This window comes from Ammospiza nelsoni, chromosome 28 (assembly GCF_027579445.1).
Source record: "Ammospiza nelsoni isolate bAmmNel1 chromosome 28, bAmmNel1.pri, whole genome shotgun sequence".
NCBI classification, from domain to species: Eukaryota; Metazoa; Chordata; class Aves; order Passeriformes; family Passerellidae; genus Ammospiza; species Ammospiza nelsoni.
Genome location: NC_080660.1, coordinates 126896 through 248791, shown reverse-complemented (window position 1 = coordinate 248791; position 121896 = coordinate 126896). Strand labels below are relative to the sequence as shown.

At 54.1% G+C, this 121896-nt stretch overlaps 8 protein-coding genes and 2 long non-coding RNA genes across 21 annotated transcripts; 6 read left to right on the top strand and 4 right to left on the bottom strand.

Moving 5' to 3' along the window:
• Positions 1-680: 680 nt before the first annotated feature.
• Positions 681-15479, bottom strand: PI4KB (phosphatidylinositol 4-kinase beta). Of its 3 annotated transcripts, none has more exons than XM_059490137.1 (12): positions 15334-15479; positions 15032-15121; positions 12001-12850; positions 6733-6960; positions 6132-6359; positions 5334-5443; positions 4161-4265; positions 3087-3210; positions 2297-2562; positions 1661-1793; positions 1423-1543; positions 681-964 (listed from the first exon to the last, which is right to left on the bottom strand). In XM_059490137.1, the coding sequence occupies exons 3-12, from the start codon at positions 12820-12822 to the stop codon at positions 783-785; spliced, it is 2319 nt and encodes a 772-aa protein (XP_059346120.1). In that variant the 5' UTR covers positions 12823-12850; positions 15032-15121; positions 15334-15479; the 3' UTR covers positions 681-782. The 3 variants fall into 3 exon arrangements, with proteins under 3 accessions (XP_059346120.1, XP_059346119.1, XP_059346121.1); XM_059490136.1 differs by having other exon boundaries at positions 15032-15118; positions 15334-15400; XM_059490138.1 differs by lacking the exons at positions 12001-12850; positions 15032-15121; positions 15334-15479 and adding an exon at positions 11909-11930.
• A 13224-nt stretch (positions 15480-28703) lies between these two features.
• Positions 28704-33379, bottom strand: LOC132084768 (methanethiol oxidase-like). The gene is made up of 12 exons (XM_059490020.1): positions 33052-33379; positions 32673-32726; positions 32298-32410; positions 31772-31960; positions 31471-31591; positions 31156-31338; positions 30641-30822; positions 30429-30507; positions 29915-30036; positions 29738-29830; positions 29334-29452; positions 28704-28866 (listed from the first exon to the last, which is right to left on the bottom strand). The coding sequence occupies exons 1-12, from the start codon at positions 33377-33379 to the stop codon at positions 28704-28706; spliced, it is 1746 nt and encodes a 581-aa protein (XP_059346003.1).
• Positions 33380-38608: 5229 nt separating this feature from the next.
• On the top strand, positions 38609-43310 carry LOC132084767 (methanethiol oxidase-like). The gene is made up of 12 exons (XM_059490018.1): positions 38609-38936; positions 39262-39315; positions 39578-39690; positions 40028-40216; positions 40401-40521; positions 40654-40836; positions 41170-41351; positions 41485-41563; positions 41956-42077; positions 42162-42254; positions 42562-42680; positions 43148-43310. Exons 1-12 carry the CDS (start codon positions 38609-38611, stop codon positions 43308-43310), a joined length of 1746 nt encoding a protein of 581 aa, XP_059346001.1.
• Positions 43311-44067: 757 nt separating this feature from the next.
• Positions 44068-51269, bottom strand: SELENBP1 (selenium binding protein 1). 2 transcript variants are annotated; one of them, XR_009420118.1, is made up of 13 exons: positions 51153-51269; positions 49824-49880; positions 49626-49738; positions 48640-48825; positions 48209-48329; positions 47549-47731; positions 47086-47264; positions 46551-46629; positions 46093-46214; positions 45914-46006; positions 45539-45657; positions 44702-44937; positions 44068-44507 (listed from the first exon to the last, which is right to left on the bottom strand). XR_009420118.1 is itself a non-coding variant. In XM_059490234.1 (12 exons), the coding sequence occupies exons 1-12, from the start codon at positions 51154-51156 to the stop codon at positions 44775-44777; spliced, it is 1419 nt and encodes a 472-aa protein (XP_059346217.1). In that variant the 5' UTR covers positions 51157-51269; the 3' UTR covers positions 44068-44774. The 2 variants fall into 2 exon arrangements, 1 of the variants encoding a protein (XP_059346217.1); XM_059490234.1 differs by having other exon boundaries at positions 44068-44937.
• Positions 51270-52514: 1245 nt separating this feature from the next.
• POGZ (pogo transposable element derived with ZNF domain) lies at positions 52515-67859 on the top strand. The gene is made up of 18 exons (XM_059490474.1): positions 52515-52871; positions 55446-55570; positions 56114-56289; positions 56779-56887; positions 57480-57659; positions 58097-58309; positions 58570-58679; positions 58945-59255; positions 59701-59855; positions 60436-60536; positions 60796-60942; positions 61543-61677; positions 62181-62335; positions 62915-63055; positions 63361-63420; positions 63810-63922; positions 64215-64239; positions 64745-67859. The coding sequence occupies exons 2-18, from the start codon at positions 55447-55449 to the stop codon at positions 66264-66266; spliced, it is 3777 nt and encodes a 1258-aa protein (XP_059346457.1). The 5' UTR covers positions 52515-52871; position 55446; the 3' UTR covers positions 66267-67859.
• Positions 67860-68301: 442 nt separating this feature from the next.
• On the bottom strand, positions 68302-71032 carry PSMB4 (proteasome 20S subunit beta 4). The gene is made up of 7 exons (XM_059490415.1): positions 70876-71032; positions 70235-70441; positions 69573-69719; positions 69350-69431; positions 69087-69209; positions 68658-68746; positions 68302-68428 (listed from the first exon to the last, which is right to left on the bottom strand). Exons 1-7 carry the CDS (start codon positions 71019-71021, stop codon positions 68416-68418), a joined length of 807 nt encoding a protein of 268 aa, XP_059346398.1. The 5' UTR covers positions 71022-71032; the 3' UTR covers positions 68302-68415.
• Positions 71033-76711: 5679 nt separating this feature from the next.
• CGN (cingulin) lies at positions 76712-85251 on the top strand. The gene is made up of 19 exons (XM_059490017.1): positions 76712-77398; positions 77713-77804; positions 78084-78153; positions 78343-78434; positions 78865-78979; positions 79290-79469; positions 79766-79914; positions 80079-80211; positions 80348-80410; positions 80640-80771; positions 80959-81111; positions 81530-81700; positions 81798-81959; positions 82168-82257; positions 82728-82811; positions 83323-83444; positions 83752-83860; positions 84283-84446; positions 84705-85251. Exons 1-19 carry the CDS (start codon positions 76712-76714, stop codon positions 84820-84822), a joined length of 2886 nt encoding a protein of 961 aa, XP_059346000.1. The 3' UTR covers positions 84823-85251.
• A 1390-nt stretch (positions 85252-86641) lies between these two features.
• On the top strand, positions 86642-95446 carry TUFT1 (tuftelin 1). 6 transcript variants are annotated; one of them, XM_059490466.1, is made up of 14 exons: positions 86642-86777; positions 88293-88403; positions 88698-88766; positions 89569-89670; positions 89991-90065; positions 90539-90646; positions 91177-91236; positions 91638-91718; positions 91994-92101; positions 92347-92441; positions 93005-93110; positions 93589-93672; positions 94188-94288; positions 94707-95446. In XM_059490466.1, the coding sequence occupies exons 1-14, from the start codon at positions 86736-86738 to the stop codon at positions 94759-94761; spliced, it is 1197 nt and encodes a 398-aa protein (XP_059346449.1). In that variant the 5' UTR covers positions 86642-86735; the 3' UTR covers positions 94762-95446. The 6 variants fall into 6 exon arrangements, with proteins under 6 accessions (XP_059346449.1, XP_059346448.1, XP_059346451.1 ...); XM_059490465.1 differs by having other exon boundaries at positions 86682-86777; positions 88290-88403; XM_059490467.1 differs by having other exon boundaries at positions 86745-86777; positions 88269-88403.
• A 2353-nt stretch (positions 95447-97799) lies between these two features.
• LOC132084910 (uncharacterized) lies at positions 97800-103595 on the top strand. Its single transcript, XR_009420112.1, has 4 exons — positions 97800-97988; positions 100687-100751; positions 101973-102138; positions 103256-103595. It is a non-coding gene; the product is annotated as an uncharacterized LOC132084910 (long non-coding RNA).
• Positions 103596-106876: 3281 nt separating this feature from the next.
• On the top strand, positions 106877-111849 carry LOC132085140 (uncharacterized). Of its 4 annotated transcripts, XR_009420165.1 has the most exons (7): positions 106877-107728; positions 108425-108489; positions 109108-109171; positions 109862-109937; positions 110054-110363; positions 110704-110821; positions 111358-111849. It is a non-coding gene; the product is annotated as an uncharacterized LOC132085140 (long non-coding RNA). The 4 variants fall into 4 exon arrangements; XR_009420166.1 differs by lacking the exon at positions 106877-107728 and having other exon boundaries at positions 108284-108489; positions 111416-111849; XR_009420164.1 differs by lacking the exon at positions 106877-107728 and having other exon boundaries at positions 108284-108489.
• Positions 111850-121896: the final 10047 nt, after the last annotated feature.

Here is a 121896-nt window from a genome sequence, read left to right as displayed (position 1 = left end):
GGGACACTGGGGACACCGAGGGGACACGGGGGGGACACAGGGGGAGAGGACACGAGGGGACACGGGGACAACGGGGGGGACATTGGGGACGCTCCAAGTGTCCCCATCAGGCCAGGCCTGGGGGGAGGGGGAGGGAAATTCCAGGAAATTTCCCTTCCCTGGGAAGCTCCGGATCCTCCCTGATTCGGGATTCGGGATTTGGGGTCGGGACCGGGCCCCCAAAGCCCCCCCCATCGTGTGTCCGACACTCCAGCCCGGATTCCCGGCTGGAATTTCCCGGGAAAGGGGGGAGGGGGGTTCCAGCCCCACCGGGCATTCCCCACCTGGAACCCACCCCGGGTGTCCCAGAGGAGGGAAGGACCCCACGGGGCCGGGAATTCCGGGAATTTCTGGATTTTGGGATTCCCAGCCTTCAGGAGACCCCTCCCCATTCCCTCCCCGCACATTCCATGGGACTGGGGGCGAATTCCAGGGAATCCCAAGCAGAGCAAAGGGGGAGCTGCCCCCATCCCCATCCCTGCCCCGTTCCCGCCGTTCTTCCCGGTTTTTCCATGGAATTCTGTCCCATCTCTCAGCAGAGTCCAGGCCCGGGAGCAGCCCCAGCTCTGAGGCCGCTTTTCCCCAGGGAGCAGAACCGGGAAGTTTGGAATTCTCCCATTCCTTCCTGGGGGGGAGGGAAATTATTTCTTTTTGTTTTTCCGGGAATTTTTTTTTCCGGGGAATTTTTTTGTTGTTTTTTTGTTGTTTTGTTTTTCCTTCAGCCCGGGCGGGCCCGCGGGGTTTCACATGATGCCGTTGGTGAGGTACTGGAAGCCGTCGTAGAGCTTGGTGGTGATGGATCTCATGGAGCCGTCCACCATCTGCTCCACCAGCAGCTGCAGCTGCTCCTCCGTCAGGTTCATGTGGAAACGCTCCTTGAGGTGCCGGATGGTGGAGGAGCCGTGGAAGCAGGGCAGCTGCGAGCCTGGAAACGGGGAAAAAACGGGGGAAAATGGGAAAAATCTGCAGCTGCGAGCCTGGAAAATGGGGAAAAAATGGGGGGAAATGGGAAAAACGGCAGCTGAGAGAATGAAAAATCAGGAAAAATGGGAAACAGGGCAGCTGGGAGACAGGAAAAATGAAAAAACCTGGGAATCTGGGAGCTGAGAGACCGGAAAAATAGGAAAAATTGGGTTGGGAATGTTGGGAATCTGGGTCTGGAATGGGGGCAGAGGGATGGGGGAGCTGCGAGCCTGGGCAGTGGAAATCCGGGTTGGGATGAGGGGAAAAGGGATTTGGGATCCTGGGCAATGGAAATCCGGGATGGGATGAGGGGAACAGGGATTCAGGATCCTGGGCAATGGAAATCTGGGTTGGGATGAGGGCTGGAACGGGGAATGCTCTTGGAGGAGCAGGTCTGGGACGGAATTCCGGGATTCCCACCTTGCTGCATGATCTCCACGATCTGCACCACCTTGTCCATGTGCTTGCGGGCGGCGATCAGCCCCTGCAGCATCAGCATCTTGTAGTAGTTGAACATGTCCCCGTCCAGGCCGCCCATCACCTGCGGGACACGGAACGGGGCTCGGGAATGGCCGGGAATGGCCTGGGAACCCCTGGATCCCCCCTGAATTCCCTGGAGCCCCCCGGATCCCCCCGATCCCCCCCGATCCCCACTCACGTCCACGAACTCGGTGGTCAGTTTGAAGGCCGAGGTCTCGAAGCCGAGGTTCCGGGGGGAGCTGCTCAGGATGAACCCAAAGTCGATGTGGATGATGTGGCCCTCGGCGTCCAGCAGGATGTTCCCGTTGTGCCTGCAGGGATCCCAGCAAATTCAGAGAAATCCCATTGAAATTAAAAAAAACTTCCAATAAAAGTCACAATAAAATTGTGTTAAAATCTCGAAAATCCCATGAAATGCCCTCGGCGTCCAGCAGGATGTTCCCGTTGTGCCTGCGGGGAATTCTGGGAATTAATTAATGATGTTAATTACCTGCCCTTGATCTGCAGCAGGTAGCAGACCAGGCTGTACCCATCAGACCCCAATCATTAATTAATTAATGATGTTAATTACCTGTCCTTGACCTGCAGCAGGTAGCACACCAGGCTGTACCCATCAGACCCCAATCATTAATTAATTAATGATGTTAATTACCTGTCCTTGACCTGCAGCAGGTAGCACACCAGGCTGTACCCATCAGACCCCAATCATTAACTAATTAATGATGTTAATTACCTGTCCTTGACCTGCAGCAGGTAGCACACCAGGCTGTACCCATCAGACCCCAATCATTAATTAATTAATGATGTTAATTACCTGTCCTTGACCTGCAGCAGGTAGCACACCAGGCTGTACCCCGCGCAGCTCCTGACGAAGTTCCTCTGGGCGCACAGGAAGCTCTCGCTGTTGCTGGGGCCGTGCTCCTGCCGCAGGTACTGCAGCAGCGACAGCTGCGACTGCTTCTTGATCTGGTGCAGGGACACGGCGCTGAGCACGGGCTCGATCATCCCGCTGTCGGCCGAGATCACCAGGATCTTGTAGGGCCGGATCCAGAGCGGGACGCGCTCCTGCTCCCAGATCCACTGCGGGGAAAAACCGAGAAAATCACAAAAATCTAATAAAATCCCATAAAATCTGACTGAACCCGCTCCTGCTCCCAGATCCACTGCGGGGAGAAACCAGTGAAAATCCCATAAAATCACAATAAAATCCCGATAAAACCCCATAAAATCTGACTGGAACGGGGCCGGGACCTGTTCCTGCTCCCAGATCCACTGTGGGGAGGGAAATACAGTGAAAATCCACAAAAATCCTGATAAAATCCCGATAAAATCCCATAAAATCTGAGAGAAATGGGGCCAGCACCCATTCCTGCTCCCAGATCCACTGTAGGGAGAGAAATCCAGTGAAAATCCCATAAAATCCCCACAAAATCCCATAAAATCCATAAAAAAAAAAAAAATTCCCATTGAAATCACAAAATATAACCCCCCCCCCCCAATTAAAATTCCATAAAATGCCATTAAAACCCTGTGAAAATCACAAATCCCACACGGATGTGGGTGTTTTTGAGAGTTCCTTGGGAATTCTTCAGGAATTGCCTCACCTGGAGCTGCTTGAGCACCTGGAACGCCAGCAGCTCCTGCCGCAGGTCGTCGCCGCACTTGACGATGACGGAGAGGAGGCGCCACGAGGGCAGATGCCCGTAGGGAGAGGCCTCCCGGATCCTCCTGGGGGGAAAAACGGGAAAAACGGGAAAAACGGGATCGTCCCGGAGCTCCCGGCTGGGAGAAACTCCGGGAATTCCCGGGAATTGTCCTCATGCCAGCCCATCCCATCCCATCCCATCCCATCCCATCCCAGTAAAATCTCACTAAACCCCATGAAATTCCATTAAAATCCCATCAAAACCACATAAAAAAAAAACCAAATCCCATTCAAATCCCATGAAATGGCATTAAAATCATAAAATTCCATGCAATTCTATTAAAATCCCATCAGAATCCCATTAAAATATCGAATCCCATTAAAATCACATAAAATGCCATTAAAATCTCCATAAAAGTCCATGAAATCCCATTAAAACTATCAAATCTCATTAAAATCCCATTAAAACTATCAAACCCCATTAAAATAACATAAAATGCCATTAAAATCATAAATTTCCATTAAATGCCATTAAAATCCCATCAAAATCACATTAAAACTACCAAATCCCATTAAAATCTCGTGGAAGTCCATGAAATTCCATTAAAATCACGTTAAAAATATCAAATAGCAATAAAGTCCCATCAAATCCCATTAAAATCATTAAATTCCATGAAATTCCATTAAAATCCCATCAAAATACCATCAAAACTATCAAATCCCATTAAAATCCCATAAAATGCCACTAAAATCCCATTAAAACTACCAAATCCCATAAAATGCCATTAAAATCTCATTAAAATATCAAGTCCCTTAAAAATCATATCAAATGCCATAAAAAAATCTCATAAAAGTCCATGAAATTCCATTAAAATCCCATCAAAACCCCATAAAAATATCAAATCCCATTAAAATCCCACCAAAATCCCATTAGAATCCCATCAGGACAGGGATGCCGGATCCCGGCGCTCCCACGGGGGCTCCCGGGCACGGTTTTCCTTGGAGCAATTCCCGGGCCAATCCCATTCCCCACCTGACTTTCTCCTGCCAGGGCTCCTTGAGGGCCACGGCCGAGGGGTCCTCGGGGTCCCTGCGGAAGGCGGTGGGCGTGTGCGCCAGCTGCTCCGACAGACGCCGCCTGAGGAACGACGGCAACGATGGCCTTTCGTCAGGGAAAATGCCTGCTTTCCTGCTCTGGGGAGTGCCGGAATTCCGGGCTTTCATGAGGGAAATCCCTGGAGCTTGGCTCTGGGCAATGTCAGAATTCCAGGGTTTTGATGAGGGGAAAGTTCCTGCATTTTTGCTCTGGGGAATGTCAGAACTCTGGGGTTTGATCCCGGAAAAGTCCTGGATATTTGTTTTGGGGAATGTCAGAATTCCAGGATTTTATCAAGGAAAATGCCTGCATTTTGGCTCTGGGGAATGCCGGAATTCCAGGGTTTTTATGAGGGAAAACACCTGGATTTTTGCTCTGAGGAATATCAGAATCCCAGGATTTTTATGAGGGAAAATGCCTGCATTTTTGCTCCGGGGAGTATAAGAATTCCAGGATTTTCATGAGGGAAAATTCCTGCATTTTTGCTCCGGGGAATGCCAGAATGCCAGAGTTTGTATCAGGGGAAAATCCTGGATTTTTGTTTTCGAGAATGTTGGAATTCTGGGAATTTTATGAAGGAAAATTCCTGGATTTTTGCTTTGGGGAGTATCAGAATTCCAGGATTTTTATGAGGAAAAATGCCTGGATTTTTGCTTTGGGGAGTATCAGAATTACAGGATTTTTATGAGGGAAAATTTCTGGAGTTTTGCTCTGGGGAATGTCAGAGTTCCGGGATTTTTATGAGGGAAAATTCCTGCATTTTTTCTTTGGGGATGTTAGAATTCTAGTATTTTTATGAGGAAAAATGCCTGGATTTTTGCTCTGGGGACTGTCAGAATTCCAGGATTTTTATGAGGGAAAATTCCCAGATTTTTGCTTTGGGGAATGTCAGAATCACAGGATTCTTATGATGGAAAATTCCTGCATTTTTGCTCTGGGGGGTCCCAGAATTCCGGAATTTTTATGAGTGAAATCTCCTGGAGTTTTGCTCTGGGCGTTGTCAGAACTCGGGGGGGGTTTTATGAGGGAAAATTCCTGCATTTTTGCTCTGGGGAATGTCAGAGTTCCGTGTTTTTTTGCGGGAGAATTCCCGTTTTTCCCGGAGCTCACCGGATGTCCCCGGCCGCGATGAAGACGGGCTCCCGGCTCTCCTGGCTGGTGATGGAATCCACGGAAAACTGGGAGATGTTGTCGCAGCTGTTGGTGTGCATCTCGGGGAGCTGCGGGAACCCCGGGAAAACCCCACAGAATCCCATCAAACCCCACAGAATCCCGGGAAAACCCCACAGAATCCCATCAAACCCCACAGAATCCCGGGAAAACCCCACAGAATCCCATCAAACCCCACAGAACTCCATGAAACCCCACAGAATCCCAGGAAAACCCCACAGAATCCCATGAAATTCCATCAAATCCCACTGAGATCCCATCAAATCCCATTAAAACCCCATAAAATCTCTTAAAATCCAACAGAATCCCATAAAATGCCATAAAAACAAAAAAAAAATCCCATAAAATGCCATGAAATGCCATTATAATCCCATCAAATCCAACTGAAATCCCGTAAAATCCCACAATATCTCATAAAACCCCATAGAACCCCATTCAAACTCCACAAAACTCTATAAAACCCCATGAAATCCCATTTTTAGGGGGGCCCAGAATGACAATCCCACATGGAACCCCCAGGGACACCCTGGGGACACCTTGGGGACACCACGGTGTCCAGAACCTTCTGGAAACCCCCATTCCCAGCATTCCCACCATCCTGGTGCCACCGTGGTGAGCGGAATCTTCTGGAAACCCCCATTCCCAGCATTCCCACCTCCATGGGGACACCCTGGGGACACCTTGGGGACACCCCGGTAACCAGAACCTTCCGGAAAGCGCCGTTCCCAGCGCTCGCACCTCGACCTGCAGCTCGCCGATGTCGTCCACGGACCAGGCCTCGTCGTCGTTGTCGTAGTTGGGCACGGTGCTGAAGCTGCCGGCGCGGTGCTCGGGGCCCATGCCGCACTCCGGAAGGTTCTCGGCCGAGCGCGTGCTGCGGATCCGGTTCTCGGGGATGCGCGCGGGGACGCTGGCCGTGTCGAAGTTGTCGCACTCCAGGACCTCCACGTAGATCAGGTAGGGAGCCTGGGGACAGCGGCGATGGGGGTGAGGGACGGCCCGGGGCGCCCCCGGGGCTCTTTTGGGGGAAAATCCCTGGGTTTGGTGGGAAGGGAGGAAATGGGATCCCTGCGCAGATCCCAGAGGGAACACGGAGGCTCTCGGGGCTTTGGGCCCAATTCCAGCTGTGCCAGCACTGCCAGTACTGCAAGTGACAGCTCCAGTTCTTCCACCATTCCCAGGCCATCCCACATCCCAATTCCCATCCCAAATCCCCTTTCCCATCCCAAATCCCATTTCCCATCCCAAATCCCCTTTCCCATCCCACATCCCCTTTCCCATCCCACATCCCAAACTTTCCCATCCCGAATCCCCAATTTCCCACTCCCACGTCCCAGACCTTGTCCTTGGAGTTGAGCACCACGGCCTGGGAGTGCGGCACGCGCACCACGTGGTGCTCGAAGGCGGCCGTGGGCAGCCAGGCGCGCGCGGGCAGTTTGTGGTTGAGCAGCGACAGCTCCGAGATGAGGCGCTGCGTCTTCTGCTCCTTGGTGGGCAGCGTGGCCAGGCGCTTCCCGATGGCCATCAGGGACTTGATGAACTCCCGCTCCGGAGCCAGCCGGGCCGGCTGCGGGATCCGGGGGGAAAACGGGGGAAAAAAGGGGGGAAAAGGGAGGCGGTGTCACCTTCTCCACTGGGAAACGCCTTCATCCCATCCCATCCCATCCCTTTCTTTTCCTTTCCCCACAGTGAAACACCTTCATCCCATTCCTTTCCTTTCCTTTCCTTTCCTTTCCTTTCCTTTCCTTTCCTTTCCTTTCCTTTCCTTTCCTTTCCTTTCCTTTCCTTTCCTTTCCTTTCCTTTCCTTTCCATGGGATCTTCCCACCCCTCTCTTTTCCTTGCTGTTCGCATCCTGGACTGGCTGGACAAGGCTTGGGATTAAAAATTAAAAGTTGGGGAAAACAGGAGGAAAATGGAGGGTGATGGCTTGTGGTGGTTTTCCAGGGAGGAAAAGGGAGGCGGTGTCACCTTCTCCACAGGGAAACGCCTTCATCCCATCCCATCCCATCTCATCCCACGGGATCTTCCCACCCCTCACTTTTCCCTGTTCTTCCCATCCCAGATTGGCTGGACAAGACTTGGGATGAAAAACCAGAAGTTGAGGAAAACAGGGGAGGAAATAGTGGCGGTTTTCCAGTGGGATCCTTTTCCTGCTTTTCCCTTTTCCTTCCTCCCTGCCCTTCCCTTTTCCCACTCCGGAACCAGCCCCGCTGGCTGAAAAAGGATCTGGATAAAAATAAAAACTTTGGGGAAAAAGGAGGAAAATGGAAGCGATGTCGGTGATGTTTCACTGGGACCAAATTCCTGCCCTTCCCTTTTCCCACCCTTCCCTTTTCCCTTCTCGGATCCCGGAGATCTGGGAATCCCGTCCTTCCCCCAGCAGAGCAGGATCCCGGGGCCTTTTCCTTCCCCCCGGAATTCCAGAGCCAACGTTCCCAGCGGGATCTCCCAGTCCCACTGGATTCCCGGGATTTGGGAGGAATGCCCAAATTGCCCCTCCCAATCCAACAATCCCCAAGGGATTTGGGATTCCCCTCGGGCTGCAGCAGCCCCCCCCTCCCCGCATCGATCCCAAATTCCCACTCCACATTCCCACGCTCGGGAATAACCCAGGGCTGATTTTCGGGATCCCCCGACCATGCTGGTAAACGGCGCATGCAGAAAGCCACGGGAACGGGGGAGCAACGGAAAACACCGGGAAAATTGGGAATTCCGCAGAGCGAGAGGGAAGGATTGGGGAAATCAGGGAGAGGAGGATGGGGAGGGGCATTCCCGGCTGGGAACCCGCTGGGTTTGTAGTCCACGGCCAAAAATTCCCTCGGGAATTCCGGGATAACGCTCGGCCGCCCTGCCCCAACCCGGCTCCAGGCACGGGATAAATATTCCAGAGGTTCCCGAAATTCCTTCAGCTCTGCACGGAGTGAATCCCATCCCTGCAAACCCGGGATATCCCATGGATTCCCGCGGAATTCCGGCGGCTCTGACATTCCCGCTCCTCCCATCCAGGCTTTCCGTGGGCGCTGTCCCCTCGGAACACCAGGAAATGCTTCACCCAGCGGAATGTCCCAAGGAATTCAGGAATCTGGGATCAACCCAGGATCCCTCTGGATCAGCCTCACCCCGGTCCAGAGCAGCTCCTGGATTTTCCAGGACTTTCCAGGGATCCCAAAACGCTCCCCAAGGATCCTCTCCCAGCCTCAGGAACATTCCGGCCGTGCCGGATCCGTTCGGAGCCTCTGGAATTCTGGGTCCGGTGGGAACCTTGGAGATCCTGGATCTTACACACCCACGGGGCCTGGGAAATTCCATCCCATTCCAGAGGGAAAATTCCTCCTCATCCCATTCCAAAGGAGAATTTTCCTCTTCATCCCATCCCATTCCAGAGTGGAATTCTCCTCATCCCATTCCAAAGGGAAATTCCAGAGGGAATCTTCCTCTTCCTCATCCCATTCCAGAGGGGAATTCTCCTCTTCTTCCCATTCCAAAGGGAAATCCCAGAGGGAATTTTCCTCCTCATCCCATTCCTCATCCCAGCATTCCCAAGGATCCTTCCCACTCCAGCAGAACATTCCATAGGGAAGGAGGAATTATCCCTGATTCCCGTTGATTCCCAAAAAAAACCCTGGAGGGGAGGAGCCGATGGCAGGGCTGGGAGGAGCAGGAATGGGTGGAAATCAAGGAATTCCTGGAATTTTGGGCGGGAATTTGGGGCTTGGAGCTCATCCCAAGCATTGTGTTATCCCTAAAAACAGTGGGATTTAGGATGAGCCTGAAATTTGGGATCAAATCCCGACAGAATTCCCAAATCCAGGCGTGGGAATGATCCCTGGGAATCCCCAGCAGGATCAGAGCTGGGTTGGAATCCAGGAATTCCCAGAAAAGCCCCCCCCCCCCCCCCCCCAAAATCATGGAATTCTTCCCAAACTCCCCGTGCTGGAGGAAATCATGGACTACACATTCCCACCGGGAATCCTGGTGGGAAAAGAGGGAAAGATTCCAAAAAAAAACAATGGAAAAAAATGGGAAAAGGGTTCATTCAGGAGAGAAAAATCAGGGATAACGCCAGGATTTGATTGGAATTTTCATGGGAAAAAAAAAGGAATTGAGAGAATGGAATCGAGGAATGATTGGTGGGGGAAAAAAACATGGAAAAAAAAAGCAAATCAATTCAATCCCATCCGGCCGAGAATTTTGGGAGCCAAATTCCAAGGGAAAACAAAAACAGCATTTCCTCTTCCACCTGCAGCAGAAAAGCAGGAAAAGCGGGAATTCCCTCATTCCCAGATGGGATTTCCCTGGATTTTATCCAACCAGAAGGGATTTTCCCAGAATTCCCACTCCGAGGAAACGATGCCGGGATTTTTTTGGGTGTTTTTTTTTTTTTTTTGGGGAATATCTGGGCAATGCTGGGAAATTCCAGAGGGGTGGAATGGAGGAAATGCTGCGGCGGGAAGAGGGAGCCTCCGGAAAACGGGATCGGAACTTACGGGAGCCAGGGATTTATCCAGGCTTTCCGTACTCGAGGAGAATTCCTGGGAAAAGCAGGAAAAGGGGATTTGGGGCAGTTTTTTGGGGGAATGTTTTCCATAGGGAAGAGGGGAAGGAGCAGGGAAAAGGGGGGAGAAAAAGCAGAGTTTAGCTCCAGGTGCACCTCCAGCGATTCCCAGGTTGTTTTGGTCCCATCCTCTTGGAATCACCAGGAGAATTCCGGGAAGGAAAATCCCTCGGGTCTCAAGGGGGATGGGATCAAAGCAGAGCAGATCCGAGCGCTGGATTCCCGGGATTCTCCCGGATTTCCTCCTCTCCGGGAGCCCAGAAGGACCAGGATGGATCCAGCTCCGAATTCCTGGGATTTCTGATCCCTTTTCCACCACCAAATCCACGTTTTTTTCCTTCCTTGGCTTGCGGTTTATCCCGAATTTCAGCACATCAAACGAATCCCACGGAAACGATCCCGAAAGTTCCCAAAATCCCAATTTTTGAGGCCCTTTTTACCATGGAGAAATTCCTGATTTATCCCAAGTTTTCCTGCCATTCCCACATCTCCCTCCAAGCTCCATCCCAAATATCCCAAGATTCCAGCGCTTGGAGTCCCTCAATTCATGGTTTTTTTCCTGAAAGGGGTCCTATGGAGCTTCATCCCATAAAAACCAGGAATTTTGGGGCTAAAATTCCCAAAAATTCAAAAAAAATGGACACAACCAGGTTTGGACCCCACCTGGAGGGAAAACTCGTGGGAAATGACCCCAAAGTTCACCAGGGGAGGGAAAATTTGGGATGATTTCCCGTCAATTTTCCCTTCCCTGATGAATTTCGGGACCATTTCCCATCAATTTTCCGTGGAATTCCTGGATTCCAGAGGGAGAAGCCCCCGGCGCTTCCAAGGACTCTGGGATTTCTGAGGGACAGTCGGGATCCAGGGCTGGAGCCTCCCTGGGTTTGTGCTTTCCCAGCTTTTTCGGGATCGTTTCCAGGACTTTCCTCATCCATAATTTATGGAAAGGCTCCGGTTCCCGCCTCCTCCTTTTCCATATTAAAAATTCATCCCAGTGGGAACGGCCCCGGATTTTTCCGGGGTGTTTTGATCCCGAATCCAACCTGGAAAATTCCTTCCCCATCCTTCCTTCCACCCTCATCCCAATTCCCAGAGCTTGGAACAATCCTTGGCTCCTTCCAAGGCTTCCCAGTGGAATTCCCAGCGGAATCAAACCTTGGATTTCTGACCCATTTCCCAGGAATTCCAGGGAATTCCCAGCCATTCCCAGTTTCCCTGGGGTGCGTTCCACCCCCTGGAGGATTTGTTTTTCCCGGATTTGGGAAGCGCCGCTCCCAAAATCTGCTTCCAGCACCAGCTCGGGGGCTCCTTTCCCGTCTGGAATTCCCAGCTCATCCTGGGATCAGCCCTGGAGCACAACCCCAATCCCAGAGGAGCCGTGGGATGAATCCCAAGGCACAACCACGGGATCTTCCCAGTTCCCTGAGCCTTGGAGCAAAACCCCAGCTCTGGAAGAGCTCTGGGATGAATCCCAAGGAACAACCACGGGATTTTCCCAACACACCAATCCTTGGAGCAGAGCCCCACAGAATTCCCTCAGGAACATCCCAGACTTTACCTCTTATTCCTCACTCTCCACCTTGGGATGGCTGGCTGAGCCTTGCAGCTCAATTCCAACCCCAAAGGAGCTCTGGGATGAATCCCAAGGCACTTCCACCTCCCTGGATCAGCTCTGGGATGAATCCAGGACCACGGGATTTTCTGAACAAGCTCAATCCTTGGAGCTCAACCCCACAGAATCCCCTCAGGAACATCCCAGACTTTACCTCTTATTCCTCACTCTCCACCTTGGGATGGCTGGCTGAGCCTTGCAGCTCGATCCCAACCCCACAGTGGCTCTTCCCTCAGAATTTCCTGAGGAACACCCCAGGCCTCACCTCTGACCTTGAGATGTCTGGCTGAGCCTTGCAGCTCAGTCCCAGCCCCTCAAAGTTCCCTGAGGAACACCCCAGGGCTCACCTCCTCCTCGCTCTCCACCTTGGGGTTGAAGCTGAGCCTTGCAGCTCAGTCCCAGCCCCTCAGAATTCCCTGAGGAACACCCCAGGGCTCACCTCCTCCTCGCTCTCCACCTTGGGGTTGCTGGCCGTGCGCTTCAGGTTGCTGCTGAGGCTGATGGACACCGTGGCGTCCGACTTGGACCTCTGGTGAGTCCGTTTGGAGGGGGACAGCCCCGTGTCGGCCCCAGCCAGGGCGGCGCCCAGCTCCCTCCTCCTGCCCGCCGGCTTCAGCTCGTCGGAGAGGATGAGCCTGCGGAGCTTGGTGCCGCGCGAGTGGCGCTGCGTGGAGATGTGCATGTCCGACGAGTAGGCGCCCAGCAGCAGCGCGCACTGCAGCGAGAAGTCGATGCTCTGGCGGCAGCGGTGCACGATGTAGGGCTTGATGGCGTCGCCCACGTCCTCGTCCATGTGGATGTACATGTTGAGCAGCTGCGGCAGGTAGAAGTCCACCTCCTCGTGGCGGAAGCAGAAGAGGCGGTTGCCGATGTAGGCCTGCACGCCGGGCTCCTTGGAGTTGTACAGGTAGGAGATGGCCATGGAGATGTCGAAGAGCTTGGACTCAAAGAGGCGCAGCAGCCACGACTGCTTGGCCTGGTTCTGGTGGCGCCGCCGCGCCGTCCTGGCCGCGGCCGAGCCCTCCTCGTCCTCCTCCTCCTGGATGCGCGGCGCCTCGTCCAGGCAGCGCACGGGGCAGCTCTGCCCGTTGGGCACGGGCTGGCAGCCGTGCAGCCGCTGCACCTTCTGCAGCACCTCCTCGCACGCCCGCTGCGCCACCTCGGCGTCGATGAGCGCCAGCTCGCCCACGCCCTCCGTGATGACGCCCAGGGGAGAAGCGCCCGGCTCCGGGGGGCTCCGCGCGGCCGCCGGGTCGCCCATGGCGGAGCAGGGGCCGCGCGGCTCAGAGCTGGGGAGAAACAGGGAGAAAATGGGGTTAAATCGGGGGAAAATGGGATTTGGGATGGGATTCAACAGGAGGAACGGAGCAGGGGCCGCGCGGCTCAGAGCTGGGGAAACACGGGGAGAAAATGGGGTTAAATCGGGGGAAAATGGGATCTGGAGTGAGATTGAACAGGAGGAACGGAGCAGGAGCTGCGCGGCTCAGAGCTGGGGAAACACGGGGAGAAAATGGGTTTAAATCGGGGGAAAATGGGATTTGGGATGGGATTCAACAGGAGGAACAGACCAGGGGCTGCGCGGCTCAGAGCTGGGAAGAAACGGGGGGAAAATGGGGTTAAACTGGGAAAAATTGGGATCAGGGGTGGGATTTGGGGTGGGATTCAACAGCAAGAGTAGTGGGGCGGCTGCAGGACTCAGTGATGGGGAAAAACAGGAAAAAATTTGGATTAAATTAGGAAAAAATTGGGATTAAGGATGGAAATCAAGAGGAGGAGCAGCAGAGGGCTCAAAATTGGGGGAAATTGGGAAAAAATGGGAAAAAAGGGGGTTGGGGTGGGATTTGGGATGGAACTCAAGAGGACAAGCAGTGGAGGGGCTGCAGGACTCAATGAGGGGGAAAAACAGGGAAAAAATTTGGATTGGGGATGGTATTCAAGGGGAGAAACCCAGGATACACGTGAAGGGAAGATGGACATTAATTTTTTCCCTGTTAAATAAAGGATTTTTCCCTGTTAATTTCAGATTTTTCCCTGCTATTTTAAGGATTAGTTTTATCCCTTTATTTTTCCACCTCCCAAAGAAAGGAGGGAAAAACCCTCAGGAATTTTCCTTAAATATTCCAAGTGAGTCAAACCAAGGTCACCTGCCAGATACCACTTCTCTTTTTTTTTTTTCCCTCTTCTTTTCCTGTTTTTTTCTCACTTCTTCTCCAAGAAATCCCAGATGCCCAAATCCTGATCAAAGCCTGAGAGTTTGGCTCTGTTCCCCCATTCCCGGCACTCCAAATCCCACATTCCTGACATTTTTGAGGCTGTTAGATCCCAAAAACCCCATGAGAGACAGAAAAAATCCCTGCCGCTCCCATTTCTCAACGAATCCCAAAAAAATGGGGGTGGAAATTCAGGATTCCACACTTCCCCACAGTTGCCACCCCTGTTTTTCCACAAATCCCAGATTTTCCTCCTCTATCCCACTCCCAAATCCTGACATGGCTCCAACCCAGAAACTCCAGGGATCCCAACCCAAAAATTCCAGGGATCCCCTCCCTTCCCAACACGCTGGGCTCATCCCAAAACAACACATCCAAAGCTTTTCCCTCTTCCCAGAAACGCCTCAGGATTCCAAAGCCTGGAGCAATCCCACAGTCCTGGAACTGCCTCCTCCCATGGATCACACTCCGTACACAAATCCCCACTTTTTGAGGTTTTCCAAGTTTTTGTTTTTCCCAAAGGTTGGGAAATAAACTGGAAAAAGGCAGGGGGCAAAAAAGGCAGGATAAAAAAATCAGGAATCCACATCCCCACCTGGATGCCAAGGGCGGCTCCCGGGCTGATCCCAGCATGGACCCTGAACCGTGGGACCATAAATTACCCAGGAAATCTGGAGCAGGGATGGCCCAGGAAACCAGGAACAGAAATCTGGCAGGAAATTCAGGCACAGCCCTGAAATCCCACTCAGAATTCCAAGGAAGAAATCCAGGACTGATTTCAGCAGATCCACGGGATCCACACCAGGAACGACTCCAAAACCTCAAAAAATTCTTCCAGCACAATGAAAATAAAAGCTGGAAAATCCCCTTTTCCACCCAGTTATTCCCTCCCGGATTCCAGGGAAGTGAAGGGAATAAAAAAAGGAGGGATTAAACGAAATTATTTCTCATTACTCAACTTCCCACCAACTCCAGCCGAAGTTTTCCAGGGACAACATTCCCGAGAGGATGAGCGACCCCCGCCAATCCAAATTTTACACAACCCATGGAACTTCAGAGGGGATTTTGGGCAATTCCAACGCTCCCAGCGGCCCCAGATGGCCCCGGGAGGGATGAGGGGGGAAAGGCTGGCGAATCCCCCTGAGGAACAGCGGCTGGAAACGGCTCTGGAAGGGGAATTGCGCCACTTCCCCCGCGGGGAGCGGGGCCCCGGCAGCGATTCCCGGGAAGAGGGACGGGAAAGGGCTTCGGGAGAGGTACCTGGAGCGATCCCATCCCGCGAGGCTCCGCTCGGCCGGCCCGGCCCTGCGACCGGCGCGGGCGGCTCATCCCGGGCACCGGCGGCGGCTGCTGCGGGGAGAGAGAGGCGGAAAAACACCGGGGATCAGCACCGAGCCGGGAAAAGGCCAAACCCGGCCCCGCTCCTGCGCCACGGAGCCGGCCGAGCAGCAGCAGCAGGAGGAGGAGGAGGAGGCGAGGCCGGACGCGGCCGCGGAACCGCCGGGGGGACCGGGCTGAGGGGGCGGAGGAGGCCGCGGCGGGGCCGGCGGGGCCAAACTCACCTCGGCGGAGCGGGGAGGAGCGGCGCGGCGGGGAGAGGCGCGGAGGGGCCGGCAGGGGCCGGTGGAGCGGCCGGAGCGGGGCCGGGAACGGGGCCGGCCGGAGTGGAGCGGGGCCGGTGCAGCCTCGCCAGGCCCGGCCCGGCGCCGCCTCACGGGGCTGAGCGCCCACAGCGCCCCCTGGCGGGCCGGAGGCGCGGGAAAGGGGCGGGGGTCTGCTGCCGGGGGCGTGGTTTGGGTATTTATATGAGCGTGGGGGCGTGGTCTAAGCACTAATATGAACAGTGGGGCGGGATCTGCCATAGGAATAGGGGCGTGACTTACAGCGCCAGGGGGCGTGGTCTACACGTCGGATGCGGAAGAGAGCGCTGTTTACGTACATATATGGTTAAAGAGGCGTGGTCTCGCTGTGTTTGGGGGCGTGGTCCCGGTAGGGAAGCAGCCCAAGGCGCCCCGCGGGTTCCGCGTTAACCAAAATCGGCGATTTCGGGGCAAAATCGCCTCGGATGTCGCTGTCACCACCCGGGGCGGGTGGGACGGGTTGTCCCCCCTCTTGTCAGCGTCCTCTTCCACTGCGCCGTGTCCCCTTCCTGCTCCCAGTGTCCCCTCCCCATTGCCAATGTCCCCTCCCAGGGCCAATGTCCCCTCCCCATTGCCAATGTCCCCTCCCCGCTCCCAATGTCACCTTCCCAGTGCCAATGTCCCCTCCCAGTGCCAATGTCCCCTCCCCAGTGCCAATGTCCCCTCCCCAGTGTCAGTGTCCCCTCCCGATGCCAGTGTCCCCTCCCCACTTCCCGTGTCCCCTCCCCACTCCCTGTGTCTCTTCCCCATTTCCAATGTCCCCTCCCAGTGCCAATGTCCCCTCCCCGCTCCCCGTGTCCCCTCCCCATTGCCAATGTCCCCTCCCCGCTCCCCGTGTCCCCGCCCCGCCCCCAGAGTCCCCTCCCCAGTGCCAGTGTCCCCTCCCGGTGCCCGGGCTCACACACACACAGCCGCACGGCAGTGACTGGTTTTTACTGGTTTTTACTGTTTTTTACTGGTTTTTACTGGTGTGACGCAGGGGACCCCATCCCTGTGCCCGCCCCCGTGTGTCCCTGCGTGTCCCCGAGGGGGGACCCGGCCCGGCTGTGACCACACTGTGCCAGGGCCGCCGGTGCCACCCTGGTGCCCGTCCTGCCATCCCTGATGACACTGACACGGACGGGAGGGACAGGCCTGTCCCCAGGGGTGGCACTGCCAGGCCTGTCCCCAGGGGTGGCACTGCCCCTAGACGGGCAGTCCCTGACAGGGATGGTGGCACTGCCACTGACCAGTGTGTCCATGACAGGGGGACTGCCAGTGACGTGCCTGCTGTCCCCAAGGGTGGCACTGCCCCTGGATGGGCACTCCCTGACAGGGATGGTGGCACTGCCACCCACTGGCCCGGCCCCAACAGGGAGGGTGGCACTGTCACGGGATGGGCACTCCCTGATGGGGACAGTGGCACCGTCCCTGGACGGGCACTCCCTGACAGGGACGGTGGCACTGCCACAGGCCAGTGTGTCCCCGAGGGGGAGGATGGCATGGCCGGGCACCCTGGACTCCACGATGGTGGCGGTGACCCTGGGGATGGAGTCCCCAACGAGGACGGTGGCACTGACGAACACAGGGGTGTCCACGATGGTGGCAGTGCCCCGGGACAGGCTGGCCCTGACGGGGACGGTGACACTGCCCAGGATCCTCCTGTCCACCACGGTGCCACTCAGGGTCACCAGCGCGTCCACAATGGCGGCGGTGCCCCGCGACGGGCAGTCCCTGACGGGGAAGGTGGCACTGCCAGCGCCCGCGCTGTCCCCAGCGGTGCCCCAGGCCCAGAAGGGGCTGTCACCCACAGGGACGGTGGCACTGCCAGTGACAGGCGTGTCCACGATGGTGGCAGTACCCCTGGATAGGCTGTCCCTGACGGGGACAGTGGCACTGCCAGGGACCGGCCTGTCCCCAGGAGTGCCACTGCCCCTGGAGGGACAGTCCCTGCCAGGAGGGGTGCCACTGTCAGTGAGCAGCCTGTCCCCAACGGTGCCACTGTCACTGACCACCCTGTCCCCAGCGGTGCCACTGGCAGTGAGCAGCCTGTCCCCAACAGTGCCACCACCACTGACCGGCCTGTCCCCAACAGGGACAGTGGCAGTGGCAGTGACCAGCCTGTCCCCAACAGGGACAGTGGCAGTGCCCTTGGATGGGCTGTCCCTGTCCCTGATGGGGACAGTGGCACTGCCAGAGACTGGCATGTCCCTGACCGTGCCACTGCCCCCAGCTGGGCTGTCCCTGGCAGGGACAGTGGCACTGCTCCTGCCCGGCCTGTCCCCAGGGTCAGGGGCCCTGGGTGACCTGTCCCTCATGGGGACGGTGGCACTGTCCCTCATGGGCATGGTGGCACTGTCCCTGACCAGCCTGAGCCCGCTGCCACTGGCCCTGGGCGACCTGTCCCTGATGGGGACACTGCCCCTGCCTGGCCTGTCCCCGCTGCCATTGTCTCTGGGTGACCTGTCACTGATGGGGACAGTGGCACTGCCCCTGCCCGGCCTGTCCCCACTGCCACTGTCTCTGGGTGACCTGTCCCTGACAGGGATGGTGGCACTGCTCCTCACTGACCTGTCCCCAGGGGTGGCACTGCTCCTCACTGACCTGTCCCCAGTGGTGGCACTGCCCCTGCCCAGCCTGTCCCGACTGGTGGCACTGCTCCTCACTGACCTGTCCCCAGTGGTGGCACTGCCCCTGCCCAGCCTGTCCCCACTGGTGGCACTGCTCCTCACTGACCTGTCCCCAGTGGTGGCGCTGCCCCTGCCCAGCCTGTCCCCAGGGGTGGCACTGCTCCTCACTGGCCTGTCCCCAACAGCAGTGGCCCTTGGTGAGCTGTCCCTGACAGCGATGGTGGCACTGCCAGACACTGGCTTGTCCCTGATAGGGACAGTGGCACTGCCCCTGGCTGTGCTGTCCCCAGTGGTGGCACTGCCCCTGCCCAGCCTGTCCCCAGGGGTGGCAGTGCCAGGGACTGGCCTGTCCCCAGGGGTGGCAGTGCCCCTGGCTGCGCTGTCCCTGACAGGGATGATGGCCCTGCCACTAACTGGCCTGTCCCCAATGTCACTGGTCCTGGATGAGCTGTCCTTAGCAGGGATGGTGGCACTGCCCCTGGCAGCGCTGTCCCTGACAGGGACAGTGGCACTGCTCCTGACTGACCTGTCCCCAGTGGTGCCACTGGCTCTAGCTGACCTGTCCTTGACAGGGACAGTGGCACTGCCACTGTCTGAGCTGTCCCTGATGGGGACAGTGGCACTGCCCCTGACCAGCCTGTCCCTGATGGTGCCACTGCCCCTGCCTGGCCTGTCCTCGACAGGGACGGTGGCACTGCTCCTGCCTGGCCTGTCCCCAGTGGTGGCACTGTCTCTGGGTGACCTGTCCCTGATGGGGACACTGCCACTGCCCCTGCCTGGCCTGTCCCCAGTGGTGGCACTGCCAGGGACTGGCCTGTCCCCAGTGGTGGCACTGTCTCTGGGTGATCTGTCCCTGCCGGGGACACTGCCACTGCCACTGCCCCTGCCTGGCCTGTCCCTGACAGGGACAGTGGCACTGCTCCGGCCTGGCCTGTCCCCACTGGTGGCACTGCCTCTGCCCGGCCTGTCCCCGCTGCCACTATCTCTGGGTGACCTGTCACTGATGGGGACAGTGGCACTGCCCCTGCCCGGCCTGTCCCCACTGCCACTGTCTCTGGGTGACCTGTCCCTGACAGGGATGGTGGCACTGCTCCTCACTGACCTGTCCCCAGTGGTGGCACTGCCCCTGCTCAGCCTGTCCCCTGTGGTGGCACTGCTCCTGGAGCTGTCCCTGACAGGGACGGTGGCACTGCCAGTCACCAGTTTGACCCCAGTGCCACTGCCCCTTGGTGAGCTGTCCCTCCTAGGGACAGTGGCACTGCCACGGACTGGCTTGTCCCTGACAGGGATGGTGGCACTGCCACTGACTGACCTGTCCCCAATGGTGGCACTGCTCCTCCCTGGCCTGTCCCCAGTGGTGGCACTGGCCCTGGATGAGCTGTCCCTGACAGGGACAGTGGCACTGCCACCAGCTGGGCTGTCCCTGCTGGGAATGGTGGCACTCCTGGTGACCGGCCTGTCCCCAACGCTGCCACTGGCTCTGGGTGAGCTGTCCCTGACAGGGATGGTGGCACTGCCAGTGACAGGCTTGTCCCTGACAGGGACAGTGGCACCACTGACCGGCCTGTCCCCAGTGGTGGCACTGGCCCTGGACGAGCTGTCCCTGACAGGGATGGTGGCACTGCCACCAGCTGGGCTGTCCCTGCTGGGAATGGTGGCACTCCTGGTGACCGGTCTGTCCCCAACGCTGCCACTGGCTCTGGGTGAGCTGTCCCTGACAGGGACGGTGGCACTGTCCCGGGATGAGCTGTCCCCAGTGGTGGCACTGCCCCTGGCCCGATTGTCCTTGACTGGTGTGGTGCCACTGCCACCAGCTGGGCTGTCCCTGACAGGGACAGTGGCACTCCTGGTGACCGGCCTGTCCCCAGTGGTGCCACTGGCCCTGGGTGAGCTGTCCTTGACAAGAACGGTGGCACTGCCACCAGCTGTGGGGACAGTGGCACTTCTAGTAACCGGCCTGTCCCCACTGGCACTGGCCCTGGGTGAGCTGTCCCTCCTAGGGACAGTGGCACTGCCAGGGACTGGCTTGTCCCTGACAGGGACAGTGTCACCACTGACTGGCCTGTCCCCACTGGTGGCACGGCCCCTGGATGGACTGGCCTTGACAGGGACGGTGGCACTGCCACCAGCTGGGCTGTCCCTGATGGGAATGGTGGCACTCCTGGTGACCGGCCTGTCCCCAGCAGCGCCACTGGCCCTGGCTGGGCTGTCCCTGACAGGGACGGTGGCACTGCTAGTGACAGGCCTGTCCTCCGTGGTGGCACTGCCAGTGACCGGCCTGTCCCCAGTGCTACCAGCCATGGGTAAGCTGTCCTTGACAGGGACAGTGGCACTGCCAGTGACCGGCCTGTCCCCAGTGTCACTAACCCTGGCCGGGCTGTCCTCAGTGGGGATGGTGGCACTGCCAGTGTCTGGCCCATCCCTAATAGGGACAGTGGCACTGGCAGTGACCGGCCTGTCCCCAGTGTCATCAACCCTGGCTGGGCTGTCCCTGACAGGGCTGGTGGCACTCCTTGTGACCGGCCTGTCCCCAGTGTCACTGCCCTTGCGTGAGCTGTCCCTGACAGGGCTGGTGGCCCTGACAGTGACAGGCCTGTCCCCAGTGTCACTGGACATGGCTGGGCTGTCCTTGACAGGGACAGTGGCACTGCCAGGGACTGGCTTGTCGCTGACAGGGACAGTGGCACTGCCACCACCAGGAGAGCCACAACTGGGGGAGCTGGCACTGCCACTGAGCGGGCTGTCCCCAAGGGGGACAGTGGCACTGACTGAGCTGTCCCCAAGGGGGATGCTGGCACTGCCACTGAGCGGGCTGTCCCCAAGGTGGGTGGTAGCACTTCCCCCAGCTGGGCTGTCACTAAGGGGGACGGTGGCACTGCCACCAGCAGCAGAGCCATCACCAGGGATGCTGCCACTGACTGGGCTGTCCCCAAGGGGAGTGGTGGCACTGCCACTGACAGAGCTGTCCCCAGGGGGGACAGTGTCATTGCCACTGACCAGGATGTCACTAACGGGGACACTGGCACTGCCATTTTCCCTAAGGGGGACAGTGGGACTGCCATTGACCGAGTTGTCCCCAAGGGGGATGGTGCCACTGACACTGACCAGGCTGTCCCCAGGGGGAAGAGTGTCAGTGCCATTGACCGGGCTGTAACTAAGGGGGACAGTGGCACTGCCATTGACCAGGCTGTCACTAACGGGGACACTGGCACTGACACTGATTGAGCTGTCCCCAAGGGGAACAGTGTCAGTGCCATTGACCGGGCTGTCCCCATCAGGGACAGTGGCACTGCCATTGACTGCGCTGTCCCCAGGGGGGACAGTGGCACTGACACTGACCAGGCTGTCACTAACGGGGACAGTGGCACTGTCATTGACTGAGCTGTCACTAACGGGGACAGTGGCACTGACACTGACCAGGCTGTCACTAAGGGGGACAATGGCACTGCCATTGACTGAGCTGTCACTAACAGGGACAGTGGCAGTGCCCCCAGCCAGGCTGTCACTAATGGGGACAGTGGCATTGCCATTGACTGAGCTGTCACTAACCGGGACAGTGGCAGTGCCCCCAGCCAGGCTGTCACTAAGGGGGACAATGGCACTGCCATTGACTGAGCTGTCACTAACAGGGACAGTGGCAGTGCCCCCAGCCAGGCTGTCACTAAGGGGGACAGTGGCACTGCCATTGACTGAGCTGTCACTAACAGGGACAGTGGCAGTGCCCCCAGCCAGGCTGTCACTAATGAGGACAGTGGCACTGCCATTGACTGAGCTGTCACTAACAGGGACAGTGGCAGTGCCCCCAGCCAGGCTGTCACTAAGGGGGACAGTGGCACTGCCATTGACTGAGCTGTCACTAACAGGGACAGTGGCAGTGCCCCCAGCCAGGCTGTCACTAATGGGGACAATGGCACTGCCATTGACTGAGCTGTCACTAACAGGGACAGTGGCAGTGCCCCCAGCCAGGCTGTCACTAATGGGGACAATGGCACTGCCATTGACTGAGCTGTCACTAACAGGGACAGTGGCACTGCCATTGACCAGGCTGTCACTAAGGGTTGCAGTGGCACTGCCATTGTCCCCAAGGGGGACGGTGGCACTGCCACTGCCCGGGCTGTCCCCACCAGCCACCGTGTCACTGTCCACCTCCATGCTGTCCCCGGCATCCTCAGCAGCACCGCCGGCCACCCCCCTGTCCCCGCCGGGCACGGCGGCACCGCCAGCCCCGGGTGACGCCCCCGGGGCCGAGTCCCCTCCGTCCTCCCCCCGGGCCACCTCGGGCTCCTCGGGCGACGCGGCGCTGTCCCCCGGCCTCTTGCGGGGCCTCCCGCGCCGCCGCTTGCGCGCGTTGCCGTCCGCGGCCGCGCCCTCGGGGGCGCGCTTGGCGGCGCGGCCGCGCGCCTGCTGCTGCTGCTGCTGCTGCTGCTGCTGCCCCTCGGCGTCCCTCGGCGCCTCGGCCGCGGGCACGCCCACGCCGGGCAGCAGCACGTTGAGCACGGGGATGGCGGCGGCGCCCACGGGCAGCGGCAGCGCCACCTTCACGGTGCCCGCGGGCCGCGGCACCAGCACGGGCGGCGCGGGCGCCGCGCTGGGCACGGGCGGGCGCTGCGGGGCCGGGATGCGGGGCAGCAGCAGCGGCAGCCGCGCCACCAGCGCGCTCACCTGCGGGCTGCTGCCCGCCCGCGCCGCCTCCGGCTTCTTCTTCTCCGGCCGCGTCTGCGCGGGGACCTTGGCGACAGCGTCCTTCTTGGCCTGGGGAGGGGACAGGGTGGCACCGGGCTGGGGGAGCCTCCAGTGCCCGGCCCGGCCCGGGGAGGGGTCCCGGGGGTCCCGGGGGTCTCACCTGCTCCTGGCTGCTGTCCGCGGGGTCCGGGCCGTTCTTCTTGGGGGCTGAGGGTGGCCGGGGGTCCTGGGGGGGCTTGTCCGTGTTTTCTGTGGGAGGAGGGGACGTGAGCAGGGTGGCACTGGGGAGGGGACACGGGAGTGGGGAGGGGACATTGGGAATGGAAGGGGACACTGACAAGGTGGAGGACAACCCATGCCACCCCCCACGGTGTCTGTCCCCAGCGGTGACACTTCTAGGAGACTGACTGTGTCCCCAGGGGTGACACTGTCCCCGAGAGGGGTAACAGTGTCCCCAAGGGGGTTACAGTGTTCCAGGGGGCTGACAGTGTCCCCAGGGGGTGACATTGTCTGTCCCCAGGGGGGTGACAGCGTCCCCAGGGGTGGTGGCAGCCCCGGTGTCCCCGGGCTGACCTGAGAGCACCATGGCCATGAGCAGGTCGGCGTGGGCCGAGCGGGGGCTGATGATGTGCTGCTGCAGCAGGAACTGCGCCACCTCCACGATGTTGTTGAAGGAGCGCCGCAGGATCTTCTCAGCCCAGTCACACGTCAGGGCACACGCGGCCTCCGTCACCTCGGCGCTGTACGAGTGAGCCAGCTCGGCCAGCTCCGCCTGCTGGGGACAGGGACAGGGACAGGGACATCAGACAGGGACAGGGACACTGTCACTGTCACCTCACTGCTGCTGTAGGAGTGAGCCAGCTCGGCCAGCTCCGCCTGCTGGGGATGGGGACAGGGACAGGGACATCAGACAGGGACAGGGACACTGTCACTGCCACCTCGGTGCTGTACGAGTGCGCCAGCTCGGCCAGCTCCGCCTGCTGGGGATGGGGACAGGGACATCAGACAGGGACAGTGTGTGAGACCAGGGACAGGAGGACAGCAGGGAGGGGACAGCAGGAGGGTCACGGTGTCGGGATGGGGACAGCAGGACGATGGCGTCACAGAGCAGGGCAGGACACAGGGATGAGCCCATGGAAAAAGATGGGACACTGGGATGGGGACAGGAGGGGACACCAGGATGGGGACAGGAGGGGACACCAGGATGGGGACGGGATGGGATTCACGGAGCAAAGCAGGACCTGCATCCCACCAACCCACCCCATCCCACTATCCCATTATCCCATTATCCCACCCAAACTCACCGTCTCGGTCACTTTGAGGTCCAGGCTGGGCAGGGGAGGAAGGCTGACCACGGTCTTCCTCCGGATCCCCCCGTAGCAGTACGTTGGGAAGAGTCAAGGATTTTTCCCAAGCCCAAAAAACCGGGAACCAACCCCTGAAGAACCCTCAGGAATGGGAAAAACTGGGGGAAAACCAGGAAAAGAATAGGAAAAAATGGGAAAAAATGGGAAAAAAAACAGGGAAAAAAGGGAAAAAAGAGCAGCTCGCATAGGAATTCCAGGCCAGGGAAGGATATTTGGACTGGCCGCGGCCCCCCAGGCGCCGGGCTTTGATGTTTGGGAAGATCTCGCGGATGATCTTGCCGAAGTTGGCCGTGCTCAGAGGGCGGCAGCCCAGGTTGTCACAGTAACGCCTGCGGGGACACCGGGGGTGACACGGAGCAGGGACAGAGCAGGGGGACACAGAGCACATCGGGGACACAGGGGGTGACACGGAGCACATTGGGGACAGGGCAGGGAACGGCGGGGCACGGTGACACGGTGACGCGGTGACACGGGACAGCCCGGCTCACTTGTAGGCGTCGTAGACGTCCTGCTTGGGCAGGCAGGTGTCCGTGTGCTCCTCCAGGTGGTTGCGGATCCAGCTGCAGGCGTGCATGTGCTCGGCCGTGCCCAGCGTGCTCAGCTCCAGCGAGGAGGAGCTGCTGCTGCTGCTGCTCCGGGGGGTCAGGCAGGGAGGGGAGCCCGTCAGCACCTCTGTGCCAGCGCCTCCGGGTGAGGGACCCGCCCTGGGGCATCCCTGTGCCCGCCCTGGGTGAGGGACCCGCCCTGGGGCATCCCTGTGCCCGCCCTGGGTGAGGGACCTGCCCTGGGGCATCCCTGTGCCCGCCCTGGGTGAGGGACCTGCCCTGGGGCATCCCTGTGCCCGCCCTGGGTGAGGGACCTGCCCTGGGGCATCCCTGTGCCCGCCCTGGGGCATCCCTGTGCCCGCCCTGAGTGAGGGACCCGCCCTGGGGCATCCCTGTGCCAGCTCCAGCCCCATCCCATCCCACCCCACGGATCCCATCCCATGGATCCCATCCCATCCCACCCCACAGATCCCACCCCATGGATCCCATCCCATCCCACCCCACGGATCCCACCCCATGGATCCCATCCCACCCCATGAATCCCACCCCACAGATCCCACCCCATGGATCCCACCCCCCAGACCCACCCCCAGGTCCCCCCTGACCTCTTCTCGCCCAGGCTGGGCCCCGAGGGCAGCTGCAGGTACAGGTAGAGTTTGTCACTGTCCGAGAACTTCTGCACGTCCTGCTGCGCTCCGGGACAGGGACAGGGACACGGAGAGGAGGAGACGGAGATGGATCCCGTGGGACAAGTCCCAGGACAGCCCTGCCTTGCCCCAGCATCCCCACAACACTCACCAGGATGGAGTCCACCTTGCTCTGCACAGATTTGCTGCGGGTAGAGAGGCCATGAGTGAGGAACGATCCCAAAAACCCCGGGACCACAATTCCGGCTCTGCCCAGGGCTCCCCAGGTCCCCCCAGAGCCCGAGTGGGATCCAGGATGGACCCAGGAACCCTGGATGGACCCAGGATGGATCTGGGATGGATCCAGGATGGACCCGGATGGACCCTGGAACGCTGGATGTACCCAGGATGGATCTGGGATGGACTCAGGATGGACCCAGGATGGACCCCAGGGCTCAGGGATCCAGGATGCATCCAGGAGGGATCCAGGATGAATCCGAGGTGGAATTCCCAATCCCCCACCCGTGAGCCCCCTTGGGGTGCCCTGGCAGAATTCCCAGATTTTGGGGTGCCCAATTCCCAATCCCCCACCCCGTGAGCCCCCTTGGGTTGGGGGACTGGAGGAATTCCCAGATTCTGGGGCGCTGCCCTTACGAGATGTTGCCGCGGAGCTCCTGCAGCAGCGTGCTGGACTCGGTGGCACCGCCCCGGGCACTGCCAGCTGACAGAGGGCCCCTCCTGGTGGCCCTGGTGCCCAGCTCCTCCTCCTCAGCCATGGCAGCCCTGTGTGTGTCCTGCAGGGAACAGGAAAACGGGAATTTAGGGTAAAAATGGGAATAAATCCCATTCTGGGTGCCCCTCCTGGTGGCCCTGGTGCTCAGCTCCTCCTCCTCAGCCATGGCAGCCCTGTCCTGCAGGGAACAGGGACAATTTGGGGTAAAAAGGGGAGTAAATCCCATTCTGGGCTCTAATGGGGATCGTGGGCACGGACAGGGGCCACGGAAATGCGACAGGGAGACCGGCAGTGACCCCGGCAGGGCTGGGGACAGGGGGACAGCAGGACAGAGGGACACCGGGAGACCAGGACAGGGGGACTGCAGGGACAGAGGGACACCAGGACATGGGGTCCCAGGGACAGAGGGACACCAGGACATGGGGACAGAGGGACACCAGGACATAGGGACACCAGGACGTGGGGGTCCCAGGAACAGAGGAACACCAGGACAGGGGGACACCAGGAAGAGACCCACAGCGCCACCGGAAGAGACGCCCAGGGACGCGGGGCCATGAGGCCACCGGAAGCGACCCCCGGGGCCGCCGCCGCCCTCCGCGCCCTCCCCGCGGTACCGGGGCGCTCCCGGCGGCCCCGGCCCAGCGCGACTGCGGCGCTCCGACCGGACCGGTACCGGGGGCCTGTACCCCCCTGCCGGGGCCGAGCCCGGGCGTGTCCGGGGGTGTTCCGGGCTGTCCCGAGGGTGTCCGGGGTGTCCGGGGATGTCCGGGGTGTACCCGGGGGTGTCCGGGGGGGTCCTGGAGTGTTCCGGGGCTGTTCCGGGGGGTTCGGGGGTGTTCCGAGGGTGTCTCGGGGGTCTCCCCGCGGTGTCCCCGGGGGTGTCCCCAGGCCTGCCCCCCCTCCCCAGCCCCGCACCCACCTGGTCCCGTCCGGCTCGGGGGGCCCCGGGAGGGGGGGGGGGGAGGGGAGGGGTCCCGCCACGTGCCCCGCGCCCCCCGCGCGAACCGAAAGTGGACGCGCCCCTCGCTCGCCGCGCGCGCGGCCCCTTGTTTTTTTCTGATTGGCTGTAACGGCGCTGGTCTGCCCGGATACGGCAGCACTCGCGGCTGTGATTGGCTGAGCCGTCCCCCCCCCCCTCAGCTGGGGGTGAGCGCCCGGATGTGGCGGGGCGGGAGGGGCCGAAATCTGCCTGGCAACAGCGATCTGATTGGCCGGGGCGAGCGGCGCGAGGGGAGACGGGTGTGCGGCGAGTGTGCAAACGGGTCACGCGGGGCGGTCACGTGTGAGGGGGGTTGTGCAACGGGTGTGTGTCACGTGCGCGTGTCACGTGCGCGTGTGCAAGGTAGGGTCACGCGGGGAAGTCACGTGGGGGGGTTGTGCAACGGGTGTGTCACGTGTGCGGGGAGTGTGCAAGGCGCGTGCAAGGAGTGTGCAAGGAGAGCTCCGGAGCAGGAAAAGGAAAAGGAAAAGGAAAAGGAAAAGGAAAAGGAAAAGGATTTTCTTTGGATTTATTTCATCCCGCGGGTCACGCGCGTCCCGCAATTCCCAACTCCTGGAATTCCCAAATTTCTGAATTCCCGAATTCCCAAATCCTGGAATTCCCAAATTTCCAACTCCGCAATTGCCAAATTCCCAAATCCCAAAATTCCCGGGGCGTGCGAGACGTGCAGGGAAGAGGATCTGGACCTTCCCGACTTTTCCAGGGGCTCCTTTGGGACGGGGAAGGGGAAATCCCACATTCCCAGGGAATTTGGGAGAAGGGAAATCCCACATTCCCAGGGAATTTTTTGGGGAAGGGAACTCCCACATTCCCAAGGAATTTCAGGGAGCTTGCAGATTTTTATAGGGAAGGGGAGAACTGGAAATAGGGGTTTTAATTGCAGGGGGTGAGGTGAGGCTGAGTCAGAGCCAGCTCCGCATTCGGAACCTTGCCGAGTTTGGGATTTTGGGATTGTGGGATTTTTTTGGGATTGTGGGATGGATGGGATCTCAAAGGTCATCTGGTCCAACCCCTTTGGGCGGCTCCTGCTGGCCAAGGTGCCTCCAAGAGCTGCCCGAGCTGGGCTGGGGCAATTCCAGGGATGGGGAATCCATGGCAAAACCTGGGCCAGGGGAGGATTTATCCCAAATATCCACCTGGATGATCCCACTATATTTATATCCACCTGGATCCCACTTTATTTCTGGGCAAAACCTTCTCCAGGAGCCCACAGGGATAAAACGGGAATAAAGGAGGGGAAAATAAAAAGGATAAAATGGGGATAAAATGCCCAGCTGGAAGCAAACCCCGGGAAAAGAGGCAGCGCCGGGAATTTCCCCCAGACCCTTCCCGCGATCCCGGCTCTGCCCGCGGCCCCCCCGGGATTGGTTTGTCCCGGGATTTTCCGGGAATGAGCCTCGGGAAGCGGCGGCTGATGCAGGAAACAACTTTATTGATGGCAGGGAAAGCGGGGACAGGGACAGGGACAGGGACGGGGACAGGGATGGCCGGGAATGGCCCGGGACACCCCGAACCCCGAAATCACCCGAGGGGACCCCAAAGCAGGAATCGCCCGTGGGATCCTAAAGCCCAGAATCACCCGGGACACCCCGAACCCATCACCCGGGGCACCCCACAGCCCCGATCCCCCCCAGCCCCATCACCCGGGGCACCCCACAGCCCCAATTTCCCCCCGGGACCCCGATCCCGCCCCGGCGCCCTTTGCCGAGCGCGGCGCTGCCGGCGCCGCTCAGGGCAGGGTCACGGATTTGGCATCGCCGCCAGGGAGGCGGATCTGGTGCGCCAGGCACGGCCCGTTGGGCTCCTTGCCGAAATCCACCAGGAAGTTCTTGTTGACGCTCAGGCCGCCCTTGTCCGTGTCCACGTCGAGCTGCAGCATCACCGAGCCCTCCCTGCGCGGGGACAGCGGCGGCTCAGGGCGACAGCGACCCCCGGGCCCGCCCCGAGCCCGCCCGGAGCCGCCACAGCGACCCCCGGGGCCGGGGCCAGCGGCACGGGCTGGGATGGGGGCGGCTGGGGGTCCCCAGTTCCCGATGGAGGGGACAGGATGGGCACAGGGACACCTTTGGGTCCCCAAATCCCGATGGATGGGCACAGGGACACCTTTGGGTCCCCAGCTCCCTCAGGACGGGCACGATTCCATCCAGGACGGGCTCGGCGCCGTTTCCCCTCCGCAGCTCCCCCAGGCTCGGCTCGGGCTCTGCCCGGCCAGGCCGGACCCCCTTGCGCTGAGCTCGGCCCGGGCTCTGCCCGATCCCGACCCGGCCGGCAGCGGCTCCGGGGCAGCCCCGGGGGGGTCGCGGCCCCTTCCCCGCTCCCACCGGGCCCGGGCAGCCTCGGGCAGCCGCGAGGGGCTCACTTGATCAGGCTGGGGTAGAACTGCCGGTCCCAGGTGCTGTAGAAGGAATTGGTCACGTAGAGCCGCTTCCCGTCCAGGCTCAGCTGCAGCGCGGCGGGGCCGCCGTACACGCGCTTGCACTGGGACACAGGACATGGGTTACTGGGGGCACTGGGGGCACTGGGACACACGGACTGGGGGCTCTGGGGGCTCTGGGACACAGGACTGGGGTTACTGGGGACACTGGGAGCACTGGGACTGGATTCCAGCAGGGGCACTGAGAGCAGGTTCAGGCTCATGGTCAAGTGAGGACACACACACTCACACTCAGGTGATCACACACACTCACGCACAGTCCCACGCTCGCGCTCACCCTCGGTCCCGCCCCCAGTCCCGCCCAGGCGCGCCGGCCCCGCCCCGCTCACCTTGACCACCAGCGGCTCGGGCTGGCACTTGAGCTCCTCGTCCCTGCACACGGTCACGGGGCCCCCTCGCAGGATGCTGCCCCCCACGAACACCTGCAAGGGCCGCGCTGGCACACGAGCGTTCCCCGGCCCGGCCCCCCGGGCCCCCCGGCCCCCCGGCCCGGCCCTGCCCCTCACCTGCCCCACCAGCCGCGGCTTGCAGCTCCGCGACAGCTCGTACTGCCGGATGTCCCCGTGCAGCCAATTGCACACGTACAGGAACCGGTCGTCCTGGCTGATGACGAGGTCCACGATGAAGGCTGCGGGCAGAGCCGGGGCTCAGGGGCACGGCCAGCACCGGGGGAGCCCACACGGGCCTGGCCTGAGCTGGGCTTTGGGGCAGGGACCAGGACTTTGGGCTCGGTCAGCATTCGGGCTCAGTAATCATTTGGGGTCAGCTCTGATTTGGGGTCAGTCAGGATTCGGGGTCACCCCGCAGGATTCGGGGTCAGTCAGGATTCGGGGTCACCCCGCAGGATTCGGGGTCAGTCAGGATTCGGGGTCACACCGCAGGATTCGGGGTCAGTCAGGATTCGGGGTCACCCCGCAGGATTCGGGGTCCCCCCGCCGGCTCTGGGGTCACCCCGCAGGCCGTGCCCGGCTGCAGAGCTCGCCCAGCGAACAGGAAGGCCACCCCCGAGGGCACACGCACCCGGCATCTTGGGCATGATCCAGCCCGACACGTCCTTGGCCGGGATCCGGATCACCTCCTCCACGGCCCAGTTGTCTCTCTGCACAGGGACACCGAGCCCGGCTCAGCCCGCGCTGCCCCGCCCCGAGCCGAGCCGAGCCGAGCCGAGCCGGGCACGACGGGCTCAGCCCCCGCACCCTCCCCGCTCCCGCTCCCCGCCGCCCCGCACTCGCCTCGCAGGATTTGTAGAAGCGGAAAATGGCCCCGCTCAGGGCACAGCCCACGTAGCCCTCGGCGGCCTCGGGGTTGTGCAGGAAGCGCACGGTCATGGGCAGAGAATCCTCGCCCAGGTCGAAGCACTGCGTCAGGCTGCGGCACGACAGGTTCCACACGTTCAGGCGGCGGCCGAAGACCCCTGCGATACACGGGGGAGAGGCTGGGGGCGGCCGGGGAGAGACCCCGAGGGGCTCCTGGGGGGGCATCGGCACGGGAAGGGCAGGAACCGGGCAGGGGGAACTGGGAAATGCGGGAACCGGTGAACTGGGAAATGCAGGAATTGGGCAGGGGGAACTGGGAAATGCAGGAACCGGGGAGGGGGAACTGGGAAAGGCAGGAATTGGGAAATGCGGGAACTGGGAAGATCACAGAGAAATGCAGGTTTTGGGGAGAACACAGAGAAATGCAGGTTTTGGGGCAGCAGGACCCTGCCCACCCGGTGTTCCATCCGCTGCCACCCGCGTGTCCCTACCTTTCTTGAGGTCATCGGGGTTGAAGCCGCGCCCGGCCACTCTGGGCACCATCCCGGCCGAGCTGACCAGGACGTTGTGCCGGGCCTGGTACCAGAAGTCGTGCCCGGTCGGGGGAGCCTCACACTCGTTCTCCCAGTTGCCCTTCAGCTCGAAGGTCTCTCCGTCCAGCACCACGAAGCCACCTGGGACACACGAGGGACGGGCGGGGACAAATCCAGGCTTCTGCATTTCCAGCAGGACCTCCGGGGTGGGAGTTCGGGCAGGGAAATGGGAATCCCGGCAGGGACATGGGAATTCGGGCAGGGAAAATTCACCTTTGCCGTGGCCAGCGGCGTCGCCCATGTTGGCGACCAGGACGTCGCCGTTGGGCAGGGGGTGGGTGACGGACAGGTAGCCCTTGTTGCACTTCCAGAACACATCCACGGGCTCGATCATCTGCACGAACCAGCGCCAATTTCAGCCTGCGCCTGCTCGGCGCCTTTCCCGGCCGTACCACAGAATCCATCCATCCATCCATCCATCCATCCATCCATCCATCCATCCATCCATCCATCCATCCATCCATCCATCCATCCATCCCTCCCTCCCTCGCTGCCCCGACTGCCCCGGCCGTACCTTGCAGATCCGCGGCGCCCGGCACTGGGAGCCCACATCCACCACGTAGATGCGGGAGGAGATGAGGCACGGCAGCACCAGCTTGGTCCTTTTGGCCGCGGCGCCGCCGTCGAAGCAGCCGCAGGCGGGGCCCCAGCCCGCGCAGTGCAGCTCGTCCTTGAGGTTGGGCATGGGCAGCCGGTGGATCACCTGGGCACGGCCAAGGCAGCTCAGGCCGGGCCGAGCCGGGACAGCCCGCGGGGAGCGGCCCCGGGGCCGGGGGAGCCCCGGAGAGGGGCCGGGAGAGACCCCGGGATTTGGGGAGCCCCGGAGAGGGGCCGGGAGAGACCCCGGGATTTGGGGAGCTCTGGAGAGGATTTGGGGAGCCCCGGAGAGGGGCTCGGGGGGCGGCCGGGAGCAGACGGGACAAAGTGACAAAGGCTTTCCTCGGTTCCCCGGCACAAAGAGCTGCCCGGGCGGCCCCGGAGGGCTTGGAGGGCGCCGCCCCGGCTCGGTCCCGCCCCGGGAGCCCGGCACGGCTCGGTACCTGGCCGTAGTGGCAGGAGCGCGGGTTGAGGTCCACGGTGGCCAGGAAATCGGGCTGCTCGATGCCGGTGCTCCTGTAGGTGCAGGTCACGTAGGCGACCTCCTCCCGCGGGGCTGGGGACACAAGAGCGGCTCGAACCGCGCCGAGAGCCCCGAACGGCACCGGGAGAGCCGCGGGCAGCTCTCCGCAGTGGCCGCCCTGGTTTCGGGCTGCTGCCGTTCCCTGCCGCTCCCCCCGCGCCGCTCCCGAGCCGGGAACCGGCAGGAGCGACCTCCGGCAGCCCTGGCCAAGGGGCCCGGCACCGGCCCCGAGCTCGGGGGACCCCAAAGAGCCCAAACCCCCCCGGCCCAGCCCCGCCGCAGGGGCAGCACTCGCCTTTCAGCACGTCGGGGCACGAGGGGTACTCGTAGCACGGAGCTCTGCATCTGTCTGGGGAGCAGAGGGGACACCGTGAGCGCGGCCCGGGCCCGCACCGAGCCCGCTCCGGAGGGGCCCTCCCAGCCCAGGGACCCCCGGGGCCACCGCGGGGACGGGACAGAGCCTGGACGGGACGGGACGGAGCCGGGATGGGGACAGAGCTCTCACCCGGAGCTGGCACAGGACGGGGACAGAGCTGTCACCCGGAACCGGGAAAGGATGGGGACAGAGCTGTCACCCGAGAGGGGACAGGGACAGAGCTGTCACCCGGAGCTGGCACGGGACAGGGACAGAGCTGTCACCCGGAACCGGGACAAGACGGGGACAGAGCTGTCACCCGGAGCTGTCACCCGGAGCCGGGACAGGGACAGAGCTGTCACCCGGAGCCGGGACACGCTGGCAGCTCCAGCTCGGACAATCCCTCTGGATCCCGGGGCCCCGGGGCAGGGCAGGGCAGGGCCCCCAGGAGCCCCCGAGATCCCGCAGCAGCTCCGGGAGCAGCGGCCCCGCGGGCAGAGCTCGGGCCCGGCTCCCCGCTCGTGCCCGGGGCACAGAGGCACCTGTGCCAGGTGTGCCCAGGGAATGCCCAGGGGTGCCCGGAGCCGGTCTCGGGCCGGCGCTGCGGGCCCGGGGCTCGGGGGCAGCCGCGGGGGTCCCTTACCCATGGCTGCAGCTCTGGGGGTCGCGGCGCTGGCGGCGGACGAAGGAGCCGGAGCTGAGGGGCAGCTGCTGCTGTCTCGGGGCTGGAGCGGCTGTGCCGTGCCCTGGCTGCTCCCGGGGGCCTTTTATCCCCGCCGAGGGGCGGCGGGAGCGCGGCCAAGCCCAGGGAGGGGCTGCCCAGCGCTTGGGAGGGGCCGGCCCGCCGCTGCGGCTTCTTTCCTCCTCCCCGCCGCCAATCTGCGCCCAAATCTGCTGCTCGCTGCAGCTCCCCAAGCCTCAAAGCCCGGGGCCGGCCCGGCCGAGCCCGCCTCGCCCCGCACGGAGCGGCTGCACCGCCCGCAGCGCCCCCGGCCCGGCCCGGGCACCCCCAAACTGCTCCTGCTCCCGACAGGGGCACCCCGAGCCCAGCGCCGGCCCGGGGCTCCCGAGGGTCCCCGCTGGCCCCGCAGGGTCCCCGAGCGGGCTCTGCCGGGGACGGGAGTTTGGGAGCCCGGGGACAGCGGGATGGGCCCGGGGACACCGGGATGGGCTCGGGGTCACCGGGATGGGCTCGGGGACACCGGGATGGGCTCGAGGACAGCGGGATGGGCTCGGGACAGCGGGATGGGCTCGGGACAGCGGGGATGGGCTCGGGGACACCGGGATGGGCTCGGGGACAGCGGGATGGGCTCGGGGACACCGGGATGGGCTCGGGACAGCGGGGATGGGCTCGGGACAGCGGGATGGGCTCGGGGACAGCGGGATGGGCTCGGGGACACCGGGATGGGCTCGGGACAGCGGGGATGGGCTCGGGACAGCGGGGATGGGCTCGGGACAGCGGGATGGGCTCGGGGACAGCGGGATGGGCTCGGGGACACCGGGATGGGCTCGGGACAGCGGGGATGGGCTCGGGACAGCGGGGATGGGCTCGGGGACAGCGGGATGGGCTCGGGACAGCGGGATGGGCTCGGGGACACCGGGATGGGCTCGGGGACAGCGGGGATGGGCTCGGGGTCACCGGGATGGGCTCGGGACAGCGGGGATGGACTCGGGGACACCGGCATGGGCTCGGGGAGCTGCTCAGGGGATCCAGGGGACGGGGACAGACCCCGGGGGCACCGGGACCTCCGCCTGGATCAAAGGGGGATCCCGGGGAATTTGGGATCTGCCCGGAGGGATTTGGGATCTGATGCCCGGAATGGGGCCAGGACCAGAGGGAACGTCTTCGACCTGCCCCAGGGGGGGCTCAGGGTGGTAAATCTGGGGAAATTCTTCCTGGAAAAGGGAAAAGGCCTCGGCAGGGGCTGCCCGGGGAGGTTCGGAGCGGCCACCCCTGCAGAATTCCCGGACGTTTTTCTGGGTGACCGGGGGGTTTGGTCCCGACTTGGACTGGATGATCCTGGAGGGATTTTCCAACCCCAGAAATCCTGGAATTCTCGTAAGGGTCCCTTTAACACTCGGTGCAATTTCCAAACCCAAATAATTCTGAAATTCTCCTAAAGGTCCCTTTAGCACTCAGCGCTATTTTCGAACAGCAAATCCAGTTCCTTAATCCCCCCAAAATCAGCGAATCCTACAAAAACCACAGCAAATGAGCGTTTGGGAGAGCTCGAAATTCCCGTGGTGAGCCTAGCCGGGAGAAGATAAAGCTGCGGCTGATAAGATAAAGTTGCTGATAAGGGCTGGGATTACTTCCTGCCCCTCCCTGCGCTCAGGTGAGCCGGGCTGGTTCTCCCTGTGCTCATCTGCGGCTTTTCCATGACCAGAGGTGGGGGCAGCGTCCCCCCAGCCCGGTTCGGGAAGTTTCCCGGCTTCTCCTGCTCATCCCCACTTCCCATAATCCGGGAAAATCAGATTTCTCCGTTCCTGACACTGCAGATCGCGTTCGTCTCCCCCAGTTTGGAAGGGATTCGTCTGGGATCTGTCCCGCCCATCCCGAAAGCCTCTCGGAGCTGGACATTCCTGCCCCGTGGAGCGAGGAAAGGCCACCCCGAGCCTTTCAAGTCCCTCATTCCAAGCGGATCCAGAGGAACGAGAGACGCCCTGGAATTATCTCGGGCTGCGGCGGCTCCTCGGGGGCTGCTCGCCCAAAAAGCTTCAAAGCTTTGGGAGTTTTGGGACCCGGCCCAGGGCAGCGGCCCCTCCCGGGCGGCTCTTCCTGCTGGTTCGGGGAATCCGGGTGGTCCCTGGAACGACCCCGAGGGAGTTCGGGGTTCGGGCCCCCCGCGTGTCCCCCTCGGCACGGACAGGGGCGGGGACAGGGGGACAGCGACAGTGACAGGGGGACAGGGACAGCGACAGTGACAGGGGGACAGTGGGACAGGGACAGCGACAGGGGCGGGGACAGGGGGAGCGGGACAGGGACAGCGATTAATGTCCTCTCTCTGTGCCGTTCCAAGCCCGACCCGGGGGATCGCGGCCCCGCTCCCGCTGCAGCGGAGCCCCCCCGGGTTTGGAACCAAAGAAAAGCTCACAGATTCCCCCAAGTGTGATTTATTCCCTGTTTTTTTCTGATGGTGGAGCGGGGAACAAACTCCCAGCGTCACCTGCCTTCCACTGGCCGGGGAATTTCGGGGTTTGTCACATTTTCCTGTGAACTCGGGAGCCAGCTCCCAAAAATCGCCCTTTTCCCACATCGGAATCATCAGAAAATCAGGGAATTCGTGGCTCGGAAGGGAATTTGAGCTCGAGGTTTTCTGATGGGAGAGCCGGGAACGCTGCGGGGCCCACGGGGCCGCTCCTGGGTGGAATTGCAGCCCCCGGGGACGAACGAGCAGCGCGATTTGGGGCTCCCTGCGTGAAACAAACGTTTCCCCGAAGTCTGCCGGTGCTCAGTGCCCGGCTGAGGCCGAGGCCGGGAACGGAGGATGGAGAATGGGACAAAAGCGCAGGAAATCGCGATTTAGGAGCGGGAGGCGCTGAAGGAGCCCCGGCCTCGCTGCGGCAGCCTCGGGGGAAGCCGAAGCCTCGCCGGGGCCGCAGCCGGAGCCGGGAGCTGTCCGAGGTGGCGGCGGAGCGGGGCCCGTCCCGGCGCGTTCCCAAACCCCGGCGGGGCCGGAGGAGCCGGAGCGGCCGGCGGGGCGGGGGCAGCGCCCGGAGGGTGCCGGGCTTGTCCTGCGGCCACGCGCGCTGCGCTGAGCCCGCGCTTATCTCGCTGTTATCAGCGCCGCGGGGACGCGCGAGCGCCGAGCGGGGACAGGGAGGGACACGGCGACGTCAGCTCGGGAAGCCACCGGGAACAGCGCGGCTCCTTAATGAGGGGCGGGCTAATGAGCTGGCTAATGAGGGGCGGGCTAATGAGCTGGCTAATGAGCGGGTGTGCAGCGCCAGGGGAGGGAGGCGCGGGCACGTGGGGACGCTGCCCGGTGCCCGCTGCCCTGTGCCCTGTGCCCGCAGCCCTGTGCCCTGTGCCTGCTGCCGTGTGCCCTGTGCCCGCTGCCCTGTGCCCGCTGCCCTGTCTCCGGTGCCCTGTGCCCTGTCTCCGGTGCCCTGTGCCCTGTGCCGCTGCCCTGTGCCCTGTGCCCGCTGCCCTGTGCCCTGTGCCCGCTGCCCGCTGCCCTGTGCTCGCTGCCCGCTGCCCGCTGCCCTGTCCCCGGTGCCCGCTGCCCTGTGCCCGCTGCCCTGTGCCCTGTGCCCTGTGCCCTGTGCCCGCTGCCCGCTGCCCGCTGCCCTGTACCCGCTGCCCTGTGCCCTGTGCCCGCTGCCCTGTGCCCTGTGCCCGCTGCCCGCTGCCCTGTACCCGTTGCCCGGTACCCGCTGCCCGCTGCCCTGTGCCCGCTGCCCTGTGCCCTGTGCCCGCTGCCCGCTGCCCTGTACCCGTTGCCCGGTACCCGCTGCCCGCTGCCCTGTGCCCGCTGCCCTGTGCCCTGTGCCCGCTGCCCGCTGCCCTGTACCCGCTGCCCGGTACCCGCTGCCCGCTGCCCTGTGCCCGCTGCCCGGTGCCGGGGCTGTCCCGGAGCGGCCGGGGGCAGAGCTGTCCCCGCTGCGGGGCCGTCCCCGGGCCCCGGGCCGGGCGGTGTCCCCGCGCTGCTGGCGGCAGCAATTCCGTGTCCCGGCGCCCTCCCCCGGGGCTGGAGCCGCATTCCGGGGCGCTGAGTGTCCCTGGCTGTGGCCTCGGGAGGGGACCCTGCTGGGGGCCCTAGGGGCCTGGAGCGAGATCTCGGCTCCTTTGGGGCCGCTTCAGCACAATTTGTGTCAAATCCAGCCCGGCTGGTACCACTTTTGTGCTGCTGGTGGCACCCGGGGCTGGGGTTGGGCATGGCCCAGGGCCTGGGGGACACTTGGGGGTGACCAGAGGGTGGGGGACAGTCTCGGGTGACGCTTCCAGCCCCAATTGCCAGCCACGAGCTCCCAAATCCCCCTTGTCCCCAGCTGACCGCAGGTCCCCACCCAGAGGTGCCACCCATGGAGGCCGCCCCGTGTCCTGCCCGGGCTGAAGCTGCCCCAGGGGGGCTCGGGGGGCGTTTCCTGAGGGCCCCCGGTGTCCCCGGGGTCTGTCCCATCCCCGGGATCCCCTGAGCAGCTCCCCGAGCCCATCCCGCTGTCCCCGAGCCCATCCCCGCTGTCCTCGAGCCCATCCCGCTGTCCCGAGCCCATCCCGGTGACCCCGAGCCCATCCCCGCTGTCCCCGAGCCCATCCCGGTGTCCCCGAGCCCATCCCGGTGTCCCGAGTCCATCCCGGTGTCCCCGAGCCCATCCCGGTGTCCCCGAGCCCATCCCGGTGACCCCGAGCCCATCCCGGTGTCCCCGGGCCCATCCCGCTGTCCCCGGGCTCCCAAACTCCCGTCCCCGGCAGAGCCCGCTCGGGGACCCTGCGGGGCCAGCGGGGACCCTCGGGAGCCCCGGGCCGGCGCTGGGCTCGGGGTGCCCCTGTCGGGAGCAGGAGCAGTTTGGGGGTGCCCGGGCCGGGCCGGGGGCGCTGCGGGCGGTGCAGCCGCTCCGTGCGGGGCGAGGCGGGCTCGGCCGGGCCGGCCCCGGGCTTTGAGGCTTGGGGAGCTGCAGCGAGCAGCAGATTTGGGCGCAGATTGGCGGCGGGGAGGAGGAAAGAAGCCGCAGCGGCGGGCCGGCCCCTCCCAAGCGCTGGGCAGCCCCTCCCTGGGCTTGGCCGCGCTCCCGCCGCCCCTCGGCGGGGATAAAAGGCCCCCGGGAGCAGCCAGGGCACGGCACAGCCGCTCCAGCCCCGAGACAGCAGCAGCTGCCCCTCAGCTCCGGCTCCTTCGTCCGCCGCCAGCGCCGCGACCCCCAGAGCTGCAGCCATGGGTAAGGGACCCCCGCGGCTGCCCCCGAGCCCCGGGCCCGCAGCGCCGGCCCGAGACCGGCTCCGGGCACCCCTGGGCATTCCCTGGGCACACCTGGCACAGGTGCCTCTGTGCCCCGGGCACGAGCGGGGAGCCGGGCCCGAGCTCTGCCCGCGGGGCCGCTGCTCCCGGAGCTGCTGCGGGATCTCGGGGGCTCCTGGGGGCCCTGCCCTGCCCTGCCCCGGGGCCCCGGGATCCAGAGGGATTGTCCGAGCTGGAGCTGCCAGCGTGTCCCGGCTCCGGGTGACAGCTCTGTCCCTGTCCCGGCTCCGGGTGACAGCTCCGGGTGACAGCTCTGTCCCCGTCTTGTCCCGGTTCCGGGTGACAGCTCTGTCCCTGTCCCGTGCCAGCTCCGGGTGACAGCTCTGTCCCTGTCCCCTCTCGGGTGACAGCTCTGTCCCCATCCTTTCCCGGTTCCGGGTGACAGCTCTGTCCCCGTCCTGTGCCAGCTCCGGGTGAGAGCTCTGTCCCCATCCCGGCTCCGTCCCGTCCCGTCCAGGCTCTGTCCCGTCCCCGCGGTGGCCCCGGGGGTCCCTGGGCTGGGAGGGCCCCTCCGGAGCGGGCTCGGTGCGGGCCCGGGCCGCGCTCACGGTGTCCCCTCTGCTCCCCAGACAGATGCAGAGCTCCGTGCTACGAGTACCCCTCGTGCCCCGACGTGCTGAAAGGCGAGTGCTGCCCCTGCGGCGGGGCTGGGCCGGGGGGGTTTGGGCTCTTTGGGGTCCCCCGAGCTCGGGGCCGGTGCCGGGCCCCTTGGCCAGGGCTGCCGGAGGTCGCTCCTGCCGGTTCCCGGCTCGGGAGCGGCGCGGGGGGAGCGGCAGGGAACGGCAGCAGCCCGAAACCAGGGCGGCCACTGCGGAGAGCTGCCCGCGGCTCTCCCGGTGCCGTTCGGGGCTCTCGGCGCGGTTCGAGCCGCTCTTGTGTCCCCAGCCCCGCGGGAGGAGGTCGCCTACGTGACCTGCACCTACAGGAGCACCGGCATCGAGCAGCCCGATTTCCTGGCCACCGTGGACCTCAACCCGCGCTCCTGCCACTACGGCCAGGTACCGAGCCGTGCCGGGCTCCCGGGGCGGGACCGAGCCGGGGCGGCGCCCCACAAGCCCTCCGGGGCCGCCCGGGCAGCTCTTTGTGCCGGGGAACCGAGGAAAGCCTTTGTCACTTTGTCCCGTCTGCTCCCGGCCGCCCCCCGAGCCCCTCTCCGGGGCTCCCCAAATCCTCTCCAGAGCTCCCCAAATCCCGGGGTCTCTCCCGGCCCCTCTCCGGGGCTCCCCAAATCCCGGGGTCTCTCCCGGCCCCTCTCCGGGGCTCCCCCGGCCCCGGGGCCGCTCCCCGCGGGCTGTCCCGGCTCGGCCCGGCCTGAGCTGCCTTGGCCGTGCCCAGGTGATCCACCGGCTGCCCATGCCCAACCTCAAGGACGAGCTGCACTGCGCGGGCTGGGGCCCCGCCTGCGGCTGCTTCGACGGCGGCGCCGCGGCCAAAAGGACCAAGCTGGTGCTGCCGTGCCTCATCTCCTCCCGCATCTACGTGGTGGATGTGGGCTCCCAGTGCCGGGCGCCGCGGATCTGCAAGGTACGGCCGGGGCAGTCGGGGCAGCGAGGGAGGGAGGGATGGATGGATGGATGGATGGATGGATGGATGGATGGATGGATGGATGGATGGATGGATGGATGGATGGATGGATGGATGGATTCTGTGGTACGGCCGGGAAAGGCGCCGAGCAGGCGCAGGCTGAAATTGGCGCTGGTTCGTGCAGATGATCGAGCCCGTGGATGTGTTCTGGAAGTGCAACAAGGGCTACCTGTCCGTCACCCACCCCCTGCCCAACGGCGACGTCCTGGTCGCCAACATGGGCGACGCCGCTGGCCACGGCAAAGGTGAATTTTCCCTGCCCGAATTCCCATGTCCCTGCCGGGATTCCCATTTCCCTGCCCGAACTCCCACCCCGGAGGTCCTGCTGGAAATGCAGAAGCCTGGATTTGTCCCCGCCCGTCCCTCGTGTGTCCCAGGTGGCTTCGTGGTGCTGGACGGAGAGACCTTCGAGCTGAAGGGCAACTGGGAGAACGAGTGTGAGGCTCCCCCGACCGGGCACGACTTCTGGTACCAGGCCCGGCACAACGTCCTGGTCAGCTCGGCCGGGATGGTGCCCAGAGTGGCCGGGCGCGGCTTCAACCCCGATGACCTCAAGAAAGGTAGGGACACGCGGGTGGCAGCGGATGGAACACCGGGTGGGCAGGGTCCTGCTGCCCCAAAACCTGCATTTCTCTGTGTTCTCCCCAAAACCTGCATTTCTCTGTGATCTTCCCAGTTCCCGCATTTCCCAATTCCTGCCTTTCCCAGTTCCCCCTCCCCGGTTCCTGCATTTCCCAGTTCCCCCTGCCCAATTCCTGCATTTCCCAGTTCACCGGTTCCCGCATTTCCCAGTTCCCCCTGCCCGGTTCCTGCCCTTCCCGTGCCGATGCCCCCCCAGGAGCCCCTCGGGGTCTCTCCCCGGCCGCCCCCAGCCTCTCCCCCGTGTATCGCAGGGGTCTTCGGCCGCCGCCTGAACGTGTGGAACCTGTCGTGCCGCAGCCTGACGCAGTGCTTCGACCTGGGCGAGGATTCTCTGCCCATGACCGTGCGCTTCCTGCACAACCCCGAGGCCGCCGAGGGCTACGTGGGCTGTGCCCTGAGCGGGGCCATTTTCCGCTTCTACAAATCCTGCGAGGCGAGTGCGGGGCGGCGGGGAGCGGGAGCGGGGAGGGTGCGGGGGCTGAGCCCGTCGTGCCCGGCTCGGCTCGGCTCGGCTCGGCTCGGGGCGGGGCAGCGCGGGCTGAGCCGGGCTCGGTGTCCCTGTGCAGAGAGACAACTGGGCCGTGGAGGAGGTGATCCGGATCCCGGCCAAGGACGTGTCGGGCTGGATCATGCCCAAGATGCCGGGTGCGTGTGCCCTCGGGGGTGGCCTTCCTGTTCGCTGGGCGAGCTCTGCAGCCGGGCACGGCCTGCGGGGTGACCCCAGAGCCGGCGGGGGGACCCCGAATCCTGCGGGGTGACCCCGAATCCTGACTGACCCCGAATCCTGCGGTGTGACCCCGAATCCTGACTGACCCCGAATCCTGCGGGGTGACCCCGAATCCTGACTGACCCCGAATCCTGCGGGGTGACCCCGAATCCTGACTGACCCCAAATCAGAGCTGACCCCAAATGATTACTGAGCCCGAATGCTGACCGAGCCCAAAGTCCTGGTCCCTGCCCCAAAGCCCAGCTCAGGCCAGGCCCGTGTGGGCTCCCCCGGTGCTGGCCGTGCCCCTGAGCCCCGGCTCTGCCCGCAGCCTTCATCGTGGACCTCGTCATCAGCCAGGACGACCGGTTCCTGTACGTGTGCAATTGGCTGCACGGGGACATCCGGCAGTACGAGCTGTCGCGGAGCTGCAAGCCGCGGCTGGTGGGGCAGGTGAGGGGCAGGGCCGGGCCGGGGGGCCGGGGGGCCCGGGGGGCCGGGCCGGGGAACGCTCGTGTGCCAGCGCGGCCCTTGCAGGTGTTCGTGGGGGGCAGCATCCTGCGAGGGGGCCCCGTGACCGTGTGCAGGGACGAGGAGCTCAAGTGCCAGCCCGAGCCGCTGGTGGTCAAGGTGAGCGGGGCGGGGCCGGCGCGCCTGGGCGGGACTGGGGGCGGGACCGGGGGTGAGCGCGAGCGTGGGACTGTGCGTGAGTGTGTGTGCTCACCTGAGTGTGAGTGTGTGCTCACCTGAGTGTGAGTGTGTGTGTCCTCACTTGACCATGAGCCTGAACCTGCTCTCAGTGCCCCTGCTGGAATCCAGTCCCAGTGCTCCCAGTGTCCCCAGTAACCCCAGTCCTGTGTCCCAGAGCCCCCAGAGCCCCCAGTCCGTGTGTCCCAGTGCCCCCAGTGCCCCCAGTAACCCATGTCCTGTGTCCCAGTGCAAGCGCGTGTACGGCGGCCCCGCCGCGCTGCAGCTGAGCCTGGACGGGAAGCGGCTCTACGTGACCAATTCCTTCTACAGCACCTGGGACCGGCAGTTCTACCCCAGCCTGATCAAGTGAGCCCCTCGCGGCTGCCCGAGGCTGCCCGGGCCCGGTGGGAGCGGGGAAGGGGCCGCGACCCCCCCGGGGCTGCCCCGGAGCCGCTGCCGGCCGGGTCGGGATCGGGCAGAGCCCGGGCCGAGCTCAGCGCAAGGGGGTCCGGCCTGGCCGGGCAGAGCCCGAGCCGAGCCTGGGGGAGCTGCGGAGGGGAAACGGCGCCGAGCCCGTCCTGGATGGAATCGTGCCCGTCCTGAGGGAGCTGGGGACCCAAAGGTGTCCCTGTGCCCATCCATCGGGATTTGGGGACCCAAAGGTGTCCCTGTGCCCATCCTGTCCCCTCCATCGGGAACTGGGGACCCCCAGCCGCCCCCATCCCAGCCCGTGCCGCTGGCCCCGGCCCCGGGGGTCGCTGTGGCGGCTCCGAGCGGGCTCGGGGCGGGCCCGGGGGTCGCTGTCGCCCTGAGCCGCCGCTGTCCCCGCGCAGGGAGGGCTCGGTGATGCTGCAGCTCGACGTGGACACGGACAAGGGCGGCCTGAGCGTCAACAAGAACTTCCTGGTGGATTTCGGCAAGGAGCCCAACGGGCCGTGCCTGGCGCACCAGATCCGCCTCCCTGGCGGCGATGCCAAATCCGTGACCCTGCCCTGAGCGGCGCCGGCAGCGCCGCGCTCGGCAAAGGGCGCCGGGGCGGGATCGGGGTCCCGGGGGGAAATTGGGGCTGTGGGGTGCCCCGGGTGATGGGGCTGGGGGGGATCGGGGCTGTGGGGTGCCCCGGGTGATGGGTTCGGGGTGTCCCGGGTGATTCTGGGCTTTAGGATCCCACGGGCGATTCCTGCTTTGGGGTCCCCTCGGGTGATTTCGGGGTTCGGGGTGTCCCGGGCCATTCCCGGCCATCCCTGTCCCCGTCCCTGTCCCTGTCCCTGTCCCCGCTTTCCCTGCCATCAATAAAGTTGTTTCCTGCATCAGCCGCCGCTTCCCGAGGCTCATTCCCGGAAAATCCCGGGACAAACCAATCCCGGGGGGGCCGCGGGCAGAGCCGGGATCGCGGGAAGGGTCTGGGGGAAATTCCCGGCGCTGCCTCTTTTCCCGGGGTTTGCTTCCAGCTGGGCATTTTATCCGCATTTGTCATCAATTTCCCCCTATTTTTCTCGATTTTATATTTCTATTTCCCCCCTATTTTTTCCTCTTTTTTATCTTTATTCTTCTCTATTTCCCCTCGATTTTATCCATATTTTACCACTATTTTATCCCTACTTAATTTGTATTTTATTCCTATTCTATCCTCATTTTATCCCTAGCTTATCTTTAGGCAACAAAAGAAGAGGGAAAAATGTCAGAAAATGACGGTTTTTTAACCAAAATTGCCAAAAGTGCCCAAAAACCCTAAAAAAAAGGGAATTTCAGCTGCTGGAAGAAGAATTTTATTGTGAGTTTTGATTTTTGATCAGAAATCTCAGAGATGATTTTTAGGAGAGGGTGCTCCGCGAGCAGATGAAGCCCCAGGCACCCCAAATTCCCTGGGAAAAGGAATGGAGAGAGGAAAGGTGTGTGGAAAAAATGGGATAAATCCTGAATTTCCGGGGATCAAAGGCAGATGGTGGAGGTGCAGTACCCACATTCCCAAATATTCCCAAATATTCTGTCGTCCAGGGAAATCAGGATATCCATGATCAGCCCTTCTTGAGGGAATTCCAGAGGAAAATCAGGGAATGGGAGCAGAGAATTCCGGCGGGCTCACAGCCAGATGTTGGAGGTGCAGTCCCACATTCCCAATCATTCCCAATCATTCCCAATCATTCTCAGATTTCCCCGGCATTCCGGCGGGCTCACAGCCAGATGTTGGAGGTGCAGTCCCACGTTCCCAATCATTCCCAATCATTCCCAGTCATTCCCAATCATTCCCAGATTTCCCCGGCATTCCGGCGGGCTCACAGCCAGATGTCGGAGGTGCAGTCCCACATTCCCAATCATTCCCAGTCATTCCCAATCATTCCCAGATTTCCCCGGCATTCCGGCGGGCTCACAGCCAGATGTCGGAGGTGCAGTCCCACATTCCCAATCATTCCCAGTCATTCCCAATCATTCCCAGATTTCCCCAGCATTCCGGCGGGCTCACAGCCAGATGTCGGAGGTGCAGTCCCCCCCCGGGTAGCGCACCTCGTGCGCCAGGCAGGGCCCGCCCGGCTCCTTCCCGAAATCCAGCAGGAATTCGGGATTGATGGCCAGGCCCCCCCGCGCCGTGTCCACGTCCAGCTGCAGCAGCACCGAGCCCTCCCTGCAGCAATTGAACAAAAATAACGGGGGCTGAGACTAAAACCGAACTAATCATCAATTAATAACCCAAAATTCATCCCAAAATTCCCCATCAAAACCCCCCCCTACATTTGGAATTACCAACCAATTATTACCAATTAATAACACATTATGAATCAATTATAAACCAATTAAAAACCAATTAGTTTAAATGCCATTTAACAATCAACTAATAATCAATTAACCAATCAATAACCAATTAATAATCAGCAACCAATAAGAATCAACAACCAGTTATAAACCAATTAATGATCAATTAATAACCAATTAATAACTGATCAATAATCAGTAACTAATAATAACCAACAACTAACTGTTAACCAATTTTAACCAATTATTACCCAATAAATACCCAACCAATACCCAATAAATACCCAGCCAATACCCAATCAATACCCAACCGATACCTAGCCAATACCCGGCCGATAGGCAGTTATTGATCGGGAGGGCTCACTTGAGCAGGCCGGGGTAGAACTGCCGGTCCCAGGTGATACCCAATCAGTACCCAATCAATACCTGGCCAATACCCAGCTGATAGGCTGTTATTGATCTTTATGTCTCACTTGAGCAGGCTGGGGTAGAACTGCCGGTCCCAGGCGCTGAACAGCGACGTGGTCACGTACAGCCGGCGCCCGTCCAGGCTGAGCTGCAGCATCTGCGGCCCCCCCGGGATCCGCTTCCCCTGAATTGGGAAAAACCATCCAGGGCTCCAAAATCCCAGAGTTGAGAATGGCCAACCCCCAGCTTTGGGGAGAAATTTTTTCCCCCAAATTTCTTAATTCCATGATTTTTTTCTGAGGGAAAATTGGGATTTCTGGGATGAAACCCACCCCTGAGGAAGCAAAATCCAGGTGGGAACAACCTCAGGAGGTGTTATGGATGTCGGGAATTTCCAAAAATGCAGGAAGAGTCGGGGAAAAAAATTTGGGATTCATCACCTGGATCACGCACGGCTCTGGCTGATCCTGCAATTCCCGATCCTCCACTACGGTCACAGCTCCCCCTTTGGAGATGCTGCCTCCCAGAAAAACCTGGAAAACCGTTAAAATCCATGGAAAATCTGAATGAATCCCTTCAAAACCGAGGGAATTGGGTTTTTTGGGAATTTCCTCCTCACCTGCCCCACTAGTTTGGGGTTTTTGGGGTCGGAGATGTCGTACTGCCGCACGTCCCCGTGCAGCCAGTTGCTGAAGTACAGGAATCTGTCGTCCAGGGAAATCAGGATATCCGTGATCAGCCCTTACCGAGGAATTCCAGAGGAAAATCAGGGAATGGGAGCAAAGAGAATCCCCAAAGTCCCCAAATTCCCACATGGAAACGCCAAAAAATGGGGTTGGGAAGGAGTTGGATCATTCCAGAATCCTTGAGGAAATCCAGACTCAAATTCCAAGGATTTTCCTGGAAAATCCCACCCCCAGCACAGAGCAAATCCCACTCCGGGGTTCCTTTGCTCATCCCAAAACTCTCCCTCAAAAAAAAACGCCCATTATTTGGAATTTTTTGCCATTTAAGGATAGAATCCCGCCAAAATCCACTCTTGATCCATGAGAAAATTCCCAAATTTCTCCCACTGACCTGGCATCTCCGGGAGAAGCCATCCCTGGACTTTCTTGCTGGGCACCTCAATCACCTTCTCTGCTTCCCATTTTCCTTCCTGAGAACGGAAAACATAGAATTAATTCCCAAAATTCATGGAATATCCACTCCACCCCACAATCCCACGGCAATAAAACCTGAGATTTCCCTAAAACCCCTGGAATTCCATGGAAAAACTCCCGAAATCCCTCATTATAACATGGGAAAAGCTCCAACTCCCAGCAGATTTCCCCCAAATCTTGAGGACTCACAGAGTTCCTGTGGAAGCTGCAGATGTCCCCGCTGAGGGCAATGAAACCATGGAAAAACCCCAGGATTCCATGGAAAATCCCCCATTATAGCATGGAAAAAGCCCCAATTCCCCGATGATTCCCCCCAAATCCCAGAGCTCACAGGGTTCCTGTAGAATCTCCGGATGTCCCTGCTCAGGGCAATGAAACCATGGAAAATGCCCCATTATAGCATGGAAAAAGCCCCGATTCTCTGACATTTCCCCCCAAATCCCAGAGCTCACGGGGTTCCTGTAGAATCTCCAGATGTCCCCGCTGAGGGCACAGCCCACGAAGCCCTGGGCAGCGCTGGGATCGTGCAGGAATCGGATTTCCAGCGGGATGGAGCCCATGCCCAGGTCCAGCTCCTGCACCAGGCGCCGCTCATGCCAGTCCCACACATTGATGTGCCGCCCGTAGTGCCCTGGAAAGGGGAGATATTCCCTAAATTCCTGTTTTCTATGGAGTAGTCAGCGGTTTGGAGTGAAACTGGGGGTAAAAGCGGGATTTAAAAGAAATTGGGATTTTTTTAGAGATTCTAGAGATGGGAAATTGAATTTTTGAGCAGTTTTTAAGGTCAAAATTTGGATTTTTTTAAAAGAATTTGCATGCAAAAATTGGATTTTTTTCAGAGTTTTGACTCTCAAAAACTGTTTTTTTCATGAGTTTCTGCTCTCACAAATGTAATTTCCCAGATTTCCCACTGACCTTTCTCCACATCCTTGGGATTGAATCCCTGGGCCAGGACCCTGGGGACACCCCACTCGGTGCTGAGCAGGACGTTGTGCCGGGGCTGGTACCAGAAGTCGTAGCCCAGATTTGGGACTTTTCCTCCCTTTTCCCAATTTCCTTTCACTTCAAAGGTTTCTCCATCCAGGAGGACAAAAGTGCCTGGAAAAAAATTCCCAAAAAAAGGAGTTTGGAACGATTTATAGAGCTTGAAATAAAGCAATTTAAAAAAAACTACACTTCTTTTATTGTTATTATTATTATTATTATTATTATTATTATTATTATTACTACTACTACTACTACTACTACTACTACTACTACTACTACTACTAATGATTTCTAAAATTATTCCACATTATTTTATTATTGGTAATAAAAATAATTTCCTAGGATTTTATATTTTCCTATAATAATTCCTAAAATTATTTTGCTTTAAATAAAGCAAATTATTTATGAATATCTGCTTCCATTTTTAAATTAAATGAAACACAAAAGCAGTCTAGAAAATCAATGAAAAACCTGCAGGAATGTGCTAAAGATTCCGGGAAAATTCCACATATTCCATGGATTTTGTAGGATTTTGCACAAAAATGAATCCCTGTGGATGTTTTTATGGAATCTGGAGGAATTCCGAACCTTTTCCGTTGCCATCAGGGTCCCCCAGGCAGCTGATGAGGATTTCCCCAGAGCCCAGGCAGTGGGAAGTGTGCGGGAACGCGGCGTTGGCCTTGCGGGCCAGCTCCTCGGCTTCCACCACCTGGAACGGGGGAAAATGGGGAAAATTCCAGGAAAAATGGGGAAAATTCCTCAGCTTCCACCACCTGGAATGGGGAATATTCTGGGAAAAATGGGGAAAGTTCTTGGAAATCAGATGGCAGGGGGGGAAATGGGAATTTGCAGGCAAAGGTTTGTGGGAATGTTTGAAGGGAAAAGGGGGAAAAAATGGGAAGAAAGGGAAAAATCAGGGAATAAATAAATCAGGGAATGAAGGAAGAAATTGGGATAAATGGACGAGAAAAGGGAAAAATAAGTGGGAAAAAGCAGAGAAAAAGGGGGGAATTGCAAACCTTGTGGAGCCTGGGAGCCCTGGGATCGGTGGCCACGTCCACGACGTAGACGCGGGAGGAGACGAGGCTGGGCAGGATCAGGAAGCGCCGGGACTTGCCGGGGTCCCCGTGGCAGCTGCTGCAGGCGTTCCAGCCCGAGTGGTGCAGCTCGTCCCCCACGTGCGGCATGGGCAGCCGGTGGATCACCTGTGGAACACCACCTGGGAAATATCACTGTGAAACATCACCTGGGAGACATCATCTGTGGAACATCACCTGGGAAATATCACTGTGAAACATCACCTGGGAGACATCACCTGTGGAACATCACTGTGAAATATCACCTGTGGAACATCACCTGTGGAACATCACTGTGAAATATCACCTGTGAAACATCACCTGGGAAACATCACAGTGAAATATCGCTGTGAAATATCACCTGTGGAACATCACCTGTGGAACATAACCTGGGAAACACCATCTGTGAGACATCACTGTGAAACATCACCTGTGGAACATCACCTGTGAAACATCACCTGTGGAACCACGGGGATCCAGCTCCAGATCCCCCTTCCCTGAATTCCGGCATTGCTGTCCCTGCCAGGGCCGGGAAGGACTTGGGAGCCTGAATCTTCCTGGATGTGGGATGCCAGGTTCTCCTGGATCTTCCCAGATTCCCCCAGATTTTTCCAGATTCCCCCAGATTTTCTCAGATTCAGGACCCCAGGTTCTCCTGGGTTTTCCAGATCTGGGATCCCAGATTACCCCAGATTTTCCCAGATTCAGGATCCCAGGTTTTCCTGAATTTTTCCAGATTCAGGACCCCAGGCTCTCCAGAAGTTTCCTGGGTTTGGGACCCCAGGTTCTCCCAGATTCTCCTGGACTGGGGACCCCAGATTCCCCTGGATTTTCCTGGATTCAGGATGCCACGTTCCCTCAGATTTTCCTGGATTCAGGATCGCAGACTCCCCCGGACTGGGGATCCCCCGGGCTCTCCCAGGCCCTACCTGGCAGTACCGAGGGGATTTGGGATCCACGTCCACGGTGGCCAGGAAGTCGGGAATGCCGATCCCGGTGTTCCGGTAGATGCAGGGCAGGTACAGCAGCTGCTCCCGGGGCCCTGCGGGAACACCAGGGGCTCAGATCCCCAGTTCCAGAGCTCCCAGCAATTCCAGCATTTGGGAATGCCCAATTCCAGCACTTGCCTTTCATGGCCTCCAGAGGACTGGCATAGCCCGGCCCGCACGCTCCGCATTTTCCTGCTGGAATAGGGCAAAATTCCATCACTTCCACATCCCAAAAATCCTGGGAATTTGGGGCCTTCTATTGGCTCCTCATTGGCAATTCCCCACTGCCATCTCCCAGCCTTAAACCCACGGAATTCCCCATTCCCACTTCCTTATTCCCAGCTCCTCATTCCCAATTGCCAGTTTTTGTGCCTTTGCTCTCCAGGGGAAAAACCCATTGGAATTTATCCCAGCTTTGGGCTCCCTGAGTTGTCCCAAAGTGCCAGATTAGGAGGGATAAATTTGGGATTTTAGCAAGGGCTAGAAAAAAAATGGGAGTTTCTGTGTAATTCCAGGGTTTAATATCAAAAATATTCCAAGTTCCAGGGAGGAAAATCCAGAGTAAATTTGGGAAAAATCAAATTCAAATTCAATTGTAAACAACAGAGGAGCCACTGGAAAAAATCCAGGAATTTCAAGAATCTTCTCCCAAAAAAACAAATTCTCAAGGGATTTAGGGAGTTCATTTTTCAGAACATTCCAGGATTTATTTCCTTCCATAATTCCCAAGTTTTTGAGCTCCCAGATCATACCAGGCGTGTCAATCATTCCCAAAGTTATTTATTGACTTCCAGGAACTTGGACCCAAAAAAATTCCTCAAAAAATTCCACTTGGGAGTGAAAAAAATTCCAGGAAATTCAGTATATCTTTGGTTAGAATATTGATAATTTTTGGCTACACATTCCTGCTACTAATTCCTCATGTTTGGCTGGGTTTGATCCCAAAATTCCTGATATTTCCCCCCTGTTTTGAACTCCTGTTTCCCATGGAAATGGCTTGCAACTTTTTGGCCCCTCCCACTTTTCCCACAGAGCCAAAAGTCAAAGTTCATGGAAACCCGAGGTTTTATCCTCACAAAACATAATCAGGAAAACGATCCTGGAAATCAAGGATTTATCCCCATAAATACGGAATACGTCAGGGAAAAGCTCAAATCTGATCTTTAAGGATTTTTCCGAGCGTTTTTCCCGTTCCCAAGCAGCAAATCCCGGAGTTTCTCCCAGTTTTTGGAAGTTTAGGGATTATAAATTCCCAATTAATTCGAGGGAAAATGGATTTTAATGAAGGAATTCGAGCTCTTAATTAAAACCCACGGGGTTTTTAGGGGATATTTAAATATTTAAATCCAGGGAAAAGCCGGACTTTGACACCCACCCCCCCCCCCCTCCAACCCCGGGAAGCCAAAAGCAGCAAATCCCGGGATTTTGGGGTTTTTTGGGATTGTTGGGGATTTTGGGATCTCTTACCCATCCTGAACCGGGCTGAGAATGGGAATTCCAGGAGTTTCGTTGGATTTGTACGGAGAAACAGCCGGGAAAGGGTCGGAAACCCAGGGGGAAAGGGGAGGGCTGTAGGAGAGGAGGAGCCAAGGGCAGGATCACGGAAAAAAAACAAAATTCCGCCTTAAAACGCCAAAGGGAAACTTCCAAACTTCTCCCTCCGTGGAATTCCCGCTTTCCCCCCCGATTTTCTCCTTTTTATTCCAAAATTTCCTGACTTTTTTCCAGCCTGGAGAAGGAATTTGGGAATAGCGAAGGAGAGAGGAGTTTTGGTTCAAAACCTCGGGATTTTCGGAATGTTTCCCGGGAACTCTCTCCCAAGGGATTTCAGGAAATTTTAAAAATATTTTGTGGCTTTCCTGGGTGAAAAAAAAAAATCCTCTGGAAAATCAGGATTTCACTCCTAATTCCTTCTAGCGTTGTCCCTAATGAGAATAAATTTATTAATTAATGATTATTTATTTCTTTAGTATGGAATTTTTAAGGAATCTAGGAATCTGCCCTTTTTTCCCCTCCTTCCAGGTAATGTTTATTTTGGAATTTCCAAAATATTTCCATTTTTTTACATCCCTGTTTTTTTTTCACGAACCACCAGGAAAAGCAGGAAAAAAAAAGAGAGATTCTTCTGCTATGAATAAAGATATTTAAATGACTATTTTGGGGTAGTTCATTTATTATTGAAGATATTTAAATTCTTAATTATTTTTCCTTTTTTTTTTTTTTTTTTTTTGGCTGTTTTTCACTCAGTTTTTGGGCTGTTTTACCAACACCTGCCTCACGTGGGAGATTTTGCCCTCAGCTGGACAACTTTGGCCTCAGGGGGAGCTTTATTGCCCTCAGGTGGAGAATTTTAGCCTCAGCGGGAGAATTTCTGCCCTCAGCTGGACGATTCTGCCCTCACGGGTAGAATTTCTGCCCTCAGGCGGACGATTTTGGCCTGAGGTGTGAGATTTCGGCCCCGAGCATCCCTCAGCTGTGAGGGCTGACCGCTGCTCACGGCCCGCCCGGCCCTGAGGGGCTCTCGGGCCGCTCACACCCCGCGCGGGACGCCGGCCCGGGAGCAGCGCCGGCCGTTCTCCCGCCGCTCCCCAAGGGCTCAGCGCCTCAGAGCCGCCTCGGCCCCGCAGCAGCGGCGGATCCATGAGCGGGAGAGCCGCAAGGAGGGGGTGGGGGTCGCGACCCAGCGGCGCCATTTTCCCACCCTTCCCCTTTCCTCCCTCAGTCGCCTCAGGGTCCGGCCCCGTGACGTCACCGCGCGCAGGCGGAAGTGACGCCAACGGTATCCCTCCGCCGGCCAGGTCCCCTTTTTGTGTGTGTGGTGTGTGTGTTGTGTGTGTGGTGCGGCTGCGGGCGCCGCGCGCCTGTATCAGCCCGCCGGGCCCGACGACCTTTTTTTTCTTATCCCCCCCCCTTTTCCGAGAGGGGTGAAGTGGAGGAGGGGGGGAAAAAAAACCCACACGCACGCCAAGCACGGAGCCGCCCCCTGGCAGAACGTACAGAGGGCGAGCAGAGGCAGGGATAATTCCTTCTTCTTCTTCATCACCATCTTCATCCTCCTCCTCCTCCTCAGCATCCCGCCAAGTGGGGGGGGGGGGGCTCATGCCACCTGCCCCCGTGCCCTGCGGGTCGCCTCGCCCGGAGAGCGGCGGAGCCCCGTAGGAGCGAGCGGCGGCAGCGCTGAGGAAGGTGAGGCGGGGGGCGCGGGGAAAGGGGGGGGATGAAGGCGGCGGGGCCCCCGGGGGTGGCGGCGGCGGCGCTGGCGGTAGGGGGAGATGGACATGGCGGGGGGGATCGGAGACGGTGGAACCGGCTCGAACCGCCCGGGAATGGGGGAGAAGGAGGGAATGAAGGAGGGGGGGCGGCAGGGCCGGAGCGCGCCGTACACAAAGCGGTGGCGGGAGGAGGAGGAGGCGAAGAGCAGGAGGAGGAGGAGGAGAAGGAGGAGGGAGGGCTCGGGGTGCCGAGGAGGGGCCGGGGAGGAGCCGCGGCGGCTCCGGCGGCCGCTCCCGCCGGGCCCGGGCGGGCGCTGAGGGACGCGGAGGGATCCGCGCGCAGCCCTCACGGCCCGGGGGGCGCGGTGAAGCGGCAGCCCTCAGGGGAGGGGGGCGGTGGTGATGCGGCCCCGCCGCCGCTCCCTCCGCGCACCCCCTCCCGCCATACTGGGGGTCCCCTCACGGTCCCATCACGGTCGCCCCCCGGTCGCCACCGCCGGGGTGAGGAAGGGGCGGTCGTGTTCGTCCTTTCCCCCGTCTCCCGGCGCTGCCGCCCCCTCCTCTCTTTGGCGGCGCTGCTTCGCTGGTGGGCGGCCATGTTGGGCACGGGGATTATTTTTCGCTCTCTTTCTTAGCCGCCACAATACGCTGAGGGTGTGCGGGGGGCTTTTCCCGGAGTTCTCGGGAGAAGCGGCCTTTTTCCGCTTTTTAGGGGAGGCTGAGGAAAAGGGGAGGGTCTGGGATCAGCGCTTTGCAGGGTGAGACCACCCCCCCATCATCCTTGGCCTGCTGGTGCTTCACCTTCGCTGAGTGAGTGCCCCTGTCCAGCGCCGTGAGGGGAGGGAGCCCCTCGGCCGCAGGGATTGGGATCCCAGTCTTCTTCCTCGCGATTTGGGATCCCAGTCTTCTTCCTCGGGATTTTGGGATCCCAGCCTTCTTCCTCGGGATTTGGGATTGGGATCCCAGCCTTTTTCCTTGGGATTTGGGATTGGTGTTCCAGCCTTTTCCTGAGAGATCCCAGCATTCTTCCTCAGGGATCTCACCTGTCTCTTCAGGGATTTGGGATTTCCATCCCATCCCTTTCCTCAGGGATTTGGGGTGGGTTTTCCAACCTTCTCCTCAGGGATTTGGGATCTCCATCCCACCCTTCTTCCTAGTTTTTCCTGTAACCCTCAGCAGCAGCTCCATCCCCTCGTCCCTCCCGGATCCAAGCAGGAAAAAATGGGAAAGCTCCTCATTTTCTCCCCTGCCCAAGCCGGGATCCCAGAATTCCTGGGAGAGGCTCAGGAATTCCCTCCCTCCAGCAGGATTTGGGATTCCATCCCCAAAACCCCCCCGAGGCTGCTTCTCTGAAAATTCCTAGAGCTTGAGGTTTTGCTGGAATTCCCTGGGGCTGGGATGTGCCAGGGAGCTGGGGAGGGATGGGATCCTGCTTCCCAAAACCCGATTTTATTTGGATTCACTGGATTTTGTTGGAATTCACCTGATCCCAGCGTGGGCAGAGGATGGGAGGGATTCCACCAGAAAAATTCCCAAAGATGCTGGAGAAAATAATAATAAAACAATTTTAAAAAATCAAAATAAAGGATTTTACAGGCTTTTAATGATTAATTAGCACAAGTTAAATCTGATTAATTAACGGGATTAGGTTTTTCCTGTTTGATTTTTTTTTTTTTTTTATGGATGGGAAGGTGAAGGGTGAAGTCCCAAAGGAAATTTGCATTTTGTTTCCGAAATTCCTCAAAATTCCCAGAATTTTCCCAATTCCAGGGTGCTTTTGGGCTGCTAATTAAACAGACTTAGTAATTATTATTAACATCTAATTTACATCTAATTTGGGTGTGTTATCCACTTCAAAGCCAAGGAAAACCAACCATTCCTGATATTTTTGGGATTATTTTTCCAGCTTCTCAAGGCCTGGAGATGAGGAATTTTTTGGGAAGAGGCAGGAGAGCATTCCAAGGTTCTGCCTGTGGGATAGGAGACAACAAAATCCCTTTTTTTCCCCCCATTCCAGGAAAATTTTCCACTATTCCTCCCATCCCAGGCTGAAGCAATGGAGAGAATTCCCAGATTGGGAAGCTCTGGTTAATTTTTGGTTTTATCCCTGCAAATTTTTCCTTTGATCCCAAAATTCTTGGAATTCTCCTCCCAGTGCTTTTATTTTTATTTTATTCTCATTTTAATTAAAAGCCCCCCAAACTGAAGCTCCTGCTGCCTGTTCTAAGCTGGGAATTTTGGGATAACCAAAAATCCTTTGGGATTTTTTTAAATCTTATTTTGTTTTGGATTTAAAATTTCTAAAACTATGAAATAACCTGGAATTTCATAATGGAAGAGGAAGGAAAAAATTCCAATTTTTTGTCAAATCCAGGATTTTTCCACAAATTTCCCTGGAAAAAACCCCCAGAAATAATCTGAAAATTTCTAGCTCCTTTTGTTTTCCCTTGAAATTTTGGGATCTAAAACCAACTCATTCCTCCCCTGGGAAAAAAAATCCCTGCGAGTTTTTTAGTACCAAATTCCCTTTTTTCCCCCATTTTTCCAGGATGGCAGACACGGACCTTTTCATGGAATGTGAGGAGGAGGAGCTGGAGCCATGGCAGAAAATCAGCGACGTCATCGAGGACTCCGTGGTGGAGGATTACAATTCCATGGAAAAAAATCCCACAGGTCATTTCCCCCTTTTCCCACTTCATTTTCCCCAATTTTCCCCCTTTTCCAACTTCATTGTCTCCCTTTTTCTGCTGTTGTTTCCCATTTTTCTCAGTGACTTTTTCATATTTCCCACTAACTATCCCCACTTACATTTCCCCTTTCCCCACGTATTTTTTCCCCCCATATTCCCATGAATCTTCTCATGGATTATCCCTTTCTTCCCACTTAATTTTGTCCCTTTTTTCTTCACTTATTTTTCCCTGATTTTCCCATGGATTTTCCCCCTTTTGCCATGGATTTTTTCCCACTTTCTCCCTAGATTTTCCCCCTTTCCCCCTTGAGTTTTTCCCCCTTTTGCCATGGATATTTTCCCCCATATTCCCATGGCTTTTTCTCCATATTCCCCTGGATTTTCTCCCTTTTCCCCCGGCTTTTCCCCCATATTCCCCTGCCTTTTCCCCCATATTCCCCCGGCTTTCCCCCCATATTCCCCTGCCATTTCCCCCCCGTTTCCCCTGCCTTTTCCCCGTTTCCCCACGGCTGTGGGCTGTTTTCCAGGCGGGAACGCCGCTGTCCAGCCGGGCGGGCAGTCGCTGCTGCTGGCGCAGAGCCCCGCGCCCGGCCTGGGGGCCGTGGTGACGCAGCCGCTGCTGCGGCCGGTGCAGCTGATGCAGAACGCCAACCACGGCACTAACCCGCCCGCGGGCACCCAGCCCATCTTCATCACCACCCAGGTCAGCTCCTGGCCCAAAGCTCCACGGGGAATCCCGGGAAAACCCTGCTTTCCTGGGGAAAATTCCCATTCCTCACTCCGGTTTGGGTGCTGCTTCTCCTGTCATGCCAGAATCCCCCTGGCGTTGTGGGATGTGGGTTGGACCCCGTTGAGTGTTTGGCTCAACAAAACCTCAAACCCTCCAGAGGTTTTGTTTTCCTTCAACTCCAGTCCTGAACCCCAAATTCCAGTCCTGATCCCAATCCTAAACCCCAACCTAAATCCCAATCCTAAGCCCCAAAACCCAACCCCAATCCTGGGTGATTTTTAGGTTTGTTTGGGATATTTTTTTGGGGTTGGAATTCCCTCAGGAATGGCCCGGGGGTGACGGATCCGTTGGATTCCAGGGATTATTTTTGGATTGGTTCAGGACGGTTTTTGGGTTGGTGTAGGAGATGGTTTTGGGTTGATTTGGGACAGTTTTTGGGCTGATGCATCCCTTGGGTTCCAGGGGTTCCCGGTGCAGAACGTCCGGCCTGTGCAGAGCCCCATGAACCAGGTGGGCATCGTGCTTAATGTCCAGCAGGGCCAGACCGTCCGGCCAATCACCCTCGTGCCAGGTAATTAATTCATTAATCAATGAGAACTATCCAGTAATAGCTAGTAATGGGAATAATGCTAGTAATGATGATGGTGATGAGGTGTGGCCAGTGCAGAGCCCCATGAGCCCATCCTCCTTGTGCCAGGTGACTGCAATAATAATAATAATAATAATAATAATAATAATAATAATAATAATAATAATAATAATAATAAAACAACAACATTATTAATCGTTTACAGTAATAATAGTAGTAATAACAATGACAAGGGGCCAATGTAGAACCCCATGGGCTGGGTGGGCCCCATCGCCCACGTGCCAGGTGATCATCATTAATAATATTAATAATAATTATCATTAATAAGAATAAAAGCTGTAAATCCCAAATAAAGGTGTAAATCCCATATTTCCTGGGATTGGGGTTGGATCATGGCTCTCTGTTTGTCGTTGAAGCCCCAGGTACCCAGTTTGTTAAACCAGCAGTTGGGATTGACTAATTCCAGATACAGATTCGTAACTCGGGGTTGCTCGCACCTGGATTAAAGCTGTAAATCCCAAATTTCTCCTTTTGGGACTGGGGTGGGATGACGGCTCTCTGTTTGTGTTTGAAGCCCCAGGTACCCAGTTTGTTAAACCAGCAGTTGGCGTTCCCCAGGTGTTCTCGCCGGTGGCGCAGGTGCGGCCGGGCAGCGCCGGGCCCGGCCGGCCGGCCACCAACGCCTTCGCCACGGTCATCCCGGCCACGCTGACCCTGCGCAGCACCGTGCCCCAGGCCCAGGCGCCCCAGCAGAGTGAGTCGCCCAGTTCCTGATCCTAGCCCAAATTCCTGATTGTATCCCAAATTCTCGATCCTAGCCAAGTTCCTGCAGGAATTCTCATGGAAAAATCTGTGGGTGACGTTGGGAGTTAGGCCTGAGTTCGCTTTTGGCTCAGAGTTTATTCACATGTTAGGAAATGAGGAGAATCTGGAGCAGTTTGGGTAAAAAAGTGGTTCAGTTTGGGAATTCCTGGCTGGGATTTCACAGGAGTTTTGTCTAAACCATTCCTGGGGGAGACTCAAGGTGGAAGATCCAGGCCAAGTGGCAGGGGTAGAATTCCAGGCTGGAATTTCACTGGAATTTTGTCCAAACCATTTCTGGTGAAGCCCCAAGCAGGGAACCAGAGGAGGTGGCTGAGTTCCCAGCCCTGTTCCCATCGGGAATCCCACAGAACTCTCTCCCCTCCACAGTGAGCATCGCCAGCTTCGTGACCGTGAAGCGCCCAGGCGTGCCCGGTGATGGCGGCAGCGGCGGCCCCGAGGTGGCCAAGCTGGTGAACACGCTGGGCACAGTGCCCTCGCTGGCACACGGCCCCGCTGCGCTGGCCGTGCCCAACAGCAGCCCCGGCAGCGCCCAGCGCAGCCCCGCCAGCGAGGCCTCGGCCTCGGCCGCGCCCCGGAAAGGTAAATCCCCTGAAAAGGGAGTTCCGCCCCGCCGGGGGCAGGACTGGGATTGAGGGGTGCTCCAGGTTCGTGGGAGGCAGGAGTTGGTTTACGATGCTTTGTGGGATAAAGGGCAGAAAAGAGAAAAACGGGGGTTTTGGGTGGCTTTGTGGGACAAAGGCTGTGAAAATTGTGGATTTTTTTGGGATTATGAGTGTCCGGGGCAGGGGAGAAGTGGGAATAGTGGCACTGGGAGCTGATCCGTGTCTGTCCCGCTGCAGGCAGCTCCTCTCCCATTCCCAGCCTGGATTTCCAGGACGGGGGACGCAAGGTCTGTCCCAAGTGCGACTCGCAGTTCCGCGTCACCGAGGCGCTGCGGGGCCACATGTGTGTAAGTCATCATCCCAGGACCGGGGAGCTCTAGGCCTGGCTTAACGAGTGGGGATTCATTCTAGACCCGGCTTAATGAGTGGGGATTCATTCTAGACCTGGCTTAACGAGTGGGGATTCATTCTAGACCCAGTTTAACAAGTGGGGATTCATTCTAGACCCAGTTCAATGTCTCCATATTCATTGTCCCAGCCCCAGCGCACTGTCTCTCATTAATTACCCCAGCCTCAATTAGCGAGCAGCCGTTAATTACTGTGTTTCCACAGTACTGCTGCCCGGAGCTGGTGGAATTCCTGAAGAAACGCAAATCCCTGGATTCCGAGCCTGCCCCGCCCTCGGCCAAGGCCCCCTCCCCCGCCCAGGGGGCGGCCCCGGCCCCGCCCCCGACCCCGCCCAAGGCCGCACCTGAGCCAGGTGAGGGCGGGGCCGACCCCGCCCAGGCCAAGCTGATCATGCTGGTGGATGAGTTCTACTACGGGCGGGACGGGGGCAAAGGGGCCGCTGTGCCACCCTGCCCCAGGGTGCCCACGTCCTTCCGCTGCCCCCACTGCACCAAGCGCCTCAAGAACAACATCCGGTGAGCCATCGGCCCTTAATTAGCCGTTAATTAGCCATTAATTACCTGGGAATAACCCAGAAATGGGATGGGAGCGGTGTGGGAGTGATGGGCAGTGGGATGGGGGCACCGCTGCCCCCACTGCACCAAGCGCCTCAAGAACAACACCCAGTGAGCTGTTATCTGTTAATTGTACGCTAATTATTCATTGATTATCTGGGAATAACCCAGGAATAATCCGGGATTGTGGGAATTGTGGGAATTGTGTGGGAATGGGCTGGGATTGTGGGAATGACAGGCAGTTGGGGCCTGGGCACCGCTGCATCAAGAACACCCCCCAGTGAGGAATTATCCAGGAATTTGCCAGGAATAATCCATGAATAGCCCAAACCGAGCTGGGGGCGATGCACAGAGTGCATTTTCCCGGGATGGGGAACGGGAATCTCCGGGAATTCTGTCGCTGCAGGTTCATGAACCACATGAAGCACCACGTGGAACTGGACCAGCAGAACGGGGAGGTGGACGTGCACACCATCTGCCAGCACTGCTACCGCCACTTCAGCACGCCCTTCCAGCTGCAGTGCCACCTGGAGAACGTGCACAGCCCCTACGAGTCCAGCAGTCAGTGCTTTTCCTGCTTCTCTTTGGGATTCACCTGGGAATTTCCTCTGGGGTTCATCGGGGTTTTGGACAGGGAAAATTGTCCCTCCTCCCTCACCCCTTCCTTGAGGTCACCACAAAATCCACCTGAAAGTCCAGCCAAGTTTCACTTCTCCAGCCCCAATTCCACCTGGAGAACATGCACAGCTCCTAAAAGTCCACTAGGCTGTGCTTTTCCATGAATTTTTTATCTCTAAATCAGGATTTTCCTCCTGGATTTATGGAAGGAGAGTTGTCACTCTTCCCTCACCCCTTGCTCAAGGTCACCTCAAAATCCACCCCAAAACCCAGCCAAGTTTCATTTCTCCAGCCCCAGTTCCACCTTCTCCCATTTCTCTCTTCCCTTTTTTTTTTCCCCCTTTTTTTTCCATTTCCCCTCCCTTTACCCCCTTTTCCTGCTTTTTCCCATTTCCCCCCTTTTCCCCTTTTCCTGCTTTTCTCTCTTCTTTTCCCTCTTTTTCCCCCTTCTCCCTTCCCCCCACACCTCCAACTCCCACATTTTTCCCACCTTTTGCCCGTTTTCCCCTGTTTTTTGGTGCAGCCAAGTGCAAGATCTGTGAGTGGGCGTTTGAGAGCGAGCCGCTCTTCCTGCAGCACATGAAGGACACCCACAAACCCGGGGAGATGCCCTATGTCTGCCAGGTATGGAAAACTCCCGGAATTCCCACCTGGAATTCTCAGTTCCCACCCCACAAATCCCAGAGTAATTCCCTGTGTGTGCCAGGTATGGAAAAACATGGAATTTTCCCCTGTTAATTGGGATTTTCCCACACCCTGCTGCTGAAATGCCCCAAATCCCGGGATTTTTTCCCCTTTTTCCCACATCCTGTTCAAACACCCCGGCTCCCTGGATTTTCCTGCCCCCCATCCTGGTTTTCCCGGGTTTTCCCGGGTTTTCCAGGTGTGCCAGTACCGCTCATCGCTGTACTCGGAGGTGGACAGCCACTTCCGGCTGATCCACGAGGACACGCGGCACCTGCTCTGCCCCTACTGCCTCAAGGTGTTCAAGAACGGCAACGCCTTCCAGCAGCACTTCATGAGGCACCAGGTGAGCCGCAGTTCCCGGGAAAAACGGGAGTTGGAGAATGCTGAACATCGACTGAGTTTGGGTGGGAATTGGGAAAAAATGGGATTTGGGGATTGCCTCAGGCTGTTCAAGAATGGCAGCACCTTCCAGCAGCACTTCATGAGGCACCAGGTGAGCCCCGGTTCCAGGAAATTCCTTGAGAAAAGTGCCTACTTAATAACCAATACCTACTTAATAATTAATAAATAATTAATACCTACTTAGTAATTATTAACTAATTAATAATATAATAAAAAAAATTATTTCCAGAAGAAGAGTACGTACCACTGCAACCAGTGCCGCCTGCAGTTCTAATACCCATTCAATACTCAATAAACAATTGATAGCTATGTAATAACTATTAAATAATTAATAAATAAAAAATAAATAATAATTGATACTAATTACAGCTTTTTTCCCATAAGAGCATGTACCACTGCTACCAGTGCAGTTTTCAGTCCTAATATCCATTCAGTACTCAATATACAATTGATAGCTATTTAATAACAGGTATTAACTAATAAACAATCAATGCCTAACGAAACAATTAATGATTAATTAATGCTGATGGGTTTTTTCCAGAAGAAGAGCGTGTACCACTGCAACAAGTGCCGCCTGCAGTTCCTGTTTGCCAAGGACAAGATTGAGCACAAGCTGCAGCACCACAAAACCTTCCGCAAGCCCAAGCAGCTCGAGGGGCTCAAACCCGGCACCAAGGCATGCCCTGCCTGGGAGAATTCCCGGGATAATTCCTGGAAAAATTACTGGAATTCCTGGAAAAATTCCCGGGAAAATTAATGGAAAAATTACCCAAAAAATTCATGGAAAAATTCCCGGGAAAAACTCCTGGAAGAATCCCTGTGGCTTTTGTTGGCTGGGGGTGGTGGGGATGGGGAAAGGGGAGGGATTAAGGGGGGGATTTGGGGAGGGGTTTATGAGATTGAGTAGATTTCTTATGGAGTTTGGTGTGTGCTGGGATTCATTGGGAATTTAATGAGATTAATTGAATTTTGTGGAATTAATTGGGAATTTACTGGGATTTATTAGAAATTTACTGGGGTTCATGGGATATTTCCTGTGATTAATTGGATATTTCCTGGAGTTAATTGTTTTTTTTATAGAGCTGGTTGGGTGTTTCATGGCAGTGACTGGGAATTCGTCCAAAACCCAGATTCCCTGTGGAAAATCCCAATTTCCCTGATGTTTCTGTGCTCCCCCAGGTGACGATCCGCGCGTCGCGGGGCCAGCCCCGCTCGCTGCCGCTGGAACCTCCCCACGGGATGGGCCCGGATCCGGCGCCCCTGGGATCCTCCTCCGACCCCCAGCCCCTCTTCCTGTGCCACCGCAACGCCCCCCGCAGAGCCGGCAAAAAAACGTCAGCGCTTTTCCGGGAAAAAACGGGAATTTGGGGGGAAAAGGGAATTTCGGGGAAAATTTGGGGAAAAAACAGGAATTTCGGGATTCTCCAGCCACCATGGGATCCTCAAGAGAGCCAGCAGAAAATAAAGTCAGTGCTTTTCCTGGAAAAAATAGGAGTTTTGGGGAAACTCGAGGGAAAAAGAGGGAAAATACAGGAATCTGGCAAAAGAATGGGAATTTTGAGGTTCCCCAGTCAGTGAAGCATCTCCAAGAGAGCTGGCAGGAAAACATCAGTGATTTTCTGGGAAAAACAGTGGAAATTTTGGGAGAAAATTGTGTCACTTCGGGGAAAAAACCAGGAATTCTGAGGTTGGTTTGGAAAGGTGGAGCTGGAAAACAGGGAATTAAAGCTGGAATTCCGTCCTGGAATATTGGCACTATTGATAATTTGATAATAGTTCATTAATGTTGATTAGTTTTAAATAATCATTCATTTGTAGCAAATGCCCATCCTAAATCCTGCTGTCCCCTTTCCTGCCCACCGAGGCCCTCCCAAAGTGCCGCTTTTGACGGATTTTGCCGTTTTTTGCCCCAGGAGCAGCCTGGGCCGGCAGACGTGCCTGGAGTGCAGCTTCGAGATCCCCGACTTCCCCAACCACTTCCCCACCTACGTGCACTGCTCCCTGTGCCGCTACAGCACCTGCTGCTCCCGCGCCTACGCCAACCACATGATCAAGTACGGGATTTTGGGGAAAAAAAACGGGATTTGGGGAAAAACGGGGAGAAAACTGAGCAAAAATGGCAAAAAAAGGGTGAAAAATGGGGCAGAAACGGGGGAAAACCGGAATTCCTGCTGCTTCCATGCCTGTGCCAACCACATGATCAAGGATGGAAAAATCTGGGATTTGGGAACAATTTTGGGCTCCTGAGCAGTTTTCCAGTGTTTTATAGGGTTTTTTTATTATTTATGGGGTGTTTTCTTTGATTTTACAGCTGTTTCTCCAGCTTATCCCTCACTTTCCCACATTTTTCCCTCTCCAGCAACCACGTTCCTCGGAAAAGCCCCAAATATTTGGCTTTGTTCAAGAACTACACGGCCAGGTATGGAAAAAATTCCCAAAATCCCATTCCAGGGGAATTCCAGCCCTTGGGAATTCCTGACCTTTTTCATTCTGGGGGAAAATCCAGGGATTTTGGGATTTATGGGTCCTATTCCCATTGGGGGTGAATTTTACATTTTAATTATTAAATAATATTATTTAATGTTCAATTATCATCAATATTTTAATTATTATTAGTTTAATTACTAACAAGAAACAATTGATAATAATGATTTAGTTATTAATTAGGGCTTAGGAACATTTTTATATCTGATCATAAAGTTTATTTATTTTTCTTCCTCCTTCCATTTTCCTCCCTTTTTCTTTCCCCTCTTTTTCCCTTTTTCCCCCTTTGTTCCCCATTTTTCCCTCTTTTTTCCCATTTCCCAGTGGGGTGAGGCTCTCATGTTCCTCCTGCCTCTTCATCACCTCTGAGGGCGACTCCATGGCCAAACATTTGGTGTTCAACCCCTCCCACGAGTCCAGCAACATCATTGTCCAAGGTAAAACTGGGAAAAAAAACCGGGAAAATGGGAAAAACCCGGAATTCCAGGCAAAATCCAAGAAATCTTCATATTCTGGAGCTTGGGTTGGGAATAAACTGAATTAATTTTACATTTTATTGATGGGATGGAAATTCAGAATTCATTCCTGAGGGAGCTTGGTTTGATTCCGGTTTTTCCAGGAATTCCCACCAATCCCAAATTCCTCTGAAATAAAATTAAATAGAAGTAAAAACCTAAAACACCTTCAATGAATCAGAATAAAAACTGGAAATATTCTGTTTTATTCCAGGGCCTTCTTGGATATCACATTCCAGGTAAGCCAGAAATTCCTGTTTATCCTCATCCCTCCCAGTCCATGGATGGGAATTTTTTCTCATCTTTTTTTCTCCCTTTTCCATCCTTTTTTTCCCCGCCTTGTTTTTCCTTTTCCCTCCCTTTTCCCCCATTTTTCTCCCCTGTTTCTTTCCCCTTTTTCCCCTCCTTTTCTCTCCTTATTCTCCCTTTTCCCTCTCCTTTTTTCCCTTTTTGTTTCCTGTATTTTTCCTTGCCCCCCTTTTGTCCTCCTTTCCCCCCTCTTTTTTCTCTCCCTTTTCCCCCCTTTCCCATTTTTTTCCTTTTTTCCCCTTCCCCCCCTTTTTTCCCCTTTTTTCCCTCCCCTTTCCTCTCCATCCCAAAACACCCCAAATATTTCACTTTTCCCACTCCCCCTTTTTCCCAATCCCCAAACACCCCAAATATTTCACTTTCCCCATTCCCCCCTTTTTCCCAATCCCCAAACACCCCAAATATTTCACTTTTCCCACTCCCCCTTTTTTCCAGGCACACCCAGGACACGCCTCAGCCCCCTCCCTGCCACACCCCATCCCCTCCTGCCCCTCCCAGACCCCAAACGCCCCAAAAGCCCCAAAGCCCCCCTCAGGACCCCCCTCAGAGCCCGAGCCCGCAGCCCCCCGAGGCCGCCCCCGCCCCGCAGCCACCCGAGCCCCCGCAGCGGGAGCCCGAGGCGCCCCGCAAGGAGCCGCTGTCGGTGAGGAAGCTGCGCGTGGTGCTGTTCGCGCTGTGCTCCAGCCCCGAGCAGGCGGCGCGGCACTTCCGCAGCCCGCCCCGCCGCATCCGCCGCTGGCTGCGCCGCTGCCAGGCCCTGCAGGACGAGCGCCCCGAGCTGCCCGAGGGCAAATACCTCAGCCTGGAGGCCGAGGAGAAGCTGGCCGAGTGGGTGCTGACCCAGCGCGAGCAGCAGCTGCCCGTCAACGAGGAGACGCTCTTCCAGAAGGCCACCAAGATCGGCAGGGCCCTGGAGGGGGGGTTCCAGATCTCCTACGAGTGGGCCGTGAGGTTCATGCTGCGGCACCACCTCAGCACCCACACGCGCCGCGCCGTCGCCCACCCCCTGCCCAAGGAGATCCAGGGCAATGCCGGAGCCTTCATCGAGTTCGTGCAGCGCCAGATCCAGGCGCAGGAGCTGCCCCCGGCCATGATCGCCGCCGTGGACGAGATCTCGCTGTTCCTGGACGCGGAGGTGCTGGGCAGCGACGAGCGCAAGGAGAGCGCGCTGCAGACCGTGGGCAACGGCGAGCCCTGGTGCGAGCTGGTGCTGACCCTGCTGGCCGACGGCGGCGTCCTCCCCGCCCTGGTCATCTCCAGGGGCCGCCCGCCCTGTCCCACCGCCCTGCCCAAATCCATCCTGCTGGAGTCCAAGGAGAGTGGCTGCGGCGACGACGAGATCATGGAGCTGTGGGCGGCCCGGGTGTGGAGGAAGCACACGGAGTGCCGAGGCGGCGCCTCCAAAGGGATGCTGGTGCTGGATTGCCACCGGACGCACCTGTCCGAGGAGGTGCTGGCCGTGCTCAGCGCGGCCGGGGCGCTGCCGGCCGTCATCCCCGCGGGGTGCAGCTCCCGCACCCAGCCCCTGGACGTGTGCGTCAAGAGATCCCTGAAAAATTTCCTCCACAAAAAATGGAGAGAGCGGGCGAGAGACCTGGCGGATTCCGACTCCTCCGCGCTGCTCCAGCTGCTGCTGGGGTGGCTGGGAGAAGCTTTGGAAGTGCTCGGGAATTGCCCGGAATTGATCCGGAAATCTTTCCTGGTCGCCAGCGTCCTGCCGGGGCCGGCCGGGGACTCGGGATCGCCGCGGCGCAACGGCGACGAGCAGGAGGAGCTGATCGCCGCCATGGAGGAGCGGCTGAAAATCGCCAAAACCCGGGAATCGTCCCCGGAATTCCTGGAGAACGACGACCCCGAGGCCGACCCCGAAATCCTGCACCGGCTCTTCGAGGGGGAGAGCGAGGCCGAGTCCTTCTACGGCTTCGAGGAGGCGGATTTGGAGCTGATGGAAATTTGAGAATTCCTGGAAAAAAAGGAAAAAAAAAATGGGACGGATTCATCCCAGAAATTCCTGGGTTTGGAGAGGCTGAGGAGTGCTGGGAGTGGAAGGGGTGTTCCCTGGTTTTGGGCCCGAAAATTGAAGGATATTCCAAGGTTTTGGCCGCAGAAATGGAGGGATATTCCCAGTTTCTGGCCCTCAAAACTTAAGGGATATTCCCTGTTTTTTGGAGATCCCAACACGTCCCAGAAATTGAAGGCTATTCCCAATTTTCCGCCCCAAAAATTGAAGGATATCCCCTATTTTTGGCCCCCAAAATTGAAGGAAATTCCTTGGTTTTTGCCCCAAGAATTAAAGGGTGTTCCCTGTTCTCAGAGAGCCAAACCCACCCCAGAAATTAAAGGATATTCCCATTTTTTAGCCCAAAAAACCCAAGCATATTCCCAAATTTTTGGCCCCAAAACAAAGGACGTTCCCAGTTTTTGGAACAAAGAGATGAGATCCCAGTTCCCAGCGGATTTCTGGGATTTTTCCGGATTTGCCATTTCCGCCAATTTTTTGGGAGGATTTTCGTGACTTTTTTTTCTTTTTTTTTAAATTTAAAAAAAAACTGAAAAAAAAAACTTGGATTCACTGTGTTGGTATTTCCTTGGAATTCTCTCTCGTGGGTGGATATTTTTTGGGAATTTTCTTTACCTCACTTGTACCATAATTCCTGGTTTTTAGCAGTGGGAATTTGACGTCGTTTGTGCCCAGGTTTTTTTCCAAGAAGACAAAAAGTCCCTGGATTTAACTCCCAAAAAAATTGGGGGAATTTTTCTTTCTTTTTTCCTTGACTTCTGTTTGGAATTTAACCCAGAAAAATCCCTGTTTCTTACAGAAAATTCCTTCAGATTGGCTGCGAAGATTCAGTTACTTTGGGGTTTTTTAATGGAAATTGGGAATTTGGATGGAATTTTGGTGGAATTTTAGGGAGTTTTGAGGGAATTTGGCTTGGGAATTGTGGAGCCACCATTCCCCGCCAGCAGTTTTTGGGATTGGCGCTGCTTTTCCTGCCCAGAACTCAATTTTCCCAATTTATCCCCAAAAACTTCCCATTGGAGGGGCAGAAAACCCCAACTTCTCCTTGGATTTCCCCCTTTTGGATTGTTAATTATCAACTTTATTTAAAAAATAACCATCCTGGAAAACCGCACCTTCCTTAGGGTCGAAAAATCTGGGATTTGTGGCTAAAACTGTGATGAAAAACCCGAAAAAATCAATGAAAAAAAAAAAAAAAAGATTTTGGGTTGATTTTTCACTGCCAGCTCTGACTTTTTACCGGAATTTGCATGTTTTTTGGGAAAATGTTGTTTTTTTTTTTTTAATTTTATTTTAAAAATTCTTGGAATTCCCAAATTCCAGAGGCACCTGGCACCTGTTTTTTCATAAGATTTGTGGAGGTTTTTTTTTTTTTGGGTCTTTTCCCGGAAGGAAAACAGGAAAAAAAATTGAAAAAAATATTTGAAATAAATCAAATTTAAAAATAATTAAAAAAAAAAAGGATCATCTTGGAGTTGTACAGGAGTGGAAAATGTGGAATAAAAGCAGGGAAATGGATTTATAAATAAACAGTGTTTTTATTGTGGAAAAAATTCCTTCATTACCATGGGATTTGGGTAGAAAAATCCTGGATTTAATTAATTCATTTTTTCCGTGGAGAATTCCTGGGTTCTTTTAAGGAAAAGTTGGGAAAATGCTGCCAGAGGAATTTTGGGAATGGGGAGGGGAAAAGTTCCATTTTAATTGGATTTTTGTGGCTTCGAAAAATCCCTCCAGGTTTGGGATTTTGAGGAAAAATCCCATGGAATGCCCCAAAATCGTGGACAGGGTTTAGGGATTCCTGGGCTCCATTCCAGAAGGGCTTTTCCCACCTCAGAAATTCCACTATTTCGGTTAAAATTGGGATCTGGGGCCACAGCATCCACCCAGAATTCCAGAATTTCCTGAAATCTGTGTTTTCCAGGAGAATTCCCACAGTTTTTTGAGGATTCCCAAAGAACAAACACACAGATTGGTCTTAAACGATCGATTTTATTCCCAAAAAATGCCAGATTTGCCATTCCAGAGGGAAGGAAGGGATGGGATAAAAATGGGGATTTGACGAGGCCGGAGCAGCTCCTGGAGATCACTCGAAGCCTCTGCAAAACAGAAAAAAGGGGACAAATGGGGAAAAAAGGGGAAAATGGGGGTTAGAGGGGCAGAAAAAACACCTGGATGTTCCTCAGGGAGCAGGAATTGTCACCCTGGATCTCAGAACACCTGGATATCCCTCTGGAATTCTCAATCCCGCTGTATCCAGGTGGGAATTACCTGGATGTCCCCAGAACCCCCGGAATTCCAAATCCCGACATTCCGGGTGGGAATTACCTGACCACGTGGGCGATGTCCCAGTTGGCCTCCAGGGTCAGGGGTCCCTCCAGCTCCACGCCCTTCTCTGTCACTGTGGCGACCTCGTACTGTGGGAAAAGCCCGGAATTCTTCAATTCCCACCCGGAATCCCACGAGAAAAACCCCGCAATTCCTCAATCCCAGTCCCGGGATTCCGTGGCAAAAACCCTGGGATTAGGATGGGTTTGGGGTGGATCCCATGGATTTGGGGATGGATTTTGGGGTGAATTCCCAGGGTTTTGGGATGGCCTTGGGATACAAACCCTATTAAAGGAGAGAGCATCCCTGTAGTAGAGCACCCTCAGGCAGCGCTCCAGCAGCTCCCAGGATTGGGATGGGTTTGGGGTGGATCCCACGTATCCCACAGATGTTGGGATGGGTTTTGGGGTGGATTCCTGGGATACAAACCCTGTTGAAGGAGCGAGCGTCCCTGTAGTAGAGCACTTTCAGGCAGCGCTCCAGCAGCTCCCGCGCCTCCTCCCGCGTCGGGAGCCGGTCCCGGTCCCGCTCCAGCTCCGCCCGCAGCAGCGGCTGCACACAGATTGGGAATAAAGGAAAAAACTAATTAAAATCACATCAAAAAATCAAAATATCAATTAAAAAATACGGAGCTAAAAAAGAAAAAAAATCAATAATTTAATGATGAAATAAAGACCCGAGCCCGGGCTCACCTGGGCCAGGTAAGCACCGAATCCTGTGGCCAACGACGGCGCCTCGTAGGCCACACCCAGCATGTCCACATAACCCAGGAAACTGCAGAACAACGGGGGGACAGTGAGAATACCCCGGGAACAGGGAATCCCCTTGGGGAAAGAGCAGGAAGCACCCCAGGAGAAAGGAATTTCCCTGGGAAGAAGGAGAAAGCCGCGGAGCTGCCAGCGCCGGGCTCCTCACCTCTCCCCGCCGTAGACGCCGGCGATGAGCACGGTGTTCCAGAGTGGGTTGATCTTGGAGCGCCGGTTGTACAGGACCCGCGTCAGCCACGAGTGCAGCGCCCGCGGGCTGTAGCTGTGCCCGTCCCCCAGCAGCTCCTCGTCGATCCTGAAATTCCAGGGAATTCCGGCCTTGGAGATCAGGGATTCAGGGATTGGAGAGCGGGGATTGGAGAGCAGGGATTCGGGGATTGGAGCAGAGCAAAAAATGCTGCTGAATCCAGGGATGGAATGCCAGGAAATTCATGGATTTGTGCTCAAAGAATTCCAAAGAATTCAGGGATTTTGTGCCCAAGGAATTCAGAGGAATTCAGGGATTTGTGTTCAAGGAATTCTGGGATCGGTGCTCAAGGAATTCCAGGATTGGAGCAGCGGAATTCTGGGGATTGGCGCACAGAAAAGATTGGGGATGGGAAATTCCCATATTCCCCTGGAATTCTGGGGTGGGGACTTTGCAGGAATCAGTCAAGGATTTGGAGATGGGAAATTCCCAAATCCCTGGGAATCAGCTGGGGATTGTGGGATGGGGAATCTCGGAATTCCCAAGACATTTTGGGCTGGGAATTCCCGGGAATTGATCTGGGATTTTGGGATGGGGAATTCCCAAATTCCTGGGAATCTTACACCATCTGCTCCAGGAGCTGCCGCAGGTGCTGGAAATCCGCCAGGTCCCCGGAGGCTCCAAGCACGGTGGAGTCGTTGACCTTGAGGAGCCGGGAGATGCCCCGGAACCGTGCCAGGGATCCAAAGGATCCCACCGTGTCTGCGGCCAGCATCACTCCCCCGGAGAACTTCAGCCCCAGCACCGACGTCCCGGTCACCATCGGGCTCCTGGCACACCGAGATCGGGGTCACACCAGTGTGGGTCCCAGTCACACCGCTCTGGGTCCCAGTAACACCAATCTGGGTCTCAGTCACTCCAGTTTGGGTCCCAGTCTCTCTGTTCTGCGCCCCCGGAGTCTCCCCGGCATTCCCGGATTTTCTGCCCCTTCCCTTTCCCCCTCCCCAGTACCCCCCAGTTCTCCTCCCAGTTCGCCCCCCCAGCCCTCAGAGACCCTCCCCAAATGCCCCCATTTCCCCTCCCCAAATCCCCTGAGTCTCCCCATTTTCCTGCCCCCTGACGGACCCCCCCAGTCTCCCCAGTTCCCCCTCAGTTCCTCCCCCCATCTCCCCCGGGACCCCCCCCCCATCCCCCTCAGGACCCCCCACAGGACCCCTCACCCCCCCATCCCCCTCAGCCCTTCCCGCGCCCCCGCTGCCCTCACAGCGTGCGGCCGGCGGGCAGCGCGGCGGCCCCGGTGCCGGTGCCCCGGGGAGCGATGTCGGTGTGTCCCAGAGCCCGGGGGATGTACGTTTGTCCCGGGGCCGGGCCCCCGGCCCAGAACGGCGGCGGCGCTGCCCCGACCTCCATCTTAGTCACGCCGCGATTGCGCCTGCGCCAAGGAAACGCGGTCTCTCCCCGCCACCGTAGAGTGGGCGTGGCTTCGCAGCCATCTTGAACGTGGCGAAAACACCGGCCGGTTCCCTCCTGAAGATGGCGGCACCGCCACGCGACGCAGCACCGGTGCGGCGATGGGCGGGGTTTGTCGTACGGGGCCGCGCCCATTGGGCGGGGTTTGTAGTGGCGCCGGCTAATCAGTGGCGATGGGCGGGGCCTGAGCGAAGGTAACAGGTTGCGGTGGCTGCGGCGGGAGCGGGCGGTGAGTGGGGGGGGGGACACCGGCAAACGGGGCCTGGGGACACCGGACACGGGCTGGGGACACCGGCAGGGGCTGGGGACACCGCACACGGCCTGGTGACACCGGACAGGGCTGTGGGAACATCGCAGAGGGATCTCGGGACATCGCACAGGGGCTGGGGACATCGGACAGGGGTGTGGGGACACCGGACAGGGGCCGGTGGCACGGGAGGGCGTCCTGCCCCCTGGGCGGGGGGCTTGGTGACACCGGACAGGGCGCTGGAGACACCCGGCAGGGCGCTGGTGGCACGAGAGGGAGGGCTGGTGGCACGGGACAGGGCGCCGGTGACACCGGAGAGGGCGCTGGTGTCACCGGACAGGGTCTTGTCCCACCGGGCAGGGCGCTGGTGACACCGGAGGAGGCGCCGGTGACACCGGAGACGCTCGTGGAGGCACGGGAGAGGGCACTGGTGGCACCGGGAGGGGACCTGGGGACGCGCAGAGGGCGTTGGTGGCACGGGACACGGTCCGGGTGACCCTGGAGGGGGTCTGGGTGACACGCAGAGGGGCCTGGACACACGGGACAGGGTCCCGCTGTCCCTTTGTGGGGTCCTGTCCCCAAGGAACGGATCCTGGTGTCCTTTAATGGGGTCCTGCCCTATGGAAAGGGGTCCCAGTGTCCCTTTTTGGGTCCTGCTGTCCCTTTGTAGGGTCCCAGTGTCCCTTTTTTGGGGTCCCAGCATCTCTTTTTGGGGTCCTGCTGTCCCTCTATGGGGTCCCAGTGTCCCTCTATGGGGTCCCGGTGTCCCTTTATGGGGTCCCGGTGTCCCTTTATGGGGTCCCAGTATCCCTTTATGGGGTCCTGGTGTCCCTATATGAGGTCCCGGTGTCCCTCTATGGGGTCCTGCTGTCCCTTTGTAGGGTCCCAGTGTCCCTTTTTGGGGTCCCGGTGTCCCTTTTTGGGGTCCTGCTGTCCCTCTATGGGGTCCCGGTGTCTCTTTTTGGGGTTCCGGTGTCCCTTTATGGGGTCCCGGTGTCCCTCTATGGGGTCCCGGTGTCCCTTTTTGGGGTCCTGTCCTGTGGGATCCCCTCAGAAAACCCTTCCCAACCTTTCAGGGCAGTGCAACTTCCGCCTTTTATCCCTTCGATATTTTGGGAAAAATCCAGGGGGATTTTTGGAGCCTCTTCCCAAATCCAGAGGATCCCCAATCCAGAGGATCACCAATCCAAGGGATTCCAAATCCAGGGGTTTTGTTCCTTTTTGTTCCGGGTTTTTGGGATCGCTCCGGGCATTCCCAGACTGGTCAGACCGGTTTGGGATCATCGGAATTCCCTTTCCCTGGGCAGGATTTGGGGTTTCACCTTTTCCCTGCGGCTTTTTGGGGCCAGGGAGGGAATTCCCGGGGGCAATGTGTGGGATTGAACTCGGGGCGAATTCCTCGGGGCGGGAATTTCGGGGTGAAATCCGGGATGGAATTCAGGGCAAGCCCAGAGTGACCCCAAACCCCGCAGGGATTTTGGTGTCCAGGGAATGGGATCGTTCCCGGTTATCCCAGGGAATGGGATCATTCTTGGCTATCCTGAGGAATGGGATCATTCCCGGATATCCCAAAGAAACGGGACCATTCCCTGTTATTCCAAGGGGATGGGATCGTTCCCGGTTATCCCAAAGGAACGGGACCATTCCCAGTTCTCCCAAAGGAATGGGATAATTCCCGGTTATCCCAAAGGAACGGGATCATTCCCTGTTATTCCGAGGGAATGGGGTCGTTCCCGGTTATCCCAAAGGAACGGGATCATTCCCGGTTGCCCCAAAGTTATGAGATCATTCCCAATTCCCCATTATCCTGAGGAACGCGATCATTCCCGGTTATCCCAAAGGAACGGGATCATTCCTGGTTGTCCTGAGGCTTTTCCGCTTTTCTGTGCTCGGGAATTTTATCCCGCGGGCTCTGGTTCCAAGGGCTCGATTTCCCTGGAAACCGACACCCGATGCCGCGCTGGGAGCGGGGTCGGGATTGCCCCGGGATTTCCCAGGATTTGGGGGCGATGGTTGACCTGGGAACTTTGCCCAGGGCTGGGCTGGGATTCAGGAATTCAGCTCCTGGGGGATGATCCAAATCCCGAACATTCCTGATCACAAATGTCCCGATCCCAAATGAAAATCCCTCTCCCAAGCCTTTTCCTAGGGGAAAGATCCCATGCCCGACCCTTTTTCCGGGTGAAAATTCCCATTTTTCCAGCTGTAATTCCCTCTCCCCCCTCGATCTCCGCCCCTGCCCGGTTTCGGGTTCCCAGGAAAACGGGAAAAACTGGAAAATCCGGAAAAGCCGCTCCCGGTTTTTGGGCGCGGCTCCAAATCCCCGGACTTTGGCCCCAAACAACGCCCGGGGGAGGAGCCGAGGGTGGAATTTTGGGAGAGATAAAAAAAAATTCCCCCTGGAGGCAAAAAAACCCTGGGATGGTTTGGGATAATTAATTTGGGATGGTTTGGGATAATTAATTTGGGATGGTTTGGGATAATTAATTTGGGATAATTTGAGATAATTTATGATCATTTAGGATCACTTGGGATAATTAATTTGGGATCATTTGAGATAATTCAGGAATTCTTTGGATTATTTGGAACTCAATTTGGGCCCCAGGGACTCGGGAATGGGGCAGAATTTTAGGAAAATGAAGCAGAATTTTGGGAAAACCTCTCTGGGGCCATTCTAAGTATTGGGAAGATCCCAACCCAGCAATTTTGGGTATATTTTGGGAAAATTTGGGATTTTTTTCCTTCCTTTCCCACCATTGACCAGCCGGATTTTTCCCTCCCTTTCTCCATTTTCAAAATCCCAAAATCCCTTTTCCTCTTTCAGGAAGAGGGGAAAAAACCCTGGAAAAGGAACTCCAGTTTCATTTTTTTCCCCAGATTTTCCGGCCACTCTGGGAATTACAAAACGGCTTTTTCTGGGTCGGAGCCACAAAGGCTCTTTGTGCTTCCCTGGATCCCGGCCAGCCAGAAAATTCCCAAAATTCCGCCCTTCCAAAGGGGCCGGGATGGCCCCTCCTGATTTTTCCCGACCCCATTCCCAGGGAAACTCCCATTTTTGGGTTTTTTTAGGCCCTAAATTCCCTTTTCTGCTTTTTTTCCCTCTGGTTTTCCAGGGAAATCCCCAAAATTCTGGTTTTTCTCAGCCCCAAAATTTGCATTTTCCTGCTTTTCCCCCATTTTTTCAGGCCCAAAATTCCCTTTTCCCATTTTCTTTCCTTTCAGTTTTCCAGTGAAATCCTGGAAATCCTGGGAGAGCAAAGGAGCAATTCCTGCCCCAGATTTCCTCATTTTGGGAATATCTGATCCTCTCCCGAATTTCTGGAAAATCCAAATCCTCTCCCAGTTTTCTGACCCTCTCCCGTTCCCGGTTTTTCCGGAGCCATCTGGGGACATTCCCAACCCCCTCCCCCCCCCATGGATTCTCCACCTGCTCCAGGATGGATCCAAGGGTTGGGGATGGATTCGGGGATTTGGGATGGATCCAAGGGTTGGGGATGGATTCGGGAATTTGGGATGGATCCAAGGGTTGGGGATGGATCCCAGCCCTTCCCGGTGATCCCGACCCCTCCTGGCCTTTCCAGAGCTCTTCCCTGGATCCCGGAATTCCCATCGGGATCGCTCCCGGCCCCGCCCCGGGCCCGCCCCCGCTGCCCTTTGGCCACCTGGAAAAATTCCCGATTTTCCGCCGGTGCTGCTCCCTGCTCAGGTCGGTGCCTGGATTTCCTACATTTCCTGGATCCCGGGGCTTTGGGAATTGGGGGATTCCACTCCCAGGATCCTTCCCCTGAAATTCCAGGGATTTTGAGATTCCTGGGATTTGTGGTGATACCGAAGGGACGGCATGATTTGGGGATTTGGGGGTTCGGGAATTTAGGGACTCGGGAATTCGGGGATTTAGAGATTCGGGAATTTCGCTCCCAGGATCCTTCCCTTGCCATTTTAGGGATTTGTGGGGATTCCGGAGGGGCAGCAGGATTTGGCCCGGGATCCTTTTCCCCACTCCCATCCCACGCTCAACTCAGTCCCTTTGGGTTTTTTAGGATTCTCCTGAGACTTCAGACCCATCCTGGCATCCCCAAATCCCCAAAATCCCAACAAACATCCCCCAAATCCCAACAAACATCCCCAAATCCCAACAAACATCCCCAAATCCTTAACAAACATCCCAAAATCCCAACAAACATCCCCAAATCCCAACAAACATCCCCAAATCCCCTTCCCACTCTCATTCCGCAGCTCCTCGCGTCATTCCCGCGAAAAAAACTCCCGAATTTGGGGTAGAATCACGGCTTTTCCAACCCGAAATTTCCGATCTTTTTCCCAGCCGCGGCTGCCCCCGGGAAAAAATCCCGGGATTTGGGGCCGATTCGGGGCGGGCTCGCGGCTTCTCCGTCCCGAAATTCCCGATTTTTTTTTTCCCGGGGCTTCCAGAGGATTTCTGGGATCGAGGGCGGGGGGAGGTTCCGTCCTCGCGCTGCTCCCAAAATGCCACCACTCGTCCGAATAAACCGGGAAAAAAACTGGGAAAAGACCTGGGAACATCAGGGGAAACGGGAAAAAAGGGGGGAGGGAAAGGGGAAGCAAGTGAAAAAAGAGGGAAAATGGGGAACGCCGAGGAAAAAATAGGGAAATCGGAGAAAAAACAGGAAAAAACGGGGAGAAAAGGGGGAAAAGCGCATAAAAAATGGGGAAAACTGGGAAAAAATGGGGAAAAAGAGGGAAACCTGAAATAGAATGTGGAAACTGGGAAAACCGGGGGGGAAAAGCGGGAAAAAAGAGGAAAAGCAGGGAGGAAAAAACCGTGATAAAATGGGGGAAAACCGGCGAAAAACGGGGGCGGGGGAAGGGGAAAATGGGGGAAAAAAGGCGAAAAAGGGGGGGGAAGAGGAAAACTGTGGGGGAAAACCGCAAAAAATGGGGGGAAAAGGAGGAAACCGGGGGGGGGGAGGGGGAAGGGCAAAAAACGGGGGGGGGGGGGGGGGGGGAAGGGGGAAACCGGTGAGAAAATGGGGAAAAATGCCAAAAACCGGGGAAAACCGAGGGAAACCCATTTCCCCCCGCCCCCTAAGGAGCCCGAATTCGGCCCGGCTCCATGGCGGAGCAGCCGCTGGACCACGGCGTCCAGATCCGCTTCATCAGCGACCTGCGGGAGCCGCGGCGCCCCCCGCGCTCCTCCCGCGGCCGCGGCGGCTCCTACGGCGTGGCCGTGCGCGTCCAGGGCATCGCCGGGCAGCCCTTCGTGGTGCTCAACAGCGGCCAGCGCGGCGGCGACAGCTTCGGCGTGCAGATCAGAGGGGGGCACCCCGAACCGCCCCCGAGCGCCCCCAAAACCCGGCCCCACAGCGGCTCCGAGGAGGAGGAGGGGGAGACCTGGGATGGGGGGATGCGCGGGGGGCGCGGGTTTTCGGAGCAGGAGGATTCAGGGGGATCTCGGGGGCTCCCAAAAGTTTTGGAGAAGGAGTTGGGGGGAGTTCAGGGGGTCCCAAGATTTTCAGAGCAGGAAGGTTCAGGGGGGTCGCGGGGGGTCCCCAGATCCTGGGATGAGGAGCTGAGCAAGGTCCCCAAATCTTCGGATCAGGAAATTCTGGGGGGATCCAGGGGGGTCCCCAAATCCTGGGATGAAGAAACTTCGGGGCGGCCTCGGGGGATCCCAAAATTCTCGGATCAGGACCCGGGAAGGTCCCGGGGTGCCCCAAAATCCTCGGATCAGCACCTGAAAGTCGCCAAACCCTCGGAGGAGCTGCGCCGATCCCAATCGCACGGGGACCTCAGCGCGCCTTTTCCCAAGAGCGGGGAAACACCGGGAAAAAGGGATGCGGAAATTCCCAAAATTCCTGGGGATGTGGACACGGAGCCGCTGCGCTCCGTGGATTCCTTGATCACCAAATTCGACGGGAATTTGCCCCGCGGGCGAGCGGCGCGGAGGTTCCGCGGTCCCGGGGCGGCTCCGAGGAAGCGCTCGCAGAGTTTGGATGCGCGGAGTTCCCGGGAATCCGCCCCGATCCCGCCCCAAATTCCCCAAATTCCCGGCGGGTTTGGGGGCGTGGAGGAGCAGAGCGTGGAGATGCAGGTATCTGGGGGGGAATTCCTCAAAAAGTGGGGTTTTTTTCCTAAAAAATGGGGGCTTTACATGAAAATTGGGTTTTTTCCTAAAAAATTTTTTCCTATAAAATTTAAGGCGTTTTCCCATTAAATTTGGGGGGGTTTTACCTGTAAAATTGGGAGCTTTTTCCCCATTAAATGTGGGTTATTTTCCTATGAAATTGTGGTTTTCCCCCATAAAATAATGGGTTTTTTCCTATAAAATTTGGGGTTTTTCCCCCCTCTGTAACGTGGGATTTGGGGTTTTTTGTTGGAATTGAGCGTTTTTGTTCCCTCCTGAAGCTGAAATCCACCCCGGACCTGCTGCGGGACCAGCGGGAATTGGGGGGTGGCGAAAACCCCACCGAGCTCATCTACAGCATCCTAAAGGAGGGGTGAGCCCCCACAACACCCCAAAAATAGCCTCAAATTCCCCAAAAACAGCCCCAAAAGTCCCCCAAATCCCCCTGAATTTCTCCCAAATGCCACAAAATCCCCTCGAGACTTCCCTAAAATTCACCAAAATCCCCTGAAAGTGCCCTAAAATTCCCACTCCATGACCCCAATTTCCCCAAATTCGGGATTTGGGGGGATCCAGCAGCAATTCCTGCCTTTCCCTTTTCCCATGACCCCGTTCCCAATTATTTTCCCCCAAAATCTGACCCCAAATCCAGGAGTTCCGAGAGCGAAATTTCCCTGAAAAGGAAAACCTCGAGGCTGCTGGGAAAATTCCAGGAGCTGGCGGTGAGTGGGAAAACTCCAGGGCTTTTGTGGTTTGGGAATTGGAGTTTGGGATTTGGGGTTTGGGATTTGGGATTTGGAGTTTGGGACGGATTTGGGATTTGGGATGGATTTGGGATTTGGGATGGATTTGGGATTTGGGATTATAGGACGGGATGTCACCAACATCCCAAATGTTTCCATATGTCCCAGACTTCCATGGTGGCTCCAGACTCGCCGCAATCCCAAATCCTGCGGGAGGCCCTGGACCGCAAATCCCAGGAGCTGCAGCGGAGCCAGGCCCAGTAATGGGGGGATGGGTTTGGGGTCACCCCCATTGTCCCTTTGGGGTCACCCCCAGGGGTTTGAGGTCCCCTAAAGTGTTGGGGGCAGGTTTGGGGTGACCCTTTGGAGTTTGGGGTCACTCCTGGTGTCCCTTTGGGGTTTGCGGTCCCCTAAAGGGTCGGGGGCAGTCTTGGGTGGCACTTTGGGGTTTGAGGTCACTGTGGGTCCCCCTTTGTCCCTTTTGGGGTTTGGGGCCCAAAGACCCTTTCAAGACCCTCTAGACCTCCTTTAATCCCCCCCAAACCTCCCCTAATTCCACCTAACTCCCCCCAAATCCCCTCTGAACCTTAAAAAAACTACAGGAACCATTTATTTCCCCCAGAAAACCCCAATTAGCTTCGATTTCCCCCATTAACTCCTGATTTGCCCCGTTAACCCTTCATTGCCCAGGCTGAGCGAGCTGAGAGCCGCCAAGGAGGCGCTGGAGGCACGGCTGGGCCACCTTGAGGGGCAGCTGCTGGCCACCGATCCCAAAAGTGACCCCGACACACAGGACCTCTACCAGGTACCCCTAAAAACCTCAAAAATGGGGAAAAAAAAAACCCACAAAAAAAAACCCCACAAAAAAAAGCTCTAAAAACCTCAAAATGAGAAAAATCCCAGTAAGAACCACACAAAAAAACCCCCAAAACCAAAGCCCCAAATCCCAAATTTCCCGTTCCCAGGAGCTTTTGCGGGTTTTTCCACCCCCAAATCCCATTTTCCCCGTTGTCAGGAGGTTTTGGGGTTTTTCCACATCCCAAATCCCAAATTTCCCGTTCCCAGGATGTTTTGGGGTTTGCCCATGTCCCAAATCCCGGTTTTCCCGTTGCCAGGAGCTGCAGGAGTGCCGGGAGCAGCTGCAGGAGGTTCTGGGGTCGCGGCGGCGCCAGGAGCGGGAGCTGCAGGCGCTCAAGGGGGCCCTGAAGGCCGAGGTGGCCGCTCACGATTCCGACCTGGAGCGGCTCCGGGGGGAGATGGAGGCGATCCGGGCGGAGACGGAGCGGGTCTCGGAGGTGGGAATGCGGGACGGGAATTTGGGGTGGGAATTTGGGACTGGAACTCGGAATGGCGCTGGGAATCCCAGGCTTTTCCCCATATTCTGAACCTCTAGAATGGGGAGAAAAAAATGGGAAAAAAACCCCAGTGGAACGTGGGAAAAATTGGGAAAAATCCCTCTGGCATGGGGGGAAAAATTGGGAAAAAACCCCTCTGGAGTTTCCACGGACTCAGCGCCGATTCCACGGATATTTTGGCTCGGATTCCCGGGGAAATTTTTTTTTCCTGGGGGAATCTTGTCAATTCCTTGCAGGAGAAATCCAGCCTGGAGCAGGAACGGGAAAATTTGGGAATGCAGCTCCGGAATCTGCGGCGGGAGCTGGAGGAGAGCACGGAGGAGACAGAGCAGTGGCGGGAAATGTTCCAGAAAAACAAGGAAGAGCTCCGGAATTCCAAGCAGGAGTGAGTCCCAGAGCCTGGGGTGATCTGAAATTTGGGATTTTCTGGGATTTTCCGAGATTTTCCAAGATTTTAATGATTTTCCACTCCAAATCCCAACAAAACAGGGTTGGAGATTTTGGGATGGAGGGAATGTTGGAATGTTGGGAATTGTTGGGGTTTTCCAGGCTGCTGCAGGCGCGGCTGGAGCGGGAGGAGTTGGAGGAAGAGTTCCGGGAGCTCCAGGAGCGATTCCAGGCGGCGCGGGAGGATCGGGACCGAGCCCGGAGCGACCCCCAGGAGATGGAAAAGCTCCGGAAGGTGCGAGAAATCCGGGAAGTTTTATCCCAAAATTCAGGATTTTTCCGCCCTGATTTGTGACTTTTTTTTGGCTTAAATTTGGGATTTTTCCCCAAAAATCCATTATTTTTTCTCTAAAATTTGGGATTTTTCTCAGGAACTGGAGCAGGCCCGGAAGGATCTGCAAAGGCTCCGGGGGGAGCGGGACGAGGCTGCTCAGGTAAGGGGGAGAAATCCCAGAAATTGGAAATTTTCTGGAAATTTTTGGGACTTTTCGGAATTTGGGGTCCCAGATTTGCTCATTGTGGGCTCAGCCAAAATTATCCCAAAAAATTAAAAAGAATTCCTACAAAATCCCCCCCAAAAGCCTTCAAAATAAAAATAATCCCTCGAGAATCCCCCAAAATTAAAAAAAAAAAATCCCCAAAATCCCCCCGGGATCCCCCAAGGCCCAGATTTCCCTGGAATCAGCGCTGGAGGCGTCGGTGGAGGCGCGGAAAGTTCTGGAATCGCGGCTGGAGGAATCCCAAGATCAGCGGGAAAACTGGGAACGGCTCCAGGAGAAAGTGGCCGAACTGGAGGTGCTGGGAATTCCCAAAACCCCAAACTGGTGGGGCTGGGAATTCCCAAAAACCCAAAGAAAAATCCCAAAAAATCGCAAAATATCCCCCACCCAAAAATCCCCAAAAATCCCTAAATCATCCCAAAATCCCCCAAAACCCCAAAAAGCCCCAAAAGATCCCCAAAATGCGGCGGTGTCTGTGGCAGGCGGAGCGCGCGGCGCTGGCCGAGTCGCTGGGATCCGGCGCGGAGCGGGAGCGGGATTTGGGATCGCGCCTGGAGCAATCCCAGCGGGAGCTGCGGGATTTGGGATCGGCCCTGAGCGAGGAGCGGCGCCGGCGGGACCGGCTCAGCCAGGAGGTGCGGGAATTCCCGGAATCCCGGCGGCTTTCGTGGGATTTTGGGGTTTTTTGTGAATTACTGGGGGTTTTTGGAGGGGTTCTTTCATGGAATTGTGGGGTTTCCCTGCGGGATTTGGGATCGGCTCCGGTGGGATCGGCTCAGTCAGGAGGTGTGCGGAAAGATTCCAGGGATTTTCATGGAATTTCGGGGGTTTTTCATTGAATTTCAGAGGATTTTGTGGCATTTTGGAGTGGGGTTTTTTGGGGGAATCTGAGGGGAATTTGGTTTTTTTTTCATTGAATTCTGGGGGTTTTCCATGGTATTTTCAGCTTTTTTCATGGAATGCTGGGATTTCCACCCCCCCAAAATTTCCACCCAGATCCCAGTTTTGGCACCATCCCACAAAATTCCCAATCCCAAAAGTCCTGTTTTCCAGCTGGAGCAGATGACGGCGGAATCTCAGAGCTCCCTGGCCTCGCTCCGATCCCAACTGGAAGAATTCCAGGAAAAATCCCGGCGGGAACTCACGGATTCCCAAAAAATTGCCCAAGACCGCGAGGCTGAGGCAGAAAAATTCCAACAGAACCTCGGGAAGCTCCAGGACGAGGTTTGTTGGGAATCAGAGCTGAGTTTTGCAGGAATTCTGTGGATTTTTTGGGAAAATCCGGCCGAGAGTTTGGGTAATGTTGGGGTTTTTCCGGCAGGTTTCCCGGCTGAAGGAGACGATCCAGGAAAACCGGGAAGAGCGGGATCGGATCCTGCTGGACAAGGAGCTGCTGCTGCAGAGGCTCCAGGAGCTGGAGCAGGACCTGGAAAATCGGAAGCGATCCCAGGAAGAGCGAGCTCGGCATTCCAAGGCGCTGGAGGTGGGGATTCCTGAAAAAAAAAAACCAAAAAAACCTGAAAATTATCCAAGAAATGGAAAAAAATTTCCAATATCACTCCCAGAAAATTCCTCCTAAAAATAATGGAAAATTCCTAAAGAATTCCCAGAAGATTCCCAGAAATTTCCCCCCAAATTTTTCCAAAATTCCCAGAAAATTCCCTAGAAATTCCATCCCAAATTCCCATCAGGAAAAATCCAAACGTCTGGAATTGGAGCTGGACGAGGAGCGGAGCTCGGTGGAGCTGCTGAGCGAGCGGGTGACCCGGAGCCGGGATCAGGTAAAATTCAGGGAATTTTGGGAATTCTTATCTTGGCAAAAATTGAATTCTCCTGGAATTCCAACCCCTCCCCCCGCCCCCAAGGACCCAGCTGAAAATTATAACTGGGAATTGTTAGTTGGGGCGGGAATGGGGATTTAAAGAGGTTGGGAAAAGGGATAAAGAATTCCCAAAGGAATTCCCAATTTTTGATGTTTGGGTGGGAATGTGGGGATTAAATCCCAATGAATTCTGGGTTTTTCCCAAACTTTATTCCCTCCTTTTTCTACAAAAATTCCAAGGCATAAATGGGGCATAAAATGGGAATTTTTCCCAATTTTTCCAGCTGGGAATAATCCCAGGGATCCTTTTCCCACAATTCCTGGAGAAACCCAGCGCATCTGCTGATCCCATTCCTGAAATCCATGGGAAAGTCCATGGAAATCCATGGAACATCCTGGAAATTCGTGGTTTTTCGGGTTTGTTCCCAGATCGAGCAGCTGCGGGCGGAGCTGCTCCAGGAACGTTCGAGCCGCCAGGACCTGGAATGTGACAAATCCTCCCTGGAGCGCCAGGTGCGGGAAATCCCCGGAAAATCCCGGAAAAATTCCCAGGAAAAACCCCTGGATCCAGCCTCGAATCCTGGTGGGAATGGCCATATGGGAACCCAGATTTCAGGAGGAATTCTGGGAAAAGAATCCTTGGGAATGGGGTCATGATTCCAAAGAGTTTTCCCAGTTTTTTCCTGCTTTTTTCCTGCTTTTTCAGTTTTTTTTTTTTTTTTCCTGTTTTTTTTCCTGTTTTTTTTCCAGCTTTTCCTGCTTTTCCTGCTTTTCCCAGTCCCAACTTCTGGGGTTCTCTGCCCTCTCCCAGGGTGTTTTCCCTGCAGTATTCCAACAGAATTCCCACTTTTCCTGTGCAGAATTCCCACTTTTCCTCACAGACAAGTCCCAGAATTCCCACTTTCCCCCACCTTCCTGACTCCTGGAATCCTGCAAAGAATTCCCGGAATTCCTCCCCATTGGGAAACTTGGCAAAACCGGGAAGAGCCCCGGGATCAGGGGGATTTTTGGGAATTTTTCCCAGAACAAGGAGCTGAAGAACCGGCTGGCCGCTTCCGAGGGGCAGCAGCGACCCGGGAACAGCCGCAATTCCCAGCTGGAATCGCAGCTGGAAGAGCTCCGGGAGCAGCTCCAGGCCGAGGAGAGGTGCCCGATCCCAAATCCCAAATTTTTCCAATCCCAATTCTTACATTTTCCATAATACCAAATCCCATTTCCCAATTCCCAAATCTCAAATCCCAATTCCCAAATTTTTCCATAATCCCTAATCCCTTAAAAATCCCCCCAAAAAATCCTTGAAAATTCTTTACCAGTTCCTGAAAATTGCTTAAAAATTCCTTAAAAATCCTTTACATCCCTGGAATTCCTTAAAATCCCATAAAGATCTGTCGAAATCCCACTCCCAGGACTCTCCAAAGGGCGGGGAATCCATGGAATTCCCATTTTTCCACAGGGAGAAGAGCGTCCTGCTCTCGTCCAACCGGAAGCTGGAGCGGAAAATCAAGGAATTGTCGCTGCAGCTGGACGAGGAGCGGCAGAGCAGCAGCAACCAAAGGGACCAGGTGGGGCTGGAGTTCCTGGAATTCCATGGAAAAACCTGGGCTAGGATCCAGGATTTATCCCAAAAATCCCATCTGAGTCATGACAGGGAATCCTGAAATGGTTTGGGCTGGTAAAGATCCCAAACATCCTTAAAAAACCCATAAAAATCTGAGGCCAGTGACATTCCCACCATCTCGGGGGTGGGGAACCCTTGGAAAAAATGGAGCTTGGATCCTGAAAATCCCTAAAATCCCAACCAAGGAATTCCTGGAGTGATTTGGGATGGAAAAACAACCCCAAAATCCTGAAAAATTCCTTTAAAATCCCTAAAAAAAGCTCTAAAATCCTTAAAAATTTGAGGCCAAGGCCAGGCCTGGGCACCCCAGGATTCTCCCATAATTCCCAAATCCCAAATCTGACCCTGAATCCCGGGAATTCCCAGCTGAGCCTGCGGGTGAAGGCCCTGAAGCGCCAGGTGGACGAATCCGAGGAGGAAATCGAGCGCTTGGAAAACGCCCGGAAAAAATCCCAGCGGGAGCTGGAGGAGCAGCAGGAGCTCAACGAGCAGCTCCAGCGGCGCCTGAAATCCATGGAAAAGGAGGCCTGGTAAGGAATTCCCAGGTGGAAAATTCCAGAATCCATGGGAAAGGTCCCTAAACCCATGGAAAGGTCCCAAGCCCATGGGAAAACCCCAAATCTCAAGGAAAAAGTCCTAAATTCATGGGAAATGGTCGAAATCCATGGAAAAGGAGGCCTGGTTAGGGAACTGTGGTTTGGAAAAGGCCGGAATTCCATGGGAGAGGCCAGGAATTCCATGGAAGTGGCTGGGAATTCCATGGGAAAGGCTGGAATTTTCCCCCGCAGGCGCCGCGCCGTGGACTCGGCGCTGCAAGACGAGCGGCTGAGCTCGGATGAGGAATTCGGGTCCGCAGCCATCGCCTCCCTCCTGAGCGAGGCCAACCTGCAGGCCAGCTCCTGCTGAGCCTGGGAGGGAATGCCGGGAATGCTGGAGTCATCATCATCATCATCATCATCATCATCATCGTCATCGTCATTGAGGCTGGGATCGCTTCCAGGATCGGTCCCATCCTGGGACCGGTTCCGGGCTCATCCCTGGGATCAGCCTCCTCCTGCTGATTCCCGGTAATTCTGGAGCTGGGATCGAGTCTGGAATTCCGGCCGGGATCAGCCCCGGGCTGCAGCTGCTCCATAGGAAAAAATTCCCAAAGCAAGGACATGAAGGAAAAACAGCCGGGACCCCTGTGGGAATCCTGGGATTTCTGGGGATTTTCAGGGATTTCCCATCTCCTGAGGACACTTTATAGGAACCCTGGGATTTCCCCATTCCAGGAATTTTTGTTCCCACTTGCTCCCGAAGATATTTGGAATAAAATCCAGCGGTTTAAGGGCAGCAGGGTCTGGAATTTTTGGGAATTCTGGATGGGAATTCTAGGTGGGAATGTTCAGGAATGTTCAGGAATTCTGGGTGGGAAATTCTTGGGAATTTTGGGGAATTCTGGGTGGTATTTGGGAATTCTGGGTGGGAATTCTCAGGTGCCACCTCTGTCCCCCGGTGTCCCCCGGTGTCCCTGTGCCACCACCCCTGCGGGGCCGTGCCCGGGGCCGTCCCGCGCCTGCACAGGTGACACCGCGATGTCCCCAGCGGGTGGCCCTGGAGCCACCCCTGTCCCCTGCGGCCGCCTCCGGCCGTGTCCCCTGCGGTCACTGCGTGCCCCCCGCCCCGGAAGGGCCCCGCCCGCTGTCCCCTGCTGTCCCCACCCCGGAAGGGCCGTGCCCACGCAGGTGGCACCGGCGTGTCCCCAGCAGGTGCCACCGCTGTCCCCTGCGGTCACCGTGTGGTCACCGCCCAGGGAGGAGCCACCGCTGCCGCCGCCTCTGTCCCCCCCTCGTGTCCCCTGCAGGTGCCACCTCTGGTATCCCCTGTGGCCACCACGCGCGGAGGGCCGTGCCAGCCCCTGCAGGTGCCCCCGGTGTCCCCCGGTGTCCCCACCCCGGAAGGGCCGTGCCCGGTGCCCTCGGAGGTGCCCCCGGACCGGCCCGACCAGTCCCGCGCTGTCCCCACCCCTCCGTGCCTCAGTTTCCCCCGAGCCTTGGGGACATCCCGGGGACAGCGTGGCCGGAATTCCCAGTCCCTGAAATTTCCCGGGAATTCCCGATCTCCGCGGTTTTCTGGAATTCCCTGAAATTCCCCGGGATTGCTTGGGATTCCGCTGTGCCACCGTCGTCGGGGATGTCCCCGGGGATGTCCCCAAGGTGTCCCCAGCTGGGGACACGCCCGGAGGACACCGGGAGGCACCGGGGGGTGGGGACAGCGCCTGGCACGGCTCTGGGGTGGCCTGGCACGGCTCTGGGGACACGCCCGGGCCGGGCTTGGCACGGCTCCGGCCTTGGCAGAGCACGGCCAGGGCGGGGCTTTGGCACCACTGGGGACACGCGGGTGTGACATTGGCACGGCTTGGGCACACCCGGGTGTGACACCGGCACAGCCCGGCACGGCTCGAGTCACCTTGGGCACGCCTAGGCGAAGCTTTGCCCCAGTTTCCCCCCAGTTTTATCCCAGTTTCCCCCATGTTTTGCCAACTTTTATCCCGATTTTCCCCCAATTCTATCCCATCTTTCCCAGCAGCTTTTCCCCCCCTTTTTTCCCAATTCTCCCCATTTTTTCCCAATTCTCCCAACTTCCCCCTTGTGGGCGTGGCCTCCACATTGTGGGCGTGCCCACATTGCCTCATTACCAAATTTAGCCGTGCCCAAACACGGGCAGGACCCAGAGGGGGCGCGGCCAAACCCCGCGAACAACAGCCAAACCCCGGGGGCGTGGCCGGAGTGGGCGTGGCCACCTGGCTCAGGTGAGGCGGAAGTGGCGGCGGGGCCATGAACGGACTCCCGGGCTGGGCCGCGCTCCCGGAATCCCCGGTAAGGACCCCCCCGGGACCCTTCCCCGCATTCCGAAATCCTGCCCCAAAAATCCCCCCAAATTCCTGCGGCATTCCCAAAAAGTTCCTGGATCTTCCGCAAAAATCCCCGGGAAAATTCCTTTCCTTTGGCTCTTCCCGGAACTCCCGGGATTTTTTTCCCCCGTTTTGGGATCCCTTTCCCAGGATCCCGCCCCAAATTCCCAGATCCTTCCCAAAATTCCTGGATCTCTTCCCTAAAATCTTCGGGACCCTTTCCCGAAATTCCCGGATCCCCTTCCCAAAATTGCCGGGCCTCTCCTTTCCCCACTCCCGGAACTCTCGGGCTCTTCCCGCCCTCCTGGGAGGAGTTTGGGGGATCCCAAATCCCTTTGTAATTCCTGGGACCTTATTCCCAAAATTCCCAAAAATCCTTCCCAAAATTCTCGAGTCCCTTCTCTAAAATCCCCGGGACCACTCCTCAAAATTCCTGGGTCCCTCGTTTTCCTCATTCCCGGAATTCCCGGAATTCCTGGAATTTTTTCCCCCCTCCTGGAACGACTTTTGGGGGATCCCAAACCCCCTTGGAATTTCCGGGACCCCTCCCAAAATTCCCAAATCCTTCCTATAATTCCCTCGGGATCCTTCCCCTAAAATCCCTGGGACCCCTCCCCAAAATTCCCCGGTCCCTCCTTTTTGTCATTCCGGGAATTTCCGGGATGATTTTTGGGCGATCCCAAATCCCTTTTTCCCACCTTCCAACCTCAAACCCATCCGGGATTTTCGGGATCTTCCCGGCTTCATTTTCCAATGGAATTCCCGGGAATCTCTCCCCAAAATCCTCTCCCGAAATCACGATTGTTTCGGGAATTCCGAACCCCAGGGGGCGGGGCCATCCTGGAATTTTCCAGCTGGGATTTGAGGAGTTTTCCCAATTTTTTTTTCCCGGGTTTTTTCCCGCTTTTCCTAGCCGGGCCTTGGGGCGGGGCTGGTGCATTCCCAAAAATCCAACCCCGCCCCAAATCCCAGGGAATTTGGGAATTTTGTGTCTCAAGTCCCAACGATCCCAGTTTTTTTATGGATTTGGGGAACGCTGGGATTTTTCCTGGGATTCCAGACTGCTTTTCCCAATTTTCCAGAGGGAAACTCCTCATTCCCAGCCTTTTAAGGAGCAGTTTGGGATTGCTGAGAATTCCCAAATTCCCGGGGTTTTTTTGGGATCTCCACTCCTGGAATTTTTGGGATTCCCCATTCCAGGATTTTTGGAGTTCCCTCCCCATCCTTCCCAGCTTTTCCCAAAAAATCCTTTGGAATGATGGAAAAAACCTTGGAAAAATGGGAAAACTTGCCTTGCGAATTCTGGGATGGGGTTGGGATTTTGGGATTCCCCATCCCAGGAGTTTTGCGATTTCCAAAATTCCCATTCCCAGTGAATTCCCCCAAAAAGTCCTCCTGGGCTTAGGCTGGAAAACTCCTTGGGAATGAAAATTTGGGAATTTGGGGAATTTTCCAGTTCAGGGCAGACTTTTCCCAGCAGGAGCTGAGCATGAGGCGTCCCACAGAATTCCCAGAATTTCCCAGCCCTGAAAACTCCCCCGGATCCCTGGAAGATTCTGGAGGGGGCCCCAAATCTGCCTGGAATCCGGAGGTGAGTCCTGGAATTTTTGGAAAATCCCCCCACCCCAAAATCCGGATCCAGTGTCTCTTTTCCTTCCCTTTCTCATTCCCAATCCCAGCAGAGAAATCTGGGAACAGTGGGATTTTCCCCAGATTTTTCTGGGATTTATCCTGGATTTCTTCCCTGTTTATCCCAGATTCTTTCTGGATTTATCCCAAATTTTTACTGGATTTTTACTGGATTTCTTCTCAATTTATCTTGAGCTATCCATTTGCCCAAAATGCTAATTTTTAGCCCCGATTTTAAATCGGGTTTAACTCTTAGGAGGCCGGGCCGGTGCTGAGGCTGCGCCTGCCCCGAGACCCCCCCGGGGAGCCCCGGCCCAAACAGAAGGTGCGGAAAAAGCAGGAATGGGAGGGGGGAGATTTGGGAATTTCAGGGAAAAATGAGAATTTTGGGGGGAAATCTGAGAGTTTGGGGGAAAATTTGGGTATTTGAGGGGGTAACAGGGGGAATTTTGGGGAGGAAAAATGTGAGTTTTGGGATAATTCTGGGAATTTTTTTTGGGAATTGTGGTGAAAATTCAGGATTGGGGGGAGGAATGGGAAATCTGGGATTTTTATGGGAATTTTGAGGGGAAATTCTGGGAATTTTGGGAAAAACTGTGGGTTTTAGGAGGAAAATGGGAATTTTTTGGGTATAAGGGGAATTTTGGGGGGAATTCTGGGAGGAAATTCAGGACTTTGGGGGGAGAAAGTGAGATTTGGGATTTTTCTGGGAATTTGGGGGGGAAATCTGGAAGTTTTGGGGGAAGACTGGGGTCTTGGGGGGAAATTTGGGAGTTTGGGGGGTAAAACCAGGAATTTGGGAGAGGGAAAATGGGAATTTTGGGATAATTCTGGGATTTTGGGGATGAAAATTCAGGATTTTGGGGGAAGTCTTGGCTTTTGTGGTAAAATCCAGGATTTTTGGGATCATTTTGGGAGAGAGAATGGGATCATGGTTTTCTGAGATTTATCCACAGCAGGAAACAGCTGAAAATCCTGGGTTTTTCCATGAAAGTCCTGGAATTTTGCCTCCAAATCTGGGATTTTCGGGACAATTCCCACCTGGCCACCACCCTGAGGGTGGCAGATCCCAATTCTGGGCATTGCCTGGGAATTTTTTCCCAAAATTGCTGTGTTTTCCCCCAAAGCCGGTGGGCAGAGCCTTTGCCATGGTGGCCAAGAGATCCGACGGGAATTCCTTGGCCTCGGAGTGCGTCAAATCCAAGGACGGCGATGAGGAGATCATTAAGGTGCCCCAAATCCTGGGATTTCCGTGTGGAATTTTAGGGATAAAAGGTGGATTTTTTTGGGATTTAGTGTATTTGAGGGACTCCAGGTGGAATTTAGGGAATTCCTTGTGGATTTCAGGTAATTCCACTCCTTGGGAACAACACAGGTGGGGAAACCCCTCCCAAAACAAATCCTGGAAAATTAAAATTTAACAGGAAAATTCAGGGACTAAAAATTCTGGGAAATTTTGGGAAGCCTTGCCCAACCCCTCTGGATCTGTTGGAATTCCCGGAGGGATTTGGGACGTTCCGAATCCCGTTTCATCCCGTTCTTATTCCAGGTTTACCTCAAGGCTCGCGCCAACCACGAGGAGCCGGTGACACAACTCAAGAGCGAAGTCCGGCACATCCAGGAGGTGAGATTCCCAAAATTCCACAAAATTCCCTGAAAATTCTGCAAAATTCCCACAAATTCCTGTAAAATTCCCTGATTTTCTCACAAAAGTCCCTGAGTTTACATGAAATTCCCAAAAAATCCTCCCAAAATTCTCCAAATCTCAGCTCAAATTTCCCCCAAAACTCCCAAAAAATTATTTTCAAAATTGCCCAAAATTTACCCCAAAATTTCCACAGATTAGCCCAAAATCACTCAAAATTCCACAAAAATGTCTCAGAATCCCCCTGAAATTCCCACAAAATTCCCCCAAATTTTCGCTGAATTAGTTCCCAAAAAGTTCCCCAGATTTCCAAATTTTATTTTCATTTATTTTCCTTTCATTGCATCTTTCCCCATTTTTACTTGGACTTTTTAACCTTTTTTCCCCCCTCCCAATTCCCTCGAATTCCCACATCCCAAGAAAACCCCAACTTTTCCCTTTTTTTTTCCCAGGCTGGGAGTGTCCTCAAAAAACTCCGTGAAGATTTGAGCACCAAACTCCAGACCCGGACGGAATTTCTGGAATTCCGGGAATTCCGGGAATTGCAAGAGAGCTCAGAGGTAAAAAATTAGGGTACTACAAAACAAAAAAAAAAAAAAGGTGGAATTTTCCCCTGGAAAAACCATTCCAGAGGGGTTTTGGGTGGAAAAAAGGGGATAATCCCATTTTTTCTGGTGGGAAAAGGGAAAATTCCCATTTTTTTCAGGGAAAAAGGGAGGAATTCCCTTTTTTGGGGGGTTGAAATGGAAAGTTTCGAATTTTTGATAGGGAAAACAGGAAAATATCATTTTTGGGTGAAAAAATGGGAAATCTGGAATTTTCTGGAGGGATTTCACAGCTCCCGGGGATGATCCTGGAATTTTGGAGTTGCTATTTTGCCAAAATTCCCAAATTTTGCCTCAAATTGGGAAGTAGGAGCAGGTCCTGGAAATAAAAAAAAGGAGGAAAAATGGGGATAAATACATAGAAATTTAGGAATAAATGGATTTAAATTGGGAATACATCCATTGAAATTTGGGAAAAGAGAATTGGGGAATTAGAAAATTTTGGGATAAATCCCGATTTTCCCCCTTTTTTCCCTGGATTCCAGGTGGCGCTGGAGAAGCGGAACCAGAGCTGCTCCTGCCGGGAAAATTCCCAGGATAATCCGGTAGGGAACAGAAAAAAATTCTGGAGTTTTCCAGGACAGGATCTGGGTTAGGGTGAAAATGTTTAAGAAACCCGTTTTCCACCCAAAAATGGGGAATAGTTGGGGTTAATTTGGGAATATTTGGTGTTTTCCACCAAATTTTGACTCCTGAAATCCCAAGTTTTAATGGGGATTTGGGAGGTTCGGATTTTAGCTAAAAATCCCAAATTTTGTGAATTTTTGAGCTCTTGGAAAATTAAAAATTCGGGATTCTTGACCTGTGGGAAAACTCAAAAATGTGGGAATTTTTGACATCTTGGAAACACCAAATTTGGGGAATTTTGAAGCTCTTGAAAAACGCAAAATTTGGGAGTTTTGGGATGTATGGGGGACACTGGGGCCTTCTGGGGCCGTTCCCGCAGGAGGACCCTGAGGCCCCGCGGCTCCTGTGGAGGCTCCAGGAGGCAGAAAAGCGGCACCAGCTGGAGCGGAGCAGCCTCGAGGTGAGCCTGGAATTCCCAAAAACCCGGAATTTCACCCAAATTCAGCAATCTTGGAGGAGAATTTTGCCCAAACTCTGGAATTTTAGGGGCAATTCTGTCCAGATTCTGGAATCTTAGAGGAGATGCTGGGGTTTTTGAGGAACTATTCCCCTTGGGTTTTTTTGAGGGATCTCCAGGAAAATCCTCCTGCCAAGGAAAGTCCTGGAATGTGTCCTGGGATCCTGGGAGAGCCGGATTTCCCGGAATTCCCGGAATTCCTGGATTTCCCATTGCAGAGGGCGCTGCTGCGGTGCCAGGAGGACGCGGAGCGGGCGGATTCCGCCCGCAGCCGAGCGGAGACAGAGGTGGAGCAGCTCCAGAGACTCCTGGAAGGCATGGAAAAGGTGATTTGGGATCAGGATCGGTGGGTTTGGGATCAGGAACCAGCCCTGGGATCAGTGGATTTGGGATTGGGATGAGTCGGAGGCCATTCCCGATATCCTGACCCATTCCTGGTTTTCCGCTATCCCCTTATCCCTGTATCCCATATCCCATTATCCCAATATTCCAATATCCCATTATTATCCTGTTATCCCAATATCCCATTATTATCCCATTGTTATCCCATATCCCACTCCCCAATCCACAGGATCACCAGGATCTGCTGGCACGGATGGAGTCTGGACAGGCGGAGCTGGAGCGGCTCCGGAAGGCGGAAGGGGAGAGAGCGGCGCAGCAGGAGCGGTGGGAATCCGAAAATGGGAATTCTGGGAGTCTGGGAATCCGGGAATGGGAGTTCCGGGAGTCTGGGAATGGGAATTGCAGGAATGGGGGAATCCTGGGAATGAGAAAATCCCAGGAATGCCCAGTTCCTGATGTCCCAACTTGTTCCCGATATTTGACGGTCTTTTGGGATGGGCAGTCCCAATTTTTTTGCACGGCTGGGCATTCCCACATTTTTTGGGACAGGCATTCCCAGGGTTTTTTTGGGGTGAGCCTTCCTGGTTTTTTTTGTGGTGGACATTCCCATTTTTTTGTCTTTGAGTGGGAATTCCAGAATTTTATGGCTGTCAACATTCCCAGTTTATTTTAGGTGAACATTCCCTTTTTTTTGGGGGGGGGATGAGCATTCCCAGGTTTTTCTGTTGTGAGCAATCTCAGTTTTTTTAGCCGAACACCCCCAATTTTTTTTGGATGTTACCATTCCCAGGCTGTTTTTGGAGGAGGAATTCTGGGTTTCTTTGGATGTGAGCATTCCCAGTTTTTTTGGAGACTGTTCCTGGAGATTTTTCCTGGTATTTTCTCAGCTCATCTCAGCTGGAGAAGGAGGTGGCAGGGCTCCGGGAGAAAATCCATCACCTGGACGACATGCTCAAGAGCCAGCAGCGCAAAGTCCGCCAGATGATCGAGCAGGTGATGGGAAAACTGGGAAAAACCTTGGAAAATCCAGGGAAAAAATGGGAAAAAACTCTGGGGAAAAAATGGGGAAAAATTCCCGGAAAAAAATGGGGAAAAGGGGGGAAAAGTCAGGAGAAAACCAGAGGAAAACCCAGGAAAATTCTAGGAAAACTTAGGAAAAAACCTGGGAAATAACCTGTGAAAAATCTTGGGAAAAATCTAGGAAAAAAAAGGCGAAAAACCTGGAAAAAAAACATGAAAAAATCTGGGAAAAACTGGGGGAAAATCTGGGAAAAACTGGGAAAAAAAAAAAAAAAAAAACAGGAAAAACCAGGGAAAAATCTAGGCAAAAACCATAAAAAAAATCTGGGGAAAATCCAAGAAAAACTAGGAAAACAGTCTTGGGGAAAAACAGGGAAGAATAAGAAAAAAGCGGGAAAAACCCAGGAAAAACCCGGGAATTGCCAATCCCTTGGAAATGTCCGGGTTGCAGCTGCAGAATTCCAAGAGCGTGATCCAGGCCAAGGACGCAGCGATCCAGGAGCTGAAGGAAAGAGTGTCCTACCTGGAAGCAGAGGTGGGGCCCGGAGTTCTGTGGGCTGGATCCGAGCTTGGATCTTTTTGGAATGTTGGGATCAGGGTTGGGCTCCTTGTGGGGGTGGTTGGGGAACTGGGTATGAGGGAAAAGCAGGAAAAAGGTGGGAAAAAGCAGGAAAGAGGGAGGAAAAGGGGGGAAAAGGGTGGGAGGGAATCAAGACCTAGAAAGTCCCATAAGACCAAAAAAAAAAAGCTGGAAAAAGCCCCAAATTCCCAACCTGAGCCTGACCATTTCTGCCAGGATTTGGGAAATACCTGGGATATTTCCGATCCAACAGTGAGACTGAGGATTTTGAGATGGAAAATTCCCTGATCCTCATTTTTCCTGGGACAGACCTTCCCAAATAACTCAGTAACTCCCCAGTCACATTCCTACGCTCCAAATTACCCCAAATCCCAGAAATTCCCATTCCGAGCACAGAGGGACCATCTCAAGGCAGCTCTCCATGGTTGGAAAATCCTTTCCGGATCCCAAATCCTGTTTTTTTTCCCCAGAATCTGGAGATGCATGACCGGATTGAGCACCTGATCGAGAAACAAGTGAGCCGGGGCGGGAGCAGTGCCCGCGCACGCTCCAAGTCGGAATACGTCAGCAGGTGCGGCGGGAATTCAGGGTCAGGAATTCTGGGATCTGGGTTGGGAATGGTGGGATTCAGGTTGGGAACTCCAGGACCTCTTCTGGATTTGGGGATTCTCCTTGCATTAGGCAATGAACTTTTGGATTCAGGGCTGCAGTTTTGGAAGTGCTGTCTGGATTTTGGGGATTGTTTTTGGGATTTTGGGATGAACTGTTGGATTTTGGGATTCTCTTCTGGATTTAGGGACTAACTTTTGGAATTTTGGGATGCTCTTCCAGATTTGGGGATAATTGAAATCTCCCATAATTTTTCCACATCTGCAGCTGATCCCAAATCCCTCCCACAGGAATTTTTAGGAATCCAGATCTCCCCGAAACCCTTTTCCCTGTTTTTTCCTACTGAAAATTCCTTTTATTTTTTTTTCCCCTTTTCCCAGCAAACGCCTCCCAGGCCCAAAGCCACTGCCCCTGATCCGAGTGGTGGAAACCTGAATTTTGGGGTCTGGGCCCAGCCGGATCCTTCCCCTTCGGAATGACCGGAATTTCCAGCTGGAGTCAGAGCCCTTCCTGAGGGAAGAGGTGTGGGATCGCCCCGGGCACGATTCCAGGTCGGAATCGGGAATTTTCCCCCTTTTCCCAGCGATTTTCCGGCTCTCGCCATTCCCGTGTGGAGTCCAGAGGTTTTTCCTAACCGGATTTGGGATTTCACCTTTTTTTTGGGAATTTCCAAATCAAAATCTTGGATTCTGCTTTTTTCCTGAAGAAAGATTCCAAAAAGCTGGGAGCCACCACACTGTCAACCTCCAGCACCACCCTTGGACTTGGAAAATGCTCTCCCAACCCTAAAAATTCTGTGTCTTTCTGCTGAATCCTGTGTTTTTCCCACGTAATTTCCTGCTTTTCCCGCAGAATTACATGCTTCCCCCCCCCAAATGATTATTGTTGAAATTCCCGTGATTTTGGGATTTTATTCCCTGTATTTATTTCTGTAAATTATCAGAGTCTCCGGGTGAGGTGGGGGATGGGCACAGGCCGTAATTCTTGGGAATTTTGGCCCAGGACTGCCCAAATCCCACGTTTGACCCCGGAGGCTCCAACCATGATCCCTCGGGATTCCCTTGGAATTTTTTAATTCCTGGTTTTCGTATTAAAGATAAAAAATTCTGTCTGCTTTAAATCCCAGAGGTTGTGGTTGGTTGGAAAAGATTGGGAATTTTGGGGGGAAGGTGGGGGCTTTTTTCTGGGTTTTTTGGCTTTTTCGGTTTTCCCAGGTCCTGATTCCATGGGAATGGTGAAACTTTGGGATTGGGATTTTCCCAGTTTTCAAAACCAGGGGTGGGCTCAGGTTGGGAATTGGGGATTTTTCCAGGGTTTTTCTTTTTGGCTTTTGGGGTTTTTGCGGGTCCTGATTCCATAGGAATGGGGTAACTTTGGGATTGCGATTAGGGTTTTCTGGGTTCCCAAAAACTGGGGGACTCAGGGTGGGATTTGAGGGGTCTCGGATTCACCTCCAGATCCCAAGAAGTCCTCTTCAAAAGGTCTGGAGTCCCAGGATCCATGGATTTACGAGGAGTGGGGCCTGGGGACACCCAAGACCTTCAGGAATGACCAAGAGGGGACCCCCAGCTGTGTCCTAAGTTAGGGATGGGCCAAGTCTTGTGTCTTTGTCTCACAGAAAGGTGGTTCACGTGTCCTTTAATATCATATGTGCAAATATTTCCAATCTGCATTCTGCCTTATCAGAAAGCTAATTAATGACTTTATTATACTATATTACATCTAAACTGAATCTACCAAGTACTCAACCCTGCACACACTGCACACAACTCGTGACTGTCACCCAGCAGTCCTGACACACGCACACACTCGGCCCTGACAGGCCAAGGAAACCAAACACCATCACTTTGGGTAAACAATCTCCATGTTGCATTCTACTTTGGCACAAACACAGGCACAGCAAATGAGACAAGAATTGTTTTTCCTTCCTCTGAGGTTCAGAGAAGGTGAATCCCAGAAATATTCTTGGGAAGAATTGTGCCTTGCTTTTCTCTGTGAGGAGAAATGTGGTGACAGGTGCACCCTTGCCTCCAGGGCAAAGAATCACGAAACTGTTTGGGTGGGAAGGGTCCTTGAAGGTTTATCTTTGATTTATCCAACGCTTCAACAGGCAAGAGCGGGCTCATCTGCTTCAGAGCTGCTTGCCTTTCTCACACCTTTCACAAGCAAAGCCTGAAGCAAACCCTCCCTATCGACCAGGGGACCCCTCAGCACTCGGTGACGGCTGCCGGCAAAACCTCAAACTTACACAGGGACAAGGCCGTGCACTCGGTTGTAACCCAGATTCTCTTTTTCCGACAGTAGCCTCAAACTCCCTTTGTTCTCTCTGCCGGCCTTTTTGCAAGCGCACCAATTAACAGACTACACAAGTTTGACCAGCAGACTTCAGCTAAATCCAAAATTGGTTTCTACCCCAAGTAAAATTTCCACCCCCTGTCTCACCTGTGATGTTTGGAATTTTAGGAGGTGGCAGCCCACTCGAGACCAAAGGTCCTGGGCAGAGTGCAGGCCCAGAGACACAAATGCCATCCCTTTTCCATGGGAAACAAAACTCATCATCCCAGTTTCCTTACATAATTTTGCCGAAGGTCACTCAGAGTTCTCGTTGGCTGCAGACTTGGTGTTGGAGTTATGGAGTTATGCTTCCTCCTAACATCTCCTCACCTCAGCCCCCTACTGCTGCATCCTCTTCTCCGCCCCTAACCCTACTCTATTTTCCAGCCCGCCCTTGCTCCATCCCTCACTCCGCCCTTAACCCGTCCCACCACACTTCCCGCTCCATCCATTACTTAAACCCTAGGGTTTAAATGGAGGGGGCAGCCCTGGTGTCCCTTCTTTTCAAGGGTTTGAATGGAGGTCGAAATCGCCCTTTCCCATCAGTCGAAGGCTTTCATTTGAGGAGCACCCCTTCTTTTCTGCTGTCGTAGGGGGTGAAATTTTAGGGGAGAACGCATTTCTTTGCCCATGTTGAAGTGAGGTGAGCCCGCCTGCGGTGTCGGTTTCGGGGTTGCGTTGCGGGGAGCCGCAGCTCCGGCAGCGTTTGCAGGGCTGCAATGGGGCTGTGCCGCTGCATCGGAGGGCGCTCCTCGTGCCCGCGGCCCGGCCCGGAACGTTCCCGGCCCGGAACGTTCCCGCTCGGGAGCGCTGCCGGCACGGCCCGGGCGGCTGCCGGGGCGCACGGGGGATTCGGCGCGGCCGGGCCGGCCGAGGGCGGCGGTGGCGGAGCCGCGCCGGTGCGAGCCGAGGGGAGCCGGGCCGGGCCGGCCGAGGGCGGCGGAGGCGGCGCGGGCGCTGCTGCGCCGGCCCGGGCGGTGCCGGCCGCTCCGTCCGCTCCGGGCGCGGGGCCGGGGCGCCGCCGGTAGCCCCGGGCCCGGTGCCGGCCCCGCCGGGCAGGGGCAGCGGGCGGGGCTCCCCGGGACGGCGCCGGCCCCGCGTGCCGGAGCAGCCGCCGCAGGAGCCGCTTCCCTGCCGGGAGCCGCGCTCCGTCCGGGGCCGGCAGCGAGCGCGGGGTTCGGCCGCTCAAAGCTCGGCGGTGCCGCGGCTCGGAGGCGCTTTGGAGGCGTTGATTGCGTGGCTGTGTTCGGTTTGCAGCGGGCGTACGCTAAGGGATGCGGTGTTCTTCCCGAGCGGCACGGTTCTCGGTGCCGGTAGGGCTGGTAAAGGTTTGTTTTGGATTGGGTTTTGTAGTCGGAGTTTTTTTTTTTTTTTCCTGGGTATTATGTTTAGAAGGGCGCGCAATGGTTTTTACGGGTCGTAGCGCGAAGCAGCGGTTCGCATTTTAATTCTGTTGCGGCGGCTTTTATTAGCGTGAGTGTGTAGTGTTTGTTTTGGGGGGCTTGGGGTAGCGTCGTGTCGTTCATAGCCGCGGGTTTTTAATCTCGGTAATTGCATGTGTGTTTATCGTCTTCCAGGGCTTTTATGTGTTTGGTTTGTTTGATTGTAGTGTATGTTTTATGGTTACGGGTAATTTGGGGGACATTGTTTATGGTTACGTTTGTCTTTAGTCTTTGTGTTTGTTTCTAGGTGGTATTTTTATTTTGATAGCTTGAGGCACTATGGGTTTATTCAGTTGGGAATAATTTTTTTGTTGCAGATTTAAGTTTATCTGGTTTTTGGTATTCTTGTTGTTGGTTTCTTTATTTTATTTTATTTTTTTTTTGTTGTTGTTGTCTTTTAATGTATTTGAGTATTGTTTATCAGGGTTTATTTTGGGAACATGGGTATTTATATGGTGGTTTTTTAAAGTATTTATTTGGGTAGTTAATTTCTTAGTTTTTAGTGGTTGAGATGTTTTTCCATTTTGTTAATTAGTTCAGGTTTTAAAGTTATTTTTACAGAGGATTGTTTATTCTTTGAGTTAGTGTAGAGGTAGAATTTTGTTGTTTTTTATTTTTTTTTAGTAACGTCGTTCAGGGTGAGTGGCACTGGCTTGAGTTTAGTAGATTGGTTTGACTTTTTTTTAGTACTTTTTGTAATTTGCTGTGTGTGTTTCTATAGGATTTTCTTTTATTTTGGTTCCATTTTTCTGTCGTGATGAGAATTGTTATTGTAAAGAGTGATCTTTGTTTTTTTGCTGACACTTGTTTGGCTGTTGGAGATTTCTTGATGTTTTTGGAAGATATTGGTGGGAATTTGATGCTGTTTGTTTTGTCATTTCATTTAGGAATTGGATTTTAAATATACAATTATGACTCTAACTATATTGAAACAAAAGAAATAGATGTGTAGCAATGGGAATGAGCCAATTTTATTTTTATATATTCGGTCAATTTTTAAAATTTAACATGTAACATAAGCCATTAGATGTTACAATAAGTTACTCTAATTTTAATAGAGTATTGTGTATGTTTATAGATATATGAATAGAGAATATAAATGTAAATACAACCCAAACAAAAATACAAATATATAAATGTATTGCAACTATAGGCAGATCTATAAAAAATTAATAATAAATTGTAAATGTAAAATAACATAAATTGATACAATATATAATACACGTAATACTGCATATATTTTATGAAAAATATTATAGGAAATGGATATAAAATAGATATAAATACGGATGTGATATATCTATCTATTTATATCATTTGTTGTATATTATGATAAATATAAATATAAAAAAAATTTAGGTAATTTAAAATAATGGATGGTTTTGTTTTTTCTTTGCCAAAGCAGGGGTTTTAGTGTAAAAATTACAAATACAAATAATATAAAGGTAGAAATATAAGTATAGAAATATATCATAAACACATTAAAGATTTATATAAAAATCAGAAATATAAGGAAAAATAAGTTGTAGAAGTAGATATGGTAAATAATTTAAAAAATAATCCCCGTATATTTTTTGAATAAGGTGCATATTATATATAGCTATTAATATAATGCATCAACATAAACTATAAATATATATAAAATATTAACTATCTATAAGAAGGAATAAAAGCTCTGTGTCACGTGCAGCAGTAGAAAATTTCAGGCTCCCAGGGAATAAATAGTTTTCTTTAAAGCATTTTCGTTTTGGAGTTTTTTTTTTTACTCCCGGGTAGCCTGAAAGTTTCTACTGCTGCTTTTTTATTCTAAAGGTGGAAAGGTAAACCAAGATCAGAAATACAAGAAAGGCAAAGGGAAGGGAAGGAAAGGAAAGGAAAGGAAACGAAAGGAAGCAGGAGAGCAAGGGGGAAGGGAAGTGGTGAAAAAAAAAACAGAGTGAAAAAAGTAAAAAGAGTTGGAGGGAAAAAGAGAGGGCATCCGGGAGGAGCGGTGCTGCCTCAGGTCCTTCCCCGCCCTGGGGCGAAGGAGCCGTTTGATGCCCGGGAGGGACTGCAGCTCCCGGTGGCGGGGGACGGAGCCGTGGCTGTCAGCCCGAGACTACAACTCCCGGCAGGCCTTGCTGCCGGCGCGGCGTGTGACGCAGCGGCTATCGCGGCACATGAGTGGCTGGCGTGCCAGGCGGCCGCGCGGGGCTGTGCGCGGGCAGCTGCCGGCGCCTCTCCCGCGCGGGACGGCGACGCTGGAGGGGCGAAGGCTCCGTGTGGGCGCCCGCGTGGAGCTGAGCAGCGCGGAAGGAGCGTCCGCCCGGTTCCTCGGCCTCACTCAGCGGTGCCGGGGGCGGGGGGCGAGGCGGTGCTTTGCTGCCGCGGGCCGGGAGCTGCAGGAGCCGCCCCGGGCGAGCACGGCGAGCACCCGTGACTTTTTTTTTTTCTCTAAATCGGGAGTAATTATAGCTGCGTAAAATTAGCTTGGTTTTCTTCTTTCTTTTGTAACTGAATTATTTTTATTAAAAATCCTATTTGAGTATGTAGAAAAAGTGGGGATGTCCTGTAATAAATATATCGTAGCTTTTCTTGTTTACAGGGTACTGAGAAAATACGTCTCCCTTAGAGTCCCACGGAAAGGTTCTCAGTGCGATCTCTATCAAGGTATGTATTTACAAATAAGTGATCCCTTTAGATATTTGCCTGTGTACCTTTTCCTGTAATTCAGAGCTTGCGTTCTGTGGGTTGTATGATAAACCTGTAAAACATGTAAGAATGGTTTTGCAAGTCTGAATCGTTGAAGGCAGCAATAAGTGGATTTAGAGCCTGTTGTTGACCAGACAAAGGGAAAAAGTGTGACTCTGATGCTGAACTTGTCATTTTTCATTTGACTTGTCTTGAATGATTTAGGAATAGAGAGAACTAGAAAAAGAGAGAAATAGAATTGATTATTGAGCAGTCCTCAAATGCTCACCATGATTCAGTGTAGAGCCAAAGGGAAGGGTGATGGAACAGAGCTCTGTGCTTTGGAAGGAAATAAATTTAAAGCTGACCTCCGCACAGAGTCTCACTAACTTCTGTTGCCTGAAAGGTAGCAAGAGCAAATACATAGAATATTTCTCCCTGTTTGTAGATATACTTTTCATTCAAAATTATGCTGATGGGGATATGCTTTTATGTATTTAGTGACCTTTACAGATTTCTTCCCCGAGTTTTTTGAGTTCATAGAATCATGGAATAATTCAGGTTGGAAGGGGCTCTGAAGATCACCTGATTCCAAGCCTGCTGCCGTGGGCAGGGACATGGTTCCATGGACCAGGTTGCTCTGAGCCTGATCCCAGAGAACCAGTGGGCCTTCGAACACTTCCAGGGATGGGGCAGCCCCAGCATCTGTGAGCAACCTGTGCCAGCCAGGTGCCAGAGGAGGAAGAAAGCCCTTCCCACCTGGAGCAGAGGCTGCTGCAGCTTCGCGCAGCCTCGTGTCACCGAGTGTGTGAGACAGAAGGGCCCTTCCCGTGGAGGGAGAACAGCACTGAAAGATCTTTTTTGGGAGAAGCGGAGCAATGGCACGCCAAAGCAGCCTTCAGTTCTTGCACGGAGTTGGGAACAACTTGAAGCAGCAGCAGAGCTGGCCTGGTGCCTGGCAGCTCTGCAGGCAGTGGGGATGGAGAAGCTGCAGTTATCTGTCTTCTTGGCTGAATCTTTAAAAATGAGGCACTTTTCTGTAGTTCCTTTTCAAGCATTATGTGACAGTTCCCCCTAGAAGTCCAAAGGCAGCTGTTTTCTTAGCAGGAGGAAGTCAGGAAGAGGCAAAGCAGGCAAAGACATCAGATAAGTCTGGATAAAAATCTTGGCTAACCTGTATTTTCCCCCTCCTCCAAACAGCCAATTCTGAAGCGCTGAGCAGAGCCGATCTCTGAGAGCTGACACGGGAGCTCTGGTGAGGACAGCTGCTCCCCTGCCTCGGTGTGGGACCTGCTGAGCTGCCGTTCCTGTGGAGGGAGTGTTTCTCTCATCCAGGCAAGCCAGAGACCTCCTAGGGAAGGGGCAGGTAAGGTTTAAGTGCCGAGATCTCTCCGGTAAGAGGTGACGTGACAAAAGGAAATGGCCTCAAGTTGCAGCAGGGAAGGCTTAGATTGGCTTTGAGGACCAATTTGTTCACTGAAAGGGTGGTCAGGCGTAGGAGCGGGCTGCCCGGGGCAGTCCCCATTGCTGGAGACATTTAAAGCATGGCAAGATGTGGTGTTTAGGGACCTGATTTGGGTGGGGGCTTGGCAGTGCTGGGGCAACAGCTGGGCTCGATGGCCTTAGAAGGCTTTTGCAACCTAAAGGATGCTATGGCTCTGGAAAGCCTCGACCCCTCTGGCTCTGACACAGCACCTGGACGCTGACGGAAGGAGGCTGCTCATAGACCCTGGAGGTCCCTGTCCCACAGGGAGGGAGAGGACAAGGCAGTGTCGCCTGCAGGGAGGGTCTCGTCCCCAGAGAGCAGCCGGCGACTCCGTCCCTGCCCGGGGCTCCGGGTGCACCCTCGGGGAGGACGCCTGCCCTCAGGTTTCCCCCTGGGCACCCGGGGAGGGAACCAGGTCCATCCGTGTGGCAGCTGCAGGGCCTGCAGGCTCTGGGGCTCTGCGGCCGTGTGCCTTGTCACAGGGTGGCAGGGACGTGGCACTGCCCGGCCGCGCCGCTGGCCTCGGATCCTCGCTGCTTTCCTCCTGATCCCACATGGATGTACCAGCAGACTTCTGTCTTTTCTTTAAAAGTGTCCTTGGGAGAGTTCAAAGAGAGGGTAATTAGTTATGTCAAAGCTGACATATTTGACCCGTTGGCACTCAAGAGAAAAGACAAAAAGCTGCTTTGCATCCTTGTGCCTGCAAGTCATTGTGGCCCAGGGAAGTGAGGAAGGCGCTGGCCGAGGTCACTGAGGCTCTGAGATGGGGGTGAGTTTGCATTCCAGTTTATTGGAACGGAGGCTCATCAGAAGTTTCCTCGGCTATCCAAGGCACAGAGCCCCGGAGCCGAGCGAGCCTGAGCTGCTGCGTGCTTGCTGTGAGCTTTGGGGTGAGCGGGCATCGTTGCAGGCCTGGGATGGATTGAAATGCGCTGAGGAAAGCAGAGGCAGGGAGGGAGGGAAATGCTCTGTTAACTTGTGCCAATTCTTCTGTCAGACTCATCACGGCGGGACAGCGTGAGGACTGAAAGTGTAAGAAGATGTGGAGGGAAACAGAGAACCTGACAGGAGCAGCGAATGCACGAGTGCACGAATTTTGCTTTTTTGCTTGGATGTAAACTCAGGAGTTGAAAGGAATTTGGGAGTGAGAAAGGACATTTTAAAAGGAGAAGAAGAAAAAGAAGTTGTTGTTGTTGTTACAGTCCTGGCAAAAGCTTTTGTTCTAGCTAATAAAAGAAGTTAGCTTAAAAAACAAAAAGAAAAAAATGTAGTGTTTTTTTTTTTTTCCTTCACTATTGTATTCATTGGTGGTATATGGTGTGTTGTTTTATTTCTTGGTATTATTAACTCTGTGTAAATTGTTTTCTGAGTGAAGCTGACTTTCTGGATGGGTTGGTTTGTATTTGAGGCAGGATTAATTTCAATAGGATTCTTTCATAGATTTCTGATGGGTATTACCGGGATTTTGGTTTTGTTTGTTGTATGTATAAACATAGAGCTTTGGTAGGGCCAGCTGGGCTGCTGGAGTTTTGGGTGTGAATTTATTAGATGGCTTTTGTTAGATGCAGTTTTTAATTTTTGAAATGTTTTTCAATGTAGTGGTCTTAAGGTGTTTTTTAAGAATTCCTTGTATTGTTTTCTGTTGTTTGTAGTTGGTGTATGATAAGGGATGTGGTGTGACTTCTTGAATGCTATGGTTTTAGTGTTTCTAAGTTCTGATTTCTTTCTGGTTCGATAGTTTTTTTTTACTTTTTGGGACAGGGGCGTTTATATGGTGGGTTTTTATAGGCAATACGTTTTTTAATTTGGGTAGTGATATTTTTTAGTATTTTAATAGCTTAGGTTTTTTATTTTCATGGTTTTAATTATTTTTTTTAATTTTTTCAAATAACTTTTATAGATGATAGGTTATTATTTGTGCATTAACATAAAGGTAGAGCTTTGGGGACTTTTTTTAGTAATGTTCAGGGTCAGTTGTGCAGTTTTGAGTCTAGTGAGTTGGTTTGATTTAATTGTTAATGGGTGTTTGTTTTTATTAGCAGTTGTGTCATTTTCGAGTTGTTTTTGAGTTTTTTGGGGTTTTTGAGATATTGGTTTAGGAGGAAGTTTATGATGAGAATGTGCGGAGGTTTTGGGCTACTTTATAGTGGGATTTAAAATTTATTTACAGGTAGGTTTATTTGAGTTTTTATTAGGGTTCAATGTTGTGGGATGTTTGTTCCGTTCGTGATAGAAATAGGTTTGGTTTGATGTGCTGCGACGGGACGGGCGTGTGCTGCGTGCCGGCGCTGACAAAGGTACGGTATCGTTGTGGCTCCGGTGTGGTGGGTTAGTGAACTTCTATGGTTTAATATAGGGATGAAAATAGAAATAAATATACATTTAAAAATAAATCTAACATTAGAGTGGTAAACATGAATATAGATAATAGATACATACATAAAACTGTAATACATGGTATATAATTGTAACATATTATCATATAGATAAATGATAGTCTATTTTATATATATATATATATATATATATATAGACAGAGATAAATAAATATAGATTGTAAATATAAAAATATTTAAATAGAGTTAAAATAAATTGGGGGGTGTTATTAGGTTATAGGCTGGGGTTTTTAAATAAATGACAGAAATATCAATTCAGATATACAAATATATATACAAATACAAAGCTCTATAAATATTTAATTTAAATAAATATGAGTAAAAGAAATATACAATACAGAAAATATATATCTATTATTCTATTAGAAGGTATTCTCTCTAATATATATAATATCTATGAATATGAAAATAAGTAAAAACATCCATATAAATATCATTATAATTTTAAAAAATAAATTTACTTCCTGCATTTTAAATCTGGTTCAAATAAAGGGGTGTCCTTGGTTTTTATTTGGTTAGAGGCAGGAGTTTTATTTTAAATAATATAAGTAATATAGAAATGTGGATCTTAAGATAGAAATATATAATAAATATATAAAGAGAAATTGCTAAAGCATGAATATAAATTTATATATAAATATATGTAAGTAATATGAAGAGTTGTAGTACAGAATATAAATAACATTATATGGGAATATAAATATAAAAATATGTAAATATAGTTTAAAAGAAAGGGAATGTTTTGGCTTTTATTTAAGTAGAGGCAGGGGTTTTATTTTGAATATTATAAGTGTTAGAGAAGTAAAAATCTTGACGCAGAAATATTTAATCAATGTATAAAAATATGTATAAAAATACATAAATAACTACTCGCATCAGATGTAGTATAGAATGTAAATTTATTTATAACTTGACATTGGTAAAGATAAATGTATAAGTAAGCAATAGACATTAATATACATTATTATAAATAGAAATAGGAATATAAAAATCAGACATAAGGATAAAACCTATTTAAATATTTTTTAAAAGAAAGGGTTGGGGTCTTTTTTATTATTGGGTTAGAGGCAGGGTTTTTATTTTAAATAATATGAATGTAGATATTATTGTTATATATTTCTAAATGTTGAGATATAAAATCAAGATATAAATATATATATAAACATAAAATATAAGTAAATAAAAATAATAGGAAGAGATGTAATGGAGAATACGAATAAGAGTATACATTAGTATACATTTTAAATGTAAAAGTGAATATGAACCTGGAAAATAGAATTTTAAAAAATATTTAAATACAGTTGAGAAGACTGAGGTTCTTTTTGGCTTTAATGTGGGTAGAGGCAGGGGTTTTATTTCAAATAATGTAAATGTTACAGATGTAAAAATCCTAACACAGAAAGATATAATAAATATATAAAGATATGAGTAAAAGTATATAAAAATATAAGTAATAGGAACACATGTAACATAGAATATAAATTTATAAATAAATCGCTAAATATGAATACAAAATCGATCATACATCAGTAAACATTTTAAATATAAATTTGAGAAATATTTTTTTAAAAAATTTAAATACAGTTGTAATGAAAGGGGGTTTTATTTGCCATGTATGGGGTAGAGGCAGGGGTTTTATTTTGAGTACTGTGAGTGTTACAGAAGTAAAAATCCTAACAGAAATATATACTTACTATGTAAAAATATGTATAAAAATATAAAAATAAATTTAAGTTTTAGGGATATATGCAATATGGAATAGAAATGTATTCATAAAAACAAATGTATAAATGGACAGTGTAAATCAATATACATTGTAAATAGAAATGTGAATATTAATATGAAAAAAAATTTTTTTAAAGATTTAATTTTTTTTGTTTAAAGAAATTGTTGAGGTTTTGTTTTGTTTTATCCTATTAGATTAGAGGCAGAAGTTTTTTTTTTCCTCTTCCCGGTTGTTTTGGGGCATTTATTTCAGAGCAGTTTTTGGCGGGGGTCGCCCCTGTTGTTTTTTGCCGCCTTCGCTGCCCGCAGCCCCGAGGCGCGCTGCGCCCCCGGCTGGGGCGGGCGGCAGTGCTGCCGCCTTGTGGGCAGAGCGCGGTACTGCAGCCCTGCACCGAGAGGCCGCCACCTTGGGAGTGGCGCGTCGCGGATGTCGCGGACTTTTAATTGACCTTCTCAACAGGGCGGCGAAAAGGGCGGGGAAGTGGAGGACCGGGGTGGGTGTCACTGGACTGCCTGCATGGAATACCGACCCCGGCGCGGCCCCGGTGGTATTTTCTGTGGCGTTTCAAGTGTACCCGACACATGCTGTGGTCTCAGCGGCGCCGCGAGCGGGCGTATTTCGGCGGGTTTGTGACAGGCATGTGGGGAAACGCCTCGCTGTGCCGGGGTCCTCTGACAGCCGCCTTCCCGCCCTGAGGGAGCCGAGCCGGGCCGAATAGTTCCGAAGAGCCGAAGAGCCGAGTGTGGGCGAAAACAGCCGAGTTTAACCGAAGAGCCGAGTGTGGCCGACAACAGCCGAGTTGAGCCGAAGAGTCGAGTGTGGCCGAAAATAGCCGAGTTTCCCCGAAGAGCCGAGTGTGGCCGACAACAGCCGAGTTGAGCCGAAGAGCCGAGTGTGGCCGACAACAGCCGAGTTGAGCCGAAGAGTCGAGTGTGGCCGAAAACAGCCGAGTTGAGCCGAAGAGCCGAGTGTAGCCGAACAGAGCCGACTTGAGACGAAGAGCCGAGTGTAGCCGAACACAGCCGACTTGAGACGAAGAGCCGAGTGTAGCCGAACAGAGCCGACTTGAGACGAAGAGCCGGTGATAGCCGAGTGTAACCGATAGCCGACTGTAGCCGACATTGGCCGCATTTAGACAGAGCCGAATATGACCGACTTTAGCCCAACCGGGCCGAGTTCAGCCGAAGAGCCGGAAAAGCCGAATTTAGACGAAAAGCCGAACCGAAACGATTTTAGACCTAAGCCGAACCAAGCCTAATTTAGCCGAGTTTATTTAAACAGAACCGAACGACGCCGCAGCGCTCTGCCCGCAGAGCGCCGGTGCAGACCGCAGCGGGCGGTGTATAAAGTGAGTATGAAATATCAACTATATATAAGAAGGAATAAAAAGCTCTGTGTCATTTGCAGCAGTAGAAAATTTCTGGCTCCCAGGGAATAAATAGTTTTCTTTCAATCGTTATAGTTTTGGGGTTTTTTTTACTCCCAGGTAGCCTGAAAGTTACTACTGCTGCTTTTTTATTCTAAAGCTAGAAAGGCAAACCAAGATCAGAAATACAAGAAAAAGAAAGGGAAAGGGAAAAAAAAGGAAAAAAAAAAAAAAAAAAGGAAAGGAAAGAAAGCAGGAGAGCAGAAGGGAAGGGAAGGGAAAGGGGTGAAAAACAGAGTTAAAAAAAGAAAAAGAGTTGGAGGGAAAAAGAGAGGGCATCCGGGAGGAGCGGTGCTCCCTCAGGTCCTTCCTCGCCCTGGGGCGAAGGAGCCGTTTGATGCCCGGGAGGGACTGCAGCTCCCGGTGGCGGGGGACGGAGCCGTGGCTGTCAGCCCGAGACTCCAACTCCCGGCAGGCCCTGCTGCCGGCGCGGCGTGTGACGCAACGGCCGACGCGGGCCGGCATTTTTCTCTAAATCGGCAGTAAACCCAGCTAAGTAAAATTAGCTTGGTTTTCTTCCTTCTTTTGTAACTGAACTGTTTTTATTAAAAATCCTATTTGAATATGTAGAAAAAGTGGGGATGTTCTGTAATATATCGTAGCTTTTCTTGTTTACAGGGTGCTCAGAAAACATGCGTCCCTTAGAGTCCCACGGAAAGGTTCTCAGTGCGGTCTCTATCAAGGTATGTATTTACAAATAAGTGATCCCTTTAGATATTTGCCTGTGTACCTTTTCCTGTAATTCAGAGCTTGCGTTCTGTGGGTTGTATGATAAACCTGTAAAACATGTAAGAATGGTTTTGCAAGTCTGAATCGTTGAAGGCAGCAATAAGTGGATTTAGAGCCTGTTGTTGACCAGACAAAGGGAAAAAGTGTGACTCTGATGCTGAACTTGTCATTTTTCATTTGACTTGTCTTGAATGATTTAGGAATAGAGAGAACTAGAAAAAGAGAGAAATAGAATTGATTATTGAGCAGTCCTCAAATGCTCACCATGATTCAGTGTAGAGCCAAAGGGAAGGGTGATGGAACAGAGCTCTGTGCTTTGGAAGGAAATAAATTTAAAGCTGACCTCCGCACAGAGTCTCACTAACTTTTGTGGTTTTAAAATACAAAATACGTTTAGGAAGTGTTGGAAGTTAGTATTTTGGGAAAGAAATGGCAGTTCCACAGAACATTCCATTGAAGAGAGGCTCTGGGAACGATTCATGTTGTAACTGCTGTCACTGCAATCAGTTGGTGGCTCAGCCTTGAAACGTGCACTTGACCTTCTATAAAGCACTGTTTTGTTTGCCTTTCAGTGCTATGAGTCTTGATAAATTGGAGAAGAGCCCAAGAGAAATTTTTCATCCCTTGATATAAAAGGTAGGAAGTGACTTTTTTTGGTTTGGTTCTTTTTCTTTATTATTTTCTGAAAATAAAAGTAATTAAGTATAGGTACTACTGGTTTGTTTCTTCCAGTAGCAGGTGATAATAATAGTAGTAGTACTAGTAAAAATAATAATAGAAATAATAATAATAGTAATGTAATACTACTTAAACTGTCTTTATCAATTGGTCTGGCCATTTAAAATCAAAACTTCTAAACACAAATCAAACCATCATCCTTGTAGAATCTTTCACAGCAGTGGGCTAAAGATCCTGGTTTTGTTGACAGGATTTATTGGTTCTGGAAGAACAAGAGGGAAGTAGAAGCCTAACTACTTCTAGCTCACAGAGCCGTCCAGTGAACCCAGCTTTGTGTTTTGGTGGGCTTGTGATGACTTTGAAATCAATTGCTCATTCCAGTAAAAAAAATTCATGTTTTTTTGAACGTGACAGCAGAAATAACTTTAGGCACCAACTGAATAATAATAGATCACCAGTTTAAGTTAAAAATTCATGCTATACTATCAAAATTTAAAGGTAAATTATTATGTATTAGGTGATGGTATAAAGTGTATGTTCTTATGTGTAATGCAAAGATACATACGTACCTGAAAGTCCTTAGAGGAAACAAATTTTTATGTCTGCTGTTTGATTGTTTACCATACGATATTTGGTTTTATTTCCCAGGGATCGGTGAATTTTAACTTTGGAGTCCTCTGTGCTAAGGATGCTCAGCTTACAGGTGATGAAATGTTCAGTAATGGTGAGTTTTTCGCCTTCTCTTTAATTGCTATGCTGATCTGAATAAGAAAAAAACAAAAGCAAGAGAAAAAAAAGGATGGTTTATTATTTTTTACGCTGTTATGTTTGTTTCCTCAGTATTTGCTGCAGCTCTGCTTACCCAAGCTTTGGGTTCTTTCTGTCCCACTGGGAGTTGCCCAATTTGGTAGCATCTGGTGAAATTCCCCCTGAGACCTTACAGAGCTAGCTCAAACTACGTGAGAGCCATTTGCAGTTCTCTCCAGACACCTGGAGAATGGGCGACGTTTCTGAGGATCCGGCGAGCGTGCTTCTATCAAAACTCAGTCTGTGAAATTTCTGGGGAAAACCCTTCTGTGTCCTGAAGGGTTCAAACTCTGGTGAGGATCCAGTTATCAGGTGCTCACCAGGATGGTTCCAGCTCCCAAAGGTAACACTTGTACTCTTGCCCTGTAGTTTACATCTATTGTATTTTTGTTATTTTGCAAGATTTTTTGTCTTTGCAAAATATTGTGCATTTCACTCTTTGGAACCTCTCAGATGGTTCTTTGGTGCAGCACCACCCCATGGGACACTTGGCTGCTGTCCTGAAGGGGTTGGTCGCTAGAATTGTAAATCCTGGAGAGTTCATAAGTCTTCTGTCCCCAGGGAGGTACCATGCTTTGTTTACTTTTGTTCTGTTGGTTAGGCGCTGCTTCTCGTTGCAAGTATGAATTTCAAACTACCCTGTTCTTTTTTTAACTGTTTTCCTGGTTCTCTCCGTCCGGCAGGGAAAGACTCTCGTATCCTTGTCGTCGGGCTCGGTGCTGTCCAAGAAGATACAGAGACTAAAAAAATCATAAGAAGCAAAATAGGACTGCAGGGAAAAGAAGCTGGAGAGAACAGAAGGTGATATTGTTATCCTTACCCTGTATTAGAAACATCCGCTGTGCTTTGGTGCTGGCAGCTGCCAGGGGCTTGTTAGCTCTTTGTAGGCAGGTGTAGGTGTTCACTTGTAGGTTTTTTCTCTGGACAAGTCAATTCAAACTTTGCTAAGCTTATATTTGCAGATTACTCCCTAGCACAGTCCAGCATGACATTTTTGAATGTTGTAAAAATACCATGTTACTTGGAAATTGTTAATGATGAGAAGCTTTAGGGGAAAATAAGATTTTAGGTTTGGAAGATGTGAGAAGAATTTTGTGGGGATGTTAGACTGAAATAAAGCACACTTGAAGCTGGACTGGCACGCTGGCAGATCCCCTATTAAACAGTAGTGCTGAGATTAGCCTGGGGGTTGCCCATTGTTTCTGTAGAAATCAGTGTTTCCTGGTCTTCAGAGGTAAGCTGCTTTGAAAAGCTGGAAGGTGCAGCATGCTGACAATCCCCGTGCTTCGGATTAAAAGTAGATTTCAGAAGGGTCCTAAGCTTTTGTCTTTTCCTAGAAGTCGATGTAAGCCTGTCGAGGAGTTTTTAATTCTGTGCTGCCATGTCATCGATCAGGGCCCTGTCGTACTAATCATCATACAGATGCAAAACAAAAAATCAGACCCTGTCCCGACCACTTAGAGCCCAGAACACGATTTCCTCAGGCTGCCATTTGTGTGCCATCGGTACTCACCATGGAAGCGAGCTGGGGATTGTTGCACCCGTTGGGAACAAACCGCTTCTCGTCACACAGAAATGGAATTGGGACGACGCCTCAGCCAGCCTCTCTCTCCTGAATCTGCAGCAGAGCAGTTCCAGTCCATGCGGGCAATCCAGTTCCTGACGATCTGAGCGCACGGAGCAGCGCTCAGCTGCTGTGGGGGGCTCAGGGAGGGCAGAGTGTGCATTGTCATCTTCCTGAACCTACAGACGCGAATCAAAGTGAGAAGCCACAGGGTGGAAATCAGTCGCATATATGCTAAATAAAACTTGCAGGTTTTTTTTAAGAATTGTTTTTGCTTGTTCTTTGTTGTGCTTCTGTGCTTAGAAAACCTCCCTTTACAATCAGTTCAATTCATCAATTGAACCTTTGTTTGCAGACTCTCACTGAGCAGAATTTGTTGCAGACTCAGTGCACGCTGTGCAGGCCTCCCGGGAGTGTGAGGAGCTCATGTGTGCTACTTTTTGCTTTAGGACGCTCTGAGGTATTTATTCCTTTTGGGATACATGATGAGAATTCCCAAGAGAGGTAGTTATAAGGTATGACATCGGGAAAAAGCCTGTGTGGTTGGAATGTTGTTGCTGTCAAAAGTTAATTTTTTCTTAGCCAGTAGTTAGCTTTTTGCTTTATTTTTGTGGTATCAATATTTTATTGTTTAAAAAATTCCTTCAAAATAACTTCAGTGGTCGCCCACCAGTACCTTGTTCAGATTTGCCTATTTGCTTGTAGCTGAAATGTTCACATCTTGTTTATCATTCTATTTAAGAAACTGCTGCCCAGCCAACTAATAACTGAATATCCATCTGTCTAGGACACGGGGAGAGGATTTAGGTAATGTCTTTGTTTCCAGAAAAAAGTTCCAGTGTAGTTTCTAAATAGAGGAGAAGGGGGTGAAGACTCGGGGCTCTGATGCCATTGGGGCACCCCAAGGTCCCCAGGAGAAGGAGCCCCACTGGGGTGCAGGAGCAGGTGTGTTCTCATGTAATATTGAACAAATTATAAATATAAATTTGAAAATTAGAAACATGAAAATATTTTTAAAATACTTAAATAAAGCGGGTTTTCTTTATTGGTCAATAGGCAGGGTTTTGATTGTAAAAATTATAAATACAAATAATATAAAGGTAGAAATCTAAGTTTAGAAATATATAATAAATACATACAGATAAATATAAAAAGTAAAAATATAAGAAAAAATTAGTTGTAGCAGTAGATATTATACATAATTTAAATAATAATTTAAATCTATTTTAAAATTTTATATATATATCATCATTAATGTAATACATCCAAAGAAACGATAAATTAAAATATGAATGTATAATTATACAAAGTATAAATAAAAAACATTTCAATATCCTTTAAAAGAAAGGGTTTTTTTATTTATTTGGTTAGAGACGGGGTTTTTATTTGGAATAATGAAAGTATTATAGAAGTATAAAACTAAATATAGAAATATACAGTCAATATAGAAAGATATTTGTAAAAACACGAACGAACGACGCCTCCTTCGGCCGAATGGAACGAGCTCAGCCGAACCAAGGCGAGACCGGCGGAACCTGACGGCCTCGAGCGAACCGAGGCCAGGCTTGCGAGGCTGCCTGAACCGAGCCGAGCTCAGCCGAACCGAGCCCGCTGCTCTCGTGCGCGCTAATTAGCGCGAGTGCGGTCACAGCCCAATGAGCTCCTGTGCCACGCCGCGCTCCCGATCGTGTCCGTGCGATGGCCGGGCCGCCCGCGGGACGCGGCAGCAGGAGAGCCCCGAGCCGGGCGAGTTTAACGTGAGGCGGCGCCGCTTGCCCGCCGTCAGGGAGCCGAGCCGAGGCGAGCTCAGCCGAACGCGGAGAGAGCGGCTCCGAGTTGGGCCGAAGCGAGCCGAGCCGCGCCGAGCGCACAGAGAGGCTACGAGTTCGGCCGAAGCGAGCCGAGCCGCGCCGAGCGCAGAGAGCGGCTCCGAGTTCGGCCGAAGCGAGCCGAGCCGCGCCGAGCGCAGAGAGCGGCTCCGAGTTCGGCCGAAGCGAGCCGAGCCGCGCCGGGCGCACTGATCGGCTCCGAGTTCGGCCGAAGCGAGCCGAGCCGCGCCGAGCGCAGAGAGCGGCTCCGAGTTCGGCCGAAGCGAGCCGAGCCGCGCCGAGCGCAGAGAGCGGCTCCGAGTTCGGCCGAAGCGAGGCGAGCCGCGCCGAGCGCAGAGAGCGGCTCCGAGTTCGGCCGAAGCGAGGCGATCCGTGCCGAAGGGTCGAGTCCAGCCGAATGCAGATGACAATGGCCGAGTTTAGCCGATTACAGCCGCATTTAGCCGAGCAGCTGTGAGCCTTGCACGCTTGAGGTGAGCGTGCATCGTTGCCGGCCTGGGATTGAGTGAAATGCACTAAGGAAACCAGCTCTGGGGAGGGAGGCAGGGAAATCCTCTCTTAACGTTTACTAATTCTTCCGTCAAACTCGTCACGGCAGGACAGCGTGAAGACTGAAAGTGTAAGAAGATGTGGAGAGAAACAGAGAATCTGACAGAAGCATCGAACACACAAGTGCACGAATTTTGCTTTTTGCTTGGATGTAAACTCAGAAGTTGTAAGGAATTTGGGAAGGAGAAGGGACATTTCAGAAGGAGAAGAAGGAGAAGAAGTTGTTACAGTCCTGGGAAAAGCTTTTGTTCTAGCTAATAAAAGAAGTTAGTTTAAATTAAAAAAAAAAAGTGGTTTCTTTTTTCTTCACTATTATATTCTTTGGTGGTATATGGTGTGTTGTTTTATTTCTTGGTGTTATTAGCTCTGTGTAAATTGATTTTTGAGTCAAGCTAACTTTGCATGGGTTGTTTTGTATTTGAGGTAGGATCAATTTCAATAGGTTTCTTTCATAGACTTCTGATAGGTATTACTGGGATTTTGGTTTTGTTTACTGTATGCATAAACATAGAGATTTGGTAGGGCCAGCTGGGCTCTGGAGTTTTGGGTGTGAATTTATTAGATGGCTTTTGTTAAACACAGAATAATTATGTAAGATAACAGCAAATTACCCAATTACCCCATTGATCTAGCTATGTAACCTTACCACAAAGTTTTATATCTTACCAGTTTTCTGTTCTTCTGCTCCAAGTAGTTGTTGCAAAAAAGAAAGCGCTGTTACTTTTCTGAAGAGTTTTCTTCTATAACAAGCCCTTTACTGCCCTTGAATGTGAGTCAGAGGAGCCAAACAGCTGCAGCTGCTCTGAGGGCTTGGTGGGAGTCGCCCCCTCCCTTTTCCTGGGTGCCATGGGAACGAGAGGCGGGCACAATCAGGGGTATATTAACCCCAGCCGTGGCTGAGGGGCTTCATTCCCTCTCTGGGATGTGCTGGGGTAAGAGCTCTCCTCTCATTTCAGTGAAGAGGCTTTTTCAGCCCATCTCAGCTTCTTTTCAGCAGGTGTTTCTGGGCATCTAAAGCACAGAGGCTTGGAAGATTCTGTGAAGAAAACAGCATGGAATACAGGGAGTATTTAGGTTTGTGATTTTGGGTTTTGTGTTTAGGAGTGGTAAGGTGCTTTTGTAATTTTTAGTTTTGCTCTGGTTTTTTTTTTTTTGGTTGGATTTCTTTTGGTGGAGTTTTTGGTTTTTTTGTTTTCTTTTTGGGGTTTTTGGTTTATTTTTGTTGGTTTTTTGGATTTTTTGATGTTTTCTGTGGTTTCTTTGTTTCTGTGAGGAGTTAGGTGTTTTGGGTTTTATTGTGTTTGTGGGCTTTTGTTTGTTTTTTTTTTTCCTTGTTTGTTTTTGGGATTGTTTTTGGTTTTTTTGTTTTTTTTTTTTTTTTTTTTTTTTTGAGGAGTACAACTCCCTGAAATTCCAAGCTGTGTCAAGCACAATATTTCCCTCAGCAGATTTATCATGTCAAAAGAGGGATCTGCCCAGTGTCCAAGATGATGTTTGAGATTGAGGCTTCAGGTGAGTTGAGGATTGTGACTGGGAGAGGGAGGGTGATCAGGTATCCAGTTAAGAGTTCTTGGGAGGGGGTTTGCAGGCAGCAGGGTGAGAAAGGGTGTTTATTTGTTTATTTGAGGGCCCCGCATACAAGGCTGTTCAGAAGCCTAGCAGAGGCATTGCAATGTCTTAGAGCACACAAGGTCATCCACTGCACTCACAGGAATGCCATTTAACTTTGCCTTTCTCTTACCCAGGTGCCAGTCCTAATGAAGGCCACAGCCTTGGAATCAGGATGAAGCTGGAGCCTGAAGGAGCCAGGCACACTCAGGAAAGGGCTAGTAGCTGCGTTCCTGGCATTTGGCGCACATAACTCTGGACTCATACTTTGGTTTTGGTTTTATTCATTGTAGCTGACTGAGAGGCTCACAGACCATCACGGGGCCCTCCAAGGCAGACTCATTTCAGGTGCAACGTGGATTCCCATCACTGATCATCCAAAAGATAAGTTGGGGGCCACAGCCTGGAGATGAGAGAATAGTGGGTTGGTAGTTCTTGGGACAGATTTAAAAATGAGCAGAGGGAAAAGAGGGAAAAGCAGTCTTCTCCAAGGGCCTCTTAGGACAGCTAAAGGGAGAGGCTCTACTTTTGATGGCAGCTTTTAGGCGGGCAGTGCAGAACAGCTCCGGTGTGTGTCGTGTTGTTCAGTGTACTGTGTTCCCTAGTGTGTCTTTGGGGTCCCTTTTGCCTTCTCCCCTCGAGACCCTCACCACAAGCATGATGTGTCGTGTTTAATGTCCCCCCCTGTTTGTCACGTTCTGTGTCACGGGTGTCTGCAGGTATTTGTGCCGGAGCTGCTCTGCCCTGCCACATAGCCAGCTGCAATAGGAGAGGGCCCGGGGCCTTGGAATGTGTAATGTGGGGTGTAGTTGGACTCTAGGTGGGATTTGTAGATGGACACAGGATATCTGGAGCTCTTCAGTTATCATGCAACAGTTTGACTCTTGTCCTAATTTTTTTATTCAGATTGAGATGGATTAAATCTGTGCCAGAGGGCCCCATCCCAGGTGTGGGGATTGTCCCGAGCAGGTGAGGCCCCATTTGTCTCTGCAGCAGAAGTGTGTATGGTGACTGTGTTACAGCTCTGTTCTTTGTCTTTGTTTTTAGGAAATAAATCTGGATACCAGCAGCCAAGGTGAGCAGTGGAGAGAAGTGGTTGTTATTGCTCGGCTCTCAAGCACAACAATTTTTCAGCAGATTCATCGTGTCACAAGAGGGATCTGCCCAGTGTCCAAGATGATGTTTGAGATTGAGGCTTCAGGTGAGTTGAGGATGGTGACTGGGAGAGGGAAGGTGATCAGGTATCCAGTTAGGAGTTCTTGGGAGGGGGTTTGCAGGCAGCAGGGTGAGAAAGGGTGTTTATTTGAGGGCCCCCCACACAAGGCTGTTCAGAAGCCTAGCAGAGGCATTGCCATGTCTTAGAGCACACAAGGTCATCCACTGCACTCACAGGAATGCCATTTAACTTTGCCTTTCTCTTACCCAGGTACCACTCCTAATAAAGGCCAATGCCTTGGAATCAGGATGAAGCTGGAGCCTGAAGGAGCCAGGCACACTCAGGAGAGAGGGCAAGTAGCTGCGTTCCTGGCATTTGGCGCACATAACTCTGGACTCATACTTTGGTTTTGGTTTTATTCATTGTAGCTGACTGAGAGGCTCACAGACCATCACGGGGCCCTCCAAGGCAGACTCATTTCAGGTGCAACGTGGATTCCCATCACTGATCATCCAAAAGATAAGTTGGGGGCCACAGCCTGGAGATGAGAGAATAGTGGGTTGGTAGTTCTTGGGACAGATTTAAAAATGAGCAGAGGGAAAAGAGGGAAAAGCAGTCTTCTCCAAGGGCCTCTTAGGACAGCTAAAGGGAGAGGCTCTACTTTTGATGGCAGCTTTCAGGCGGGCAGTGCAGAACAGCTCCGGTGTGTGTCGTGTTGTTCAGTGTACTGTGTTCCCTAGTGTGTCTTTGGGGTCCCTTTTGCCCTCTTCCCTTGAGGCTCTCACCACAAGCATGATGTGTCGTGTTTAATGTCCCCCCCTGTTTGTCACGTTCTGTGTCACGGGTGTCTGCAGGTATTTGTGCCGGAGCTGCTCTGCCCTGCCACATAGCCAGCTGCAATAGGAGAGGGCCCGGGGCCTTGGAATGTGTAATGTGGGGTGTAGTTGGACTCTAGGTGGGATTTGTAGATGGACACAGGATATCTGGAGCTCTTCAGTTATCATGCAACAGTTTGACTCTTGTCCTAATTTTTTTATTCAGATTGAGATGGATTAAATCTGTGCCAGAGGGCCCCATCCCAGGTGTGGGGATTGTCCCGAGCAGGTGAGGCCCCATTTGTCTCTGCAGCAGAAGTGTGTATGGTGACTGTGTTACAGCTCTGTTCTTTGTCTTTGTTTTTAGGAAATAAATCTGGATACCAGCAGCCAAGGTGAGCAGTGGAGAGAAGTGGTTGTTATTGCTCGGCTCTCAAGCACAACAATTTTTCAGCAGATTCATCGTGTCACAAGAGGGATCTGCCCAGTGTCCAAGATGATGTTTGAGATTGAGGCTTCAGGTGAGTTGAGGATGGTGACTGGGAGAGGGAAGGTGATCAGGTATCCAGTTAGGAGTTCTTGGGAGGGGGTTTGCAGGCAGCAGGGTGAGAAAGGGTGTTTATTTGAGGGCCCCCCACACAAGGCTGTTCAGAAGCCTAGCAGAGGCATTGCCATGTCTTAGAGCACACAAGGTCATCCACTGCACTCACAGGAATGCCATTTAACTTTGCCTTTCTCTTACCCAGGTACCACTCCTAATAAAGGCCAAAGCCTTGGAATCAGGATGAAGCTGGAGCCTGAAGGAGCCAGGCACACTCAGGAGAGAGGGTAAGTAGCTGCGTTCCTGGGATTTGGCCCACATAACTCTGGACTCATACTTTGGTTTTGGTTTTATTCATTGTAGCTGACTGAGAGGCTCACAGACCATCACGGGGCCCTCCAAGGCAGACTCATTTCAGGTGCAACGTGGATTCCCATCACTGATCATCCAAAAGATAAGTTGGGGGCCACAGCCTGGAGATGAGAGAATAGTGGGTTGGTAGTTCTTGGGACAGATTTAAAAATGAGCAGAGGGAAAAGAGGGAAAAGCAGTCTTCTCCAAGGGCCTCTTAGGACAGCTAAAGGGAGAGGCTCTACTTTTGATGGCAGCTTTCAGGCGGGCAGTGCAGAACAGCTCCGGTGTGTGTCGTGTTGTTCAGTGTACTGTGTTCCCTAGTGTGTCTTTGGGGTCCCTTTTGCCCTCTTCCCTTGAGGCTCTCACCACAAGCATGATGTGTCGTGTTTAATGTCCCCCCCTGTTTGTCACGTTCTGTGTCACGGGTGTCTGCAGGTATTTGTGCCGGAGCTGCTCTGCCCTGCCACATAGCCAGCTGCAATAGGAGAGGGCCCGGGGCCTTGGAATGTGTAATGTGGGGTGTAGTTGGACTCTAGGTGGGATTTGTAGATGGACACAGGATATCTGGAGCTCTTCAGTTATCATGCAACAGTTTGACTCTTGTCCTAATTTTTTTATTCAGATTGAGATGGATTAAATCTGTGCCAGAGGGCCCCATCCCAGGTGTGGGGATTGTCCCGAGCAGGTGAGGCCCCATTTGTCTCTGCAGCAGAAGTGTGTATGGTGACTGTGTTACAGCTCTGTTCTTTGTCTTTGTTTTTAGGAAATAAATCTGGATACCAGCAGCCAAGGTGAGCAGTGGAGAGAAGTGGTTGTTATTGCTCGGCTCTCAAGCACAACAATTTTTCAGCAGATTCATCGTGTCACAAGAGGGATCTGCCCAGTGTCCAAGATGATGTTTGAGATTGAGGCTTCAGGTGAGTTGAGGATGGTGACTGGGAGAGGGAAGGTGATCAGGTATCCAGTTAGGAGTTCTTGGGAGGGGGTTTGCAGGCAGCAGGGTGAGAAAGGGTGTTTATTTGAGGGCCCCCCACACAAGGCTGTTCAGAAGCCTAGCAGAGGCATTGCCATGTCTTAGAGCACACAAGGTCATCCACTGCACTCACAGGAATGCCATTTAACTTTGCCTTTCTCTTACCCAGGTACCACTCCTAATAAAGGCCAAAGCCTTGGAATCAGGATGAAGCTGGAGCCTGAAGGAGCCAGGCACACTCAGGAGAGGGCAAGTAGCTGCGTTCCTGGGATTTGGCCCACATAACTCTGGACTCACACTTTGGTTTTGGTTGTCTTTATTGTAGCTGACCAAGAGCCTCATAGGCGCTAATGAGGCCTTCCGAGGCAGACTCATTTCAGGTGGATTCCCATCACCCATCATCCAAAAGATAAGTTGGGGGCCGCATCCTGGAGATGGGGTGATGGGAGAGAAGTGGGTTGGGAGTTCTTGGGGCAGATTTAAAAATGAGCAGAGGGAAAAGCATTCTTCTCCAAGGGCCTCTTAGGACAGCTAAAGGGAGAGGCTCTACTTTTGATGGCAGCTTTCAGGCGGGCAGTGCAGAACAGCTCTGATCTGTGTCGTGTGGTCTGGTGTGCCGTGTAACCTGGTGAGTCTTTGGGGTCCGTTTTGTCTTCTCCCCTCAAACCCCTCACCACAAGCATGCTGTGTCGTGTTTCATGTCCCCCTGTTTGTCACGTTCTGTGTCACGGGTGTCTGCAGGTATTTGTGCCGGAGCTGTTCTGCGCTGCCGCCTGGCCTGCTGCAATAGGACAAACCATGGGGAGTTGGAATTTGTAATGTGGGCTGTAGTTGGGCTCTAGATGCTGTTCCTAGATTGACATAAGGTGTTTGCAGCTTGTGAGTTATCCTGGTGGTGTTTGACATATGTTCTAACTTTCTTTCAGGTGCAGATGCATTCCACGTGTGGCAGAGGCTCGGGGTTAGGAGGTGCCAGGCCTTCTTAGGAGCGCGGTGAGTAGCAGAGTGGTGGGATTTTGGCCGATGCGGTGCCAAGGTCAGGCACTGATGTTTGGTTCTCTTTACTCTAGCTGTCTCAGAGACACCAGCCTGGTGCCCACAGGACCTTCCCAGCTGACGAGGTGGCCTTTCTTTGCACCTGACAGGGACCAGCATCCCCAGATGTATGAGCGATAAGTAGAGGGCTGTGACCCACAGTGGGGATGAAGGCATGGTGCTGGTTTGGGAATTACTGGGAGGGGTTTTTGAGTCCAATTTGGAGGTGGGGTGTGTTCATGAAGTGGCCCCTTAGGCCCCATAATAGCCACGTCTCACTTTTGATCCCAGTGCTGAGGAGCGCAGGGCAGAGCAGTCCTGGTGTGTCTGGTGTCACTTGTCTGTTGTGCATTATGTGTTGTTTGTGTATCCCATGTCTTTTACCTTAGGGAGGCCTGTCAGAAACCTTGGCATCGTTGTTAGCATCTGTGATCTCTGCATTCCTTGGCCTGGCACCCAGGCCATAGATGCGATTCTGATACCTGTCTGAGCTCCCCAGTCAGGAGTTCTCTCTTTGGAAGCATCCAGTCAGGTGTCTTGTCAGGTCTTGTTCTGAGCTGTAGGGACAACTATGCCCCACCTGGCTCCATTATGGTGGATTAGGACTTGTAAGAATGTGAGGGCAGGCAGAGGATTCTGGGCATAGGATTCCTAGGCATCGATCTTTGCTGTTCTTGGAATAAATCCTTCAGTTAGCATCTTCTTCTTCCAGGGTTCTCTGAGCCTCATCAGCTGAGTGTCAGTTTGAACTTGGTCATCTCCCTTTGCATTCTCTCAGTCCTTGCAGCCATTTTCCTTGCCAAGAGATTTCTGTTCCTGTTGTGTCCCCGTTGTCTGTCCTGTCCTGCCTGTCCTGTGTCACGGGTGTCAGCACACATTTGGGCCGGAGCTGCTCTGCCCTGTTGCATAGCCAGCTGCAATAGTAGAAGTCCTGGGGCCTTGGAATGTGTAATGTGGGGTGTAGTTGGACTCTAGGTGGGATTTGTAGATGGACACAGGATATCTGGAGCTCTTCAGTTATCATGCAACAGTTTGACTCTTGTCCTAATTTTTTTATTCAGATTGAGATGGATTAAATCTGTGCCAGAGGGCCCCATCCCAGGTGTGGGGATTGTCCCGAGCAGGTGAGGCCCCATTTGTCTCTGCAGCAGAAGTGTGTATGGTGACTGTGTTACAGCTCTGTTCTTTGTCTTTGTTTTTAGGAAATAAATCTGGATACCAGCAGCCAAGGTGAGCAGTGGAGAGAAGTGGTTGTTATTGCTCGGCTCTCAAGCACAACAATTTTTCAGCAGATTCATCGTGTCACAAGAGGGATCTGCCCAGTGTCCAAGATGATGTTTGAGATTGAGGCTTCAGGTGAGTTGAGGATGGTGACTGGGAGAGGGAAGGTGATCAGGTATCCAGTTAGGAGTTCTTGGGAGGGGGTTTGCAGGCAGCAGGGTGAGAAAGGGT

Coding starts and splice junctions, on each gene's coding strand:
- PI4KB (XM_059490137.1), bottom strand. CDS start 12,822: ATGGGCGACCCGGCGGCCGCGCGGAGCCCCCCGGAGCCGGGCGCTTCT. Junction 5,444..6,131: donor TCGGCGAGCTGCAGGTCGAG/GTGCGAGCGCTG, acceptor GGGTTCCCGCAG/CTCCCCGAGATGCACACCAA. Junction 2,563..3,086: donor AGGTGCTCAAGCAGCTCCAG/GTGAGGCAATTC, acceptor TTTTCCCCGCAG/TGGATCTGGGAGCAGGAGCG.
- LOC132084768 (XM_059490020.1), bottom strand. CDS start 33,379: ATGGGTAAGGGACCCCCGCGGCTGCCCCCGAGCCCCGGGCCCGCAGCG. Junction 32,727..33,051: donor GCTCCGGGTGACAGCTCCGG/GTGACAGCTCTG, acceptor TCTGCTCCCCAG/ACAGATGCAGAGCTCCGTGC. Junction 30,823..31,155: donor CCCCGATGACCTCAAGAAAG/GTAGGGACACGC, acceptor CGTGTATCGCAG/GGGTCTTCGGCCGCCGCCTG.
- LOC132084767 (XM_059490018.1), top strand. CDS start 38,609: ATGGGTAAGGGACCCCCGCGGCTGCCCCCGAGCCCCGGGCCCGCAGCG. Junction 39,316..39,577: donor GTGCCCCGACGTGCTGAAAG/GCGAGTGCTGCC, acceptor TTGTGTCCCCAG/CCCCGCGGGAGGAGGTCGCC. Junction 40,837..41,169: donor CCCCGATGACCTCAAGAAAG/GTAGGGACACGC, acceptor CGTGTATCGCAG/GGGTCTTCGGCCGCCGCCTG.
- SELENBP1 (XM_059490234.1), bottom strand. Junction 47,732..48,208: donor CCCTGATGGCAACGGAAAAG/GTTCGGAATTCC, acceptor ATTTTTTTCCAG/GCACTTTTGTCCTCCTGGAT. Junction 46,007..46,092: donor ACCCCAAACTAGTGGGGCAG/GTGAGGAGGAAA, acceptor ACGGTTTTCCAG/GTTTTTCTGGGAGGCAGCAT.
- POGZ (XM_059490474.1), top strand. CDS start 55,447: ATGGCAGACACGGACCTTTTCATGGAATGTGAGGAGGAGGAGCTGGAG. Junction 60,537..60,795: donor AGATGCCCTATGTCTGCCAG/GTATGGAAAACT, acceptor CGGGTTTTCCAG/GTGTGCCAGTACCGCTCATC. Junction 61,678..62,180: donor GGCTCAAACCCGGCACCAAG/GCATGCCCTGCC, acceptor GTGCTCCCCCAG/GTGACGATCCGCGCGTCGCG.
- PSMB4 (XM_059490415.1), bottom strand. CDS start 71,021: ATGGAGGTCGGGGCAGCGCCGCCGCCGTTCTGGGCCGGGGGCCCGGCC. Junction 69,432..69,572: donor GGCGTCTACGGCGGGGAGAG/GTGAGGAGCCCG, acceptor GTTGTTCTGCAG/TTTCCTGGGTTATGTGGACA. Junction 69,210..69,349: donor TCGGTGCTTACCTGGCCCAG/GTGAGCCCGGGC, acceptor ATCTGTGTGCAG/CCGCTGCTGCGGGCGGAGCT.
- CGN (XM_059490017.1), top strand. CDS start 76,712: ATGCGCGGGGGGCGCGGGTTTTCGGAGCAGGAGGATTCAGGGGGATCT. Junction 78,154..78,342: donor GAAAATTCCAGGAGCTGGCG/GTGAGTGGGAAA, acceptor CATATGTCCCAG/ACTTCCATGGTGGCTCCAGA. Junction 79,915..80,078: donor CTCCGGAATTCCAAGCAGGA/GTGAGTCCCAGA, acceptor GGGGTTTTCCAG/GCTGCTGCAGGCGCGGCTGG.
- TUFT1 (XM_059490465.1), top strand. CDS start 86,736: ATGAACGGACTCCCGGGCTGGGCCGCGCTCCCGGAATCCCCG. Junction 92,442..93,004: donor AGAGCGGCGCAGCAGGAGCG/GTGGGAATCCGA, acceptor GTATTTTCTCAG/CTCATCTCAGCTGGAGAAGG. Junction 93,673..94,187: donor TGTCCTACCTGGAAGCAGAG/GTGGGGCCCGGA, acceptor TTTTTTCCCCAG/AATCTGGAGATGCATGACCG.